The 144,179-nt window shown below is 38.2% G+C and overlaps 2 protein-coding genes across 2 annotated transcripts in view; both read left to right on the plus strand.

The window, feature by feature from the left end:
- LOC115919861 overlaps nucleotides 1–1,911 on the plus strand; it is an 8,487-nt gene extending 6,576 nt beyond the window's left edge. The window contains exon 2 of the mRNA XM_030974395.1: nucleotides 1–1,911. This exon is cut by the window's left edge and continues 2,567 nt beyond it. Coding sequence (XP_030830255.1) covers nucleotides 1–534 — 534 coding nt within the window. The 3' untranslated portion in view covers nucleotides 535–1,911.
- Nucleotides 1,912–54,015: 52,104 nt separating this feature from the next.
- On the plus strand, nucleotides 54,016–118,593 carry LOC578090 (myosin-2 heavy chain-like). Its single transcript, XM_030973999.1, has 21 exons — nucleotides 54,016–54,060; nucleotides 60,876–60,890; nucleotides 62,432–62,497; nucleotides 65,555–65,984; nucleotides 66,938–67,222; nucleotides 67,659–67,997; nucleotides 75,601–75,812; nucleotides 76,346–76,480; nucleotides 77,209–77,400; nucleotides 94,786–94,890; nucleotides 101,810–101,986; nucleotides 103,471–103,623; nucleotides 104,326–105,345; nucleotides 105,717–106,088; nucleotides 106,550–106,717; nucleotides 108,155–108,406; nucleotides 109,519–109,698; nucleotides 109,959–110,060; nucleotides 111,641–111,880; nucleotides 114,798–114,835; nucleotides 116,597–118,593. Exons 1-21 carry the CDS (start codon nucleotides 54,016–54,018, stop codon nucleotides 118,497–118,499), a joined length of 6,429 nt encoding a protein of 2,142 aa, XP_030829859.1. The 3' UTR covers nucleotides 118,500–118,593.
- The last annotated feature ends 25,586 nt before the right edge of the window (nucleotides 118,594–144,179 follow it).

The raw sequence follows: 144,179 nt of genomic DNA on the forward strand, positions 1-144,179 counted from the left end.
GATCAGGTAACCAAAGAATGGAGGATCCTGCAGTACAGATTAAGAAAAGCCGATCGGAGGGTGGAGCAGGCGGACCAGGAGCGCCTGGAGTGGGAGGAGAAATGTCAAATTTTAATGATGCAGATGGATGAAATGCAGAAACAACATATGAGGCATGTGGGGGAATCGGGAGGGGCGGGTGGGTTGGGCAGTGGTGGTGGTGGTACTACCACGACAGGTGGTGGAGGGGGAGGGTCTAGTGAAAGGGTCTCCTCAACGGGAGGGAGCGGTTCCGAGGAGGAGGAGAAAACCGTCGATAAGGAGATCCTAGGGCTCAAACAAGAACTTAAAATTGCCAAAGATGTATCCATTCGGCTCCACCAGGAGCTGGAGATGGTGGAGGAGAAACGGGCCAGGACTGAGGAGGAGAACCAGCTCCTGAGAAAGAAACTCGTCGACTCGGAGACGACACGAAAGGAATTTAAACGTGAGCTGGAAAAGACACGCCTAGAGGTAAGTTCTACCAATCAACTGCATATACCATTCATTGACTAATCAGTATAGTGTGTTTATGTATAGCATAATTATGATCGTTCTGTCTTTCACACATTCTGGATTGCAATTACCGTATAAATCGATACGTTTGACAAAATACTACACCACCGTTGTGCAGTGTGTACCAACATACTCATCATACCTTTTTATGCGATAGGAATATTCAGGGCAAATATGTCAATCAATACATTGAAATGAATCATACTTCCATGATTTATATGACAACAGCCTGTCCATCAGTTATCATGCACGAATATGATGTACAAGTGATTCGTATGGGAATCTATACAAGCGTTATGAAATGCATTCATGTTAAAAATTGACAGTTAATAAGGAGTGTCTTCAGAAAGGGCTGCACTAACATACAGGTTGTATGACTGACAAGGTCAGGGGTCAGCTGAACTTTATTTCAATCCTCATTGTTGATGAGTAATGTGTTTACATTGAATGTCACGCTTCCATCACAAAAGACTGTCTATTGTGTTGTTCAATTCCCATGTCCCATCTACTCAAGATTGTGTGTGTATTTTTTCCTTCTTCATTTGGACTCTTGGTGGTTCTGCAAAGAGACTCCAAACTCCCATGTATAAAAGCAGTTTCACACCTACAATTACACACAAGAATGCTTCTATTGATACAGGGCAGGAATATGTGTTCCAATTACAATTCGAGAGAACCGTTTCCCCTCTATTCCATAGTTCTGCTATTGGTTTGCACTGATTCCGTGACTCCATAGAATACGAACAGACATCGATATACATTCATATTATTGTATTATAATTATCACAAAAACAGTACATGTTATTTGGCGCACTTTAATTGATCAGAAGTTTAGTGGGTTTTATCTGGTCGTACCAGCATGTTCATAATTATATTTGTTAGAAGAGGAAAATTGGCCCTGGTGCCCAGTTTGATGACAAATAACAGCATAAACACCAAAATAGTCACGTCATAGCAATTAGCAACTTTGATCATGAATAGTTCTGCAGGTGAAAAGGTTTAATAGTCTGGCACACGCTAGCAGCTAGTCCATATGTTTCTATATCAAAAATTCATCCATTATTTGACATTAATCCTTTAATTTGGCCAAGCGACAAGAAAGAAATCTCTATCAGTTTAAAATTAAATGTACTCATTTAGAATGGTTAGCCTTTTTTGTCATGTTTATAGTAATTTCTCTCCTTTCACATTATGTTCATGGATATACATGTATTTATGTTTATAGTCTTCAGGCTGTGTACCTCTTGACTCCGTGCACATTAGCACAAGTTTGTGAGTGATCAGAAAAGCGATCACGGTAGATCATTTCTTAATCACTTTTCCATCCACGCTTATTAGTAATTTGATTACACAACATCCAATGGCTGTACATCCCTCACAAAAAGTCATCACAAGCAAGAGAGCTTATTTCAAATGAACCTCATCTAATGAACGCCATATTTTAACAGAATTATGCTGAAAAATGGGAAAGATTGACTCATAAACCAAAATGTCTACACTCGACTGAGCTCGCCCTTTAGGAAGAGGTCAACGGCGTGCCAGCATACGTTACCACGCAAATCCACCATAATGCTAAGCCAGGCATTGGGTCATTAAAGGCTGTGTTTTTCAATTTTCAATCATATTTTCTGACCAAGATGACGTCATTGTCAGGATGGAAGATAAGCGAAGAAGATTCTCATTTTAGCCTTCCTTCAGACATTTGATTTGATGTTTTCTTCTGCATTGCGTACATGTAGGTCGAGACTATTTTGCTGATATTGCATATTCAGGCTCATCAACATTTAACACTTTACTATTTTATAATCCAATTCCAATAATTATAACACCAACATTATGTAAGTTAATGAGAAGATGAATAAAGTATTAGACGTCACAAAGCCTGATGCGAGGCTAGAAGCCATCTCCGTCAAACAAAGCAATGTATCCCCATTTTGATGTGCATGCCATGCTATTGCGCATTGGCGGCCTTCATTAAATATTCGCTGTGGTCAATTTGCATTTGAATGCAACAAAGACACAGCAATAATGGGCAATAAGATCCCACTCAATTTCTCATTGAAATATATGCATTTCTTGTTGCTACCGCATATTTTGTGGTCGACCATGCCCGAACAGTAATTACAGAAAAATAGGAACGTCACTCAGTCAAGTTATTATCATAACAAGCGGGAGTTTGTAGGCTCATTAGCATGAACAAATCGATACGACTCGTTCGTAATGACATGTGGATTAAATTGTCCACATTACTGCATGTTTTATGCGATTTATTCTTGAGATGATGAGTTTCATGGATACATCTAATAATACATTGGCTAAGGCATCAGAACAGTAGACGTACTTGTATACAATGTCCAACTGTATGACGTATAGGCCTCATTATGCCACATTATAATTTCGACATTAGAATCTGTACAATATGCCCACTGAGTTGTTGATAATGACTATTTAAGACTATTTGTCAACAAAACATAGAGATGACTCATCGAATGATATGTTAGCCCGGACAGTACACTTTAAAACTGACGTTTACATTTAATCTAATGATCTTTGTACTTTAAAGGTAAAGATTGGAATATAGGCCTATATTTAGCAGATATTTAGCATTTCCAACATACAATAATGAAAACAATCGGTATGGTATTTTTTTAATTTGAATATGAACATGTATTCATAACCCCCCCCCCCCCCGATCTCATGTATTATAGTACATTTGAACATCCGTGTAGCAGTAATATATCAGGCAGGCATGGTTAATTTGGGAGGGATTTTGAAGAGTTGGTTATCTGGGTATAAAGGGAGTATCATCTTTGCGGTGCATTAATCATTGCTAGCTAGCATAAGTCATGGGCGGCGACAATGACGCGCCCTTTGAAATGTATCCACTATCTGTTCCTTCTCGAATGTCATCTCATGTCATTAGGCTTTTCACACAGACCTTGAATAAGTTTTAACTAACAAAAAAGCATATAAATTGTCTTTGGAAGTTTAAAGGAATCTGTATTTTGAACTAGGTTATGATTTGAATTTACAGAGAAAATGACAAGGAAAATTATGATAGAAGCCTTTCCCCCAAATAAAAATATGCCTATTAATTTGCTTACAGATACTATATTATGTAGCTAAAGGTTTGGGGCCATATTCATGTCGATTTGAATAACATTCTTGAAAAATGCCATTAGAAAAGGAATGTATTTGACATTAAAGTGATCAAATGACCAGTACTAAAAGCTGTGTTCTATAATTGATATATGAGACAGATATTTTAATACAGATGTTTGAATTGGATGTATAAAACATTCCGAAGTAATTACTATTTTAAATTTAGAACCTCACCAAAGGAGTTTAGGGGAACACCATGAAATACCGTGTGGTTTTTAAAAGGCAATGCAAATATGCTCATTACAAAAGGGTATTCAAGAACTCGAAATTAACCCCATATAAAAGCATGGGGCCTATGTATGATGTTGGGATGGTAGTGTATAACATCCTATGTAGCACATCCTATCTACCGGGTCTGTGACCTTAGAATACTCCTATTCAGAGCATGTAATTGCGACGACCCCACTTGTCTAATTGATTGAATTATTTTGATTATGGGGTGTCAATAAGGAAAGGATGTATTCCGCACTTCTCAAACTGACCTCAACGTAGAACCTTCTTTTAGATTGTGTTATACCTGACTGCCTGCTGGGACCCGGGTCATATCATATTGCGATTTGATTTGTGCTTTCCTGCACGAATACATTCAGGAAATCCAAGACTATTGAGAGGAGAATGACTTGAAAGGCCTTAATGACAGCGTGAAGATTGTCAAACCATGGGCCCCATGCCACAAACTAACTGCTTGTAATAAGAACAGCCCATCGTCAGTCATTAAATACTTTCAACTGTATGTAAGGGTAGCTGAATGTATTGTAATATAAATTTGTTCCCAAATACATACTCTTAAATTTTGATCTAAAATGGATTACCAATTTTGTTTTGAACTTAATGTGAAAAATGAGAAAAAGACTAGTTTGACTACAGAGTACAGGGTATATATGTTTAAAACTTACAGTTAAAATGAGAAGGAAAAAAAAGTATTTTTTATCCAGTGTTGGGAACAAAATCCATAATGTTGTACGAACGATTTGTACATTCGTAAATGTCAGAACCATATATAGAATTCATCTGTAAATCTCTCAAATTATTCTCACTCAGACACCTTAATTCAAAACTTCAAATACACGTAGAATTAATGAACCATTGCCAAGCAATTAATATTGCCAGGGAATCAATATTGCCAGTTAAGAATAGGCTTATTTTTATACCCTCCTTTCAGCATGCACGCTTTTCATCGCTTCCGATATAATTGACCTATTCAGTGCATAATAGATGCGTCGGAAAGAACACACTTTTATTATCATAATCAAACAAAATCATTTCATTATGACAAGCTGACAAACTGGCATGCATTGATGCAGCTGCCTGCCCGAAACACTGCTACTGCTAATAGTCGACAAATGACATTACATTTGTCTGGGAAAGTACTTGTGCAACTCTATATTTATCCTCCGCTCGTGTCCAAGATTATTATTTGGCTATTACCCAGATGAATTATCGCTTAGACATAATTTGAAATGGACATGATATATGTAGGGTACAGGTTAGTTACGTTATACGCGTCAAAACACAGACTCAGCAAGGTGTATTTGCTGTATATAAATATAACAAAATCAATTTCAAAATAAAGTTGCCTGCAATACTCAACAAAATAAAATAGATTGGCTATGCAACAACGGATTTTTTAACTTTGATTTCCAATATTTATTGGGGAAAAAAGTATGGATAGAAGAAAAAGTGTTATTCCCATGTAATTGTTTGGGAAGTGTAAAACTCATACTCCATGAGCACACACGTTCCCTCATAAGCCCTTTCTATATTGAATCGTGTGCTTAACGTGAATGATGTGTTGGAAAACCATGTATTGCAAAACGAGTACCGAACATGTTCGAAAAGAAGGAAACGGCAAATTATGTTTTACCGGTCCGATGTAATTTTGTTTTCCTTTGTCCATTTCCATTTTCAATCCCGTACTCTGATGGTATTATGAAAATAGAGAGAAATGAAGTGTAAAACATGAGCAATATAATATCACGTCTATGATACAAGATTTAGTTGTGAAAGCTCATTAGCATATTGCTATAGCTGTCATTGTATGTCATGGTGACCATAGTAACGAATATATTAATTTCTTTCAATCTGACCACGACATTACGTGTGGAAAACGCAGGAGATTCAGAGAGTAAACATTACACGGTGCAAAATTTCAAAGGCACTCTTCAACATTTCCAAGTCAAAATGGGAATGATACGTCACGGCATAATACAGCATATTGAACAATCTTTTGGTAGAGCGTTTCAAGCAAAATGGCCATCGTTTAGTTTGCTCAAAGGAAAATTTGCCTCATAATTTCCATTGCTTTCTACGTCTTCTTGGTTATCTCAAATCATGTCATTGGAAACAAATGTTATAATATCCTTAATTTCCACTGTCTATATATATATATTATATATGGGGATGAGATGAATAATCCATCGAAATCATCATTGATATATAATCAATGATGATTTCGATGGATTATTCATCTCATCCCCAGGCCCCCAATAATGCTGAGTAATACCGAGTAATACCCTTTTACGTCCTAATGCAAAAAATGGGTATGAAACAATAGTTATCCCTTTCGTTACTCCAGCACACCCATTGTCCCAATCAATGAGGAAATCCTAACAGATTCGGAACATTATGATATATTTTGAAGAGTGGTGTTCTCACCCACACCCACAAGCACACACGTCCTCACACACACTTATGTATATACCAATGCTGAGTAATACCCATTTACGACCTAATGAAAAATTGGGATATGAAACAATTATTCTTTTCGTTACTCCAACACACCCAGAGACCAGAGTCCCAATTAATTAAGAAATCCTCACAGATTCTGAACATTATTACATATTTTGAGGAGTGGTGTTTTCACCCACACCCACAAGCACACCCGTCCTCACACACACGCACACACACACATGTATGCAGATGTACGGTCGGGAACCATGTATTAGAGTGCGACCATTGAGTTGAATGGTAACTCAATGGTGAGCCATATCATGCATATAACTCTACGTTATATTAGCCTCGACTGCCATAGAGTTTTGTAGATATCACGCACAGCTCCAAGGCAATGTATTATAAACATAGGCATCTGTGAGGCCTGGTGAGCTAGACGCCATATATATAATGACATGGAGATATTAACTTGCCTTGGGGGCAATATACAAGATGTATACAGGTGAAGACTGCCATACACCCGTCACTTTTAAAGGTATTAATCAGGGCTGGTAACACAGAATTGTTCTAGAATCCAATAGAATTGTGTTAAATATTAAAAACTACAAATGAAGGAAAGTGCCAAATTAATGGCTATAGAAGAGATTGCTTAATTATCACAGAAAGGTGAAGTTCCTAGGCCCGAAATAGACTGTAATTCTATCACTCTAGTCCCATGTGTGTTTAATAGTGTTGTCCTTTTCGATATAATAGAATAATCATAGTCCCATGTGTGTTTATCAGTGTTTGTCTTTTCCAGTGTATGTTTTGCATTAGATAATACATGATATTCACCACATGATCAGCAATTCACAAAGACTTTCAGTGACTTTGCAAAATCAGTTTGATAAGAAGAAGCTCTCCATTACCTCTGATTTGTCATTTAATATTTGTAATATCACAGGCCAATATTGTTTTCATCTTGTTGTTGAAACTTAGGATGCAGAAGGCTGTATGTGTTAGTGTATTGTTGTTTAAATCGAAATAACGACCTTATGATTTCCAGACGTTAGTTAATAACGGTGATGGCTTTCAGGCCGTAATGAAATCGCGGCAGCTGAAAACATAATACACGATATTTACTTATATTGTGTTGCCCAAAGCTAGGTTTTTGTTTTGAAATGCGTATTTTTATTTTGTCGTAGGCTTATTTGTCTCCTCGACATGTTTGTTCCCTGCTCTCAGTCCCTTCTATTAGTAGGCTACTCCCGTTTTCTTATTTCATGATTCAAAATAATATAGTCAGCCATCTAATACAGATCTATAAAAGCTGGTTTGGTAATCGACAATGCTACTTTGAATAATTATAACTAGAACTTGATATTATTAATCAACAAATAATTGATTAATAGTAAATTAATGAATGAATGAATGGTTGGATAAATAAATTAATGGAGAAGTCGATAGATAAATGAAATGAAAATCAAGTATTTTACAGTTGTATAAAAAATATATTTGTGGGTAAGGATCAACTTCAAGTAAACTATTTGTTGATGACATGACTTCTAAGCTAGCGTGTCGAACGCGAGCCCTGTATTTCGGGCAGATGAAAAAGGCTGAACATAATGCAGCGCATAGCTTGTATGTGAGAATAATCGCAAGGGGCTGGCCCGTACTCATTGAAGTGCACGCATAAATTCTGATCGATTGGAGGATTGGACTCCTCTCTCAGGGTCTCCTATTAATTAGCTTGGGTCTGGAGATATGCCTGAGATATGGTATCCTACCATAGATGTGTGCGTGTTTAATGTGTGGGTCATAGGCGTGTGCGTGTGTGTTTGTGTCTGCTGTGTATGACTAAGCAAGAATTAATCTTGACATTGACAATCTGTGTAGGTATTAACTTGAGAGTCTGACCTTCTACGAAGCATTTTATAGGGATCAGTCTAAATTCAAGTCGAATAGGTGTGCCTTATTTGTCCGTACATGGCTATAAGCATGATAAGTATTTGATAGTTGCAAAAACTTTCACCACTCACTCAATTAAGTATATATGTCGTACAGTAAACAATATGATACATGTAACACAACATGTAAATATCTGAAACCCATGGAATTCACTATCAAGACAATAATGATTTAAATTGAAACTCGGTATTATTGTATTTGTACATACATTGCCAGAACTCAATTAGAGTAGAGGACCTTCAAAACAAGTATCCACTTTGAAAGCACAAATCACAAAAATCACAAAGCACAAAACAGTATAAAGCCACATTGAGTACATTTGCAAATGTAGATTAAATAATGTTGTTATACAATTTTGACTAGAAATTAAACCAGGATTTGATAATCAGCAAATACAGTTAGATGCAAAGATTTGTTTGTAATCTATACACAATACGAACAATCCGTAATCACACAATATTAAATCTTACATTAGCCTACAGAAGTACAACCTCACACCTCTTTCGATTTCTACTTTTAGAATAGACTTCTATTTACCTTCATTCTGCAGTGTATTGTCCCGAATCCGAACTCATGTTTGCACATATTTTCACCGAGGTTTGTGTCGATTCAAAGTCATCAGTTCATATTGACATTCCCCTCATAGTTAAATGCCTCCTCGATATCAAATGGGGTACAACGTATGTAAGACTAAAGCGGTGATTACTTCAATTATTTAAATTATTAGTTGAAAATTGTATGTGTGAATGATTGGTATGGTATTGGTAATGGCATACTCGAGAACATAATGACTAAATACATTATTTAGCAGGCATAATGAATGACCAAATCTATATACATGTATCTATCAGTAGTGATACATTGTCTATATATTTATACGTCAACAAATAAAATCATTAGAGTAATGGACGAGACCCAACAGAAATATGACTTTACACGAAACCTCAGTCTAGTTTAAGCTTACATTGCTATCGTCATAAAACGATGATAATTGTGAATAAAGTAAGTAAAGGATAAGTGGAGTATCACTGTGCTAGACATGTTGGTTAATAAGAATGTCAATAATTCAAACATATCTAATGATTATAACGTGAAAGAGTCCTTTAAACGGAAGTAGTGAACTAATTGACCTCAAATGTTTGAGAGAACTTGATTCATATTCGTCGTAATCATAAATCCTCTTACATTGTATTTGCCACCGTTGTTCAAAAGGATGACTCACACCATGCTCACACCCTGGTATTTATATGCGAATGCCTTGATGTTTACACTACTACAATGTATGGGGTACATGTATTTCGATTTTCGAAGTCCATTGAAATATCTGTGTTATACGAACGCAAACACGACGTCAACAATATTTGTATGACTAGTTCCGTTTCAGGGCATAAATTAGTGGAATCTGCTATTAATATATTTAACTATCCTTGACCTTTGTACTCATTAGAGCAGATAATAATGTTATTATTGTGCACTATTTTAGTATAATATTAATTGTCATACATGTAGGTGTATAGGTGCGCCATGATTCAGCCAAGCACCTACAGCATAAACACTCTCAGCCCCAGAGGCAAGAATGAATGTGTGTTAAGTCGTTATAACTCCTGTTAAATGTGTAAAATATCAAATATAATTTTATATTGAACATGACATGTTCTTGATTACGGTACGTGTTCAGAATATGTTTTAGAATTCAAGGTACAGTAAATTATTTCCCTGAATAATCATCTTTGGAGGTATATTTTATCAGGCATGACTGAAGGTCGTGTAGATCGTAGAATAACAGTAATTTACATTCATAATGCGTTTAGGCGATTTCATCTCCTCCATATGGAGACATTGACACATGTGCCGTGAAATTCATTTTATATTGTGCGAGTCATGATGTCAGCATTATTAAATGCGCCTTGTTTCTATCACTTCTCTATCCCCGTATCCTCGAAAGAAAATGGATAACTGGTGGTTAGTTATCAAATCCTGAAATGAATTCTGACAACCAGACAGTGACCGCGGTGTGAGGTTCCCTGGATGAGATAAAGACCTGGTCATAATGACATTCCCCCTGTCATCTGATTTTTTAAAATATAAAGATAAACTAATTTCGCGACCAGCACGCCACGCAACATTCTCAGCTTGTGGAGTGTGGACCTCATCTTGTGTTTAATTTCGATTACCAGGCTGTTTGACAAAGATACACCAAACGGCAATAGATGGGACTACATCGACTCTCTCGACGTGAGATAACACATGTCTCATTTCGAATGGTGTATCCCATGGGCCCTGGCCTGTATGTAAAGGGTATGTTGTCTCTTGAGAATTGAAAGGGGCGGGTCCAGGGGCAGATGCGGGATTGTTGGATTCGGGGGGGGGGGGAGGGGTGATTTTCCCTCCATTATTAATCCCCCCCCCTGGAACATGATTTCGTAGGCTGCCCCTCCTCCCCCCCCCCCATACCCTAAATGAGGATTCTCCTTGAAAATTATTCTTGGCCCTCACATTGCCATTGGCTTTCATTTCATGTATGCATTTTCTTAATAGGGGAAGGGCAGCCATTGTGCCCCCTGGAGAGAGAGGCAGGGAAGGGGGAGGTGCGTGCCTTAACAAATTTAAAACAGGCAAAATTCTCAATATTCCTTCATATTAATCCTAGTTGATATAAGTTAAGATTGGATTACCATAATTTTACTTCGAAACCGAAATTGGGCATGTCTGAGATCAACATAGTAATTATTGTTGATACGGAAAGATCACTGATATTGTGTAAACACAATACTTCTAATTGGAGCGTGAAACGGTCAAAGGTGCCTGAATTCCATTTTGCGAACATTTTATTACTTAGTATTTCTTCGAGTTCGCATACTTCTGTTTGAAATGAATTTTCATTAAAATTGTTCCTTAGCAATGCTCACACATATGCATTGATCATTACTCAGTTTTCGCAACCATGTCCCCCATGAATTGTCAAATCAATTCACGTGCAAACACGTAAACAACATTTTCACCATGTCATAGCTAAATTCAAGGGGGTATGCCCCCGTTACACCCCAGGGGAGGACCCTCGATCCATGGGGGTCATTACTCGTGAGATTTTAAACCTAGGACGACAGAACATTCTCTTTATTTTCGTAAACATTCGTATACCTGATGACGTCAATTCACTCGCAAACAATGTCAGGTTTTATTTATTTCTTGTTGAAAATGGGCGATGAAAATAGCCTGAATTGAAGAGGGAGAGAGGGATATGCATTATGTATTACCGACAAACATCACTTTCTTTCTCTAGAGTTGGTTCAGGATTTTGTAGTGATTTGTAATCCGCTTCACGCCCCTACACCTGAATACAGGTGATTCAACATTTACTAAACTACACAGCTTTCTGTTGCTGATTGGAGACAATTTGTCTTTTTCTTTCTTCCACAATCTCTACTTTTTTCTTTTTTTTGGGGGGGGGGGAGGGTATACTTGATATAAAATACTTTGGTAGTCCCGTTTATACTGCATATTAAATCAATATCATCTGTACAATAACGCACCAAGTAATATCCTACTATATGGTTGCGATTTGATTACAACAAACAAAACAAAAACATGATAATTTCATTTTAATACATTTATACTTGAAAAATATGTTGGTACGTGGCACCCTTTGTGTAATAATTATATACTCTGTAGTCTGTACCATGTCACTGTTTCTTTATTTCGCACAATCTAAAAATTCTAATCACTCTTTGGTGCATGATAATCTCGACTTACAGAAGTTAAAGTCTGACACAACTTCGCCATTTCATTGGAAGTCACGTACAGATGCTAACACTTGATCCGGATATTTAATTATAGTACAAATTAATGGGATTAAAACTCCCAAACTACTGTTCTTTTTAATGCTTTAGAATATATTAATCCTGAATACATGCAGCGAGACATGACAGCGGGATTAATATCATTCATTCTTAATACCTCACCCATTTTGTTAATTAAGGCAACCCGTGGCGCGCTGCTAATTAAGTTCTATTGTTACATCGAATGTAGTATAGAATGAATGTTTGTCGTTTTGGATGTACAAACTAATTAGGTGAGGGTTTATGTTGGATTGTACACACTTACCCTAAAGTCGGTTTCAGTTTGAGGCTTTGGGTTCTAGAACAAAATTATAGCTCGGCCAATGTTATTCTAATTTATTTGTCAAACTCATTTTTGTTATTGTGGGGCCCCGGTACCCCCCCCCCCCCCGCCCTTTCTCTGCAGTGCCAGTAATCTAAATAATACATGGGCGTCTCTCAGATGATTAGGATACGAAACAAGGAGTTGTCGAAATGAAGTTATAAATCACCATTTATGGAATCTGTTCGGGGTGGGTGTTATCGTGTAATCAGTTACAACGTTCTCCTTATCATTGAGCAATATAATTCGTCGTGTCTTAATCGAGACGTTGAAAATTTAATATGACTACAACTAAAGTCAGTCGTAATTTACGACTCGTAAGTCATGTCTGGTTAGGGGTTAGTCCCAAGGTATTATGTCCCATATGTTATACCGTATACATCAAATGTGTTTAGTATCTCTGATGATTGTATCAGTTTGATAGGAAAAAGCATAGATCTGAGGAAATTATCAAGGGCAATAATATTTGTAATTTTATATATTTTCAGTATTTCGTGATACTTGGTAAATGGCAGATAAAAAAAATGAAACACCTTCGTTATAACTGCCTTTATGAAGTATTTATACAGCAATCATGGACATTATCTATGTCAAAGGTAATATTGATCCGTTCGTAATCTGTAATTGTTTTGTCATTACTATACTATACATGTAGCTTCATGTTGAACCGGTTTGTGCATGATGGAAACATCAATAGTAAGTTCATGTAGGGAGGTGGGAGGGACCTCCCTAGTTTGTGCTGTGTGACCAACATCTCCATTCAAAATGGATTAGGAACCCACCGTGTCCAAAACCGAAAGACCTTCCTTCCATACGGCTCTTGTACAGAAAGACCGAGGTGTACAGGAGAAGGGGAACTTGATCTCGGGTTTTTTAAATGTCAAAAGGCTAAGCTGGAAATAAACGAATGGTATGAAGTCGCTTGCCCTCACCCCGAACTCGAGATGTTCTAAAGGAGGCACTGCAGTTCATGTCGACCGAATTCTTTTAACTCGTCATTCTATTTTTTGTGTTTTTCAATGATTGACAAAAGGTGTTGTTCAGGTCAGACATATGTGATATATTTTCTTAAATTACTTCCGAATGTTCCGATTACCATGATCATTCGGGTTGTCCAATTTAAAGAAGCTGAAGTTAAATTAGGCCTACATGATTTATGCAAAATAGAACAATTTCGACTATTGAATGACATGTTGCAAATCGTATACAATTTCTCATTCGTATTGATATAACCCAATAGCACTTTGTGTGTATTTCCAAAATGATGTAACCGATCTCTGATACGAGCTCTGTTTCTAATACTTTCTGACCCTGGTCGGCCTGGAATATTATATTGATATTTGAAGTGGGGATAACAAATTGTCTGTCGTTCTTTTACTTTTTTTCCTTCATTTTTAGCCACCAAATGTGAAACTCTGATACATGTATACCTAGGGCATTTGATGATGGGAAAATTAATATAATCCATTTGTTTTCCTCCAATCATTATGACCCTCACCCCCCCCCCCCCCCAAAAAAAAAAAAAAAAAAAAAAAAAAAATCCGTAACAGTCTTTACAATAAATAAAAATTACCCGAATAAATGAAAATTAACATAGAAACGTTGATATCAAAGCTTAGATACAATTAAACAATGACTCATTTCTCATTTTGTTACAATGATTCTTGTTCCTTCTGGTGACACCTCCATATTAGACAACGATTAAACCGACATGGCGTTCATCCCATCGATACTCCCAGACATCATGCATACGCACATCAATTATGCATGCTTTGGTGAACACAAAGTGCACTATCGTCCCAACAACACTTGAATAATGTGTCACCAAAGTCCTCATCCCCAAATCATATAACACACCTGAATGGTTTTACAAGTCTTGGTGATGTAATTTTTCATTCAGTATACTTGAGGGATGTCAAAACCTAGATTTTTTTTTTTTATAAATCTAGAACGGAATTTTAGAACTTGAACCATGCACATAATATTAATCTTGAACGTCACATTACGATGCCCATTTTGAACTTGGAAATGGATTTCAGTAGTACCGTGAACTTTAGGTTTCAATTTAGTCAAATCACATCTACACATTCCTCATGGTATGAGGATGATTGTCGCGAATATGTGGTCAGGTCAAATCCTATATGAGAGGAGAAGTAAATTGTATTATTTTGAAATATGAATATTCTACTTGTATTCTAGAAAAGCGTTGAAATTAATAACAAATTCTTCGAATTAGTTGTTGCAAGACGGATCTGTTTATAGTTTTCTCTCGGCTAAGTCCAAGATGGTTGTCCCATAATTTAATCCATGTTTTATTGACGTTTTAGCAGTGAAAATGAACTGATAACATGTTTTGGCAGGTCCACGTTAATGTAAATGAATATCCTCATTGATATATTTTAACGATTCCATAATATTTTAGGCTTGCCGTTATGTATTAGAGTGGGGTTTTTGTGACAAAAACACCAAAACTGCTTAAAATTCAGGAAATTGTTAACGATATAGGATGTCTGCAAGCGCAAGGTGACGCAAACGCCTCGCCTTTATGTATCGGCACAGCCTTGTGGAGCGTAATTCAATTTGTAGAGCACTCGCCTGACGTTTCAGCAAATATTAGAAGTGATTAACCGAATTATGGGTCGTGCCTAGCTGGGCCTTGTGTTCTTGCTTCATTCAAGGATTGATTTTCCCGAAGGTGTGGATTAAGAACTGGAATGTGACGATTAAATCGGATTAAAGAAATTATTAATCGGCAATGAATGCAACATGAATGTGGCCTAAATTGAAAGATTATATAAATCTCACTGGTTTCTGTGATAAAGGGAGTGGAAGTGGAAAATCATAAATTGGGGTTGCCCTGCTACTTCATGATTAAATTATATATTTTTTTAATTGTCCGACACAGTTACATGTATGCTTCGTTGACAATATATAACGCTGTACCTAAATTAAACACTGGGTCCAATGCAACAGTTTACGTTAAAAAATTACCCCCAAATCTAAACATAAAACTGATTTTCAGAAAAAGATCCGCAACCCCCCCCCCCCTTCTTTGTCTCTGACGAAATTGGCCGGGTGTTGATGGGGTAAATGCCGAGAGTTCTTTGAGATTCCAATAAAACTTTACATGCACAAGAAAAAGGATGTTTTTTTTAAATAGGCTTAACATTACTTAAAAATCACAAGTTTGCTTGATTTTAAAATGGCATTTCAAAATCAGCAGTGGGCAATATTAGACATATTCTAACCATATGAGATGTGAGCCACATGTAGATCTACGTAACATATATGAAAAAGACATTAAAGGGCCGTGATAATATTCAGAAATCATCCCTCACTCCCTGGCTCGGGTTCACACTTATTAGATTGACGTGGAGACCATATGGGGTGAGCTCATTAATGATTAATGACTTAGTCAGACATGGGGGTTTTTCCAGCCTCAAATTTGCATGTTGAAAAATGACTAATCATGGCTTTATGCATTTACAACATGTATACAAGGCGAACTATAGAATCCCGCTGAGACTATTGCATGAATTATTTAACACTCGCTGTCGTCTGCGACTCTTATTATAACCTCATTTGCCCCCGAGCAGAGTGTTTCATCTTTGTTTCAGTCATTTTCTTTTTCTTCACACGCAAACCAACGTACATGTATGTATCTTGAGATATGCACATAATTCGATCGTTAAGACTTTCGAGAAATACATTCATGGGCAATTTCAAAACCTTTGTTCCACAGAAATCATGTTCGGATGACGCATTACGTCATTGCAATCTTTGCATATTTCAATAGGTGACACACAAGGCTATGGAGATCGCCTTAGGTTGATTCATCGAAAGTCTTTGGGATCTTACTTGTGTGTTTTAAATGGGCTAGTATTATCATAGTGTATAACGAATTCACAGTCGAAAAAAGCGCGACGTAGGCCTACAGTATGTTTATTAGGGATAGGCTATAAAGAAATTCAAGGAAGTGCTTTTTGACATGAATAAATTAAGGATAAAAGTTGATTTCTATTTATTTGAAGGACATCTTAGTTATTTAAAACCAATTAATGATACACTTATATCGCTTCTTGTGGGGTATAATTCTTATTCAAGGATATGGCATTGATTTAAAATCCTATTGGGAAGATACAAATGTCTCATTGCCGAATGATTACTGTAACTTCCCTCAACGTTTCCCAACGAAATCTTTGTGTAAGACTAAATCTGCTCACTAATGCTGATTGAAACAACCCCTCATATTTATCAAAAAATATTTGTCGTTGCCATGCTTTTTGTGACATAAAGTTACTCTCTTAAAAAAAAGAGTGAATTTTCACTCTATTTTCACTTTCTTGGGAGTGACGTCCGTGATCACTTGTTTAGGAGTGAAAATCGATTGATTTTAGAGTGCTCTCTAAGAAGAAAAGAGTGAATGTTCGCTCTATTTTCACTACATTTTCACTCTCCAGAGGAGTGACGTCCGTGACCACTCGATTTTTTAGAGAGTACAGATGATGTAGTGAAATATGCAGACAATGAATATCTACAAACAAATTAATATAGTTTTCTCAGTAATATATTCAGTATTTCCTTGGTTGACTTCACGGCAGACTATCGTTCTTAGACTATTCTATCTTAGGAAGATTAAACATATATTTTGTTTAACAATACAAATTAAAAACTTGCTTTATGAACTTGTTTGGAAGATTGCTTGATCTAAGCTTTTGCCACTTAAAAGTAGAAACATTGGTCGTGTGTCATCGTGTGTTAGTTTATTACAACCCCCCCCCCCCCAACGGATATGCTTTATAATAAATTGGCTAGTCTAAACATCACCTATTTATAACATGTAAACCAGTTTCTGTCGAATGCAGTCTTGTACGTGAGAATTGATTAAAGCCAAGAGCTGCAGATCGTTGCATTTCTGAAGCCCAGAGCTGTCAGATCGTTGCATTTCTTATTTAGAAGAAAGATAGTGCAGTCCCACGTGTTACTCATCGCGCAGTCCTGCCCAGATTGTAATTGGCATTCTTGCATTGCTCACTCGTCATGCGGAAGACACTGGTGCTATCTAATGTTTAATCTGGATTAGTGTGTGAGTGTGTACCCCTCTAATCATCCATCCTACCCCTCCCCCCCCCCCCCTCCCTCGTCGTCCATACCATATCATCTAGGCTGAGTCATCCCCACTGTCCTCATTACCTCAATAGCTGCTCCCCTTGAACAAAGATATGTCCTCCAAGTCGTTATTGTTGCATCATCAATTGCATTCCAGGGAAGAGGCTGGATGTAAATAGGGGCGGAACAAGGGTATTTATGAAAGAAGGGGCAAGATGCGAAAAAAATTCTTTGACAAAAAACCCCCCACAAAAACACAGTTTTGCGTTCTTTAAATTGCTACCTAGATATTATGGTTTACAAATAAAGCAGGGGGCAAGAGCTACCCCTCCCCCTGAATTCGCCAGTGTATGAGGAAGAAAAAACTCTGATCGGGGGATAGGGGGGTGGGTGGTGATGACAAACATGTAATGAGAAGAGAATACTCGTGCAGTATGCATATATGGCACGGAGGCGGAACTTATGTATAGTGATAAGTTCACGTTGCATCTTTTTTAACAACAGATTTTCTACCTTTATTCAATTTAAATTAATTGGAACTTATGACTATGAAGTACATACATTGAAATTATAAACTATGGGTGGCTTTATGAATACTGATGCAAGTGTCTTTATTTAAAGGCATAATTGTGATTATGGTATCATTTCTAAGGAGGGACGGTTATTTTTATGGAGACGGATTATCCCGCAACGATCGCGGATAGGACGATTAATTTTTCAGTTACACTGGCCGGGCATTCGCTTGAAGCAATCAGTGAAGTCGAGGCAATGGCTTTCGAGCATAAAACCAGAGTTTCCTCCCACCAATCTTCGGCTTTCCGTTAGAAAATGCCGAAAAGGGAGATCCTTCCTCTTTCTCAATCATCTTTTCATCTCCTTGTTCATGAAAGCTTTCAACTTATGAGTCATGAAGTAAAAAACGTCCCATGCGTCGTGGTTTCGGCAGTTCGCCAGCTGTTACGGTCATTCTGCATGTGTAGTCCCATGCAGGTCTAAAATCTTTGGTGCACTGACTACCCGAGTGTATCGAATGCAATCTAAAGACATCAACAGTTTTATCACAGTGGTCTAGTATAATAGCGCCTTGAAGACACATACACAGTGTAAACCATGATATTGTGTAAAGTCTATAGAATCTACATTGTTCAAAGATGTTTTATGAGATACTTTGGCCCGAATTCACAAAGGAGGTTTCTCGACAAACCGAGGTTTATGTACGTCATATGGAGCGTTTTGACGCGTTTTTTACAAACCTGGTTTGTAAATAACAAAAGGAGGTTTGTCGACAAACCTCCTTTGTGAATTCGGGCCTCCATGTTTGGGATTTATAATGGTGAGGTAACAAACAATAAAACTCAAAAGACGAAAAAAAAAAAAAGGTTGCTTGGATGGTCATTATACTACCATTATTATAGAGGTCGAGATCTGCTTTTTTTTCTGGTGGATTTTGCATACCTTACATTCTTTTTTTAAATGCTAGGTATGAAACAAATTTTGTTTTGTGTGAATTAATCCGACAAAATAAATTTAATGTCACAGCTTGGACCACACCCTATCTCAAAATTGCCCGTTAGTGAAGAGTTAACATCTTCTCAGAAAATTGTTGATCAATAAGATAGATCATTAAGGTTCTGAGAAGACGTAAACTTTGTCTTTCAAGAATAAATCACTTTGTCACAATTATTTTATGTAAAGAGGTAAGAGAGATCTATTCAAACTTTTTGGTTAACAGTGTATATATCATTGTTTAAACAAAAAATCAGAGACACTAGTGTATTCTAAAAAGCGGAGTTGATAATGATAGGTGATTTACGATGTCCCTGAAAATCATATCTGTAATTGCAGTCTCGTGCAAATACTCTTTCACAGATGGCGACAGGAACACAAAATGGCGATTACGTGCATGGCTTTGTAAATGTAATGTCTCAACAAATTGTAAATACGTGATGAGCATGAAAGGAATAATGCTCGTTTCGACATGAATAGTGAGGTACATTATCCAGCCCACGATACAGGATCGATTTTCACGATACTTATGTTATTAGTTTGCTCAAGCGTATCGAAATTGAAGTCAATCTGTACCATTATCAAAGGCGGCTTCTCCGTGGATGCATTGCAAAGTGACAAAGTCGAGGTTGATGTAGTCTATGTAGCTAAACTCTATTATCTTATAAGCTAAACACATGTCCATGTTAACGGCAACAATGGAAACATCTATTTATGGAGAAAATGTATCGGAGAGAGACGAATTTGATGGTTTAGGGCTTAAGGCACAGAAGCATACATTATAGAGGAGAGCCCCACACATCTTGTCTACATGGTTTTTGCCAAATTGTAATTGTTGATGTGTGACCAATCCTTGATGCTAAAAATAATGTACTCAGTTTAGATTAACGATTACAAAAAATTGTTTGCTCTTTTCTTCACATTATATTCTGCAGAATATAAATGTATTTGTAGCGAGTAATGACTCGAAGCATTGCGTTGGGTTATTTTGGTGATGCAGTTCATTCGTACCATATGGAAACGGATACGACTGTAAGACATCACCACTGATAGCCAGATGCCACATCGGGATACATTTCAACATGGTCAGTGTTTGCAATAATGCGACTGTACAACATGTGCTACTCCTCAGCATATACACAGAGAAACTTATTGTATGACCGGTATTGATCATGACGAGAGGGTTGGGGGGGGGGGGGGTTATATCATTAATGTTTCGCTTTCAACAGGAACATGGTACAGTATGTCTCTGGTCTTTAATGAGTAAGTTAGATAAATGTATATTAAAGCATCTCATTCCCCCCATAAGACAATGTCAGTATTACCGCACCCAACCCTTAGTGTAGTTTTGTTGTAATACTACCCAGGGATGTATGTGTATGAGTTATCATTCACGTTTGATTTATCAGCGCACTGACTCATTTGCCTCCCCTCCCCCCTCCCCCTCCCCCTCCCCCTCCCCCTCCCCACGTTTACGAGTCGGCTTTGCTAATCATTCTCGTGGTTGAAAATTAGGGAATATCCATTGTTTAGTATGACTTCGCACAGCAAGTTGGTGAAGCATCACATTATGACCAAGATATCAGATTGTGAAAGAAGTTTCGAACCTCCAAACCATTAAAAAACCCATAACATCCCCTTTTGATGTGTTATGAGGATATCCCTTGGGATAAAATGTGGTGAGTGTGCCAATTATGTTTAACATCCCCGCTTGACGGAACCGGGTGTGAATGAAACATATCCTAAAAACAGCCTATCTGACAGACATGGTATCACGTGATCCCTAGAGAGTATTCCTAAACCTTAAGGAAGATACATTTGAGCACTTTAAAATGGGCTCGTGGAAAGTTTTTTTTGTCTCGCCTGCGTAGCAAAAAGCGAGACATAGGCGCCGCTTTTCCGGTGACGGCGGCGGCGACGGCGACGGCGACGGCGTCAACATCAAAAACTTAACCTAAGGTTAAGTTTTTGAATTTTTGGTATAATGTTTAAAGTATAAGTTCTTAGTCAATGAAACTTTGACTATAGGGTAATCAAGTATCCCCAATCATGTGAGTAGAATTTCAGATCACAAAGTCAAGGTCAAAGGTCATTTCAGGTCAACAGACTTGGACTATGTTGTAGCATCATCATCGAAAACTTAACCTAAGGTTAAGTTTTTGAATTTTTGATATAATTTTGAAAGTATAAGTTCTTAGTCAATGAAACTTGGACTATAGGGTTATCAAGTCTCCCCAATCATGTGAGTAGAATTTCAGGTCACTAAGTTAAGGTCAAAGGCCATTTAAGGTCAACAAACTGAGACTTTGTTGTGGCATCAACATTAAGATTTTCAAAATGCTTCTTCTTCGTTATTTTTCAACCGATTTTGATTCTGGTTGTTTCATATGATAGGGCTAGGAGGGGATTTAAAATTTCTACACAGAATCGTGAAATTCATTATCTATGCTAATTTATGCAAATTTAATCGAAATCACAAAAAAGGCTTCTTCTCCTTCATTTCTCGACCGATTTTGATTTGGTTTGCTTTATATCGTAGAGCTAACTTTGGTACACTAAACTTCTACACAGAATTTTGAAATTGTTCTCCATTAATTAATTATGGTAATTTATGCAAATTTATTCCAAAAATAACAAAAATTGCTTCTTTTCCCTCATTTCTTGACCGATTTTGCCTTGTCTGGTAGAGCTAAATTTGGAACAATAAACTTCTACACAGAATTGTGAGATTTTGCTCCATTGATTATTTATGGTACTTTATGCAAATGAAATGAAATTATGTCCCTTCCAGGGCATCAAATTTCTATTTTTTGACCAGTTCAAAAGTGTACCACATAAAATTTACGATATTTGTTGTTGTGAGATGCGGATGAGCGCTACGTCATTGACGTTCTGGTTTATCATATTGAATTGCGTTATGCAGGCGAGACCACCGAGAGCGTTTCCCTTGTTTCGGTAATGCAACACGACCAGTTTGTTTATGCGGCTCCCCCAAAGGAAAGTGGCGAATGCTGTATGCTGGGACAGACTAAGAGCGCAGACCTTTAGAAAATAGTCATGTCTTTATGAAATTTTGGTCTTCACTCTTCACAATATTTTATGTTAAGTTATGTCTCGTATAGTCTCGAAAACTTGTTAAAACGTAAATATATATCTCAGAACTTCGCGTTATTCACCCCGACACCTTGTAAGATAACACTAACATAATTTCAACAACATATGGCGTTTAGATGTACGTCTATACGTCATCTAAATTGAGACGTTTTAACTTTATAAAACGCTTCAGAGTTAAAACTACTAGTCCCCATACGTGATGGAAATCTTTTTTTGCCTTTCTATTCTCTACCTTTCTTCCCAATCCCAAGGAGTTTGTGTGTGTCTGTTACTCTGTTAGCTACTACGGAACCCCTGCAGTACACTCCCTTGCGATCGGAGGTAGATGTTAACCCCTCACGCGCATCAAAGGCGTTGATCCGTATAGACCTACACCCGTGACACCCATCAGCTCAGTGGTATATTGGGGATAGGGAAGGGGGGGCTGCTGTGCACCTCCCCCTGGCACGCATCCCGTTGATTATTTTTTTTAAAGAGAAGGGTAACATCCTCCTCCTTTTGATAACATTCCGGATCTTCCCCCTTCTTGAATCACCTCGCCCCGAACGGACGTTGACTATGGTTGATGGTGTATGTACACAGCGTGTCTAAATGAGATTGATTGTCTCAATTGAAGCAAAAAGATAATTAACACACGTGGCAGTTGTACTGACTTTCGTCGTTTCGATGCATGCATGGCCTCATATTAAAGGCAAAGACAATTATTTCTGTGAGATGAATATATACTTTCACTTTCATGCTTTCAAATTTTCTTAAGCTTCTTTTGTAAAATTGCATCGATATCTATTCTATCTGACCTACAATGATCAATCTTGGCCTTCCCTCATGAATGGTTCCCAAATTATGCTACAGCGCCCGCCCCCCCCCCCACGACTAGACCAATGCTACGCCACCAACTTTGGTGTTCAAGTACATTCCATTTAATACCATTATATCATGTTCTCGCACGGGCAATCATTTATATGTAGATCATCGTGTCGTGTATACGTAGGAGCTATTCTCATTTTGTTTTATGCTATGCCGATGTGTATACACGCAAGCCATGATGCGAATAGTCAAGGTTGACACGAGCTGTGCGAAACATAAACTCTGATTGAATCAAAACGATGTGACGACCTTAATGGTAGAGTACAGCGCTATTCATACGTACATGTATACACATGACTGTTACCGAGTTCTGTGGACACATTACAAATTTGATAAGGCTTATCAGAAAAGCTTTGTATGTTCCAAGAAGCACATAGCATAACATCCAGGAATTAATTAAGCAACAATTATATTTTTTCATAACAAATTCCACGAAAAGGTGCTTTTTCTTTTCATTTAACAAAAAAGAGCAACGCCGAACTAAACTGACGGATCTACTTCATAAGAAATACATTTCTATATTTTTACCGCCAGGAGCAAGATACAATCCATAAACCACTGGCTACTTATTCACCAAAGATCAACCATGGCTCCTCCCCCCCCCCCCCCAATAAAATTCCGAAGACACCTTTAAAAACATAGCCACAAAGTTGACGCTCGCCATGCTTATTTCCAATTCTGGATGACGGGCGCACTGAGTGTCTAGCCTTCCTGACAGTCATGTTATTCTCCGGAAATTAAATGTTCTGGCAAGGGGACCGAACAAATTGGTTTGTTCTTTACCTATGCTACATCACACCTCAATATTCTCTTTCTTTCTTAACCTTCATCCTGTTTATCCTCCATCTTTGTGTTCTCCCTAGCCCTGGACTTCCTCTGAGAAGGTCCTCCCTCGTTCCAAGGGATGTTGGGACAGACGTCTATTTATACACTGTCTTGTCGAGAGTTATTTACTTCACTTCGAGGGGTCAGTGACACAAAGACGTAACTCCATTTTGGCCATTTTTTTTTATAGAAAATGTGGCTTATGTGTCACTGAGCACTTGGGCCTTAAGGAGTTGAGTATACGTTTCACTAGCCATTGACTCCAATGGGGCGTTGGGTGGAGTTAAGTCTTGTGTTTCCTGGAAAGCCCACATTTTCTGAACATTTTGATATCAAATACTCATTTTGGTAAAATATGGAGTTACGTCTTTGTGTCACCAAACCCTCGACTTGTCGAGTTTAACCCCTTCGCTGTGACAGTTCCAATGAACCCTTGATGTATGGAACATCCTGGTTCTCTGCAATGTCATGGCTGCTGGGAATCCTGGGATGGGTGTACCCAATAATGTACATGCAGGATTACAATGTAGAGAATGAAAGATTTTTTTTTGCATCCAGGTTGATTGTGTTTTTACTGCTTGTTGGCCTCGTTATTTATTTTTGATGAATAAACGAGATCAATCAATAATTCATATAAAACATCTGAAGTTGTTTATTATTCCATTAAAAAAAATGCTAATTAATAACGCGATGATACTTCATCATTCAATAACCGTGAGCATAACTCATTTGATCTCGTCATCATTTCTTTTTACATTTAGAGAAAAGAATTAAAAAAAAAACATCATTATACATTTTCATAGCTTATTGTTTCTGATTGAATTGATCTGATTTAGTGATTAATTACCCCCAAAAATAGTTAAAAAGAAAACTCAAATCATGTACATCTTAGCTCTCTTTGAGCTTCGATGTCCTCATGTTTTGAAACTAATCAAGTGGCATACAAAATCATAAATCAGTGGATGACACGCATAAATGGAATATGAATTTGAATTGTCTGATATTCTCCCAATTATGTTGAATAGCATCAATATTTCCACGTCCTGTGTTTACTGCAGGTACATGGATTTGTCTTAATTCATTCCTTCTCTAAAGCAATACTCATGTAGTTGAGCTATTCCCGCTATCCTCTCCTCTAGTATCTTATCAGTCATCACTGTATCCTAAATTGGGGTCGTGTGAAATCGTATCATCAATATTAGATCATAAATTAGTTTCGGAAATGAGAGATTTAGGCAATTTTAATGTCTGATTTATTATGATAAACGTATAATGCATCTGCAGGCTGTATACAAATTACCTCATTTTCGTTTTTTAATTTTTATTAGCGGAATGAATGGGCAAATTGAGCAATAGCATAACATAATACTATGTAAATGAAGTATCACTTTATGTATTCTTTAACTTGATTTTAGTTATTGCCCCACGCTACCTCTCTGAGTATATCATATGTCATAACTGTGTCATACTTTTCCTGAACATTTCCAGGCAAATTTAGAGTATGATTCAACACAGTTCCTCGGTTTTCAGGTGACGAAAGATACGACTATTACTGTTTCCCGTGTAGTATTGCCTGGGAGTGATGTATCATCATGATCATGTATATCACGTATATAGTCAACATTAAGAGGCAAATAGTATATAGGAAACGAGGAAATGATATCCATCGCATTGGGAACTAATGAGCACTCACAAGAAAAAAAACACGATATAATGATATCTGTCCATTTGGGAAGTATGGTCAAATAGTTAAAAGTTTGAGTTTTTTGTTTTTGTTTTGTTATGTGAGATGATAGATTTCTATCAAAATGGGGGGGGGGGGGTAATGTTTTATGATGATTACAAAGTATGCCATTCGGGTATCCTGAAAAGCAGATGCATTACTAATATGTACGATATTTTTACAATAGCGATTTTCGCTCTTAGAGGGGGCGGGGGGGGGGGGCGGGGTCATATAGAGAAAGGAAAAGGAAGTGAAAAATGAAAGTAAGATAGGGAGGTAAACATGAAATGAAAGAGTGGGTGAATGGAAGGAGAGTAAGGAAGAAGAATGAAAGAGATATGGTGGATAGAGAGAGAGAGACAGTGAGAGGAGACAGTGAGTGAAATGAGGATGGTGGATAATATCTTAGCGGTAGATAAAACCAAGGAGTTATTGGTAACTCCTGGATATCACCCTCGCTGAATCTGTACATAGGTACACATCCGTAAGTGTTTGTTGACACTCACAACTCTTTGATTGATCGGAGTACGGTATTGCCCAACTGTATATTTTATTTGACGTCATCGTCTTGGTTCGCGTACAGGAGCGTAGATAGCAATTCAGAGAATGTTCATTTTCTTACACATCCCTCTCCCTCTCTCGCATTCTCTTCCTCTGTCTGTATGTAAGTCTGTCTCACTCCCCCTCTCTATATCATTCTGTCATTCTCTCAAAAAGTGGAATTTTTCTTTGATCATGCCAATGATTAGTTATGAACATGAATAGGCTGTTAATTCACAGAAGTGGCAATACTGTGTCTGTCACAGAAAGATAAGTATAAGAAAGGGGAAAAGAAAAGGAATATTAACGTCACTTTAAATCAATTTTGCCATGACTGTCTCGCCAGCCAATTTGCAAACCTGCTGTCAACAGCACTGGACAATGACACATCCAGTCATTCCTTTCCAACTTTCCGTCAATCCCTCGAAATTCTCGAAACTCCTTCCAAATCGGAAGTTCCAGTCATGTCCTAAGTTTTGTTACCATTATTTTGTGGTTTTGGCATTGTTAACAGAAAACAATGAGAAGTCTACACTTGTTTAAAAACAGACTTCCTCCCCGCCGAAACTCTCCGCAGCTGTCCCTCTGTAATGCCGTTCCTATCTCCGGGGAGTCCAGTTGATAAATTTAGGTGTGGGAGCATCGACCAGATACATTACCCTTTCTTCAATTGGTCCCAATCACATTTGATTCCCAATCTGTCAATTGGCCCAATTTCAACCGTCTCAGATTGCGCGGTGTAGCTAGAGATATAATTCTCTTGGAGCTACGCCAAGGCCTGGTGAGAGTGTGTAGTATGAGAATGCAGGAGGGGGTGACCCCCGCTGGGAAAATGATTTTTAAGTTGTGGGCAGTGACCACTAATGGGCATATGTTGTTTATTGAATAATACATGTTAACACCAACCCTGTATTAACAAAAGTTAGATTTATAAAGCACCAATACCCAACGATACGACGTACGGAATACAAACATCACCATGGCTTTACATTAAATACCATGATGTGGTGCTGAAGCATTGAAGGAATCTGGTACCTATTTTATACACCTGGGTCTGGAGTGGCAAGTACAGTTTAATGTCTTGTCTGAGGACGTTAGTTCCTGCCTCAAAGATTCGAACCTTGATTAGACAGCTAAACATGTCGAAAACATCCAGTTCATGCATACAATGCACAAAGTGTTCAAAATATCATGATCTTTCACTCGTGGCCGTGAAATTGCCATGGAGTTGAATTCATGAAAGTTTTTGCAACCGTTTTAATCTTGTATCCTAAAAATTGAAGACACAATAATGTTCTCCTTTTAATGACAAAACAACAACATGGATGGTAGACATGTTTTTGAATGGATGCCTTTTAACACATTCAAAGGATACAAATTGAAGAATAGATGGATTGGCGCCAGCTCTTTACATCCGCCATCTTGTCGGTTATTTAAATATTATGTAGGAGGGGGGTCATGAACTTGTTATCTTGAACTTCACGTGGTTCTGTTGTTCACTCCAAGTTCTTGTTGCCAAATGAGAACTGTTTTGCATGCAAAATTAAAGATAAAGTTGCGGTCGTACGATTGCATTGATAAATAAGCCGTCTGCAAGCAACTGGAAAATGTTGATTATGCAGTACATAACATGCAGAATAATATTAGGTGAGGTATGGAATCGTGAAATGGATGAGAAATTGAATCAATTTTGTTTGCCTTTTCTGTTCATGCTAGAAAAAAAGAGTAGATGTATTTGGCCGACTAGAACAACCAGAACTCAAATACTCAATATACTAGGTTAGGTGATTAGGGGAAATGATTTCATGCACAAAATAAACTTGAACATTTTTGTCTTAGCTTTTGTTATTATGGTAATTTCAATGGTGATATATCTTACGAAAATATTTAACACAAACATGAGCAATTTTGCCCCACAATGTTTCCCCACCATACACTTTATATGAATGAATCCATGTTCCCATGTATTGTGGTTTAACCGTTGCCGTAGGATACACGATTGCTGAGCTGATTAACATGGAAATCAAGGGACTAATGTTGAGAATAGGACATGAATCATCGGGATAATCAGCACAAAATCTGATCTTTTAGAAGATACCTACTTAGCATTATTATTTGTCCATTTTGACTACAGTCTATTGGTTGAATTTAATGAAACTTTGGGAAGGTGTAATTAAACAGCGGATGCACTCAGGATGGTTCTGATCCCTATCTTATCCTTTCGGTCTCTTTTTGATGAGGAAACTAAGCAACCACAACATGTTAACGACTGATGTGATATTGTATTACTTCAGTTGTTTTGGTGCATTCAACGTATAGCCGTTTACAGTTATGACACACTTGAAATATATACAATTCAAGACATACGCGTCATGCCCATAATGGAAATAAGAAGAAAGAAACACTGATGAAAAGTCAAGAAATTAAAGTAACGCATATTTGATATTATATTCATATGTTTTCAATCATGGAGAAAGGTGATTCGTGAAAATGAAGTAGATTTCGTAAATGACTTTCGACAAGACAAGAATCACATGGTAACCGCAAAACAATTTCAGGGCATCCCCGAATATATTGTACATTAATCATATTGTGAATGCCTCAGGAACACGTGTAATTAGCGAACACATGACATGTGTACTGTATAATCATATTTTAACCACATGAAATTTTGATTTTAGTTTTCCTTCTTGTAAGTAAGGCAGTGGACGTAGTGAGGTTGCTATGGCAACTTTACGCGGTTTCCTATGTGTGGGACTGGAGGGTGTAAAGAATGAAACTGAGTAATAAGGTGCTTCCTCGATCCCCGTCGTGACTCAAGAACATAGTGTATCCCCATGGACCTTCCCAACTTAGGCTCCATTCACAGACTATTGTCGAGGTGATTGAGGGTGATCTTGAAGCATCTCGGCTTTATTGTGCCCGTCACACTTAAGGTGTCATAAGTTTGACGCAGGACTCTCATGTAGCGTCAAGTATCATGCTGACGCAGCCGCTGACGCGGTCCTACGTCAGTAAAATTATGAAAATGACGCAAATGACGCAAAACTTGCAACCGGCGTAAAGAAAGATTTGTTGATCCTTTCCTCACTCTGTTCCACAATGACAATGAGTTGGTTGGTTGATCGGTTGATGACGCATCATAGAGCGCGTTTATCTAGGCTTGCCACTAGATATGTACATATCGTACCCCACTATCGAACCCCACTATCATACCCCACTATACGATCGTGATTTGCGGGATGTCGCGTTTATCTACTCTTCACGATTCAACATAAAGGCCTTGTGTCTGCCCAGCTGTTTTGACCCGGGAAGCAGACAGTTTCTCGGAGGTCAAATTCACACACATGCTTGTACACAACACCTGTGTGGTCCTATTTGTATGTGACGTTCAAAACAGCTTTGCGTTTATCGACCTCTCAGAAACGTGATTCTGGCTGTATGTCACATACAAAACGCACCTTTTTGCGTCTTTTGATATGCCCATATCTAAAGACGTTTGAAAAAGGCTTTGCGTTTATCTACTTCTAAATTTGCCTGAAAGACGTTTGAGAAACCTGATTCTAGCCAAAAATTTCCTAGATAAACGCAACCTTAGACTACATAAGCCACTGACCATAACTTACGTCAGGCAATTGACGCCTCGTGTGTGACCGTCATTTCACATTACAGGGTCTGCTTATAGCGACTCTATTCGGTGCTAACTGCGGCCATGACATTACATTTTATCATCGACAAACGACATGCTCTGATTACATGTACATGTAGGTCCTCGGTTAGACGGTTATTCTCCAGTCAGTTGACATTGATAACACTCAGAACATGGGTTTGGGTTAATTACTGTATGATTCAACATAATAACGTGACAATGGGTAGACCAGTGTAGAGGGATTGTGAGTCTCCGATGTCGACCGACTGTAAATACCCATTACAATGCCTGGCATCGTTAGGCTTAATTCATCAATGTAGAAATTTCTCGTGTAATGAATTATGAAACTTTTCGATTGGAATATTTTCCTCACTCCTAGACTTCGTAACCAAAGCTTCTGTAATGATAACCAATCTCTCTCGTCATGCTTGTCAGTCTGTATACGTTTCTAGCAGCTATACCCTGGATCACTTGATCAAATATTGATTTAATTCCACCCTTTGGAATGCTGTTACTTAACCACCCTACAACAGGTTTACAATATGGTATAATAGGTTTACACATCAAACATTGACACATTGAATTATCTACATATGTCGCATTCCAATGGTTGTCGTTTAGATGATTAGTCTCGCAAAGGTCAAGGGTTATGAAATAATAAAAGCTCGTCATCAAAACAAAGATAGGGCCTGACCTATATACCCTGCCTTAGTTCCAGCCATTATTTACATATAATTGACAACATTATAGCAAAGTGCCTGTCTATAAGACATCCAAGTTTCACACCTTGTTATCATTTTGCTTTGATTGTTTCGGCGTTATGCAGTAATTCATTGACCCTCGTACCCTAATCACAATCGTTGCTAATAAATTGACGAGTGAAATGTTGACTTGTATGAAATGCATAAGATCTATCATTAAGGTTTGCTAGATCCCATGTACGATATTGTAATATAGGTTTTATGAAGTGGAGGATATTGAAGAAAAGGTGAATTTGAAATAGTTGTGTTAACGAGTTTCATGGGACGTAACAGAGAGACAAGGAGAATAGAATGTTTATGTATCCAAACATTGTCGGTTCTAATTTTATTGTATAATATCTTCGTTCATAATATAATACAATAACGCAGTGATTTTACAGGTACCGCATCAAACGTTTTTTTCCATGGCTACGTCTTGAGCCGAGCTTGAAATGAAATCATTATTGGCCTCGACTAATGGCTGTGAAGCTTATTGAAACAAATTAATTAATAGCGTAGGAAATGCACTATTTAGCAAAATGAGTACAGATTAAATGATTATCCGATGTAGTAAGATATACTGCCCTTTTCGTTCCTTTCTATCCTTGTTTATATCCGGGCCTCTCGATATCTTCATAACTATATTTCAATATATAAATGTCAGCAGTGTTAACCTACTTCTATGCAAGTTATGACGAATGGAAGCGCTAGTTATGGAAACGCATCTTAGTGAAATCATTCAAAATAGATTACACTCGTCTTATTCAGTATCTATTCCTCAATCTCTGCCTGGACGTTTAAGTTATGTCAGCGGGGTGTTCTAGATACGTGTTTGTCGGTACCCGGGAACATTCATTTGATCTAATTCCCTGCCTATTTATGATATCTGGGAAGGGATTGTCACCCTTCATCCGGCACTCATGCACTAATATTAGCCGTATTTATTGGATAAAACCTAGAGCGATCATAAGTAGTTTATGCCAGACTGTGACGTGGATCCCATTCTATTGGCATGTTTTGGTCGCTACATCGAGTCCGATTGGATGTTTGAACTGGAAACGCCAAATCTGACAGTGTGGTCATATAAAGTTCACTATTCCTTTCATTCAGTTATTAATACCTTCCTTATAATCAGGGCAGTTCCGTTCGGACCCACGAAGGTGTACTTTTGCAAGGAAGCCCTTTAGTTTGGATGGTATATTTAAATTACCCCTCCCCCTCCATAGATTTTGCCCCCCTTTTCTCTCATTTTTGCTCTCCTGTTTACAAGTTCTTAGTTACGATCATGAACATTAGTTGAATATGAGATTAGTTAATTCCATTTTGCACATTCTATACCTTTATAATTCTTGGTCTGCCTTTGTCATGTGTATTATGAAGATAACATATATCATTCATAGTAATCCAGTGATGATAATAAATTTGAAAGTATAGAATAGTGTGTATTTTCTTTTGAAGGATTATACTGTACTTCAAACGATATTTCGCATACTTACTCATCATAATTGTCAATGTTCATACATGTATTTCATTTCATAGCCTTGGCTTTTGCTGAAGAAAAACAAATCCGAGTATCATAATTATGTTTTTTGCTTTTTATATACATGTACCTACTTAAGTATTGTCTCCGTTGGGAACTGCTCAGTTCACTCAACAGTGTGTATATATAAATGGATATTCTATATTTAAAAGTGTTACCTCGACACCCAGACACAGGTTGCTGTACAGAAGCAATGATAATTACGCCATATTGACGTGAGGTATTGATCCAAATTATGAAATTCAATATTACACAGACAGCCCTCGTAAAACTCATATAACGCCTAATTAACCACAGACAAATATTAATTATTCGCAAATATGGTCGACCATTCGAAATGGCCTCTGGACTTGTTGTTGCATGTATTCCACGCTGTTAGCGTTAGGTCAATAGGGGCGTCGGTTGACCATGTTGTATTGGGAGTCTAAATGAGGGGGGGGGGGGATTCTTCGGACCAAATTCGCAAATTAGTTAGCCCCACATAACAGTTAAACAAAGATTTACTGCCAAGGGTTATTCATAACATTCCAAATTTGCTGAAAGAAATGTTTGGATGAGGGTGCCTCCTTCACACCTCTGTAGTGACGCCAATGAGGTCAAATAGATGCATTGATGAAGAGTTAAATAGTCAAATCTGTATCATTTTTTGCTAGGTAACACGCAAGCTTCTTTCTAGTAGACTCTGATCTATATTTAAGATTGTGTTGACATCCTTAGGAATGCCATGAAAATCATTGTATCATGGACTTGAGTTGTTATACCTTAGTGACATTTGAGAAGGAATTTTGTACCTCCATTATGTTTCTGCCCGTAAAACCTTAACCCAACACTTAGGTTCTTCGTGCAGAACTCCGTATTGTAGCAGTATAATACCATGATTAGTGTCAAAAGTGAGGTCATTGAGCAATTTGCATTGAGACCCTAATCGGAAAACCTCGTGAAGAGAAAACGGGTAGACATGTCCTAAATATTATCTGTATCAATTGATATTGATAAGTTATCAATGAGCAAGAAAAATCTTGTAAGTTTGATTTTTATCTCACGTACCAACCCCCCCCCCCCCCCATCCGCCCCTGAATAGGCCGATGAATAATAAATGAATTTGTTAGCGTTGTTCAGTGTGTGAGTACACATGTATGATACATGAGTAATGCAAGCTATTATTTACATTAATGCTGGTCGCCGTTTCCCCGAAAAAATGTGTGAATGTTCCGGGGAATTATGAGGAGAAGGAAAGGTCAGAGTGCCCCAACCCTCTTAGGAGAGCCCCGAGGATAAAGACCCCATTTAGATTTGCTAGGGAGAAGCTGAAACAGTCTTGGAATGCATTGTAGTATCTTTCTATTGAAGTGTCAGAACGGTTTCTTTCCTATCTGCATTTTTGCACATTCTAGTGATTTTTTCATATCATGCATGTACTCTTGTTTAGTAGTATTCTTCAAAATCATACCACTGAAAATTAAACGTTTCTAAAAAGTACATATTGGATAATTAACCCACCATCCACAATAACGACCATTGAAAGAATTGACATTCTGTATTGAACTAAATACATGGTAATAAAACTATGTATATGATGGTTTTAAGTTTTCAGATTAGTGCAGTTCGAAACTTCAACTTGGGGCAATTTTGTCTGCCTTGCCTAGTAAATGATTTAAAATTCAGTGACGTAGAAAATGAAACACTTACTTACTATTTTCGGTATTTCATTCATTATTCTGTTCTAAAAATAGGTGTCAGCTTAATACCCCAATTACAATTTGTTGCTCTCGAAATAGTAATTGTTAATTGTTGTTCTCGAAATCAGACTAGTCGGTCCTTAGGCGGTTGACACCTTACCATGCCCCGTTTAATTTATGCCATGCCAATTAAGGTGTAAGCATATACCCCAGACCAGTTTGTCAGCGCTCCAGAGTGTATATATATCATATACAGCCATCAATCCCGATCTTTGATTGTATATACCTGAACATAACATGCATGAAATATTACCCTTGCAAACTGTCCGCACTCGCCGAGGTGATACACGCAGAAATATGGAGATATGGAGATGAATGCAGAAGATAAGAGGCTCTTCCGAATTATGTACATTTTTTCAACCTGAATCTGTTACTCTGGTAACCGTGTGGCCCTCTTTTGTTCTCTCCACTCCCATCGTCTATTTGGAGATTACCAGAAACAAAGAAATTCCTAAATCCTGTAGATATGAGATTGAAAAGAGAGATTAGAGTTTCATGAGAGATTGTAAAGCACTTGGGTCATATTTCTTGTTTTAATAACCAGTGTACAGCTCTTGTGAATATTGCAAACACTGTGAACATTACTTAATTGACAATTTAACTCTTAGACTAGTAGTTGTTGGAACAAAAGAAGTCACTCGACCTTTTATCACGGGCATACAGCAGGTTTTTCTCAACATGAGGGAGGAAAATTGAAAACCACATCATATTCAGTTCTAGTTGGAGGAACATATGAGAACCTTGAGAAAAATGAATCATCTTTCTCTTTCTCCTCTTAGCTCAACAACGGAAATATCTTTTTATCTTGTATCTCTGTTATGTGTCGTTTTTCCTTTCTTTTAAAATATAATTACCAGCGTCCGCGTAGGAGCAAAACCTCAATGTCTGTTATGATAGTACGGGGAGGGGGGGGGGGGGGACTGAAAATGACTTGTTTCTTCAAGTATTCTTCGAATATTTATTAGCTGTAATATGAAGAACATGCATTGCCTTAGTTTAAAGATTTCCAGTGAGGCAGAATTATGGGTTTTGTACTTCTTTCATCATAATGATGTCTTATTACTGCTTGGGAAACTGTCAACTTCTTTAATGAGGTAAAGTAAATATTTGCTTCAAGAAAATTCTAATTAAAAATATATTTTGATTAAAGTACATTTTGTTTCAAGACCGCAGGTAACATCATGGGTTTTGTAGCTCTATAAGAAGACTGCAGTCGGGTTGAAGTGTCTATTTTTCGTCACCCTGTTTATATTATATAAATACACAGTGGAGTATAATATCTAGTAGTGACACTAACAGGGAAACGACTGTACAGTGGAAAGAAGGAAGTTTTAAAGAAGATGCAATCTGCTTTATTTGAAGATGAGGCAAGGAATTTATCAGAGGTTTGTCACTCATTAGAGACAAGTTAATCGGCCTGATAACCATCATTAACCCATGTTAAACGAGAAGGCTGCCACGAACAGCTAATCACTCATTTTGCTAATTGCCCCTTCTAACCATTCTGTACCATCGTATACTGTTACAAAATCATGGCAATGAAATAGTGACTCAACCTTTTGTAGGGTATTCAGTTAAAGCGCTGTGAAAGCTTTCATCTTTTTTTTAAAATTCCAGACAAGGGACAAACCTTCCCCCTCCCCTTCCTGTTGAAAATGAAAATAATTGTGTCTGAATTGTTATTGTTTAGACTATCACGCATCACAAAAGGGAAAGCGACATTTGATAATGTGTATATATTTATTATGCTAGACTTGACTCATTTCCAAAACAGTGGTCAAAGTCGTTTCGCGTGAGCACCATCTCTATGTTGTAGGGGGTAAAGTAATAACCATTTAAACTTTATCCGCCTTTTCCACGTTCGATCTAACAAAGACTCTTCGATATGACAAGAAATGTAAAATACATGGTTGTATTTTTCATAGAAATTTTAATGTTACGATATTGTTAAAACGCTGAAAGAAAAAGACAAAACAGACGCTCTTTTAATGCTGTTATGTGTCCAAAATGAAACATAGTTTCTCCCTTTAAGTTTATGCTCGAGGTAATTTTAACTATTATATTGTTCGTCTTTGTCGACGTTAGGTTTGATTGATAGCATCTGAATTTCCAAACACAGCTTGATAATCAGTGAAATATGAAGACCATGAAGATAAGTTCCCATAAACATTCCAGATCTTCAACTTGTTTTTTAATTGAATCGTGTTTCATTACCATGATTAGAAGCCTTGGAAATCACACTACCTGTCAAGATAACATATCTCTTCTTTCACATTCTTTGTTTGTTAAACATGAAATGTATTATGCGATCATATTTCATGACAACCCTTTTGTAATTGTGAGATTCTAAGATAAGTATACTTCATAATATTGACATTTGTACTACTGTTCTTTTTCGCTATAGAAAATAATGTTTGTCATGGAATACTAAGCATATTTTGATTAATTCAGGTGTCACGTTACTTGTTCTGTCACAATGCCATCTGACTGAATGTGTGCACAATCCTGACTATGTTTCAATCACACTTCAAAGCGGTTGATCGTCGTCAAAATTACTTTACTCCGTCTCATGATTCTCATCAAGGAGTTTCCTTGGTCTCATCCTCTTTCTGCTTTGAAATAGTATTTTCAATCTTTGTTTTTCCTTTCGAGTACAATTCAATACAATTTCAGTGGAATGAATTGGAGAAGTCACCTCTCAGTCGTATATTTACGCAGGAAGGTGTCCCCACAGGACCTTCTAGGAAAGAACAACATCTTGCATCCCCGGGTTAGCTCATCGTAGAGCGGCTGCAAAAATAAAACCGACGCCATTTTGAAAATCTAGATCCACAGAAATGCTTTCCGGTGATCGACAGTGAATTTGAATTTAAAGCCTTATATCTTAACCCTTTTGCAGTGTACGAACACAAATGATCCTGTGTAAAAGCAAGTTTGATCAGTGTTTTAGTAAAAGGTAAATGATTCAGAATCGTTGTATATACCCTTATGATCAGAGGAGAATTGGCAATATGAATCAACTAATTGAGAGAAAAAGATATAATTACAAGTGACATTAATACATGCATTATTACCAAGGCAATTGTATTTGTTAGTTTGACGATCAAAACTAGAGGTCACGACTCGAGTAGTATGTTGACTTTTTCTCCACCCGCCACTTCTGCATCGATTAAAAAGTGTTAAATTTTTTTTTGTTTAAACATAAATTATTTCTGAAATATCATATATACGACGAATGAATATAAAATATTAATTTATTTGTAATATCGAACAAGGTAGGTGTATTCATGTTGATATTGAATTACAGTTGTCGAGAAGAAGCCGTTTAGGGCACATTGTGCATGAGGACGAATATACAAACTAAATAAGTCGCTATCATTACAAAATACACTTGCCAATGATTCTATCATCACGGCGTGTGTGACATACTGCAGTGTGCTGAAGGGTTGTAACTTGCAATCAAGTCTAATGAGCAGCTGTTACAAAATATTGTTAAACATGTCCGGCAACCTGTTTGCTTTCATCTATCCATCTTGGTTGTCATGTAATGTATCCTGATGATGATCAGTTACGTAATAGTAGTTACATGACTGATTGTATATTGTGTGTTGCCATGGATATTCACCGTCATCGTCTCTCTCTCTCTCTCTCTCTCTCTTTCTCTCTATTTCTCTCTGTATAAAGACCGAGTATTACAAGTATCTATAATAGTTGTTAATGAGAATATCTAGACATGAATACATACATCACATATTAGATTTTTATGCCTATATTATGAAGTCGTGTTACGTATTGCGGCGGCCAACAGTTACACGACGGATTGTATATTACATGCTACCATAGTTACCCACTATCCTCTTTTTTTTTAATGAAGAAGAAAAACTAATTCTAATAATTATCAATCTAGATTTGGAAACCATTTTAATGACTTGAGTTTGACTGTTTATTCTTATTCGTATTTATTATTTTTGACATTTTGCCGACGAATCACGAAGCAAAATGCTTTCAAGGAATTATCAGTTTGGCAACCTGTGCCAACATGCTGTGACTTGATTTTGACTGTTGACTATTTGTTCTTACTCTTTGATGTCTTGCCATAATTATTCGGATATTAAGAATCGTTCTCGGTTGTGGTTGTCTAGTAGAGTTAACTTCAGACAATGGAATACAAGTCCTGGACTTCACCCAAATAAAATGAACTATTCACGTCTTGCTGTCTGAAAGATGAAGATTTTTTTTTCTCCCCCTGTACTCCATGGAGTTCAAAACCTGCATGAAATTGCAATGGATAATAGGACATGTAGTTGTTATTGTGTACTTTCATGTATTATTTAGTATGGGGCCTTTGGCTATGCATTGTGAGAATGAACATTCAGTATTACTTGCATTGTGTCCTTTGAGACTATAAAAACACGTCTTGCATCCAATTAGAGAGCAAGTTCGTGAGGACTGGAAGATCAGAAGACTGAATGACTAATTCCATTTGAAGCATTTGACATTGTGAGAAAGAGATCTCAGTATGACATGCATTGATTTTCATGTGAGGAACTTACGGAACATGGCTTGTTTCCAACCTGAAAACAAGTGCGTGGGACCATAGTAGGTCCATGACCCAAGATTGAATTCGCAATGGAATATGGATTGTGTTTACTCGGTTCGACGAAGAGGGATCGGAGAGGGTGACGAGAGTCAAATATATGGTGTCCTTGAAGATGCTGAATACGATGTTGTATAGTTCAAGTGTGTTCCCCTTTTTCAAATTCTTCTCCTCCTTCTATCTCAGTCTCTCTGTTTCTATCTCTATTTTTCTTTCTCGTTCTTACCCTACTTCTTCCACTCTCCCCGTCTTTTTTTCTATGTCTTCTTTTTTCTAGCCCTCTCTTCGAAGTTCGAGTCTATTTCTATATTTTTCTGTCTCTGTAAATGTCTTTTCATTTCATCTCTTCCCTCATCCCCTCTCTTATGTCTTTCTCTGTCTTGAATGTAAACAATGTGTATCTTTCTACCTTTGAAACCCTCTCTCTCCTTCTCTTTCTCCTGGTCCTTTCTCTCCCCCCCCCCCCCTCTCTCTCTCTCTCTTTAAAGGTAAAGACCAGTATTGGCAACGCCCCAATTTCAAAAAATGAAATGGCAGCTCTCATTACCAATCATGTGAAAGAATATGTTTTGAATAATACATGATGATAAAAAATTTGCCGAGAAACCGCCTACTAATTCATATATTTGGTAAATTTATTTCTCTCATGGTCTGGTGAGAGAGATAGGGTAGTCCCATATACATCTTTCTGTGTATAGTGCTTGTAACTTTACGAAGAATGAGCCAAATTTCTTATCATTTTGATGATTCCAGAACCTTGCAGATGCTAGATGCTAGATGATAGACCTTTTCTGATCGATTCCACAACGTTTCTTTCACAATGCAATCGCATGACCATTACTGGTCTTTACCTTTAAGTCAATCAATCCCTCTTTATCTCTCCCACTCCCACTCGTTCTATTCCCCCTCCTGCCTTTCTTTTACGATTGCAACCCAGAGGGGGCTTTCAGCTTGTCATGTAATAGTAGCTACGTGATAGGTCGCAGAGATTCAAGTACTTGTACATGTATATATTTTTTCCTTTCTCTCTATTCTTTACCCACCAAAAAACACGTAGAGCGCAAACAAAACCTTTGTGCACAAAGATAAAGAAACATTATTCTACCATAAGATATTCAGTTTATTTGTCTGTAAGACCAACTGATTTCAATAATACTAACATGAGAATATGAACTCTTGGAAAATCTTGGGGGGAAAGGGTAATGTTATACTATGTGTAACGTTTATGCTTTGATTCTGTCTTCGACTTGAATAAACAAACAGAAGAGCAAGCTTACTGCCAAAATCTCTTCGCATGCAACTTCCCTTACATTTTTCCTGTTATTCGAAAGTGATACTGACACGTTGATGTAAAGGTGAAGAGAAATGCCCTGCTCTCACACCTCACCTCTCTTTATATCTGTTTCTTTCTTCTTGGGGGTGGAGGGGGGGGGGGGGGGCAAATTAAGCGAAATCAATAACTTGATCTCGACGTAGGGTTCTACGGATGCTGACACCGAGACTCCCTCGTTGAAATCGATCCCCTTCTCTCAGTTTTCTTCTGTATTTCTCACATTTAGTCCTTCCCTCTCTATATATCTCTCCCCAAGATCTTACTCTCTGTTGCCTCTTCCCTCCCTACACCCTCTTCTCTGCGCCCCTTGCTTTCCTCTACTTCCAAATAATCTCTCCTTGTCTGTATCTCTCCCCCTCTCTTTCTACAATATTCTATGTCATCTCTCTCTCTCTGTATATCTATCTCTCCCTTCTCTCCTTCTATGACTCTTATATACTTTCTTCTTCTTCTTCTTCTCCTTCTTCTTCTCCTCCTCCTACTCTTCTTCCTCCTTCTCCGTCGTCGTCGTCTTTTTCTGCTTTTTTCCATGACTATCACGTTCAGTCTGTCAATCGACTGCCAGGTAAATCAAGTGCGATGAACCCGGAACAAAGTGAAACGCTCTCCAATCTGTCGACCAACATGGATATGCTAATGACTGAATGGCAGAATATATATGGGATGGGTGAGGGATTGCATTTCGCCTGCGTTATAAAAAAAAACTGCTAAACATAAATAAGCATTTAAGCTTTAAGACTTTTTTTCGGAGCAGTGTTCTTTATGGTTATGTTTGCTGCGATTCAACAGTTAGTGTATAAATGGTAAATCGGTGCAAATCACATCGTGGTTTTTGGTAATGTCGAAGGATTATAAGTAAATACTAATAATTCATGTGCTTTGTGTGGATTATGATTGAAGATACACTATATGATAATATAATGAATGATTTCTTTATTCCATTGCAGTAATTGTACATATTATACGACATGGTATTTTGCTAATAGATTATCACATTTAGTGACAGGGCGACTCGTGTATTTTTTGGTGTATGAAAGTTCCGAAATATTCAACATTCGAGTGATAGGGTACAAACATTAGTGACAATGTTGAATGAATGTCGGCCTCATTTATCAGGCAGTTCTGAGCTTGATGGTTTTGATATTTTCCATTAATCTTTGTAGAGGATATTAATGGTAAATATGCTTCATGTAATAGGTACAATTACTGTAGCCATTAATGAGCAGTATGACTAAAGGAAAAGGGGAGAAAGAAAAAGGGAGAGGGTATTTTTTTTAAAATGTTTCTCTCGATATCTCTTTCTGTCACATGTATGCGGTATTTAGTGTAATCTTCGATGATCAAACGGATTGCAGAAGTGAAATGAGATAGGGTCTTCTTTTTTTCTCTCTCTGACTGTCTCGTTCTGTTCAACTAGGTTCCCCTCAGATAGTTCCGCCTGGAGAGTTAATGGAGACCCTGGGTTGAATTTAAGAACGTTGAACTGTAACCGCAGACTACATGAATGTTCGCTCATCTGTCATGAAACGAACGTCAATGAGGTAAAAACAGGGGAGAAGAAATAGAGGGAAAGTAGAGAAAAATAAAAAGACGATGGGAGAAACAGTCCCGGACGGACAGAGGGGCAGGCAGACAGACAGACAAACAGACAACGTATAATTAGAAAAGACGTATGTGGAAAGCGAAATAAATATTAATGTTACAAAGTCCGTAAGATGTGAGCATGAGATATGAGCGAAAATATGATCGATAGGGTAAACGAAACAGAGATGGGTAGAATTTATACGGCCTGTGCGTTGTCTCTTTGACTTCTGTGACGTTCAAGATGGTCCTAAACTATTTGAGCCCTCAATCCCTCAGCACACTGTCTTCTGGGCCATCGCTGTCCCACAATACAATGCTCGTTATGTCCCCTCTTAATTATATGATGTCTAATCTTGATTTGAATCTGTGATCATGCACATAATCCAAACATGAAAATTAACGATGTATATGAAGACTTTGCTAACTCTTCGGGTCAATGTTTATTTCATGTTTGAACATCTTTTAAAATAAAATATAAATGACAGAAATACAATTATGTTGATTATCATCGCAAAAGGGGGGAACGAATGAGAAGCATCTTCAGTTGACCCCACCTTCCGCCCTTCCCCCACATCACCATTTTCCTCGACATCTTGACACCCCGTACAAGATTGTCAGGTATTGAGGAAAAAGTCTTGTAGTGGAGATGGGGTTCAAGTGCTTTTTAATTAAAATCATTAGAATCGATCTCTACGTGGACGTGAAAACCCTTGAATTTGCCATTAGGTGATGCTCTCCTTTATTACTGTCTCTGGAGAGCGGGAGGGATGACTTGATGCTGTTTTCTTTTAATCCTTTCTACCATGTCTATAGAAGTCAATTAAGAGCGCCATGAGGTTTCGATTTGGACATGGTACAGAGAGGGGGGAGAGAGGAAGGGAGGGGGATAGAATATGTATGTGTGTTTTTGTGTGTAAAAAAAAAAAAAATGGGCCCGTGCATGTGATACGAGATCTGCTACCATCCAATAAGTATTGCTCAATTTGTATGGTAATCTTGAATACAAATCTGACGGTTAATACCACAGTCCGCAGTGCGCCACAGTAATAAGTATGCGGTGAAAGTACAATAATAGAAACATTTGATGTAGATGGGGAGCATGGTGTAGACTATAGATTTATAATTCTATAGATTGAAGATGATAGTAGGAATTGACGACGATGATGAGTTAACTTTCCTCACTTCGTAATAAGGGGTGAATCCCTATATTTATTGATCAAAGACCTACACAAACATGGCATTTTGCGACATTTTGCGACATTTAGAAACAGAGTGATATTAAAAGTATTAGCGCATTTCCAATAGCGAATGAATAAGCTTGCGGTTCTTTTGAGCTAACACTATTTGTGTTTTCACAACGGCGGAGAGGAAATTAAAAAGACTTATGTTTGATTGAAATATCCGCACCCGAAAGGGCTGACTGAATGAAAGGAAGAAAGAAAGAAAGAAAGAAAGAAAAGAAGAATAGAAGTCGCTAGTGAGAGCGCAAACAGAAGAGGGAAATTGTCTTCACCGTAATGACACAGTTTAGGATGACCTCCAGAAAGTATTATAAATCTATTTTAGTACGATTGATGCTCTGGAACTTTGTGGCATTACATAAGATACCTATGTATCGATGCTCTGTATATTGACATCGTTATTTAACTATCTAAGATTCATTCTTTAGACTTGGAGGTCTTTTCTATCTTGGAAGGTGGCAATGTACTTTGGCCACCTCATTTTTATTGAACCTTGTTTTGTGGCTTTACCCATTTATGGCCAACTAGTTTCTGTTCATTTTATGTTGGCTCTCTCTCTCTCTCTCTCTCTCTCTTTCTCTGTCTTATTCCTCAACCATCGTATCTTGACCTCTCCTCTCTCTCTGTACTAGTCTCTTAATTTTGTTTTTCTCTCAACCTGTCACTATTGGTGCCTATATAAGTTCTACATGTCGCTCCCACTATTTTTCTCTGACCCGCCATCTCCCATTATCTCTCTCTTTCCCACTCTCTCTCTCTCTCTCTCTCTCTCTCTCCCTCTCTCTGTCTCCCCCTCTCCATCTCCCCCTCTCTCTCTCTCTCTCCCTCTCGTTCTCTCTTGAGCATGATGTACTGTATAACATGACCGGAGGCTGGAAATAGAAATCCTTTGATTGAAAAGTTCAGTTGTAGCTTGAGAGCTTCGCTGCTTGACGTTTGGCATTTTCGCCATCGTCTTCCCCGTCTTCTTCTCCAGTATTAGAACTGCCTTTTGCCAAACAAGGCAAAATAGCCACGCTATTCCGGTTTTACCCGTTTTATGTCCACGTAATAAAGAAATTATTAGATTGTTCGGATTTCCAAGTAAGCATTAGAGCTTCAGAAAATATTGCAGGGTCAACTGGCCGTCCTCTAAAGAAGAATGCAAATGCTGTACTATTTGTATCATCTCCTGGCAACAGCATAAAATTTAAAAAATTGTAATAATATCTCGATTTCTATTCAGCTCTGTCCATCGTTCAGGGTTCTTTCATCATCTGTTCATAAAGGAAAAATTGTGACTATGTCTTCTATCACTTACTTCTCGTTTTCATCTACACAATATTTGCCAGTGCCCCGAGTGAAGTGTTATTTCTTTGGTAATCTTAAAACGGTATGACGTTAAACAAATTGTAAGAAATGCCCTTGGAAGTATCGTATATCTAAACTGAATGTTAAAAATGGTGTAAAGTAACTTTAACCGTTTTATTTTTTATAAAACTACATGTATATAACCTGATCATTACGAAGCAAATATTCGAGAAAAAAAGAGAATGATATGGGCATGGGCCCACATAGAGCGTCGATTGATTAAAATCATGAAGTAAAAGAAATTGGTTATAATGCTCTCGCATCCCTTTTTAATATCCCCCATCTACCCTCACTTGGCAAACTCACAAAATAATTCGATGATTACTTATTTGCCATGGTGCAAGGCGATCATAAAATAATTATTTTCAACTAGGGGCGCGCTTCGATATTTTGTTATCACTCCTGCCTAGGGGTTAGGGGGTATTCCCGCATGGGATGACGTCATAGTGGTAATGGACTTGCCTTGTGACATGTGTCGTGGGAAAATTGAATGCATATTGTAATCAACTTTCTCCATGCCTGCCATCTTTTCTCCATGCCACTACGCAGGGTCACTCAAATAAATAAAACAATCTTGCCCGGGGAAGCCTGCACTGGCTTAAAGTATGTTCTTCCTGTGGGCCCTGTAACTAATTCTACCCCAGCAGTTTCCAGTTTCCCATACCTGGGTGGAGAATGGCTAATGTGGATAAATACCTTGCCAAAGGACATTTCTACTGTGCTAGGTTTCGAACCCGCAACCCTTGGATTTAGAGTCAAGTGAATGAACCACTTACCAACGACACCTCCTGTTATTTATATCAATCGTCCGGGGAGTAGTTTGTCGGTAAAAGATGTCCGGATAGCAATAATTGTCCTTGGTGTAATCATGTCAAGAAGCCCAGTGGCTACTCGTCCAGCCGGTTACGAAGCTGATATCTACATGAGATGTAGACTTACCGATCATAATATGTATGTGTGATGGAGACTGCATCGCGACTAAAATTTATTTTCGAGATCATCTCTGATTTGTGTTTTCTTCTTCATAATCAATGTAAACTTAACTCATTTAGCACCCGTCATCACCTTTGAAGTTGTTCTGTGGCATAGTTACATTATGAATGGATTAGCGAACAATGAAAGTGAGGAAATTGATCTCGCTTCTTCCCCCTATCGATCATTGACCCACCTCATTGAATCTCCTTTCTTGGCACACTCAGCCCTGTTTCATAAAACTTGATATCAATATCAAGTTACAAGCTACTGTTATAAGCTACTGAAATCACGGCATCTGATTGGCTGAGAGCAAATTTGTCTCAGAAAATTAGTTTTTGTTATAGATAACAAGTTTTATGAAACGGACCCATCTCATGGCCTCGTACAGTCTCTACTCTCCCTTCCAATCTTATCACAATAACCGTCACGATATTGTCGATGATAAGTGGAATGTCACTATCCTGTTCGGATCTCTGCCCTGCTGCATCTTCGGTTAACCCCACCTCGTCATTTCCCGTGACAAAAACGGGAAATCGGGAGATGCGCATTGGCCATGTCGGGCGTCACGCCACGCCCTCTCCGGCGACCTGACGAGATGGTGATACGCTCAAACACTACAGATATTTGTTGAAGGATATGTTATCTGTTTTAGGTTGTGACTCATTGTCAAACCATTTTGTTATTGGACAGCTTCGAAAAACAAAACACATGTTTGATCACTTTCTCCCCAAATCTTCTTCTCTTCGTATTGATGATAATGGCGGCCATTTTCACTCGTTAAAGTCCATTTGCTCAATGGACTTTGAATCTGAAATAGACAAAATAATATTGTTTTTTGATCATTTGAAAGATCTTGTAATTATACTGAAAGTGTTTCGTGTTTATTCTCGTCAAGATATATTCAAAAATTAACCAACTATATTTACACTTAAGACAATCATCATTCATCATCTCTTTAAAGTTACTTTACTTTATTAACTTTACTCCTCGGATGGAAAGTGATAAACAAACGAAGGCAGAAAGATGAAAGTGATAAAAGACTAGTCATACATCTGCCACCAATAATGTTATTTTTTCGATGAAACAAGCATGTGTACGTGGCATCCCCAATGAGTAGTGAAAATAAAGCCCAAATGGGGTCTGTTAGAGGTGAAATATGATAGAATCATAATATCGAGGGGCTGATCACACATTTTGATAGTCACTTGGTGCTTCATTTTGAAGAGAGAGTGATAGAAAGAGAGGGCGGGGAGGGGGGGGGGGGGCAGAGACAGAAGATAATACACAGGGAAAGTGGATTTTGGGAGCCTAAGTATATTAAGAGGAAGAAAGAGAGATTGACATGTAAAACAGAAAGACGCTCAGATAGAAAGGGTACTCGACAGAGTGAGAGAGAGAAAAAAAAAGAGAGAGAGAGGGAGACTTTGGAGTTGATTAACACGATGAGTTACAGTGTCAATCCTGGCGATGTTATCTCTCCTTGGGCTACACATTCGTCACAAGCTGATATTTTGGCGCCTTCCTACAGCACTATTAGGAGCGTATTTAACAAAAGTGTGAACATTTATTCCGTGTACTCCATGATGTCTGAAATTTTAGCTCTATTCCATTGTTGATTTTCTACTGTACCTTTACATCTTATGTTGCATGCTGTCTAAGTGATATATCCTTTCACCGTCATGTCGTTTGAATTGGCACGCGATCTCTGTAGAGATTTGCTGGGACATACCTTTCGAATTATTCAAATGCCTCTCCGCTCCTTTCTCTGTGGGACCAGAGACCGGGCTTATCTTACAAAGTCATATTAAATCTTCTTAATCTATACACTAAAGTGAGTGAAGAGATTGCGAGGAACAGTATTTATTACCTCCTTTGGTGGTGAGGGGGTACATTTATTACCCCTTCGGTTGATCGATAACTACAATTCCTAAATTCCGTTGACTTTTATGCGAGATATTACTGCCTTTAATTGTGGGGAGAAAGTTCTTCCATAGCGCTATCGGAGCCACACAAATTATTCTTATGAAACTATATAATAGCAAGAAGTTACTAATAGCATGTACACTGTACATGTATGTTTTGTGTTCTATGAGCATGCTAAACATAATATTATATTTGCAAATACTTCATTTAATATGGAGGATCTCAAGAGTTATCAAATGTTTGCTAAATTATACTTGTTTGAACTTTGAACTGACAATGATATTTTATAGCTTTATTTGCATTTTAACACCCTGGGAATGTACGGCGTAATACTAATACCCTTGATAAATCTTCGTCTTCATGAAATCCCTATTTCATATCAGGTAGAGCAATTCGTCATTCACATTGTGAACGAGCATCCTGGAAAATGGTTGAACTATTATTCATTATGAGGTGACAAGTGATTTCTCTGTCTCTGAGAAACGCCATGTTCTTACTTCAAAACACAGCCATGTATATCCCAAAAGCTGCTTTCATCTCCTACGATACAGAGGAGGATTATGTTATAATCACATCGAACAACTGTGACTTACAAAACGGATACAATCCCATTGAACCCAAGTTTGAAGAAAAAAAAATCAATTAGCAAATATCTGGTTTTTTGTCGTTCATTTCGTTGCGAAATTCTGGGTAAAGACACAAAGCAAGGCAGATTAAATGAAGATTAGAATGTTTCAGTATCTGAGCATGATACATTGCTTCTCTGAATGACGCATTCGCGAGTAACATTATCACGATGATGGTTTGTGATATGTGTCAGGTTGTTGTGCATCTCAGATAATAACCGCGTAATTTAGTGAGATTACTCGACAATGGTTTAATTCTTACGACCTTTTCAACGTGGATTTATCTCGAGATTTATTCTTTGAATCGGAATGTAATATTATGTAGTATTGTTGGTAATCCTGTGGTTATGAATGGATAATCACGTTACATGTATTCTCATAATCCTTTCAATCTTTCTTCCCATTCTCTCTCTCTCTCTCTCTCTCTCCCTTCCTCTTTCTCTTTCTCTCTCTCACCCGCTCTGTGTTCTCTCTGTCTCTCTGTTTTGCCATTTCAGTCTCTTTATCTTTCCACTCTCGCTCACTCTTTCTATCTATTCATCTTGTTCTCTACTCTACCTCGCCTCTTATCTCTATCTGTCTATCTTGCCCACCTTTCGTCTCTCTTCGTTACTATAGTGTTATTGCCACCCCCTCTTACTCTTTCTTTAAACATCACTTTAGTAAATAAGGTACAGTCAACCATTTTGTCAGTTCATGAATTGTAAACGTCTACGATACATTTAAGAGGTATATCCTAAATGAAAAAGTACATAGTCCCTTGTATTTAGTGAGCTAAACATCATGTTCCTTCATGATTTGGGAAAAGAAGATCAACAAGAGCGCTAGCTAAATTAGTAAAATTGAAAAATAAAATGTTAATGAAAGTAGGCCTATATCAATTAACGAATACATTATAGGGGCTTGGATATGTATCTTCTTCGTCCGCCTCTCCGCTGTATCCTTAACGACCTCCCAAGAATGATTTCATCATTCGATGACTCCCATGTCTGCTTCATACCATCGTGAAAATTAGTCAGAGTAATTACCAGGAGTCATGTCTGGTTAACGTGGTCCCTGTACAGGGTCTCAGCCGTGCTGATGTGAACCCACGGCCAGGAAACCTAGTAGCTTCCGTCACGTTCTCAGAGCTGAGGAGGGTGCAGTGTTGCACCCCTACGCCCCCCCCCCCCCCTTCCCCGGTCTTTCGCTCTCTTTCTCTCTCTCTCTCTCTCTCTTCCTATCTATCTCTTCATCTTTCTCTCTTCCTCTCTCCCTCTCTCCCTCTCTCCCTCTCTCCCTCTCTTCCTCTCTTCCTCGTCTCTTCCTCCTTACTCCTTACATGTACTTCTTGTGCTTCTGTTTTGCAAGGGACGTAGCTGAAACGTTTCGAAGAGGTTAAGGGGGGGGGGGGATACAATGTTCATAAAAGTTTGCCTGTATAAATTATGTACAATTATGTTAGAAACCCAACTTTGCTGCACAAAAGAGATTTGGGTAAAAGTCCTGAAATTGTTGACGTTGCCGACCATGATTGATTTTTGTGATAGAAATTTGAATGGGAGAGGAGGGATGTGGCACCAAGAGGCTAGAATTTTTGTTAGATGGAGGCAGACCAGGCGGGTGGGGAGGGGGGGGGGGGGGCTGGTGTATGGACTAAAATCTGAGGCACTTGTCTTTGTGCCGACAAACATGGAATATAATATATGGATAAACAATGGAATGTTGAAGGTGTAATGGGAAGGAAAGGGAAGTCTGGACTCTCTGGAACACCATTAAGTTCGTGCACCTCGTCTTTCAATATTACACAGGTGTCTCCCTCTCCGTAGTTCACCCTCTCATCTTTTCCGGTTCCCCCTCATCTCTCTCTCTCTCTCTCTCCCTGTCACATTTATTATGGCTCTGTGTCTTGTTACTATCTCTAGTGATTGGTTCTGACATGGTTGATTGATATTGATAATTGAATAATTTCTTGAATCTCACGATGAAGGTTCATTAAATACACCGTAAACGAAAGCAAAATAAAAAAGGGCACACGTAACATCTATTTAATTAAAATTTCAAACTGTTATCAAATTTCTACTATGCTACATTACCAGTGACTTTTGAATGACCTTATTTGTACTTATTTCTCGAAAGTCAGTTATTATGTAAGATCTATAGATTTCATTGAAAACTTCAAAATGTAAATGCGTTAATACTGCACAGACCCCCCCCCCCCCCCTCCTCCATCATATTGCCCTTTCTGATTGCAAGAAAATAAAATGACGTCGGGTTTTCTACATGTTCTATATGTATCAATTAAGAATTATTTTAGTTCTTCGCTGTCGAAAAAAACATTTACGATGCTAGACCTCAACATTACCTTTAACACCGACTAATGTGAACGCTCCCTTATGTTACCACGGCAAGAAAGCCTGGACCTTGTGCATAATGCAACTCTCACTGACCCGGAAATTTGGCGGGGAAACAAGTACGCCACGGTCGCCACTCGTGTTTATATCCCCGTGGACTTGAGGGAAGATTGCGAACAATCTGACCATCGAAGCCCGTCTTTCATCAGCTCGCAATATCTGTTAGGCCCTCGGCACACATCCAGTAGATTATATAGATGCAATTGATAGATTGCGTATATATAATAGTATGCTATATATACCTTCTTGCCTGGAAGGAGTTCCTCCGTAATATTAAGCACCGAATAGCATTATATCTTGTGAAAATTGTGAAAGGGGGGGGGGGGGTGTCCATGGAAGTTCACATTGTTCTTTCGACGTGGCACGCTTCACCTTTGTATATACTAAAGATCACGCGAAGGCATCATTTCTACTATGAAATAACAATTATGTGCATCGACAGGAAATTTCGGCTGTTAGAAATGATTTCTATGATTTCCTTCCCTTCACATTCTTCCATTCTCAATTTCCAAGATCTAAAAAAAAAAACAGAACAAAAAAAAAAAAAAAACGTACCGAAAAAACTAGAGATTAACAAGCAACAAAAAATAATTCAAATCTTGCTCTGCATTTGTATCTACCAAAAGGACAATCTTAAAGGAACTCGTTCAGTTGTTGACATGAGCGCTCAATTATTAGCCTTCCAGCCAACATCTATGGTATCCGTAATGTATACGAGACGGCGTCAAAATAAGGTTCGAATTATCACCTCGTTATCGTCATTTCCAGCCTCTAAATTTAAACATTTTTTCTTCCGCCAAGATTCATTTATCCGAAAATTGAGAAGGCGGCATAGAAATGAACTTGATCTGAAAATGCGCATATGATATGATTTCAATATCTCTTGGTCTGACTTACAAATGATAAAGATTTTCTTTCGCTAAGTCATAAATGATTGAGAATGTTATTGAATATGCTGTCTACGATTCCCTACCGATTAAGACGCGTACGTGTAGAGGGAATTTGTAAAATCTAAGTTGGAGAGGGCAATACATCCCATCTAATCTTGCCGTTTTAATACTCATTTTGACTCGTATTTGCTGCATTGATGAAAAACTAAAGTCTCATGTGTTTTTCCAATTGTTTCTTTGATCACAAATACAATGATTCTTTTACGTGTCCACAATAACCTTTATATTTGCGGGGGATGTAGTCAAAGAAAAAGCGTGCCATCATTTATACCTAACAATAATTGTTTGTGGCTGCTTTAGCAACGCTTTTGAACGGATAATTTAATCAAAAAATTAATTAACAGAACACTAGCTATTGCTTCAAAGTATCTTATAACGCCACTATGATACTGGTTATATATTCCGTATAGTTCTTCTAATTTCTGCTTTGTGGTATGTTAATCCTTTGATATCGTGCATATCTGTAGCATGTAAAGCCCATCGTAGTATCTTAATGCAATGTTGCTGTTGACGAGAGAGTCGGGTGGATGGATGGGTACTGACAAGTCATTCCTTGGAGAGTCACGTGACCTTGTGTCATGTGTCATTCTGTGGGAGTCATGTGATAGTGTCATGTGACTAATGTTGCGACTCCCCGCGGGTGTTTTCCAGTAGATTGCCGGTGACATTGCCTGTGTGACGTTGTCAAAACATGAATGTGATAATAGCACCCAAGATGACATGATAAACAGCGGGATTTCTAGATGGCGAAGAAGACGGAATGGATGTTGTTATTAAAGGGGATGGTTCTTTTCAATAGATAGGAGTGGAAGGATAATGATGGATCTTTTTCATACATAAGAATTGTTAGAAACGTTTATAAGGATGAATTAATGATGACATCTGATGCTACTATACCTTTTTGCGATATTGCTTAATATGTGTGGGGTATCATTTCTTTGAGGAGGGGTTTAATTCAGAATGTCTTTTAGATAGGACTTTATCACTTTACAGGGCATTTTCGTTCCAAGATAACTTTCAGAATAATCCTCAATATTACGAAGGTAAAGATAGTCCGTGAGCGACGAGTAACTGTAATCTGTAGGCCCATTGTTTTTCCATATCCTGCACTTCTTCTACTTAAATTTGATGACCCTTTTCCTTATCTCGTACGTTCTATGCAGCGTCTTGTGTCTGTCACATGGCATTTGTCCTTGTTTGTTCATCTTCCCACTTAAACACTGCGACCTTCCCCTTTTATCTTAAGTGATCGTATTCCCCATCTTGAGAGCGACAGCTATTCAATGCATGGAACCAGTGACACGGATTGAACTTTGAAGCTACATTCATTAGGTTTACATGGCAATGTAAGATTCGTCCGATGCTTAATTCATTTCCAAAGCATTCACTCGATTCATCCTAATGGTTACCCACGTATTTCATCTGGGTGGAGAGAGGCATATGTTGATTAATGTCTTGCCCAAGGAGTTGGTGATGTGGCAGGGATTCGAACCCCGTACCTTGTGATCCACTGTCCGGTGAATTATCCAATCCAATAGACCACAGCACAGAAATAGAACACAGCACTGAAATATCTAGGTAGATGTTATCAATATTCTGACAAATAAGACATGACAGATACAAGATCGAAACTCCAAACTCGAAACAGGTGCCTTTATCAAAACCTCCCCCCCCCCCCCCTCCCTTGGTCTTTCTTCTCAACTTTCAAATCAAAATAGGTTAGGGCAATGTGCGGAAATGATTCATTGTTAAGATGTATGACCACATTTTCCTCAGGGTGCGTATTTGTAAACTGTTATCCTTTTCTCTTTGAGGTTGTGTCTATTTTTCATGGCTTGAAGCGTTACAGACATGTTTTCAATTTGGCACGTTTTTCTTCTTTATTGACATTGATCTTGCCATTTTTTTACCATGGACATGTCGGTGCAACAGTGGCACAATGCTCAGTATACAAATTGAATGCTTTGTCTATGGACAAACGATTTGAAATAATTCCCTGTTTACATGTAGGAGTCCGCTTGGAATAATAAGCACAGTTTATGTTCATGTGCTGCAGGATTATAAAAAATGCCTGGGTAACTGTATTGAAGTTTATTATTTTTCACTAAAAATATATTGGCGCCACATCAAATCGTGAACGAAGATCCGTCGAAAACATGCTCCAAACTTACTTTTCCTTTGAATATGTGCATTACATTAGATTTGTGCTGCCTGTCATGTTGGGAGTTCCGTCTCGTACTATTTTGAAGGTTCCGTTGTTGACCCAACCTCACTTCACAGACTTTCTGTGTTACAACATTATTTTCCATCAGGAAGAATCTCTTATGATTTAACAGGTGATGTGTATGCTGTATAAATAGAGAGTAGAAACTTCCAAAGCCTGTGAAATCATGGACCTACTGTGGGTGGGTAAACCCCAGTCACACAAACGAGACCGTCACCACAGCGATGCAAGCCGACAACAGACCGATCAAAATATGACTGTACCCCCGAATGACCAAGAATAACTTGGTTTCATATTGGATTCGGTTGTACGGTGTGGCTGGTTTATTAAAGTTCCCAAAAGCGAGACGAATGTCTGCCAACATCTTCTCAAACGGTGAATTTTACTTTTTTTTCTTGAGACTGAAAGTGGACAAACTGCGGTTATGTATTATGCCATTGGCGTGATTAGAATGAAGCCAAAATCATTGATTTACTATCCATGAGACAGTGATAACACCTGCCACATGCAAGTACGTAATCCGATCAAATATTATTCCTATACTCTCCTCTTATCAAATTATAGATTTACCTTTTATATAGGGTTTTTAGCATTCATTTGAAGTCTTTGACATAACGGTAATATATGAAACTTATCAAATAAGTGCCAAAAACGACTTTCTTGCAAGAAACATCAGTAATTAGTAATCACACACAATTTTGTATTTCCTTTGTCAAGATAACATTGGGATATGTAGTCCAGCCAGGGACGTGTTTTTTGAAAAACCTTTTATCAATAACAATTGCAGCAGATATATGACAATTTTGCTCTCAGTCTGTGAAAAGCTCTGAGTTCAGTAGCTTGTAAGTTGTAACAGTTATTGTGACCTTATTCCATAACAAGTTTTATGCAACAGGATCCTGGTCAGCTTTCTTTGGAGAACATTAATCTTGTAGAGGAACCTTGGGGTTACATTTGATAAGTTGACGACCTTTTGATTCAGGCATAATCAGCATGGTCAGCAATCTTGTGTTTGTCATAGCCCATGCTAACACGAGGGTGAGCTAATGTTCCTGTCGTTCATTAAAGCAATCAAACATGCGGTTTGGTTCTTTCTCAGGGCTGCAGTGATCCGATGAGGACATTTTATTTTGTCCCACTTCCGGTCGTGGCCATCAGCCAGAGTGACTAAATTACCGACACCAGTACTATATAATGTGAATTAATTCACCAAGAACTTCTCTTGTCTGCATTATGAAGGGACAGGCATTTCTGGCAACATGTAACCCGAGCTAGCTAGTCGACAGCACAAAAGATTTCTACCAAGATCCGTTAAACCTTTCTCGATATGGTCTTCAGGCTGGCAGCTATATGATTGACTTTGTCCCTCGGCGTCGCTGCCAAGATCGCTGAAGATTGCACCTGTCTTCCGCCGATAGCAAACGAGTAGGCTGTATTTCACAGTCGATGACTGATGTCTGATTTGTCAAGAAGCAGACGACACATGGGTTGATTGTCGTTCCATTGTTGACCATGTCAGTGACTCAGACATTGAATGGCCTTACTATTATATCCCCATTGGAACACCTCACCCAGCCCCTCTCCTGTAAAATGATGTGATTGTTGTCTCGGTCAGTCTAAGTGTAATTGTGTATTAGAGATAAAGGGAGCCGTCTTAGTGAGTACATGTACATGTAGATAACTTTCTATCCAATCACGTACACCTCCTCCAACTAATAAGGAGAAACAAGGAACACTTCCAAACGTTATAAGGCCCATGACTGTCGCACTTGAGAGCGTTGGCCACATATTACCGTCAAACATAAATGTGATAAAACCGGACTATGTAGCAAAAAGTGTTGGATATCGGTGTTGCTCGCCGATTCATAATTATGATTGGCTCCCAAAGATACAAAGTAGGAATGCTGAACAAATGATTACGGTGATATTATGCAGTTTACACCATTTCTCTGAGACATCGAGTACTTAATATTCAAATGACAATAACTCATCAAAATATAGAAGGAATACATCCATGTATGAAGAGGGCCTTACGTGGGACATGAACTTTGTTATCCAATTTTGAACTACATGTACATGTATTTCATGTAGGTTGTCCATACCCTTGGATAAAAAAGACATGTTCACGAATACATGTTTCTATAATGTAATAAAAAGAATCGAGCAATATTACAGACAAGTCTGACCTTTCGGCGGCCTCCTCATTGGACATTTCGGTGTAGATCAAAATGAAAGAGTTTAGACGTGTTGGTTATGAGTCTTCAGACCATCTTTGACAATTTCGATATACAGATTTGAAGCCTGAACGCGATTTGATTGTGATTGCAGTGTTCGGGGTAAGCCCCCTCGAGTCTGCAGAGCTCACAAAGTGCAAGGACGAGTCTACTCGGCCTGTGAACTGTAGGGCTCCTTTCTCATAAACGACAAGGCATCCTTCCTCGTGGGATGCTAATAAAATTGGCGGTATTTCGACTTCGGGAGAGCGGGGGGATTTCTTATGAATAATGCACGACATATTAAATCCGCCAGCGAGTCGGTCAACCACCTTCCCTGGCTAATTCCCTTTGTCTCTATCCCTGGTGGATGCTCGTACATAAATACAATTTATTTCCTTTTTTAGGGGATAACACTTGTCAAGACAACATGGGTTGAGTGAAGGTAAATCAGTCAACTTGTGGCAATGTGATTTACGTGTTCTATTTGTTGTATTTTTTAAAGGAAAACTTCATTGACATTGTTCACGAATACTCTGTTTTACAAGATTTACAAGGGTATTATGATTTTTGAGAAAAGTCCTCAGGGTTCATGTTTTCGGCTTTATAACTTGTACATTCTCAAATAAGTGATCTTTGTTGATCATCTTCTAATCCATTTATCGAGTGCATACAATAATTGTATCTTGATACTAATGATAAGAAGAGAATAATTTTTCCTCATTTTCTACTTCCATGCAGCAAGAGAGTTAAGTTACGATTTTAGACGCGCAAGATTTGAATTAAAATTGAAGAAATAGGACGCTTCCAAGATGGTCATGGATTAATGGGTATAATGTTCGGATTGCAAAGGCATCAGTAGAAAGCAGGTTGAAATAAAAACATGTAGGGGAAAATAGATGCATTGCAAAAGTTGAGACGGTCCAATTGTAGTTGATTCAAAAATTGTAATCAAAATTACTGTAAAAATGAATGTATGTCAAGGGTTAGAGTGAAGTGTGAGGTTATTTATCCTTCTAAATTAGGCAGTTTCCTATACGATACCTTGGTCTGTTTTTTCCTCTTCACCTATCACCCACGCCCTGATTTCCACTCGTTCTCATCAGAGCGTGTATATGGTTATACCGTGCCGACAAAATGGCTATACAGGGGCAGACACCGGTCACGGGGTCTTCCTTGAAATATGGTGCTTGTTAAAAATAACAAGGGCAGACAAAGTCAAATTATCCGCCATCTTGACTGAAAGAGGTAGAAAAATAGACACGCAGACTGACGGAGAGAGAGTCAAATAGAAATACAAATAGAGAGTGAGAGTGAGGGGAGAGAAAGAGAGAGAGAGAGAGAACAACAATATGATTAGATAAAGAATGAGAGAAAGAGTTCAAGCAAACGTAGAAAGATAACGGAGAATGGGAAAGAAAGGAGGAGGTGGTGAGAGAGGGGGAGGGGGAGAGAGGGAGAGAGAGAGAGGGTAGAAAGAGAGATAATGATATGAGTAAAAGACCGAGAAAGCTCGAGGGGAGAATGAGATAGAGAGAGAGAGATACAGAAATAGATAAAGTGGCATAAAGATCATCAGTTCACTTGCCAAAGGTCCTATCAGCTTCCCTGTCACATCCCCTTATCTTCCAGCTAACTTGATACCCAGCGTTTTGTGTCAGACGTCTTGACCTGACTGCTTGGGGCACGTTAGATGTAGAGTAATTAATTAATGGTGTAGGACGATGATAAGAAGAGATACGTAACCGAACCGCCCGAGTAGCTACCGAGCTCGTGTCGAGTGCCTGCCGAGATCATGCCGAGGCCCCTCCCGAGTTCACGCCGAGTACGTGCCGAGATAGACTATTTGAGGAAATACCCAGACCGAGGGTATTAGCAGGCATACGATCATGTCCTACCAGATCGACCTTAATTTCAAAACGATGTTGACGTGCGAGTAGTAATCAATATTAGTTCAATTTATTTTAACATTGAGAACAAATTTGTTTTCAATGAATTGGGTTGACAGACAATTAAATAATTGAGTGAAATTTCAAGATAGGGTTCATTTTTGCACTACCTTGCCGAGGCATTGGCTTCAAACTATTGTTCTATTTTCATAGCTTATTCTTTCGTTGATGATTGACGCAACTACACATTCCATGAACGTACGAAATCTTGAAATTGTATCCAATACCACCACCATGTGTAAATTTTTACTACATTAAAATAGACAAATAACGACTCAATTCTTCATTATAAACGTAGTAGGTAAAAGAAAAGGGGAAAGCTGTTATCTTGTTTAGATCGAAACTTATCCTTCCGTTAGCATCCGCTACGAGAACTGTAGATTGCTTGCCGTTCGGTTTAATACGAAATATATTCCTACTGATCTTGCGAACAATGATTACAGTAAAAAAATGTCTTATGAAGCATAAATATATTATGATATTGCCAATTTGCCGAGTGTGTAATGTGTAAGGAGCAGCTCGCAAGGAAATCAAAGGTGACTCCACTTTCCGATGTAACCCTCAAAGTTTAGACACGTTGAATGATGACTCTTAGATTGCAACCGGTATGCGCTTACTTCCCTTTGAGGGATACATTTCCAGCAGGCTCAGCACTTCCTATCCTGCCTCTCCTCACCTATCTTCCAGACTTTGAAGATTATTGTCTGGACACCATTAGTTCAAAATGTCAGGTCATCTTGCGTAGAGCTAAAATTGTGACGATCGACCGCATACATCTTGAAATCTGATAGAAAACATAAACATATTTGACGCTTTTAGACTGAATATACCGAGGTTTCAGAGATTTCATTTATGTGCGTGTGTGTGTGTGTGGGGGGGGGGGGGGTCCGAAAATTTGGTGTGAAATGGCTCTTCCAAAATATGATTTCCTACGTTCTTACCTTTCTAGCCTCAGCATCACCGCTAAACACATGGCTCCCAGTCCCAGGTCTCTCTCTGGCGGAACTTCTGAAACATGTGTAACCTTGTGATCAGCATGCAGATGTTAAACCTACCTTCTCCGTTCAGTCGCTGATTACATGTCTGTTGCCTGCAGGCATAGACTGTGTGACCGATAGTGAAGGGTACCCCCTCCCCCCGTCCTCCCACATGACGCCATCTCGCCCTTGTTATACCATAACCCGAATCCGCCTCATTGAAGGTTTTGGTCACGGGAAATCATACCAAATCTATTTAACATTAAATGGCATGTTCAACCTTTTTCCTTTGAGGAATTTTTAGTGGCTTTTTGTATTTACCCGTTTGCAGATTAAACATCTGTTGGAGATTAGATGTATTCATGGGAGTCGGAGATACACCAACATCTTATTATACCATTCTGTATAAGTTTTAAGTATTCGCAATCAAACAATCTCGGTCATAAGGCTTTTACTTTTTTTCTTTTCGATTTGAACTGAATTATTTTGTGTGTCATCTACTTCGATTATGAAACCCTTTTTGCAGTAGCAACAATTTGCCTTGCTGTAGATAATACTGGCGCTTCTGTCGTTTTTGCCCACTTTCATTTCTATATTCTAAATTTTCCTCTCCTTGCTTTCAAAAGTAGAAGGAATTACTTGAAATGCTTGAATCTAGAAGTTAGCAATGAATCCTTGGTAAGCAGGGGCTGCTTTAACATTTCTCCGTTTCTTCGTCTTGAAGAGAAGGTCACATCAAGGAGAAGCTGACAAACATAGTCTAGGAATTTTCCCTTTGATCACATCATAACATTTCCTCTCCCATGTTTGCACCTTGCATTAATTTGATTAGCAATGATTGAAGAAAGGGGGAGGAAGTGGGCGTTTGACAAGTTTGTGTTGTTCTTTTGTGATTGAGTATAGCTTGGAGATTTATTGCGATTTGTAACTTTGAAACTGGGGAGATTTGGAACATTTTCGCCGGAGAATTGTTTTTTTATTTAGCCCATGTTGGTGCACCACAGGAATATTGTGGCTTAAAATGTAAAAGCAGCGGAATTGATGGATTTTCAACAAAAAAGGGCAAACTGGAAATTAATACATTTGAGATTGTACGACGTAACCCCCTTTACAAAAAAAAAAGTTTCATTTCCGTATAAACAAGGACAAGTTTTGTTTTTGAAAAAAGGCAATTTTGCCCTCCATTTTGGATCATTGACATAACTCTTTACCAAGTCCAACATTGTACATTGTATGTTAAACAGAACTCGGTTAACAATACACACTTAACCCATGAAGTCCCGCTTTACCTATTTTTAGACGACTTGAAAATGTTGACCAAGGCAATGATATCGAAGCGAAGAATCTGGTATATTTTCATTTGTGTGGATTTTAGGTAGGTTAAGATTCGTTGAGATTCACGGTCTAAAACTCTGTCAACATCTTTGAAGGGAGTTGGGGGGGGGGGGGGTTAAGAAGGGCACTTTTAATAATGGGTTGTTGGAAGGGTCAAGTACGTGGACGTCACATTTTGCTGTCTAATGGTCCCCTCTCTTCATTGCCTGTCAGAAGGCAGGTAATTGTCTTGAGATTATTGGCGTATCTCGCCCAGGATCACCTCTTGAAGGAAGCTCACCACTTTGGGATTCTCCAGAGGGAGGGCTGTTTATTGATGGTGACGCTGTCATTCAATGGATCGCTGCCAGGCGGACGGGAGGAGATGGATGTGCCAAATATGTTACACCCCCCCCCCCTCTCCCGTACGACACTCTTTACATCGATTTTCTCCATGCTATTGAGTTGATGCCTAAATGTCATTCGTTTGCCTTTCATTCTAAATGTTCGTGTAATGAATGTAATACAAAACTGCTCAATCTGGAACTCATACTTTATGAACTTTCGAAGAGAATTTTCAAATGAAGTCACGTTTCGCGTACTTTATTTCTTGCGAATCTGTAGCTCAGAAGCTTTACAAAATTACCATCTTTGTAAACTGTTTGCTATTCTATTTCCGAATGATGCTCTGAAACCAATACGAATTGAAGTTCCTTGGCAATGAGGGAGCCCAGATTTAAATTCCTCATGTTCAAGCCTAAGACAATGTTGGATAGAGTTCGCGTATTTGTCCTGCGAAGCACGTGACCTTCTTCTGACATGCACGGTCGTTGTGGATACTTCAAAATGGCGCCTGCTTAACGGCGCCACGTTTGACTGAGAATTATGCCATCAACTTTGTTGTGGCATTTACAAAAGCGACCTCCTTATTCAGAGAGCACAAATGAAAGTGTTATCTCTTAAACATGAACGAGACTTTTTCTGCTGTTTTCTGTGTATTGACTGATATTTCGCCTACTACTTTCATCCAAACAATACGAATGCATGAGAGACAGGAACATCAATAATACATGAACAGTAGATGCGGTTACAATCTTACTTAGCATACATTCTTGTTGAACTAGCATATTTATTCATATGTCAATAAGATACACATCCATATATTCATCATGTTAGATACTGTCAGATACATATTTTGTTTAGCTTTTTATGTTTATACTGCAGAACTGGTTGGTACTGGTGTAAAACTATGAAATTCGATTTGACCACGTTTTACATTATCACACACAACTTCACTTTAATATGTTTGAACACGTACATGTAGTTTAATCCAGTCACTGGCAGAAACACTTAATCTAATTTTTTTTAATTTTTTATTCTACCTGTTTTTTCCATTCTAGCTCCATAGAAGTGAAGTGAGTTAATACTTATTAAATCATGTCGTGTTTTGTGAACGTCGCGTGCTGTTTTTTCTTTTATTTTCCTTTGTTTATTTTCTTATGATTCAATTATTTTTGCGGCTTCTTGTCAGCCTCGGAGCTTGCTTTTCTGTTTTGCAGCCGTTGATCGACACTGGTTAAATATTTTCTTCCATTGCCAAGTTTCTGTTTTTTGCAAGCTCATTTGTCAGACATCGTGTGTTTTTTCGTTGATTCAACACTTTTGCTGGTCTAGACAGCCGTTTCGCTTTCATGACATTTATTGTGTTTTCTTATAATTTTATTTTCATTTCATTTTGTTTCACTTCGTTTCCGCTCACAGTCACAATCATCCACATGCTTCTTGTCAAATGTTTCGCATTATTTGTCACAATTGTGTCACGTTGTTTCAAACAACAGTCAAATGTGGTTTTAACATTAGATTAACATTGGTGTGTATATGTCAGTCAAGGAAATAATAAGATATTTCTACATTCTGCTAGCTTCATTTTGATTTCATGTCTTTATCATTTTGAATGTCGGTATGTCGTAGTCATAATTTATGTTCTACATCAGATGCTTTAACGACTCTTTATGTTATCGAATCACAAGACATCAGTATACTGCTTGTACTTTCTTCGCAAGTACTTTACTGTGAACACATAGTTTATATGACCAAACGTATAGAAAATAATTGTCTGTGAAGAGAGCAAAAACATATTTATCTGTAGCAAAATCACGAGTTGATAAGGTGCCGCCTGTGGCGTTGAACGAAACCCATATCCTATTTCGTTTTGGCGGGAAAAATTTCAATTGGGCGTCATGCCGCCTCCTTCCGTTGCTATGGAAACGTTTACTTTGGTGTCATATTTGCTCTAGCCTTGTGATCTATCTTGTGTTGAATAATGTCGCTTGGTTTTTTTATGATCTGTTCATGTCAGCGTGTAGCCTAACAGCTTTTAATAACAGTTTCTTGTTTTCAGTTTTCTTCTTGTTGTAACAAAGCAGTATGTCATTTAATTTGAATTCATTTGAATGTCTGTTTTCTTTTAAATTTTTTCTTCAAAAGTAATCCAATTTAGGAATCCATTTCAGTTTTATTGATGTTATTTGCTATCATACTTTGTGATTCTTTGTAATGATGTGCATACGTTCTTTGAGGTTATTGCTTTTACTTTATTCAGTTTTTGAAAAACCTGTTGTCTGCAGTTTACTTTAGAATGCACTATTTAAATTGTTTTACACAACTGTGTCACTAAAATACAGTTATACACAATACATTCATTTCCTGGTTTTTACTTTCGTCTGAAAGAATTTACTCTTGATTTTATTTGGAAATATTTTTGAAATCCTCTCGTGTTTGTAATTGAGTCCCTATTTCGTTAAATGCTCGATATTTGCCACTAATATTTTATTGCAGTATGTTTAATACTTTACCTTTCTCTTTTGTGCATGCTGTGTGGTGTTTTGGAAAACTATCGTTTATTTTCATTTTGTCTTATCCTCTTGTATCCATTTCTTTTTCTTCTCTTCAAAAGGTGGAATTTCTTCAGCGCAAATTTGCGCAAGAGTCGGATGCAAAATCCCAAGAAATTAAAGAGAAGGTTGGTCGATGCATGCTGGGATACGAATTTGTCATCCTCGTACTGAGCATGCGCCATCCCATTTAGATTTTAGAGAGATTGTTACCCTTTTCTCATCCCTAGCAGCTCGTGTCCTGCTTGGACCCTACCACGTGAAAAACTAACCATGTCAAAATATTTTGTTGTAGCAGTGCATCTGAGAATTAATATTTGAAAACGTAATTTTCCTCACATTTTGATAAGTGCATGTTGACATTTTTTTTAGCAAACCTGAATGTCAGTTTATTAACGATTCATAGTAGATAGACGGTAGAGTACTAACTTATTCATTGTATAATTATAATGGAGAGCTGTAAGCTGCATCGATAAAGTGGCTGCCTGACTCTGTTGAAATATGTGGCAAAACTATTGGAAGTAATGTGAATGTAAATCTTTCTGATAATGGTACTGCTACGTTTTTGGATTATAAGCATCATCTCGCTTTAACTGAACTGTTATTATGGCACTCAAAACACTCCAGGAATGTCTTCCGGGGCATCCATCATTTTCTGCACCCTTGTCAAGAGTGCTTGGCAGGTATAGACTATTACCTCACCCACAGAAATGAGTACTTAAGCTGGGATTCGAATGTGGAACAATGTTACAGTGACAGATAAACACTACACCTTATACCCTTTCACCAAGATATGAAGACTAGACAATTTTTCAAATAAAATAACTTTATAATATGTTAGATGATGGCAGATTTAATCCCCAAAGGCAGTAAGAGTGCAACTATAACAGTGACAAATACTAATAGGCTGCAGTTGTAATAGCGGAAAGTGTTTCCAGCAGTGTTTTTCATAATGAGGCATGCAAATACTAATCATCATATATTCGTATTCTTGTACTTGTGAAAAGAAATAACATGCACTTACTTTGAAAGATTAAACTTCACGAATTAAAATAGCATTTCGTCACAGTCATCATCTGAGGTTATTAGTATAGATTTTTGTTTTCATGTTCATATTCAATTTTAGTTTACAGATCAGGAAGCTAGTATTTTTTTAAACAAGAAAGTAAAGAATTACAACTAATAACCATATAAATAGTATATAGTATAGCTAAAAGATATATTCATAATTTAAGTCGGTCGCATGTGTCATCATAATATTTATTTATGTTTACTTTTTACATCATAAATTATATACCACTGAGCATTGAAATTAGAACACATTTTAAGAATTAAAAGAATAACGAGAAATATGGTGAGATTTTCGAGGAAATCGGTAATTCGAAACACAATTGTTTTAAATTCTAAATTGTACAACAGGTATAACAAGTGGGGAATGTGAATAATTATATTATGTTGTACTTGAAGCTACGATACAGGAGTAAGTGTACTTATTACTTTAGTGATATAATACCCATGGCAAAATACAAAACAAAATGATACAATCATCAAATCCAAAGAACAATATGGTGATGGTCAACTTATAAGCTCTGAACTTTCATTAAAAACTGGGTTAAATGAAATTCCGGTCAAACAAAATGTACAACATTGAAACATAAGAAGCGTTCTTTGCTATCTACTAGCACATCTAAATCCAGGTTGATCCATTTTTAATCCATAATTTCCTTTTGAGTACCACTACCCAGTGAACAAGGCCGGATTTTATTTACGTAACGATGATGAATTTTGTTGAAATAATCAGCCACTAACGATTACAATATTCAAATGGATAGTTTCCGCTCGATATCTTCTCTTCTCTCTAAGATTGTATTCCGGGTCGAGAATGAATACTTTGGGTATTACTGACTCAATTGAAAGTTAAAACGTGAATCATTGTTGCGCAAATTAGTAAGACGAGAAAATAAAATCATTTTGATACGGTGACAGCTAATATGTTGTATTTCAATTTTGGTTTCAACGTTAACGTAGTTTATTCTCTAAATGTATGGGAGATGAAATACAATTTTAGGGAGTCATGTTGGGGACCACTTCGTTTGGAATCGAAATCCACTCTTAAAATAGTGAAATCCACTCTCGAGATAGTGATTTAACCACTACTTTGGAGTTTTTCCTGTATATTTGGATTAGAGTCAACTCCAAAGAAAGCGATCCTAATAAGATTCCTACAAGTATTTTCTGAAAACTCTCGTTTGATCTCCAACAAAAATAATTTGGTATTTTGTTGCCCTTGCTTAATTTGAAATATAATTACGCTGTTTTGATTCACTGTAATGTGCATGTGCTAATGTAGATTTATTTCCATGGAGAATGCATTCCCGCTAACCCATCGCTTTTTCCTCGTGAATTTGTGTTCACTTTTGTTTTATTTCAACACTAAACTAACAAACATTTGTCTTCTTTCCCCCCAGATAGTTTAGGAAGAAGCATCTTGGTCAAACAGAATCATCCTATTATTTTCTCATATGATCATGACGATTAATAATGCATACATCATGTTTTCTTTTCTTTAGCTAACACTTGCTGTATTCCTCCGAATTACCGTACAGATTATAATGTTTTCATTTTTTAGGGGGAGTTATGTACGTATCTCAATGGGATATGGTAACTTTGATCAATAGTATTCGGTAGATCATCATTTGTGATGACAGAAAGTCTGATTAAGCTAAATTTTTGGTATGCGGTAAAACATAAGTAAAGCATAATTCATTTTATTTTAATCAAAAAGGGAAATTGATTTTCACTCATATCGTAACATTTATTTTAGAAAAAGTTTACTGACATAGGAAAAAATATATTTTGCCTAAAATATGTTACCTATCCTTTTTTGTATGTAGGCCTATGATGTAAAAGCTCCACTTTCCTCTTATTCTGTCCACATATGCATTGAATAATAAGCATAGATAAAACATAAGAAATCAGACCAAAGAACACAAATTACGCATTGTAGTTACAACGATGAGAATCTATTAATCGTTATGACATTTTTTGTGTTCTGGAATAACATTATGTTTTGCTTGTTTGTCAATTTGTGTTTTGTTTTAGAATTTTAGTTTTTTGTTATATGTTTGCTTGTTTGTTTTTAAATATAAACAGACAAATTAAACCTTGTAAATGATATTTTTCAGGCTCGTCTTCTCCGATCGACAGCGTCTTCCGATTCGTCGTTCGAGTACGACATCTCGGCCCTGCTCAACGACCTCCAGGAGTCGACGGAACGAGAGCGCGACCTCCAGAACCAGCTTCAGCTCGTCGAAGAGGAGAGTGACGTCATCCGCAAAGACCTCAATGAAGTGGAGCAGGAGAAGGAGGCTCTGGAGTTCGAGCTGGAGCGCTTCAAGATGCGCTTCGGGACCCTGGAGGAGCCGAAGAGAGCGGCGGACAGCAGCAAGGGCGTGGGCTCGGAGAAGGAGGCGGAGTTGAGGCTCCAGCTGATGCTGGCCGAGCAGGAGGCGACGGTGATGAGGAGGAAATTGGTGGAGCTGGATGCCAAGAACGAGGAGCTGGAAGGAGCTCTGGCCAGACTGTCTGAACGGCTCCCGGATGATGACGATACAGGTATTATTACTGAATCTTTATGATCTCCGTACAAATTTTACCAGGCCATGTATACAACATCAACCAAGCTAAAGAGATTTGGAAACATCCAACTCCTGTCACCTTCATTACGCAAAAACAACGGTCATGTTCATTTTGTATTAGGATACATATTGATCTCGATGTGAACAAAAGACAAAATTAAAAGTAGATGTCCACGGTTTCTGAGGTATAAGCTCTTTGAACAAGCTGAAGATATTGACCTGGGCTAAGAGTATAATTGCTATCATCTGAATGACAGGGTAAAGATGGATCCTCAATAACAAGCAGTCAAGAGATGGCGCTAGTTCGTATCTTTTTATCATCAGTTCTGTTGCACATAAACTAAACATTTTTTCATCTGAATTATTAATTGTACTAAGTAAATTTGTTTTGATAGTGCTGGTTGGGACTAGCAAATAATTTTAGATATTCATTTTGTTTATTATAAGTAATTAATTACCAGGTGAATTACCAAGTAGGCATTTTAAATCGGTGAATGATAATGAGAAACACTAGACATTGGTCTCTTTACTAGTTCCTATTTGAAGGATTACTATTAGATTATTAATTATCAGACCTTTCTGTCTGCGTCATAGTTTGAATAGTAGGCATGCTTTTGAATTGTTTTCTATATTTTATTATTCCATTCATTCGTTTTATTCGTTTTATTATTTCATCCTGCAATTTTCCGTTATCGTCGATCTATCCGTTGATCCTCTAATATTAATACGTCCCCTGGTTAAACATATCATTCATTTATCAATCCATTCGGTCACTTCTGTCATGTACTCATCTACTTTTTCTCAAATTCATTCACCGATTCAATCGCTCCTTCTCACATGTCTAATCGTCTTCTTCCATGTTCTTATTCTTCAACTCACACCTTCATTTATCAATCCATCATTAATCGATTCACCCTTTCAACCATGCAGCCCCACTACCTCAGCGCCAGGGACCGGTCGGCGAGGAAGCCGGGCCCAAGACCACCTCCCATTCCGAGAGCGGCAACAACGCCGAGGTCGAGGCCCTTCGGCGGCACGTCGAGGAGCTCATGCAGGAGAACGACGGTCTCCGCACCAAGGTCGAGATGCTGGACGAGGTCGATGCCGAGTACCGAATCAACCCCGACGAGCATATACGAGGGGAACCGGAGCTCCGAGCAAAGCTTCATCAAGCCGAGCGAGCCATCACGACGTTGAAGAAACGATTGATCGAGAGTGAGTTTCTATGATTTAATTATTGGGCCAATACATTAACGATTAGAAAATTAACAGCAGTTGCTAGCTTCATCTACCGTGTTGCATATTTTTATTTCAATTATTGATTGTAGAATTGATCAAGGATTGCGTTACTGATCCAGGTTAGCACAGAAAAGAGGTACCCCAATAAGGAACATGGGAGCAAATTTTCCCCTTGGAGGGCTTGTAGTGCCCTTTTGCACCCCCCCCCCCCCCCCACCACAAAAAAAGGATAAACACTGACATTTGTTCAGGATTTTACAGTACCATATATAAAATATTGCCCAGTGATTCTACGTCCCATTCTTATAAGATGAGTGTAAAGCATGTTTAATTTCTTTCTTTCAATGATAAATGTGTCAGCAAACAAGTATGAATAAAATATTTAAAGTACGATCACTCGTTTCTGTTGTAGGTGAGTACGAGGGCAGGTCCCTTCAAATGGAGGCTGAATCACTGCGGAAGCTCGCCCACATATCTGGTGCTGAGGGCGGTGGAGGAGGACACGGCAAACACCGAGGGAAATCACTGGAAACGAAACTCAGGGCTCAGGTCTCTCTGCTCAACACTGAGGCAGACGCCATGCGTCGTCAGATCGTCACCTTGGAAATTCAGAATGAACAACTCCAGGATGAACTGGAGAAGCAGATGCAAACCAACGCGACGGCCGCAGCGACGTCCCCGAATGCTGACAGCGATCGAGAACGGTTGGAGGCCTTGCAGCAGAAGATCGCGCAGCTCGAGGAAGAACTAGGTGCGTATTACGCTAGAGAATCCGCCCCGGTGGATCCGATGTCCCCACGAGTGGAGCGCAAGCCGCCACTAGGGGGTAATAGTAAGAGTCCGGGAGTAGAGTTCCCGGTGTCACCCCTGGCCCTCTCCCCTCGGCCGGAGGGAAAGATACTCCTAGAGGTTGGGGATAAAGGGAAGGGTGGTCCTGAAGCTCCTGTCTCTCCCGTCTCGCCTGGTTCAGGAGGGAAGCATTTCCTTGGTGCTGGAGGCAAGTCCAAGGCTATCGATGATCCGAAAAGCCCGGTCTCGCCCCGTACCGAGGGAAAGCCAAACTTTGGTGTAGCAGGCAAGACGAAGGAGCCAGAAGCTAATCTTACGTTGAAGATAGAACCGTTAGGTGTACCTAAATGTGATAATCCCGTGTCTCAACGGGAGAAGATACCTTTGATGAGGGCAGATACCCCTTTCTCTGGTGACCTTCCCGAAAACCCTCTAAAATCAAAATTCCCGAACAAGCTAGCAACAAATAAGAAAGGGCTTTCAAATGTACAGGAAGGCAAGACTATTGGAACGCCCAAATCACCAATCCCAGGAAAGGGTGGAGGAAATTGGAAACCAGAGGTCCCAAAGGGTTCGGCTCTAAGCGGTAAGAAGAATAACGAAACGGAACAATATGGGCACGGTGGCAAAGAATTTGCCTGTACGTATCTTCCAAAAAACAATGGCGCACAGCCATTCCGGATGAAAGGTAACACTCCTAAGCCACCTTCTGAACATAAGAATGATAGTAAGATAGAACTTGTATCGCCTGAAAAAATCGACGAAACAAGTAAAAGTCAAGATAAAGTAGACATTAAGAAATCCGGCGGAACGGATTCCGCATCAAAGGTAGGAAAAGGTTCAGAAGACAAGGGCAGCGAGTCTGAATCTGAAGAACCCTTTGTGTCCGTGTCTGCGAGGCGAACCATGTGGAAGGGATTAGTTCAAAAGCACAAGTTCCAAACTGGGGTCAAACAGGGAATGGGTCCGGGAAAAAAGAAACCACAGATACAATTACCACCGAGGGTATCTGCAGAAAAGGGTAATGGTGAGGAAACGACTAACAAATCAGGAACTAGTCAAACGTCTCCAGCTTCCCCAAATACGAAGAATTCGGCGAATTTAGCGTTGAATGTACCGGGAACTACTACTAGTCCCGCGGGAAAAGGAGACAATACAGTTTCGGGAAAACCGAAATCTCCTTCCAGTCCGGGCCAAAATCCATTCGGACAAGGTCCATTTGGGCAAAAACCAAAGAAATCTCCTGGGGCACAGAGGTTATGGTAGAATTAGGAAGTTGGTAATTTTGTTAGATAGGTTTTGTCGAGATATAGATACTTCGTCTTGCTTTTTATTTGCATCGATGGTAATCTCGTTTTATCTGAATATTCACAGATGAGAGCCTTTTAATGCAATTTGCATTTTAAAGTATTTTATAGTATTTTTCTTGCTGCTGATTCTGTTCTGCCGAGAGTATCCATATAAATTTGTATGGAAATATTTTAATGTGGAAGTACCATTTCGCAGAAAAATGCATAGATGTTTAAGTATGCTGTAATACACCCATTCACGAAGCAGTAGAGGCCTTGTATACGTCAACAAATACATGCAAAATGAGTGGCAAGAGTATTTTTCGATTTCTTCCCCCTCATCACCACATATTATATCTACTGTAATCTTTTCATACTTCTATTTACTCAGCCTCAAAATAGTCAACCAAGGTAACCAAGGGTGTACCGACTCAAATTAATTTGTTGTGCCTTAATCGTTAATCTTGCTTTTGATATAATCGTCACTGAGACTTATTTTCACTAATGAAAGTTTGCTTTTCAAATTCTGTTGTTTAATTCTGATATGAACCAGAAAGACTTAAACTCTGTCAAAACACATGAGTTGAAATCCTTCTGACTCTCAGTAAACCAACTATGTAAAATGTTGCTGATATTCAACGAGATAATTGTACCATTACCTCTATACAAACTACCATTGGTTTGGAAAAGAGTATTGTGAGGAATTCTAACAGTCACGTGTGATTCATGCTCAAATGTGATTGGTTTAATTTGACCTTTCCTAGACAAACTCGATTTACGAACTAACTGTAAATTGTGTCCTTTATCGAAGGATGCCAATTTGATTTCTGAATAATTTCAATGTTTGTAATGACCTTTTAACGTGCGATTACATTAGTTTTGTCACTATTAAGATTGAATGATTTGTGATGATCTATGAGAAGCAGTACTATATTTACTGCACATTCTGCGTACTATAACTGAATGGATTGCTTAGTTTTGTTGTTTCATTAAAGGTTTGTTACTTATACAATTTTCCCGGGGGAGTTAATAAGTAACAGAGTTGATCAGTTTACTTTTGAAGAAGATATTTCAGACGGTAACATGTACAGGTCAGTTGAAGGTCTGTGACTGACAATTTGTTTTTGTAGTGGTACTACGTTTCAGGTAGTAATAGCGATTTATAGATCGTTACGTTAGAAATTGTAATATACAACAAAGTTTAAAAACATATGCATGATTACAGTAATTTTCTCATTTATTATTCGACTTTATTTTCTATGTTTTATGATACCTTTATGATGAAAAGGGAAAGGATTTATCTGCGTTTCGTACAAGGGAGAACAATATTTTCTTTAGGCATTGCCTTTTAGATGAGTATCAAAATGTATTTGTTTCTAAGGCTATAATATAGACTCTTCTTAGAGGTTTGATTGTAGTTAGCATAAACTTTTTGCTGATTTGATTAATTTGGAAGTTTATCTTCTGTTTCTACTGAAACGTTATTGGGGTTTTCTTTTTGCAGTGCAATTGCATAGTGATAATAACTTGTGTGCCCTCTAGACAGTTTTATCTTTATACCAAAAAGAAGTAAGTGAGAAATATAGGTTTATTTAAAAACATGGCTTTGATTTTATATTTCAATGCGACTTTGTTTCTAATAAGTTTTAAGAATGTACAAGATTTTATGAGTACTCCACGAATGCAAGTTGTTGCATTACGATAGGTACTGTTAAGATACATGTGCTTAAGTCAATATTGTATTTCAGAATGTTTATTATATTTATCATAATTTATGCAATATCTTTATGCAATATCGCTCTACAATGGTGCCTGTAAAGTAATAAATATATGTCTTTAACTTAACGCTACTTTATGTTCTGACCGCTTTATCTGTCAAAAGAAAAAGTGAAGTTTTAGTTTCATTAGATAAGTCTTTAGCTTGAATCAGTGTTTCGTGGAAACTTATATTACAGTTTCATGAAAATGTTTCTTTGAATTGAAAAGCAAACCATGCAAAATCTGACAAGAAATGTAAAGTAACAGAGGAGAACTATGTAAATAGAATTAATATTTAAGAACATGACTGATATACACTGTATGAATACACATTTTGGGGGAAGGGTTCGTTATGCAATTTACTGGCACACAATGTAGTGTGTGTGGAGTGGGAGGGGCGGGGAGAGGATCATGAGATAAGAAAGTCATTGTAAGATATTGACAAAGTATGTCCTGACCAAGTATTTAATGAAATACTATACAAGTACAATATAAATACAATTAAATACCCAAATAAGCAGTAGATAAATGAAATCGAGCAATATTACAACTATTATGATGATTAAAAGTTGGCTATCTCTGGCCTTGAGATAAGGTGCGTGATAAGAATATAAACAGCGCCACCAAGCGTTGTAACTAAGGACAATTTAGACGCTGGTGGTAAACCTACCCTTTCAAAATTCTCCAAGAATTTCCCATCATGCTTTGCGATGCCTACGGCTGCGGAGACGTGATTGGTCGTTAAATACAATTGGCTAATTAGCCTGGAGGGTCACGTGACAGTGTAAATGAATCTGTCGGTGATGGTATCTGTTTTTCATCTGTTGACTCTTATAGTTCATGTACAGGGTGCCTCGTAGGAAATGTTACCAGTGTTGTGGAGTGGTAAATGCAACGTCTCAAGCAAATAACAATGTTAGAAATTAAATACATTGAACAATTGATTATGTAACAATGGCTTTGCACACAGATTAATTCTAGAAGCATTGCAAGATTACCATAAGTGTACTTTTATTAATTGATGTGTTATTAAACTGTTGTACATGCTAATTTAGTGAAAGTGGCTCTTTTGGTGAGTCAAGGATGTAATGTGAATATAGATTATTCTCTTTGTTTAATGTATACATGACTTGTATCAAGGTGTTTTTTTTTTAAATTTAGTATCTTTTAATGATTTATTTATTATTTGTTTAAATATGTCTGTGTGATGTTAAATTATTACACTTTTTTAGACTGAATATTGTCCCAAGTATTTCGAGGCGCATAATTACTGGAGAGCAACTATTCAAAATGAAATCGATAATTGTACATGATCTATGTTTTACAACGTCATATTTTTTTATGAGACACTGTGTACACCCGATCGACTTGCCCAAAGGAAACGTAGCTGTTTATAAGTGATGATAAGATATCCATTCAGCTCTTCGCTATGTGAAGCCCGCCGAACTTGGCAGTTGTTACACGCATTCCCCGAACGTATCCATGCCCCTCCTCCATCCGTCCTCTTTCCACGCGTCGCCTGTTTACTTTCAACATTTCTCACCAAACAACCCGGGGCGAGACTAATCAGTTTCTTCAGACACTTTCAGTGGGCGGTACCATTTTGGAGGTTGTGCGCCCTCTGTTCCCCCGTAGCTTCACTGGGGCGACTCCAACCAATTAACATCTTCCAGCGAATGCATAATGATACTGATTACATACTCATCATGAGATAAAAGTGTGAAAGGGGTGAAAAGGGCCAATTGCTTTCCTGTCTTCAGTGCAAAGAAGTTGTTTTTATCGTAATGTGGATAGTGCTTCCACATCTTAGGAAGATGTATTTATGTAAAGTGTCATGTAGAAATTGTGAACTATCTAGATGATAGATTTTGAAGAAACACTGTCTTGCGAATATGTATAAGTACGGTGTTTTGCTGTTCCTATCACTCTATTTCAGGTCATTGTTATCAATGGGAATCGTTATCAATGAGAACACTTCTTTAATTCCACGTCACTGTTTTAGTGGTGGCTTGGTCTTCTGATGTGAAATGTCACTCCTGTCCAAGTTCACTCTTATCACACTCCATCTGGAGTTGTAATCAAATACCAAACAGTGAATTAGATCGGGTCGCAATGGATCAATGCCATATGGTTATAGGACTATGGTTAGAACATGATCTTATTCTTATATGATCTTATATGATATATTACACGCACGTGTATGCTTCGTTAACCGTTAGGTAGCTAATAGGGAGCAATTGTTTGGCTAATACTGAGATCTGTCATCGCATAATCCCCTGCAACTGCTCTGCTTTCATTGTTTTGGAATTGCTAAGGTCAAAGAATTTGTCTCATGTGATATTTTCAAAATCTTCTTCTTCTCTTTCTTCTCAGTCGTTTTCTTTACTGGCTTCTTTGAGCTAGTATTTTACCGATTTGCTATAAAAAAATAAAAAAAACTTTACTTCAGAAAAAAAACTCGATTCATTCATTGGCATTTTACATTCCCATTCCACTTTTTTCCATTTCGTTTCCCTTTGTATACAGCAAACAGGATATTTACCTACTTATTTATGGTATTGTATATGCTGATATTTCTAGTTGTATATTGCTATAAAGTCAAGCTGTAAAGCAAATGTGCGTTGATTAATCCGAAGCTGGTTTAATATCGGGATGAGAGCCAAAAGTGCATTAATTCTTTGTAAAAGTATGTTTTAATTCCCTTAGACTGTAGTGATGTATTCATCAAAATTGTAGCTATAACATAATGATGCCGATATGGAAAGTGTCGCAGTCCAAGAGAATGTTTCGTTCGCATTCTGCAGACTGTCTTGCCAGCGGAACATACACGTACATTCTCGACCTTACCTACTTTTGAGGTCTATGCCTGTAATGATGTAATTAGGCGAATTTCGACGGCCACAATCAACATACAAGCAATTGGCCTTCTGGTTCAACTATGATGTCAGCAGCGATAATTTGACATGTGCTATCTCGGTTGGCATGCCTCCGCGTGGAGCATTACATCCTGTAGGCGTATAATAGGGAAGGGAGGGGGATGCTGGGCAGGGTAAGAGACGGGCTGTGGAGGATGGTGGGGGAGGGCGCGTAGAGAGGCTGGGAGGAGATGGAGGGAGGGGATGAGGATGGGGGGAAATGAGGATGGAGGAGAAGAAAAAAAAGAAAACGATGAGGAGACAAAAACAATAACGATTAATTAGGAGAATACGAGGAGGAGGAGAAAGAAGATGACGCAGAATGAGAAGAAGAAGAAGAAGAAGAAGAAGAAGAAGAAGAAGAAGAAGAAGAGAAAGAAGAAGATGAAGAAATGAAGAAAAAGAAGAATAAATGAAGAAGAAGCCTTTTATCTTTATTTATTCATTTCCAATATAATCGGGTGGAAAAACCAAGCGTTGGTTTGAAGAAGGCTTGCCGAAGAAGGAATAGAAAAAGGAGGAAGAGAAAAAGAAGAAACATAGAAATAACAAGCAAAAATGTTTTGGTGAAATATCAAAGGAGTGCTGTCTTTGATGAAAAGAAATAAAAGACTGTCACAATCCTAACTTCTCTCTCTCAGCTGTACGGTATCCATAAATACCAGTCTTAAGGAAGATAGTTATGGGGATGATGTTGAGGGATGAGGAAAGCATCACTCCTTCTCTAATTTAGATAGATTATGTACATCTGGCGAGAACATCGTGACCTCCGAATAGTCTTAGAGTATTAACTCTTGTTGTTAGAATGTCTAGAACTAGACATCATAGCTCGAATTAACCACCACTCTTTAATTTGCCCAGGCCATGTCATATCTATTACGATATTAGCACGGACCCTGTACATTTTTCCTTCTTAGCTCGGGTCATTTTTAGCCTCTTATATGTTATAAATGCAAAGGATATAAAATAATGTATGTAAGGCATGGAAACAAGTTTGGTTTTTCAAACTAGTCCACAGGATAGGAAATGTCTTCTTCAGAGAGGCATGTTCATGAATGAAACAGTTGTACCGTAATACCTTGACGCCATAGGGAATACTATAAGTTGCTTCATTTCTTCATTTCAACTGTATGTTTGCTACCATGTTACATATAAATGTATCCTGCTGGGTATAATCATGCCATGTGAATGGGAGATTGTTTCGTGTGGTAAGATTAAACAGTTTGTAAAAGTATTTCTACTTGCCTTTGCGATTCGTCCGAATTGATACTTCTGCAAAGATGTGTTGAAGACAAAAATTGATAAAAGAGTACATAATTTGGGTTTTCTATATAACCGACTTCAAACACATTTGTTTTGAACATCCTTGCAGAAATGTGTCTTAATAAATCACATCCTCTTTCAAATTATGAGACAATTTAAGTGAAATGTTGCCATCAAATTGTGGGGCTCCCGAAACTTTAGAGGGGCTTTAATTGACGGATTCGCAAAAATTAATAACTAAATCTTGGTTTTGGATAAACGGTGTCTTGAAAGCTGTTTGATATAAAACTATACCTCATAATAATTTTGTCTTTATAATTCAATTTGTTTTATCTGCTAGGCGATCTGTTGCTGGTGGTCAAGAGCAAAGATGTCACCCAGGAGCAGCAGGAGAAAGAGCTCCAGGCCTCCAAGAGGGAGTGCGGCCAGCTCCGCCGGGAGATGCTGGCCAAGGAGTCCATTCTTAAACAGCGCATCGGGGAGGAGGAGTCCATGAAAGAGGTGCTGGAGCAACAGCTCCGGATTGTTGAGGAGAGAGCAGATGCACTGCAGGTTGGTGGATTGAAGATGTTGGTAATGGGAATGTTGTTGTTGTTGGTGGTAGTGGTGGGGATGGTGATGATGATAGAGGTGGTGGGAGGTGGTGTTGGTGGTGATGGTGGTGGTTGTAGTGGTGGTGGTTGTGGTTAGGATGAGGATTTCAGGAGAGACGTGGAGAGAACAGACTCACTTCAGGTTGGTGGATTGAAGATGCTGATGATGGAGATGTTGTTGTTGTTGTTGGTGGTGGTGGTGGTGGTGGGGATGGTGATGATGATAGGGGTGGTGAGATGGTTGTAGTGGTGATGGTGGTGATGGTGCTTGTTGTTAGGATGATGGCCTTTTTGAGGATTTCAGGAGAGACGTGGAGAGCACAGACTCACTTCAGGTTGGTGATGGGGCTGGAGATTGTGATGGTGTTTGTGGTGATGGTTGAATTCTACCTTTGGCGATTCCTAGTAAACCAAAATATATATTTAATATGTTTAATTTCTCATTTGTCTTCCCATGTCTGATTTTTTTTCCTCTCCTTTTCCTAAATCAAGGATCACCTTCAAGACGAATGCAAGGGCGCCCCCTCGCAGAGTGAAGTGAAATGTGCGCCACCCGACGTTACGATATCAGACGAGACTACTACTACCTCAGAAGAAAAACCTTTGCATGCCAAACAAACTGATCAGGTAAATGCTTTATAATTTGGTCATTAATATCAACAGTGGCGTATTGTGGTTCTCTTGTAGGAGGAGAGGGGAGTCGGTGGTCTACCTGGATGAATAAGATATAACAGAAAAAGGCTATGGCCTATGCTAAGTTGTGGCCTATGCTAAGTTATGGGTCGGTGTCTCTCGTCCTCTTTTCACATAAATTCCTCTTCTCACTTGCTTTCTCAATTCCTTTCATTTCGCCATTCCATTTAAGGGGTACGCGTGCCCCAGTGTCGCCTCGGTACTGGTTGTTAGTACCCATTGTAGCTCAGCAAGTAGCCCACAACGGTTTCAATATCGTTGATGTCCTTACATTCTAAACTCTCTTGTAACAAACCGTCACCATGCATCTGTCCCTTTTTTTTTTTTTTTTTATCTTGATGGTGTTTAGTTGATAAAAGCACCTGTACTATTTGTGACGTTTCACAGTTGGCATATTATTTTTGTTCCAAATTAATTAGCTCCTCAAGAGAATGTTCTTCTTTGAAACATATCTAAATGAAGTGTGCAGATTATAAACTCGTATTTGATAAGGGCCCTTACTGTTTCAGGAATAATAAATGTTCTATGATATTTCACACGTTTCCTCAAAAGAACAATACGTTTACTCTTAAATCAGTAGTAAAATGGTATAATAAGCTTTTGTAGACTTATAAAGTTAATTGAAACCATTTTTTAAAATCACTCACCGCTTGACTTATCAGGGATTCTGGATGCAGCGAGTGGCTGCACTCGAACGCGACCTCGCTGAGGAACGCCAGCGATGTCGAGCAGCAGAGAAGCGAGCCGAGTTACTAGGAGGCGATGTCGCCGAGGCCCCACCGCAGTCACCACGACCAGGGGAAGGCGAGGAGACGGCTCTGAGGGAACGAGAAAAGGAGTTACTCAAATTTGAGGTAAGAATATTATACTGATAATATAACGTGTTTTCTTGTCAATACAACCCATGTTGAAAATTGTTGTAAGGCCCTTATAACGCCAAGGAACGTTGTTGTAACGCTATGTAAATGTGTGTCATGGATGCCCTGGACAAACTGTTTTAGCAAACTGAACAGGCGTATTGTAACCAAAATTAATATGACCTTAGAATTCAGGATTTAACTTTAAATACATGCGTTACTCGTTAAATTGATATTAAAATGAGAAACTGTGAACATCAGCGAATTAGGCTTACCTTTAATTTGAGGATCTTATAAATATCTCAAGAATTACATTGAAAACTAATGGTTCGTTATGAATATCTTTATTGAAAATTAATTATATCAAGGGGACTAAAGTCACTTCATGGAAATAAATAACCGCAAAATGCCAAAGCGGGGAGGGGAGTATTAAAACAGTTTCGATCTCCGTGACGGGGTGTCCCTTTTTACAGAGTATAGAGGGTGAATCAGATCGAAAATAAAACGTCTGTTTCGAATCCCTTATTCCTAATCGCAAAATCCTGTCTCAGAACTGTCAACATGACAATAATATCTAAGTTGGCAGGCTCAAGACAATCCAAACTTTGCACCTGTGTATTTCACACAAACACCTTGATAGAATTTTGACAGAGCAGTAAAAATATTTCCCGATTGTTGGAGCTGTCAGGTTATTGCTCCTTTGATCAGAATGAACTGCCCCGAATATGACAAGCTAGATCGATGCTATCTGGTTGAGTATTTTAATCAGATCCGTGCATCTCTTAGCGTTATTCCGCTTGTATTTCCTCTATCTAGCCACGCTGAGGTGCAAGAATAATTGGCCTTTATATCGTTATGACACTAGATGGATTGTTAAGATTCGATATTGGCATCAATATATTATTCTTAAACATTGGAAAACTATTCTGCCAAACTGAAGTTCACATATGTAACTAGATGGACACCCAGTAGACTGACAACCCATGCGACCGATACAGATGTAGGTCTCTTGAACCCTTATTAAAGTTGTCATCTGATGGCTGGTCGGTCTCGTGAACCATCTGAAGACTTTTCAGCAGGCCGTCAGTCTTGTGGTGATTAGGTCTCGTGGTCTATCGGTCACGTCGTCTGTCACGTTGTCTGTCAGTCTTATGGACCATCAGTTGTTTTGGCTGTCGGTCTCTTGAGCTCTTATCAGAACTCTTTCATGGTTTACGGGTCATTCTACTAAAATGTCCTGGGTCATAAGACCTTTCTTTCAAAATCATCGTAAGTATTTAAACAAACTGGCAGAGCCCTCTCCCATCTTGTCGTTTTAACAACAACCCTCTCCCATTTAGACAATTTCAGCTCCCCTTTTCCGTTCGTGCCATTTTATAGCGTATGTTATCAATTTGGATGCAATAACTGAAAGGCCTTTCTGCCAGACTCTTAAGTTCAGGTCTTTTGAAAAAAAAGGTTGATCGTCTTCTCTTTCCCAGAACTTCCAGGGACTTCCTTATGTTACTTAAATCTTCAATCGAACGTGACTTCCCGAGCTTTGTTTCTTCGAGCCTAGTCGATATAACATTAGTTGTTTCGTCTAACGATCTTCATGATCTTGACACATCACACTCTGGGGAACAAACCTAGAGTCAGCACCATAGGTCATTGACAGACAATCTGGTGACGCGTATGTTTGTATCCTTTGGTTTGATTTTCATGCATCGTTATTTTCCATGCTGGTTTTAAGCGGATAGATCCTTATTTTCGCTTCGTTTGTGTGAAAATGTCTGATATTTTCCATCAGTACTGACACCAAAGAAACATGTCAAACGTTTGCAGAATACCTTTCAAGATTGTTTGTGAACTTTTGTACAAGTTAGTCCTCTATTGAATTACTGGATGGAATAGGATCGGGAACTTAAGGACTTAAAAAGCAGTTTTAGCAAATAACTGGCCTTTCATCGAAGAAAGATACATAATCTCACATCAAAAATGATTTTACCGCGGTTTGGGATGCGGTTCGTGAGTAATACCTTATATGTTACAGTAACTGTCATCCTGTGGAATCTGTATGTCTTTCGAGTCCCCGAAGAAGGCGCACTTCACAACATTACTGCTATTTAATGTTTCGCACTTAAAGTCATCTTAAAAAGTCGTTCGTCCATCGCCCAACACACATCAACAGTAATCTAGCCTGCTTCAGCATTTGGTCCTGGTTCTGTATAGAAGATTTTCAGGGAAACTGACGTGTTTTGTGGAACCCATCTTGTCTCATTTTGACATCGTCATATTTTCCTCGGAGAGCATCTCTGTTCTAAGGGGAATTTAATGTTCATAGTAATGTGACATTGACATATGGTATAATTTTCACAAGACGCAAGTCACTGTCCGCACATATTCCTTGCAGCTGTCTAGATACAGTACTCATGACATGTTATGAATTCAGCATGTTTGATGGAACATTCGAGATACAGGTAGCAAAATATATTTTGTTTCATGAAATAAAAATTGGATCATAATTATGGGGGTGGGGGGGGGGGGGGGTACTGCACGTAAATATTAGTCAAAAGAGAAAGAGAAGAAAATCCAAAACATTCAAGAAAACATTGAATGAAGATAAAAAGGAAAAACGGAACGATGAACGTATAGCAAAAGAAGGAAAGAAGAAAAGGGTAAAGGGAAGTACTAATTTAACGTCTTGCTTTAGACGTCACAATATTTAGGGGAGCGAGAAGACATGAACTAGAAGAAAGAGATGTGACGAAATATCAAATAAACTGATTAGAGATTAGCAAAACCAATTCAATGACTTCAGTAGACTTACGATTAATGTTCAGATAGAGGGGAAGCTCGCCTGCATGGAAGCGACTTTATTCCCTTTACGGTGATTCACCTAGGCCCTGTCAGCTCCAACTTCCGATGTTGCGTTTGAAGGGAAGTGGAGAAAGGGAGGGGGTATACCTAGAGTTTTAGCTTGCGAGAAAAGGCAAATCCATTGCAAGGTCGGGATCGGATAATTTGAGAGTCAAAATAGGAAACGTTCTTTTAGATGGCGTTTCCAGCTTACCGCTCGTGTTCTTTTTCCAGATAATGTCTGTGATGGGGGAGAGACGTGCCCCACCCCCGCCTCGTCCTTAGACTCAACCTACACAAGCAATAGCAGTTGAATTCCAAGATCAGACTTCCTTTTTAATATTTTAAAGTGGATTCTCAATTTGCATTGATTAGATTGGTCAAAAGGGTGTATAGTGTTTCACGGTGGGAAATGTAATGTGGCTTCTATATTGTTTTAAAATTATTAATAAATACCATTAATTTTCAACTTGTTTTCGTCCACCTCATTTTGTAGCATGATTATTGCTATTCCACCAAATATTTATTAAAAAAACTTGTTTAGTGAAAACACGCTGTGCCTTGAAATGTTGAGCATATTACTCCCTTGTGCAAAATCTGGGTTTTCATAGAAAAATGAAAAAATGAAGAAAAAAAAAAGATATATATATACCTGGACAGTTTTTTACCCTCATATATGATGATTGAGATAACAGTTTGCCACCCTTACAATAACGATCTACCAAATTACGCATGACTATGAGGTGCTAATCGCTTCCAAATTTATCGTCCGTGTTCAGCAAAAGTATTGGCGCTCAATAGCCCGAAGGCTCGTCTATAGTGCAATGCCAATAGCCCCCCAGAGCATGGGAAATATCCAATGACTCATAACGTCTTTCTATTTATATACCGGTATGTGGTGATGTAGCACTATTTCCAATTAACAACCCGAATGGTCATCTATACTGGTGCCTCGTACCCTTCCACTATCATGCCTGTAGTATATGCAGCTAAGCTGAGTTTGTCGATAGGTCGTCAGTGCTATAGCATGGTTTGGTAGAGGTGTCTTTAAAGCCCCGCTGCACTACTTATAGCTAATTGCGTCCTCTATAAAGCAAACAATGTCTAATCGGTGGCCATTGGTCCCCCGTGATCCCCTTTTTCTTATGCTTATTGAGAGCTGATTTGATGAGATAATCACCTGTCAGTGACCTTGCAGGGAGGTCTAATCCTGCTATAAGTAGTGCAGTGGGGCTTTAATAGTCGAGTGTTTCAAATGCTTGACTGTGGATGCAAAGGTCGTGGGTTCGATCCCCGACACGGCACTTAATTCCTCAAGCAAGGGATTTTATCTGCATTGCTTCTCTCCACCCAGGTTTTAAATGGGTACCCGGTATATAGGATGTAAAAGTCATAGTTATTTGCTCAGCATCGTTAGATGAACAGATGTTTTTATTCCTTATTTATTTGAAAAGAGTTACTGACTACAACATTATTAATAAACATCCATAGGCACAAAATGTATTTACTGCGAATATATTTCATCATATATAATAAAATGGACAACTACTCTCTCCAAAAGTATCGGCCTCTGTAAAGATTTCAAATTGGTTTCAAGACATTTATGAAATACGTAAGACATCCTTAAAATTGTGATTTATCTTGCTCCAGAAGATAAAGTTGTTTTTCTACTCAATTTTAAATCAGCTAGTTTATAAAAGATAATTTATTCAAAAGAATAGTAAATGATATGGACCCCTTATCTCAAAATCGCAACAGTTCGACACATTATATGAAGTAGTTTATCCTTATAAGCTTTCAGAGTCTCAGAGATTACCTTCATCTGATAATATCAATTTTATCAAATTGGATGGATTACATTAGATTCTGATAACATCTTATTACACTTCAACCTCTATTAAGTAACTTAGATAACTAGCCCAACCTAACCCCAAATTCATAAATTGCCATAAAATCTTTCCGCTGGCTTCTTAGATTGACGAAACGGTCTGTCCGGAATATAGGTGCGGGATTTCAGAGACGCTTTGAAGAATCTTAAAGATAAGCGTGAGTTCTGGTAAATACAGAAAATAAATTCTCACAGAATCCAACGAAACTTACACTAAATGTTCAAGATTACAAATAAATGACATGTGCCAAACAATTTTGGTATAAATATATAGGGGCTTAGTAATGAGCATAGAAAGATAAGGAAATCCGGGTAAGTAGGCCCGACACCATGTGCTTAACACAGGTCACCATGTGCAAATGGGAGTTGTGGTTTTTATCGAAGATGATGCCCAGTAAGTTTTTGTGCGTTTGTTTTTATTTCACTGGTGCAAACAACCAATCTACTTTACAATCCTGAATAAATCTTAGCAATTTTCTCTCAAAATACGATTCCGATACCGAAGCTCACGATTGGCTTTAAGAGCGATGTCGTGGGAGTACATTAATTGTGTGGGATCATGTCTAAGGGTAACTGGTGATGTTTAAATGCAAGGTCGTCTGGGGTTAAAATTGGAATCTGTTCCTTAAAGGTCGTGGACACACCCACCAAGTGTCTCCCTGATATGTCGATGCATGCAATCCATAATGTTAACCCTTTTGGTTTCGTTGCGCAACAACAAATGTCGTGTTACAGTCATCATAACTATGTTTCTCCATGATAAAGTTGTTTGTTTCAGTTACTTATGCACTGCAATAAATGCACTGCAATAAATGAGGTCACTTTCTCTTATTATAATAGCTTATATTTTACAAAGGAGAGAGTTATTTACTTTCAGTTGGTGAATTTTTGTCAGGCTATTACTTAAAGCCCATCTGTACTAGTTTGCAGAATTAAGACCACCCTGAAAAGGTCACTGACAGGTGGTTATCTCATCAAATCAGCTCTCAATTATGCATGAGAAAAAGAGGATCATGGGGGACCAATGGTATGGTCACCGATTTGGCATTGTTTAATATAGAGGGCGCAAGTAGCTATAAGTAGTGCAGTGGGGCTTTAACCTAAATTCCCAAAGAATGAATCTTTCAAAGATATCACCGTTCAGCCCATGTACTGTCTCTGATAAAAGGTTATAATTACAAAGTAGATAATGATCGTTAGGTTATTGCACTTCGCCGTCTATCTTAAACTTTTCTTGGACACATGGGTATGTGGGCGCTATATATTTGTAGTGCAGGTAATCCCCCCCCCCCCCCTTTATTTCACGGGATATTGGTACATGTACCTGCATGATAAGGTATATACCGAAAGGGCAATCACTTTTCCTAAAACTTTCCAAGACTTATTTAAGAATACCGTTGAAATAGGATCAAAAGCTAAGACACATCATTTATTTGTGTTTCCATTAAAAAAAATTAAAGTTGATACAAGAGATGTGTTTGATCTCATTTTACCTCATTAAATATTTTGTTGAAACCTTTTTTTCTTTCGATAAAGTTTTATTTAGAATAAAAATTAGAATAATACAAATTAAATTAATGTGCTATAAGATCGTAAATGAAAATAATGGTAGAAATAGATGAATCGAGCCACTGAGTCGCCAATTTGTCAATATCATATTCCGATAAAACATATATTTTAGACATTTAGAATTTACCGGGTAGAAAAAGAGACCAATGCTAACAACCTTCCTGCACGGCTTGGTCATCATGACTCCATACACTGTGCCTATTCCCTGTCACATTAAGACACCTGTTATTAATATAAGCCATTAACTTCATTTTTAAGAATGATAAGGCCAGCTCATTTATTCTTACCGGTCCCACGTATTAGAATTCCCGTTTGTGTTTTACTCATTTCCGGGATACCGTAACTGATCGGTTCCGATCTTTAATGGCTTCGCTCCTCCCGAACCCCTCCAAGTGGTTCGGAACGTCGACGAAAAGACTGAAACGCTTTTATGCTTCACGATGAAATTGTGGTATTTATATCAATCAATAAGAACTTGAATTGGTAAATCTTTAAGATAGCTAAATGCGCGAGGCGAAGGAGGAAAGGGTAAGTTTTTATAACATTAATTAATATTAATAACTTAAATCGGGTTGGAAATCGCCGGAAGTGAGAGCCTCTGCGTCGAGACTCCACTACAACGTCTGCCCAAATTCAGAAACTGACACTTTGGTGTATCGGTGTAAAGATTTGTCTTCAGCTTATACCTAAGAATATAACAACGGATGAATTAAAGAAAAAGTTGGGTTCTGGTCATGAAAAAGGATTGTGGAAGAAAGTTTCTGGGAAGGATGATTATGTCGTAATTTAGTGCATACTATATGAAGTTTTGGAATCACCAAATGGATACGAAATTGGCTCAATCTTGATCAAACAGCACATGCAATGCACACAGGAATTGGTATAAATAAATTGCATTGAGTGAATACACACTCATTTGGCATGACTGTTTAGTCCAAATACTTCGGCTATTTTCGGACATATTATGAGTATAAGGGAATTTAAAATTCTATCATTTTCAGGAACATTTCTATACTGAGTTTCTTCCAAATGGACAGACAAGAAATTAGAAAGCTAACAAAATATTCGTCACCTTAACCAGAGCCAAACTTTCTCTTTAAGGTCTCAAGTTCTTCCATCTTGCATGACGTTGTGTTCCCTAGATCTGAAGGTATTGGGATGGAAACAAAAGAAGTAATTAATTTCATCTCGTGTTAACAGAGAAGACTTGAAGGGTGGCTCCGTGTAAAGCTATTGCGCGGGTGCCTTCCTGTACGGATATCGCGAGATCAGAAGATGTTTTCATTGTAATCACAATCTGTCTGTGCCTTCTTATTCGCCCATGCAAATCCCTGCGTTTCTCTGCCTATCTCTCTCTCACTCTCTCTCTCTATGCCTTTCTCTCATGCTCCCTTTCTCTATCTCTTTTTGTGTTTGTCTCTCTCCCATCCCCTTTCCTATGTTTGCTCTTCTTATTGTTTGTTGTGAAATCGTAATGAGTTCTTACTTTACTTGGAAGATAGAAATTAGAAGAAACTTGTCTCTGACTCAACAATTTTACTTTTTCGTTGAAGTATTTTCATATTTTAGGTGAACTGTATGTATAATTCACCCGTCCGTCACCCCCCCCCCCCCCTCTCTCTCTCTCTCTCTCTCTCTCTCTCTCTCTCTCTCTCTCTCTCTCTCACCCTCCTACTTTCTCCTTCTCTCTCCTTCTCTCTTGCCCTGCTTATGTATCTTCAACTCATGCTCTCTCTCTCTCTCTCTCTCCTAATATATTGTTAATCTAAAGAAAATAATTTTGCGACATAGACATACACTTTCTCTCATCCTCTCACACATTCATTCTTTCTCTCTCTCTCTTTCTCTCTCTCTTTCTCTCTTTCACTCGCAGTTAGCCTACAACATTTAGAAAATAAGTCCTGTCATTAATGTCAATAGTTAAGGTAACAGAGGAAATGAATAGGACTACCCCCCCCCCCTCTCTCTCTCTCTCTCTCTCCTTTTCTCTCTCCCCTGACGCCACGTGTATGCGACTAATCAATCTGAAGGAGATGACTCTGGAAGGCAGGAGGACGGGAAGTAGCGAAAAGGAAGCGCCGTTAAGTCCCTGTGAACTGAAAATAGAGTTTCCAAACCAGTCAGTCAGTATGATTAGACACTTGCCTGAACATCAAGAAAAGGGTCTTAATTTAGACCCATATCATAACCACGGGAAGCTTTCTCAATTTCCCAGTTCTTTTTTCTATTCTCAATTTCACGTCTGTCAGTTTCTCTTCTCTTAAAGGCTACCCAGTACCTCGTTCTTCGGAGCAATGAATTTATATTATTTACTTCTACATTAATACAAGAAATAATTTTGGATACCGTGGACATTAGCTTATTTATGACCAGTGTAATGCAATCGCTTTATTAGAAATAATATTCATTAATTATCCACTACTGGTATACCACTCCCTATCTTTTGTTATTTGTCATTCTCTTGTAAAAATTGGTTACCGTCTGCAAAGATTATTTTCGTCTACTTTCGTTGTCCATTCTCCATGTCTCCAAAACTTCAATAAAATTCAAAAAACGCTTATACTCATTACGCCTATTCACCATCTTAAAATTTCCCTCTCTCTATTCTTTCCTTTTTTAAATGACATTTGTAACATTCCTGTTTACTTTTATATTATAAGGTTAAACTGAAGTGCGTGGTATGTTGGGGGCTGAGAAAGTGACGATGTCAATGTTTTCAAAATTTGTTTCAAAAGTAGTTACTGCATTCTTTGGGGCGGTAGAACAAAAGAAAATGTTATGGGGTTCAGTTAAAAATGGATATTTTTTATAATGGGATGAAAATAATGTGGTATTAGAAACGCTATAAATCGATAGCTCATAAACAGCGGTCCAGGGGCCAAAATGCGGCCCGGTAGCCAATTTGATGCGACCCGCCATTGACTTGACGTGAAGATCTACGAAGTTTCCGCGTTCTAAATCATTTTTTTTTCATCGTGATGTTGTATCGGTCATTATCAGTTTTATATCAACACGTACAAAATCGAGATCTGGTTGACTTGTAATAATAGTGCATGGAAAGAAAAGAAGAAGGGGAACAAAACAGCTTTAAGGTGACAAAGCTAGTTGAAAGCTAAGATGTTTTCACCTAGTACAGTATGTTCTGGTTTAAAGGGAAGTATGAAACCGATATTTGGCAAGATGCGACAGTGTGGGCTAAGATATGATATGGTTTAGACGTCAGCAGACTCTAGCTTGGTCAACCTAACTGCGTCATGTTGTGCTCTTTTCGCCCTTAAGGTGTTCTTTATGTTGGTGTCGATGTGTTTTCCTGATTAATTCTACTTAACTAACGTCATCGTTAGTTTTTTTATAAACCACCTTTCCAACTATGGATTCTATAGATTCATGTAAAGTAAGTATTGGATTACTTGGCAAGGTTTTCTGAAAGTACTTTATAAGGGAGAGACTGAACTGAGAGAACAAATTTTGGATTTCAAAGAAACGTTATTAAAGGATACTTTTGTTTTCTTTTGTTAATTATGGTATACGTATCGATGCTCTTCATACCTCTACACTTTGATCAACTTATTGTCCATGGAAAACGGGAGGGGTGCCTTTATTCATGTGTATTAAGCCTATGGAAATTTGAGAATTCAGGAGTCAACTAGCGAACGTGGTTTCACCGTTCCTTCTTAGATAAACATCGAATAGTTTGATTAAAGTTATCATATTGATTTATGTAGTCACTTATTCATTATGATTTGTGTTTCATGGTTAAGGATTCATATTTTTCAGATAAATATTCGTGGTGTGGAGTTGCCGGAGTTCTACGTAGAACGTTAGATCAGGGCTAAAAACATGTTAGGACTTTTTGTAGACGATATTTCTATGTATGAACTTCATTCCATGTTGCAGTACATACTGTACTCACATGTACTCACACGCTATGTTCATGACTTTTCACCATGTTCTCTATCAATATTATCAAGAGTAATCTAATTTGCACGTCAGGGTGCAGTGACATTGGAATTACAGATAACTGCAAGAACTTCCGATTGGATTAATTAGCCTAATTATGCATATGAATAAACCTTGCAGATGAGGAAATGTATATTTGCATACTGTCCGGCTGCTTCTACGCTCTTTGGATTATGAAAAAATAACTATGTAAGGGAAGGGAGTTGAAAGAGACGGCGAAGATGAAAGAGAATTTTGCCGCGGAGTTTTGTTGCCTTCTGGTTCTCTTTTCATCAGTTTGAAAAAAAAAGATTATAGTAGAAATGGAGCCTATATTATATAAAAGGATCGTTCTTCAAATGCCGTCATTCTCATGATAATTGAGATCTGACAAGAAAATAGTAGAAAAGTTTGTCCGATATTATACCTATTTCTGTGTGTGCAATACTTCACTTCTTAATTTCTTATGTATTAGAGACAAAATCAACCTTTCCCAAATGCTTCCAGACAGTTTCTTTCAAAGTGCAGTCGCATGACCAGTATAGTACACAACTTTATGGGTATGGATTCTGGAATCAGGGGAGCACTTTAACGTAGCTGGTGGTTTAGCAAAGAGTCGACCCGCCGCCTCAGACACCACATCAAACAGTAACTAGAGTCCCCCCCCCCCCCCACACACACACACACACGCACGTCCTCTCACGCACACTCCTTAGCGCAGCACGCTCATGCGCGCTGCTCTTGCACAGGTCTCATGCAGACGACAGTGAGACACGATATACCGATAGACAGTGATCGCCACGTGAGCCAGTTGGCATTGAACTTGCTTTAGGTGATCATCCGTGTTCGCCTGTTCCACTTCTTCGTCGGTGATTTATGATGATTGGTATTGTTTCAATCCACGTTGTGTTGACTCGCCACTGGGTGTGTGAAAACGGCGCTAGATTGCGATCATCAGGAACTTTCCATCGTAGCTTGTAACATTGGAGATTTGGACTTGACGCTAAATGCCTAATGCGTGTCCCATCAAGGTCATTGTATTTCGCTGTTTGTGAATTTGGCCAGCGGAATGCCTTTTGTTGGCTTACAAAGCTTCTTCAGGTATTGCCTGGGACATCACGGTTGTATCTGATAATTACCCGACGTTAATGCAGATTCCATGTCATGACACTGAATAGTCATCCTTCTGCTAAAATGCGCAGTTATCAATAATTAAACATGAACAGCATATGACTCCAGTAACAGGATTTTCTTTGATCTTGTGTGGTACAAATCATTAGTAATAATTATTGAATCATTTGCTGTTTTTAGGACTCGATGAAGCTGCTTATTTGGTCACCTGTTGTTGGTTTCCGAAATTAAGAACAACTTTTCATCCATCGTGTATTCGGGTTCTGCTTGACCAGGCTGGCTTGCCCTTCTCTTGCTTTACCAAATGATGCAAACGAAATGTTTTTTGCAATCCTTGTTTTGATTGAATATTAAAGTCGCATAGCTCTGGACCCCAGTGGGTTCGTTCATCTGAGATTTTGGATTTTAAAGTAGGAAGGATACAATTGGCAGCATCATGAATGGAATGAATGGACTATCGGAAAACAACTACTACAGCAATTTGGTAATTTTTTAGTTTGTTTTACCCCATCTCCCTACCCCCCCCCTACCCCCGTCCAGGACAAAAATAGACTTAATATGGACAGCATTCATTCAGGCGACCATGTTATGTGTAGGATAATTTTTGTCATCACATTCAAACGGTATAGAAAAAAATTGTGTTCGTTTGATGAAATAAACACCAGTAGTGCAGATATGCATTTGAAAATCGTCCTTATTCAGTTAAGTTCTTAAAACTGATTTCACAATACATTAATCAGAAATCAAAGTAATCAAACATAGATAGACAAACAGAAAATTAAAACCAGCAGAGACCAAAAACCTCTCACGGCAATGTTCATAACGAACTAGGTTTATTATTCGAACTATTTATTTTTCTTTTAATAATGCGATGTCTCCCGCCAAATTATGATTACAAAATTTGTCTTACCTCTCTTAAAATATTGTCCATAAGCCATTAACCCTATGTTTACCACAAGAGCGTGATACAGTCGACCTTTACATAATTTTGTTTTCATTTATGGCATTGACATAGTTAACGTTCGTCGAAGTCATGCTATAAAGGAAAGAACGGATTATATAATTAATATGTCCTCGCGTTGTCGTAAAGTCAGTTTGTTTTTGTCATATTGAGCGTTTCCCTCGCATATGGCTTACATGTCTTTATGTCAAACATAAAAGTTAAAGTGAACAGTACAGAAGTGTAGCTACACGAGGTCAAGGGGTTCAAGTCCCAATCGAAGAACAAGAAGGTGGAAAGAGAGGGGGAAATGAAGAGAGAGAGGAGGAGGGAGGGGTAGGGAGAATGCGGGAGGGGGGTAGAGACGTTAAAAAGGATGATAAGACCTCTGTCACACCCCACATCCTTCCCTTATAATGACAAAATTATCAGTGAATTAGTTAATGGTTGAGCTATCAAAGCCCCCAAAAGATAAACAGCGAAATAACTATGCAGTGAAATTATAATAAGTCCTTCATTTTGTATGAGCAGAGAAATGTATAGTTAAGATCATATTTTCTGCATCAGTTATTGCAGTAACTTCTTTGTTCAACAATATTCCTTTGAACTTTCAACAAGGAAGCACTGATTCTTTCTTTGTGGTCGACTCCGGGGAGCCGTCATCATGTCAAGAAAAAATTGATTAGAGGCTAATTTGGTTGTCCTTTACCACTTCCATACCCTTCTTCCCTGCTTTGAAAAATCTTGGGAGCACGCTTTGTTTTCTGCTTCATCACGTAGGGTTAATTACCGCAATGATTAGTGACTCGAACCTGAACTTGATCTTTCTTAAAGAGAAGGTGGAGGTCTGGTAAAGGCTGCAAATAATTTCCGAGCTTTTTCATCCTGTTAATTTCGGTTTGTAAAAATATCATCCGGATAACACTCTGCTCTTCGAATGACCACATATTTGACATATGACAAGAAATAGCTGAATTGTTTGGACTAAACTCCCATGCCATGTGTCTGTGTGCGCGTGTGTGCGTGTGTGTGTGTGCGTGTGTGTGTGTGTGTGTGATCCCATTCATCTGTTTCTGCGTGCTGTCTATTGACTTTCATGAAGATTGGGTCCATTTCTTCTCATTTCGTTGATTCCAAAACATACATCAAAATGTATGTATTACATAACCAAATTTTCTTATTTGCTTCCAGATTTTTTCTTCTTTAACAAGGTAATGATACGAGCAGTACTCTACTTTATCTTTAACAGTTCCCTTTATCGTGGTCCATGGGACTGGGTTGATTGAGTTTTTTAGAGAAAGGATGTTTGCACATTTTAAACCAATTATTTTGTTTTGTATCCAGCTGTAAAGATGATTCAATTGTCTTAAAGTGTTGAGAGAAACGCTTTCAAGCAAGTTTTGGTTAAGTATTCAGTTGTGAAAATTTAAATAATTGTTCCACAGTGTTGAGAGAGACGCTTCAAAGCATTTTCTAGTATCTTGCAGTCAGGTGTGAATGGGATTTAAGGTGTGGATAGGGGCGCTTTAAAAGCAATAATTCGGTTTATTAGTCAGGTGTGAAGATGTATTAATTGCTTAAAAGTGTGGAGAGAGATGCTTTGGGGGATGTTGGTTCGATAATGTTAGGTAATGAGTGATTATTCCAGCGCAGAGTCAATGCCCAGCGTGTATCAACAGAAATACTAAAAAATTATCTTTCAAAGCACATCTAATAACCATGGGTTTTTTTTTGTGTGTGTGCAGTATTAGTATATTTTATTCTTTGATTGTGTATCGTTTGTTAACATATGTTGATGTCATACTCAGTATTCAGCGGTATGATTTAATATCCAGAACTGAAAAAATTGGGGTATTTTTTCCTATTATTTTCAACATTATGTTCAACATCATTTGTCATGTTTTTAGTAGGGTCCATTAAAAAAAATGTATAGGTATAGGTATAAGCTATCCTTCCCGAAATTCGTTCTTCGAATCAAGGTTATCAACGTGTCGTCATACATTCCGGTTTCCAATGAAATTTGAAGGGTTCATATGAGATATTGTTTTCATTTCATAATTTGGGATTTCCTTTCGTGATTCTACCCTCCTTTTTCGTGAGCACCATATTCATCATCCTCTTCTCCAGAAAAAGAAATGATATTTTAGTTTCGTCTACCCCTAAATGATTTACTTTCTTAACCGAATTACATCGCGATACTCCTATTTAAATCTACCATACCCCAAGCCAATTTCCGATAACCATTACTCAATTAAATAGTCATCTCTGTCATGTAGTTATCATGTTAAAGATGGGCCTAGCCTTGCCAATGTGTCATTCTCTGATGGTAGTGGTTAAAGTGGCATGATTGATACAAATTAAAAAAAACTCTCACAACCGGTCGTCCGCGCCCCTTTCGCACTTTAATTCAATTTATCGAGCATGAAATAATCCTGCATGTATTGTGATCATATAAATTAAATCATCATACAAAACGAGATTGAGACGGTTGTTTTCTAGCTTCAACTCTCGCCATGATTAGCATTTAAATATTCAATGATAGTTATGCCTGAAGGATTAATGTCTCCTTCAAGACATGCACATTCATGACATATCAATATTGCCACCAAGGTAAACCTTCAGTGCAATTTACGGGCTCATCCGTTGTCGTGTCGTAAGCTTTTCTTATTCACAACGTAGCGCATGTTTCTCTTCATGGCCATGTTTTTTTTTAAATTTCATTATCTTAAATATCCGCACATATTATCGTGAAAAACAATCGTGTGATATTGTCTCGATATGAACAAAACTTTTTCATAATATTATTTGTCGCAGAGAAAAATATCGTTTCTTAAGAAAATATACTCAATTTGGATTAAAAATATCTTTATTGTGTCCACATTGTTTGTTAACGTGCGTGACACTGTCAAAACCTTTTAAGACTTGTAAAACAACTGGTTGTTAATTTGATTTGGAAACGTTTGACATCTGGCATAACGCCCACAATGAGCGCAAAGAGAACAAGCAAGAGACCTTTGTTTTACTTTTATTTAAAGTAGAATAAAGAGGCCTGGATGCAACCCTTGCCAAGACTGTCTCAGATAATAATAGAAGGATTAGTGATTAGTATAACGCCCTCGCATTGTTTTGTCTTTTCACTGATGTGGGTTAAAACAAATCAGGCGTACCTCTGAAAGCGATGGAACAGATTCGGAATAGTATGGGGCCGATGTGACATGGTCAAATCATCGGAATTCTAAGACGAGTACGGAGAGGACAAATTCCTGCGAGTCGTCGCCTGACCATACTGTTCTAGACCCAGGGGATAGACCTGACATTTCAATATTGCTTAGAGGGGGCTTCTGACCGACAATCGTTTCCGGTTTGTCGAATCCTGTCCAGTCGGTACGCCCTCAACGATTAGTGCCATTACCTATTGTAATGCACAGTACATTGTCCTTAAAGAACAAATTATATGTCAACAATTATTTTGTGAAAATGTGTCTTTATTTGTAAGATCTTTGAATAAATATTTGTTTGTTATGGTGGACTTTACGATTAAGAAATGCTTGTTTGAAATAAGAACAAACATGCAGGGAGGAACTTGGGAAGTATTCGGACGAGAAAGGAAGCCCTTTCTATCTCGTCTGAATCTCGTATAAATGCCCACAGCCAAATCGGTTCTATCAACAACGTACTAACATCTACTTCTGGGAGGATAGGAGTTAACCTTTATAGATGCCACGGTTCGCATATATAGGCCTTCTGGCGTGTAAGTCATGATAAAGGATAAAATGGTGCAAACGACATAATATTTATTGTTTGTCTTCAAATCGATGCGTTGACGTCTGAACTCAGGGATAGCTGCAAGCTTTACATGCAAGAATGGAAACAGATATTAAGAAGTAATATGAAAATGTTTATAACGGCGTCACTGCGCCACCCCCACTTCCCGACTTTCCGTACAAGAATGAATGCTCGCTAAAGGATTATTATTTATTAGAGGTTTATACCTTATTCAGACCAACCCCAAATCGAACGATAACCGACAAAACATTGGCAATCGTGATTAAGTTTTTTTTAAATTGGTCGGTCTATTTTCGGTCTAGTGTCAGTCTCGCCGTTGTGGCTAGGTTATTTCGGTCTCGGGAAAGAAAGACAAAATTAGATATCACTTTTCTTCCATCTTCTTTACCAATCAACCTCGCCTCCATCGTTTTTGGTCAACTTGTTTTGAAACAAAATACCGCATCGACGAGCGATGGGGAAGGGGGCAATACCCTTCTCAGATATCTATAGTCATCCTTTTAACCCCTCTGGGATTTCCCCAATCTAAAGGGCTTTTGGTGAGATGATTTATGTAAAAGTCATGTGTAGGACTGTCCCGGCCCCCCCACTCAGTGTTATTTAGGGTACGCATATGCGTGTTCCAACCGACCCCCCCCCCTTTTCAGCAAAAGTCCGGTGTGTAAAGTCAATACGGCTCGACCTTTTTCTTTTGTATACGAGCCTTTTTCAGCATCCCCCCCTTTTCAGCAAAAGTCCGGTGTGTAAAGTCAATACGGCTCGACCTTTTTCTTTTGTTACGAAAAGGACATTTTGGCAACACGCATGCGGTCATTTTGAAACCTGAGTGGGGGGGCCGGGAGGACTGTGAGTAGGATTCGGGTCGCAGCTTCATAAGTGTCACGAATAAATGGTCTTGTTTTTCTGTTATGTGGGGGAGGGTATTAGTTTGTGTTTTTGATGTATGAATATTTCCTATTCGTGGTCGTTCTTTTGGTCGTGCGCCATGTATTTTACCTTAGTCACCAACTTGATACTGTTTTCCTTTTTTTTTGCACCTTCATTCGAAAGTTTGAGGGTTTGAATCCGTATCAGGATCATTTTACCTGAAGCATTGCATTTGTCTACTTTTGTGTTTCCTAACCCAGGTGCGTTAAATGGGTGACTTTTAGAATTCACTCATTGCAATGCATTGTGTTTGATGTCGACTGCTGTAGTGAAAGGCCAGACAATCATCCATTAATAAAAATGAGCCTTTACTTTATAATGATAAAGTATTTCTAAATCTTTCTTTCTCATTTTTGTTTTATAGCTGAATGAGTATCGGATGACCATCGATGAATTGAAAGCCGAATTAATACAGGAGCGAGATGAGCGTATGGCCGAGAAGTCGGAGTTCGATCATAAGCTCGCAGTGGTAAGGCCCACCTTTTCACCTTCTCACATTTTTTCCTCTTGGCTTTTTCTCTAACTTTGCTGCTTTTTAATCCCCTTCTAATTATTGTTACATATTCATATAGTCCTCGCCATATCCTGCGTACGGTCTTCATTTAGCCCTAGTATATTCTATAGAATCTTTTCTCTTTTTTTGTTGGTGCATTTGCACTGGCAAATCTAAATTTCTAAATCTCTCAATGTTCAAAAGAGTATGCCCTTCTCCTAATACAGAGTAGTGTTCTGGTGTTATCACAATCGAAATCTGGGGACACGAAACTGGTGCTAATGTTGAAAGGAAATGAGTGCCTCTATGTTCTAGGGTAAAGGAAGACCTGATGTGTCCACTCGGGAATGCACTCATGACGTCAAGAAAGGCGTCTTGTTCTTCCTCTTGGGTAGCAACGGAGCAAGGTGTCTGGATATAGGAATGGGTGGTTTAAAAGGAATTGATGTGGATCGGGAAGACCTGGGACCCGTTTCACAAAGCCTTTTTTCAATGACAAATGACCAAAAAAACAGTGACAAATCTGCTGATAACCAATCAGAAGCAAGGATTTTAGTAGCTTATAAAAAAAATTGTCATTTGTCACTGATGACAAGTTGTGTGAAACACCCCCTGGTACATGTATCAAATGAAGAATAATGGATACAGCCTTGTTTACGAAACGTTATTTTAGAGCCCATAAAAATGTCTGTAATGCTGATTTCGGCAGGGAAATGTGCTTTGACTTGCCATGAGCACTGTTTTAAGTAACTGATAATTATTCAGTACCACGGGCAGCTCATTTGTTTGTGACAAAATCTCATAATTCATTTTCCCTTTCTTTACCAATAAAATTTGATGTGTAGCGATCTTAGTCAGAGACAATCACGGGTTACCCAGTTGATTTATCACTGTATATAATGAATGTAGATAGACATAGACTGCTTTGCATGACGAAAGATGAAAAATATGTGGCTCTCTATAGCCTTGTTAAAAAAATGTCTCCATCTCTCACCCCTCCCCCTCACCTGTCCCCATCCCCCTGCCCCCCCCCCCCCCCCCGTCCCACCGTCCCACCAATCTGTAGGAAGCAGGTGCACTTTGCAGATACCATACTCTTGCTTGTTCGTATAGTTCGTAGAATTTATATACAGATGGGACAAGTAAGGGAAAGGTGCCTGGAGCCCTGCTTATACAAGTGTCTGAATCTGCCCCGTTTGGGCGCTCATGTAGATTTACCATTTTTATTTCAAGGAGTATTGGCTTCTTTGAGCGTTATCTTTTGCTAACGGTTTTTAAATCCAACGGAAACATGGTAAAAAATATCTTGGTCTTACTAAGCTTTGATTACCAACTGCTTTTTTCTTCGACACTGCGTGTTTCGAATATAAATTAATACTTCTTCATTAATTACTGAAGGATGTATACGCTTTACATGGATCCGAAAGTTGTTTGTCTTGTATAGCTCAAAATAGGCCTAGTGATGCCGTCTCACGTTGTGTCTACAAATAACAAAAATTCCTCCAAGTATAGACAAGGAGTAAAAGTCTGCCTTATTAATTGTCGTCAGGGTTCTTCTTTTTGTCATAGTCAATATGATTCACCGTGCCACCGTCTGGCGGCGAATGCCCAGGGTACATCATCGCCATTAGAAGGGCATAGCATAACTCGGGGTTATGGGATGGGTGGAGAGTGACTCAAAGAAAATTAATTTGACATAAAACGGTACACGTACAGCAAAAGACAAATAACTTCAATCACCAGCAGTATAAAATTTCAATTAAAGTTTGGTCAGTCGGAAACACAACTCATTAAACTCATTATGAAAATAATAATAATAGCTTACATTATAATGCGCCTAATTATTTGTTTCTAGGCGCAGTACATATTATTCACCCCTCCTATCGACACCTACCGAACCAAGGGCATTATAATGTATCTCGTACAAATGTTTCACACCGGTCACCGTAAAAATACAATTAAAAACAAAAATTATTATGAAAGCTTTATGATTTTCCGGTGATGCTAACCAAATGTCACTCATAGTCAATTACCTACTAGACTGCTTTATATCCTTGAATTATACAAAAATGATGTCGGATATCAAATATTAATGGCACCCTGATTCTCCACGGCACTTTTGCAGTTTAATAGACCAACCCTCCCACCCCTCCCCCCCCCCTCACCCAGGAAAACAGATGTATTGAGCATGTCAAATATACTTAATTTCGTTGTCGAGTTTGCTTTTGTTTTACCGTTGCCGTTATTTTTCTATTTTAAGCGCATTTCGCTATGTATGGTTTTTAAATAAGCGTGACTAGGCCTTGGTAAATAAACACAAAATAAAAAAAGATGTGAGATCATACTTGTCCAAATATATTTGCGAGAAAAATTACCGTCCCATAAATAGACCGGAGTCCCGTTGAGCGATATATGGTGAGTAAGACGATGAGTGAATGTCGAATTGGCAACACTTTTTATGCATCGTTGACAACTTCTACCGATATCATTGCCATTTCAGTTTGGACAAGACGTGACCCAAAATAGCATATCCCGTTACCCTTCAATTTTGAAATGGAAATATGGGAAAGATGAGTAACCAATCTTCGGGGTAATTAATAGCGGTAATACAGAAGGTCAATTGAGCTCAAATATTCGTTTTGTGTTTCCAGTCTGAGTCTACATGTCATCATATTTCTGTATAATTATGAGCGATTTTGTGTATATTGAAGATTTGTAGAAAAGTGCGGACACTTTATTTAGCTATAGAAGTGTTAGAGTTCACCAGCGCTGATATTGTGTATGATAAGAATTCAAGACAATTCTGATCAAATTCTAATACAGCTCTTGCTGATAAATAACCAAATGCAGTTTTAAAAGACAAAAAGTGATAGCAACCACAATCACGGATATACCCGATAAGGGATAGGCTCAGTTACTTTTATAGTTCAAATTCAACACATGCCATATAGGTGTTGTTTAATAGCATAAAAGTATAGAGCATATTATAAAAAGGGAGATGAGTAAATCGATAAATTGATAGATAGGTTGATAGATTGATTGATAGATACGTAGGTCGATCAATCGATAGATAGATAGATAGATATATAAATAGATAGATAGATAGATAGATAGATACACCTGTACGTAGGTTACAATCACTAAAGGTAATAGATAAAGAAAGTGAACGAGTTGACGTTCTCCTCATATGGCGCATGCAAAAAGCCTGCGTTCCTCCACCTCAATTCAGTTCTACCATAACCACCTACGTGTTAAGAGATTTATCCTATCGATTTGTCAGTCTGTCTGCAATTCTAACTCATTCATGTTTCGCAGAAATAGATCGGAACTGAGGATGCGGCACACCCTTCTCTCTCACCAGTCTCCTGAAATCCCATTTTCTCGTCTTAAACAGGAGAAACATTTAATACTGGAAAGAGACTTCTGAATAAAATTTAAAACGTGCGGAAATCGGAAGTAGAGTCCTGACAGACGGCTGACGATCGCTTTCCAACTTGAATTCATGTTCAAGTTGCCTTGCTCGCAGTTATTTTGGGCAAGAAAATATGTCGGCCAAGGGCTTCAACGGCATCAATTTCATTCTAGTTCTCACTTACCTGATCTGTGAGATAATGGTTCTGTTTTAAAGCGGAGATTGGAAAAATGTAGATGTATGTTTTAAAAGAAGTATAAAAAAACGTGATACAAATCGGAAATGTCCGCAATTTCATTGATACACTTTCTTTCCTTGATTAACTAAATAAAACAAGCTACATGGCGTCAAAAGTAGACCTTACAATTTACCTGAGATTTAATCATTCCTGTTCTTATCACTTTCATACAGAAGTTACAGAAAAGATCCCTTTTTCTTCATATTTACCTTTTAAAAGCGAATTAGATCCAGCGTTAGACAATCAGGTTTAAAAGGTTCTCTAAAGCTATGTTTTTTACACTCCATGGAAGCAAAAATTACCATGTGTAACGTCAGAATGATAAAGATTTCATTTTCTTGGCTGCATCAATGTTTCGCTCGAAGAGGCTTGAAGTAACAAGTTGGACCACCCGACTATATATAGAGGAAAGCGGTTTATTTTAAGAAACCATTTCCACCATACCCGGATAGAGTCTAGCAAGTTGAGTTTCTTTATTGGACACTTGGGTACATTAATAGATCCATGTATCCTTAATATCTATCTTCCTCAAAATGTGTTTGTCGGTGAACCCTTGGAGTAGAAGTCATGTCCATCCTCTTGGTTGCTTAAAGTAAAGAGATATTTAGTTTTAGTGAGGGGTGTGTTTGTGTGTATGAGGGGAGGGGGAAGGGGGGGGGGGGGGGGGTAATGCAGAAAAAAAAGAAATCTTGAAAGGGTGTGCCGTTCCGTATGGACTCTGGACCAAGATAGGTGTGTGGTTTTATGAGACATGTGATAAAAGTACATGACGAATCTATAATTTGCCAAAGAAATGATAAGGAGCATAATTATGACCGAGAATAAGATTATAAATATTCTATATTTTCATTATTATCATAATTTGAATATTTAGGTAATGTGGTCATTAAACAGTCGTCTTTCCTTTTTGTGTGTATTTTGCACCAGAAAGGGAATAATTGTCTTGTTTAGTCGTGGAGTCTAAAACGAAATAGGAAAGGGGAATATTGACGGTAATGAAGAGAAATTAGGGGAAACGTAGACGTGAACGTTTGAACTCTTCTGCAAAGTTTTTGTCTGGTATAGGAGGTAATGAAAGAAGCTTGAAGTCCGTGTCACTTTCGTGTTCCTTTCTAGATTTATTTCCAGGGAAACGGGTTTTATATTTCAGAGTTTGGGAAAATGAACAACGTATTGGGTGTTTTAAAGGGGAATTATCATCGCAAACATCGTGCGCATGATATATGCTTTATGTTGATTTCCTCATGTCAGTCTATGCTCTATTGAAAAATATTTGAATAATAATAGTACAAACAACAAGTAAACCTAAACCCAATTCATGTAAATCAGTGATGGATAGATTACATTGCTATTCACACTGTATCCTTGTAATTTGGGTTTATACATCACTTTAGGAGAACTGGATTTCCGTACATAAATTATGTTTAATACAATTTCTTTAAAATTTTAACAAAGGTCATTGTTTAAAAAAAATGATTGTCCGTAATGTTCTTCCTCGTGAAATTTGACAAAGAATAGTCACTGAAATTATTATAGAAAATAGTCACTCATTGAACTAAATTCAATATATCATTGCCCCCCCCCCTCTCCCTCTCCCTCTCTCTATTATTTTACTGTATTTTTATCGTCTGTTGTCTCTTCTGTTTTCTATTATAGTCTTTATTAATCTCTTGCTTTTCTGTCTCTCTCTCCCTTTAAAATATGATCTAAAAATGGAATTAAAATGTGGTCGTTTTTTTTAGAGTAGGGTGTTTGAAATTGACTTACGAAACCCCAAGACACCATGAGTCATGTCGGTACAGGATGTCCCCATAATAAAACAAAATAAAGTTATAACGAAACAATTCCTAGGGTTGATACTCGACAGAGAGCTTAAGAGAGGAGATGAATGAAGTTAAACTTACCCTACAGCGTTAGAGCATTGCCTTTGAAGGGAAATGTGGTGTATCAGCATCAAATGTTATCATGGTTATGTCTGTATCATTCTTTCTTTGCAAATTAGATGAAACCAATTACTATGAGAAACTTTCATGAAATTATGAAATCCAAACTGTAAAGGTCCAAGCGCTTAAGATTTACTTGCGCTTTGTTGAATTTAGAAGAAATGTGCCGTGGATTTTTGATGTGTCGTTTGTTTTTGTTTTGTTTTGTTTTGTTTTGTTGTTTTGTTGTTTTTTTTGGGGGGGGGGGGGGACCAAAAACATCCATTTGGTTTTAACTATCAAACTTGCGTAAGACCAGATATTGATTGCCTTTTTCCACAGGATTGTAAAATCATTCATGTTAGGGTACTCTATGGGTCAACCCAGACCCAGTAGATCCCAGTTAGAAGGCCCCATGGCCGAGACCAATATGACTCTCTCATGGGCGATGATCGAGTCTAGTGAGCCTTCTGATAAGAACTTTTCAGAAGGCCTGCGAGACCGCTGTTGTCAGTCTCTTGGGCTGGTGTTCTCATTGGATGTCGGTCTCGTCGATTGTCAGTTTTGTGGGCTGTAGCCATAACTCTCAATATGATATGGTGTTCCCGTTCATTAAATTCAAAATTCAAATTCAAATTCAAATTTATTCATGTTTCCAACAAAACATTACAAATCAATTATAAGCATTTAAAACAAATGTAAGAAATACATGTTGGAAATAGAGGGGTTCACTAAAAAGCAATGCTTGTACAAGTGTGAACACCTCAAAAGATACTTACGAATAATGAGTAATTAAATTACCTAATCTGTAAATACAAAAGGAACTACAAAATAGGGGAAAGAAAAATGGGGGATGCCAACAAAGACGAGAAAGGGACAAGACAATACTTTACACGACAAAGATAGATGAACACGGTCATAATACAAAGAGTAGACAATGACAAAAAGAAGTGAGAGATCGAGGGTACAGAAAATAATACAAGATGATGATGATGATTACTCTCACTCATAATAATGGAGGACAGGGATTGATACCACCATTCATGAGCTGGTGGAGGAAATCATTATGATACAATTTTAAATGTGATAGTACAGTCAAACCTCCTTTAGTGACCACCTGTCTACAAAGACCACATTGTTGTTTCCCTTAAAAATGGTTTCTCATTGAATCATGTACTATTAAGCAACATGTCTACGGAGACCACCTGTCTACAAGGACGACTTTCTATGTTTCCCTTGGTCGTCGTTATAGACAGGTTTGACTGTATTTCCTTTATTTCTGTTTTCAGGCATTAATAGCTATTAACTATCTTCTAATTTCAGATAATGGAGGAGCGAGAAAGATACGACACACTGCATGAGCTTGAGAAGGAAAGCTCCATGATTCAACTCAAGATGGAGGGTATGAAGTGGCGCCAAGAGAGGGCGCAACTCTTCAATCGCATCGATGAGGTCAAGGCCAAGATGACGGACCTAGAGAAGCAAGCTGGTGGAGAAATGGTAAATAGGAAGGGGATCACCCCTCCTCCATCTGCCCCCCCCCCTCCCCGATGTTAATCCCTCCTCTGTTTTCCATTTCATGGCTCTGCGTATACGCCAACTGGGAGGGGAACATGATAGGGAGCGGAATGACACTGCAAGAGTGTTCTAGAATGACAGAGAACAGAGATAGTTGTATCTGGAATGATCTTTAAGAATAACCACAATGGTGAACATTATATCATAACATTATGATGTTACCCATTTTTAAAGTCTTGATAGTGATGATTGGTTTATTGAGAAATCCTAGAATCTGCATGATGCAAGACGGTAACAGTAACGGTTTCCTTGTCTTTTAAAACAATCCAATCTAATTATTCCCTATATATTAAGAAAGGCATATATATCTAATTTATCTATCTATCAACGTATCGTCTCCCACACAGGCTTATTACTTTCCTGTATTAATAACAACCAACTATGATGTATTGATTCATCTTAAATTTTAGTCCAGTAACTTCCCCAAAACACACCTGCATTCCTTTCAGAATTGTTGGACTTGAATAATCATTCAGTTCTTTAGACTTAAATGCAATCAAATAATAAAATGTAAGTTATTTTAACTGAACATTTCAATAAAATCATACTCTGTCTTTATGATCAATGAAACACGAGCAAGGAGAAGGAGAAGAAGGGCGTTTACATGATATATATTCCCTAGTGATACTTCTTGCAGTATGTAATTTAAAAATAGAGGCTGCCTCGCAAAAGGCAAGACATCGACTCTCAATCCGACTCATCTCTCATATTCTAACCCTTCCTCCAGTGTGATTAAAGTCCTGAAATATAAGCTCTATCATCAGCCTATCCTTAGAGAGATTTAATTCGAAGGTCGCTTTTTCCCATTCACCTAATTCCGAGTCCTTGCCCAAGCATGTGCCGATTTGTAAGGTTTGTTTTTCATCCTCTACGACTTAATCTCGACGAGATGAAATTTAAATCACCATATATAAACACACAAATTGCTTTATCCATATTTCAGATACTATGTTTAGTTCAGAAAGACCTAACAAGGAGTAAATCAGAGAGAGAGAGAGAGAGAGATAAAGAGAGAGAGAAAGAGAGAGCGAGGAAGATTGAGGATTAATTGTTTAAAGCTACTCTGATATTATCTCAAGAAACACAACAGCTGCAAATATTGTCGAGACTTTAATTGCCTGGCCTAAAGCTTCAATATCATAACTTCATTTTCGGGGTTGACGAAAGACGTACTATATTCTGATTTTGAATGTTTTGATGGAGATTTGGGAAAGTTTGTTTGCAGTGAATGCATTTGGTAAAATGTTATTAATGTTTCATTCTAATTGTTAATAGTACTCCTAGTATTCCATTCTGCATTTATCGTAGATGAATTTTCGATTCAAGGTAGGTTTTATTGCAGTATTCTTAACATCTAGCGATTAACTTCGTCACCATTTTTTATTTACTTCTTGACATTTTCCCAGAAGCGCTCGACATCTGGCTCCAGCCCCGTACATTCCCAACGCGAAGAGTCCCAGAAGCTGCTCCAGCGACTCGAAACGGAGGTCGAAGGCCTGGACGGCGAGTGCTGGAAGTACAGGCAGCTAGCAGAGGTCCTCAAGAGCAAGATGGAAAGGGTATGGTCATCGCTCTCCAGAATTAGAAAATGACTTCCTTTTAATAAGGGTTGATCAAGGGGATTGCCCTTGGTTTAATAAATTCCTTCCGTGCCTGGCTTACAGCGGATGATTGCTCTATTATCGATTAGCAATGGATTAGCACGCGGACATGCTGTTGTGTTTGGTATCAATTAAAGCAGGGAAGATGTCCTTTAGTGGACTGACCAGCAGACATTGTTCAAATAGTACTTGCAACTCTCTTTTAGAAAGACATTTTGAGGACAAAGGGTGAGGGTAGGTAAGGATATGGTTATTCTTTAAAGTTGAATGTTTTCCTGGTGCCAGTCTTTGCTTTCTGGAAGGTAACCGGAAACTAGTAAATTTGATAATGTCGAACACTCTACTAACATTTCATGAGAAAGCTTGGAAAGTCTGATTATATTTACGGAATCGTTTGTTTTTGACGAAAATGCACTAGTAAAAGGAAAGCTACATGTATATTACGTTGAAGCTGAAAACCAAGATGTCTTTGTCGTTACATAATCCAATCTAAACTGAATTTAGCTTTGTATTTTACGATATTTATTGTATAAATATATCTTGTTTTTAGATTCATCATTTAAATAATTGAAACAGTGATCACTTAGTCTGAGTCTGGACTAGGTTTTTAAATGTGTTAAGTCACAGCCGTTATGTTTTTTTTCTTTCATTCCATTCTAGTTGACCGCTCAGAACGAGGAGCTCAAAGCTTCAAACGACATCTTGACACAAGAAAGGACCATATTGCACGCCAAACTTTCAAACACCGAACAAGAAAAGTCGGAAAACGAAGTGCGGATCAAAAGGGAACGCGATACATTCGGGATGGAGCGAGACAAGCTCCGGGATCTTCAGATGGAGCGAGATGAGCTCGAGAGGATACTCCAGCCCCTTCAAACACGGATTGACCATTTGGTGGCCGACAGTGAAGCAGTTCTGAACAAGAAAGAGCAGTTGGAGAACAGTGTTATGACATTGACTGCTATGCTTGATGAAGCAGAGGAAGCCAGGCAACGTGCTGAGAACGCTCTCAAGGAGCACGAGCACAACATACAGAACGACTCGAGTAGGTTACGACAAGAGTTTGATGAAGAACTCAGCTTGAGAGTCAAGGACAAGAACATGATGATTGATGATTTGGAAAAAGAAGTGAGGACTAAATCGAAAGAGATCGAAAATCTAAACGAGAGATTAAAATCACTTGAGCGTGATCTGGACGGGAGCAGGAAATCACTGGATGACTTTCAGAAGAAGGACGTTGCGGAGCGGCAGCGAAGTAGCCCTAGCGGAAGTCCTAAGGGAAGTCCGACTAGGGACCCGGAGCAGCTCCGACAGAAGCTGGCCACCAAGGAGCGCGAGTGGTCTCAACAGAGAAAGGGCTTTGAGGATACCGTGGACAGACTCAACAGTACCCTCAAAGCCCGAGAGTCGGCTTGGGACAACGAACGCGGAGACCTCAAGAATGATCTCAGCAAAGCTCAGCAGGTTCGCAGGGATAAGGAAATCGCCTGGAATTCGGAAAGGGCCAAGTTGATCAAGGAGATCGAGGAGCTCAAAGCTTCTTTGAGTAAGAGCGAGTCGGAGAGTAAGAGACAGGTGAATGAACTCAGGCAACGACTAGAAGCAGCAACGGAGCTGGTAGAAACCTATCGGTTAGGCGAAACTAAATTCAAAGAGGAAAGGCGTCGACTTCTACAACAGGTAAATTTAATATGTATGGTATTTCCTTATGATAATATGCACATGTGTGCCGATCTGAGATAACTACTTCATAAAGGAAATAAACGAGTTTAATCAAATTAAAGTGAGGAAGACATTTCTAAACGAGAAGCTAGGCCTCTATTATAGGGATTAAAAATTTCCCTTCAAAGATACATTAGTACTGTCCTTAAAGTATTTTACTTTATGATTAGGGCTCGTTCTAGAGTGGAGCTTAATGTTTTTGTTCAACCGATTAAGGATTCCAGAGAAAATCAAATGATATATCAATTCCCCATTCATTGTGGATATTTGTGCATTATGCTTGAGAACAATGTCCTAAATGTCCTAAACATATTTTGCTCTTGTTGCAGATTGAGGATAAAGAGTCTTCTGTCCAAGTGAAACAGAAGGAAATAGAGCGAACTCAAACCCAGCTCAGCAACCAGCAGAAGCGCCTAGAGCGGGTCCGCGTGGAGATCTTAGACCGTTTCCACCGGGAGGAGAAAGTCTGGAAAGCAGAGATCACCGCCTCCAAATTCAAGCTGGAGGCGGAGACCAAGTACTTTAACGATGAGGTGGGGAGTTTGCAGAAACGCCTGGAGAATGAGTCCAACGATTACCAATCCCAGAAGGAGCAGTTGTACGAATCGAAGGCGGAGCTGGATCGCTTGCGATCGATTGTTGATAACGCGGATAGGGAGAAGGAGAGTCTTAGGAGTGAGAAGGAAAGGGAGAATCTTGCTGTACGTATATACCCCCTACTGCCTCATCTTACACTTTAATAGAAAACTCTTGTTTACTTTTGAATAGTTGTATAGCCTTGGGAGGAATTATTTAATATTGCTTCGGATGAATACTATTTCAAATTATCCGCTGATACGTGTTTCATATTCAAGTCATTAAATTCTCACGAATGTTCGAAATCATAATTATGTAACAGCTGTTCCAAAGATTGCCACAATATTTTAAATTCAATCTTGGATCTTAACATGCTAAGAGGTCTTGGCAGGTCCAAGAAAATGCGCAGCAAGGGAAAGAGAAGCTGGTGACTATTCTGAGTCAAGAGAAAAACAGACTATAGAGGTTTAAGAGAAGAGCTTTACCAGCGAGAAGACTCAGAATGAATTGAGAAAGTGGTTCTCATATAATTAAAGCTTTTTATGTCGGTCTGGTTTAATATGAAAATATAATTTGATCATTGCAGGCCAAGAGATCTCGACAAGTCTTGGAGAACGCACAACACGAGAAAGAGAAGCTAGCGACCGGTCTGAGTCAGGAGAAACATAGACGAGAGGTTTTACAGAAGAGCTATGCCAGCGAGAAGGCGGGCTGGGAGGTATCTAGGAACGAAATGATGGCCAGGATTACTCGAGTAAGTCACCTTTTTTATCCCTGAAATGAAGTTAAAGGAACCGTAAAGGTTTTGTCAAGCATTTGAAAACCATGAAAGAGGCGTTGCAGAAAAATCCACCGAGAATGCTTGATTTTCGCATAACAATGTACATGTAAGTTGCGTATACTATTTCAAAATATTTCTTAAAAATGGACCAGTGTGGTAGACTATAATGTATTCTTTAAATTCTCGCACGTTGTAAAATAAATCATGATTTTCGAAACCTAGAATAGATTGCAAATGCATCAGTGTATGCTGACATGGTTGACGGAGAAACCTGTCTGCTATTTTGTGAATCACAATCACCCGATTACTGAGCTAGTCATTATGTTGTAGGACTAGGAACACCGTGTATCGAGTACCAGAAGTGCGTTTACTCTATGTTAAAGTAAATGACTAGACACCATGTTGGCTCCGAACTAATGATAAACTACATGAGCAACACCATCATTCTACCAAGAATGTGTCACCTTCCTGATGAAAAACAATGTTTAAGTCCCGAATGTGGTCAGGATCAGGATTTTGCTTCCCGGTGTCTCATTAATGATTCATTTACCTCAAGAGCTCCAAGTAATATCGGCTGATTATGGGAAAGAAGTTAGATTTTCCTCGTCCCTTTAGTGTAATACCGCCTGATACCGGTGCATGGACACCACACAGCCTTGATCAGCGGTCAGGCGAGCGTGTGTCATCTTTGCCAAAAAGACATAGTGATGCTTTATTTTCCAAGGGTTAGGGATTGATCCTTAAAACGACCACATCCCTGAGCTGAAGAGTTAAGGAATAAAAACACTACACCTATACTGTGTGGTTTTCTCTATAACAATTTATGATAACAAATTGAACTCGAGAGAAAACTTTGTAATCGTAAATGATCAGGTGAATGATGACATCACCATTGCTACTATGTGATAGCAGTTGTTGCCCCCCCCCCCCCCCAAAAAAAAAAATCAATAACAAAGTACAGGACATAGATCCTAGTCAATATGAAGCCCCAAATACAGTCGGTATAAAATATGTTAACATGTGGCTCTCTGGGTCATTTTCCAAGCAGTATGTAATCATATTATGAATTGTCTTCACTATTCTTCTTAAGCTTTATATTTACTTTTAGTGGGTTTTTCACATAAAAATAAGCAGAACCTCATGTTGCCGTTTGACATTACATCTGTAACAATTTCCTCCTAACATTTTCTCGTTTTGTTTATGATGGGTTTTTTTACGGACTTGTTTCTATTTATTTGATTCCTCTGACACATTTGGTTCTTCACTTATTATTTCACCGCTGATATTTTCATTTCATTTCTTCGATATTCCCTTCGATATTTACCTCCATGTAAATTATCCTTCTTATCCATCTCATCGTCCTTGCTTTCATTTATATTCCTTCCTTTTTCCCCTACTTGTCCGTCCCAGCTGGAGCAGCAGACCAAGCTCAAGAAGGTCAAGCTGGAAGATCTCCAGGCCCGGCTCCAGGCCTCCTGGGATCAGGAGCGGATCGAGCACAAGCGGCTCCTGACGGAGGCCAACTACCGAGTGATGGACATGCAGAAGGAGGTGGAGCGAAGAGATAGTCAGCGGAGCAGGGAGGGATCGGCCACCGGGGGCGTCCTTGCGAAGAAGATGCTGGAAGATGAACGCATGAAGTCGACTGAACGTATTCACGAGGTGCCTAACATAAATAAAATAATTGTATCGCGCTTCCTTCTCATTTCCTTCCCATAGATAAGTCCATAATGTATATGATAACATTTACGACGACAAATGACGTCATAAAATTCAGCCCAACCGTCCAATGTTAAGATAGATCACGGCTTCATTTTTATTTGTTTTTTTAACGAAATCGTTAATTTCCGTTAGCGAATGAAGACGATGTTTCACTTTTATTTGCGATTAATAAGATCGAATTATTGCTCACATTTCCCTGTATGCAATTAAATTTGGTGTATTTTTTGTTTATGTTGTTTTTCTGGTTTAAGTGCTGAACACTCTTACCAGGGAGGTTCTGTTAATTAACATTAAGTAAAGAGGGGGTATAGGAAGTATGAACATCGATTTGAAGTAAATAATTCATGTAGTGAGCAGTTTAGAAAGGACAACAAATATAGAACCAAGAAGAACATATGGCTCCGTTTAGTCTCATTTCACAACGCCCCCTATCGTCAGAGCATGATCAGAATCAGCAGCCTAACATGTTAGCCTATGGACGTTTTTTTTAAAAATCTTTAAAAATTCATTTTTTGTTTAAACGAAAAGCACATCCACCCCGACGTACGTTATCACTAGCTCTTTCATTGGAGCCCTCATGTCTCATTGACTTTTGAAAGTTCACCCACCGTAATTTTTCAAAATAAGTTGCAAGCTTGTCATTGCCTATAATACACATGTGAAACAAGTCTAACTTTGGACTCAGTTTACCAAGCGATTTGAAGATTATAGGTCGAGCACACGAAACATAAAAAGCATGAATTATCATAGATCACTTCTGCCTATTTCATTATGTCCATTTCATCCAACCCCCCACCGTAATTTTTCCATTTAGTAAAAGCAAACATTTTGCCGAGTTTAGCAAAAACATGAATATTCATGAACGGTCAGACAATACAGCCTTTTAGTACGTAACGTATAGTGAATGGGAATGGGCGATGATCCGTTCAGGAGGTAGAGGTCAGTGGTTTGTGCTGGCAATGTTCACGCGAGCGAAAATGAGACAATCGGAGCAATATGATAACACTTATGTTCTGTTTCACCCCCGTCCCTTCCCCACTACCCAATCACAGCTTGGTTCAGAGTTGCAAAAGTCGAAGGACGGACACAAGCGCATCGGTCAGCTGGAGGCAAGGTACCAACGTGATCGGGAGCTGTGGAGGAAAGAACGAAGTGATTTACAAAAACGACTGCAGGACAGTCTAGCCACAAGACGTCTCGAACACAACAAGATCGATAGTTTTCTACAAGAGGTGAGGTTTATTTTCTTTAGTGATTTAGCAAATATTTGATGATTATGCAAATTATGAACATGAATTATATGCAATGGTGAATGTATTAACGAGGTCCTACTGTCTGAAATGTAGGCAAATTCTCTTGGCAATTTAGACTACAATCCCATCCACAAAATGAACGAAAGGTGCCAATTTTCAAACATCGTATTAAATCAAATTTAATTTATCTTTTCAATTTGGCGCCCTGAACTTATCCTTTCTTCAATTATAAAATATAGCTTCAGAATCTGAAAGGAGCTGTTGAGGCGACGGACCGGCTGACAAAAACCGAGATTCAAAATGGCGGCCGCCATGAGCAAATCATCGTAAGTGTACAGACAGTACGTATTAAATAACCCCTACTAACATTTTGTGTGTCATTGTCTTCATTTTTCATCACTCGTAATGTCTTCGCTTTCAGGGGTTGTTTTATTCATGCTTTGTGTTGCTTGTTGTGTTTATTTCATCTTAATCATTGCTTTCTCATGTGTTTTTTTTTCATGGGTCTTATATTTATCCTTAACTGTTTTCCTTCTCCTGAAAATGTATTGACAGCTTTAATAGGATTGATTGGGTAGTCATTTCTGAAATATATTTTTTAGTTTAAAACAAATAAGCTTTGGATATGAGAAGAAAAAAATCTGCAAATCAGTTCCCTTTTTTCAATAAAAAAAAATCCACTACATAATTATTCGCCCTTAAATATCGAATTAATTTGAGCCCTGGCGCTTCAAACGTCCCCATAACGTGTCCTGTGTTTAAATGCTTTATCAATAATCTTTTCATGTTTCTTTGTAACATCACAATTTGTCCTGCTCACGCATAAACAAACTCTCCATCTATGATCATTTGTTCTGTTTTCACTTCTCAAAATGTTCTACTCATGATAATTGTTTGTGGTTTGCCAATCCCTACTCAAGATATCGCATTGCAGATGTTCATTTTATGCGCACTTTTTGGAGAAAAAATATCATAATTCACTTAACATGGATTTTGCTCTAACTGTCGTGTTATAGAGACAACATTCTCGTCACCAATTCTTTTTTTAGTCATAAATACCAGTCCAACTTTGCGTCATTTATATCCTTAAAAAGTTGAAATAAGCCAGCATCTGCAAACTATCATAGCCTGATGAATATTAAATTGTTGTTCTACTAATTTCATTATTTATATATATCCATGTAGTTTAGTTGCTAATTTCAATATTATACTATATATGTGCTGTATTTACATTGTTTATAATCTTGTTTTACTGAGTTTTTATAATTTTGCTTTTCATGGTAATCAATATTTTATTGATAGCTGCAAAACATTAATCAATGTGTGGTAAAATATTTAAAATTTTGAAGTACTGTTTATATCAATTATCTGATTTCTGCTATGAATCAAAATACACGCTGGCTTTCAAGGAAACACACTAGAAACAAAACTGCAAAACAGCATCATTAATGCCTCATATAAGTCATGTACAAGTATTCTTTTAAGATTATGTGCAGCATTTGCGTCATTGATTTTCTTTGTGTAAACCGAAAAAAAGTTTTGAGGCGAACTCACCCTCTCGCCAAACATCCAAGAAAAATATACAATATGAAATACTCACGCTATTAATTATGGCCTATTGAAATGGTTTTGAAAATACTTTACGCTAAAAGGAGAGTCAGCAGAATCAATAACTTTGGATTTTATATACTCTCCTTCGATTGCAAAGGATGACAATCTTAGGCTATCTATAAAAATCAAATAGGCCAACAGTAACTTATCGTGATTTGTGTGATGTTTGTAATGATGATGTTTGCATTGCACATGTTCTCAAAAGGGTATCACTCCTGAATTTGCTGCTTCTGAATATCTCATAGCTCCATTCCATTTCATCCATGCTATATATATATCCACACTATTATAATTACTATCCTCCACACAGCAAAAAACGGTTGTCAAGACAACAGAAACCAAACCCCTTCAAAAGGCGCCGCCGCCGCCTACCAGTGAGGAGAATAACGCCATCTACCGGCAGCTTCGTAAGCAGGTTTCCGAACCTGCCAATGTTTGTGCTACTGCAGCGGCAGAGAAGTCCGGTGATCCTGTTAACTTGGGTTCGACTCCACTAATTACCCATAGACATTCAGCATCCGAAAGGCCGGCTAACTTCACACTGGATGAGGTTCACATAACTCTCTTATATTTTTCATTACCCCCCCCCCCCCTGTCTTTCCTCTCCCTGTCACTCCCTTACACCACTGAGTCAAATTGAAGGGGGGAGGTCATAATGTGCCCTCTACGCTCTCTCGATCTCTCTCGTGTGTTCAGAATGTATCTGCCGGTTTGAAACATCGAACTAATTGGCAATATGAAAATAGGGAAATTTTCAAATATTGTCCAGAATTATTTCTTCGATAATGTTCAATATTTCTACAAAGAAGGTGCTATAGATATTTATGATATTGCACATTCGTGCCCAGATCATGACAAGTAATTAAAAGTGAAAATCATTTAGCTTTTGAACATCCTCTAGCATAAAACATAAAATGTTACGCACTGTAGGGATATAATTACCTTCTCAGTACAAAGAAATAAGAAAGCCTCAAGCTAAAATGTATCATACAAAGAAAAAGCAAATAGTTTGTCACATTTTTTCCAGCAATTGTTTTAGTAACAATCAAAGGAAACTCAGATGTCGAATGATGTCGGTTTCTCTCACAAATCTAGATTACCTGAGAAAAGTACCGGCAAATATTAAGAGAAAGAGAAAGAGATAGAGAGAAGGATATTTAAAAGAAATATCTCTCCTTCAGTGGAGTATCGTTCATTAGACATGCAGTCTTTCATCCAAGCCTTATCCTTTCTTTACTCAAAAATGATCTCCTTAGAAAAAGCGCAGCTTACATAAAAACCTTTCTTGTGTTGTCCCAGATTCATGGTTGTTTTTTGCTCTGTCTGTTCTTCCCATTAATAGTGTATATTGAAACCCTTTCGTCCCATATTATCTTAACTATTCATTTCTGTGATTAATCAATTGTGAAGGTATTTATCTTGCGGAAAATGCTAATTTCTAGCTTATTTTCTCCATTTCTGACCTTACTTCTTATATATATATTTACTAATATAATGGCTGACTTAAACATTTGGAAATTGTTATAGAATGGAAATAATTGCTCCACAGTTCGTTAAATTATGAATTATGCTTTATATATATATATATATATATATATATATATATATATATATATATATATATACATCTCGGAGAAAAAATGCTAATACTCCTAGCCCAAAGAAATAATACGAATGCAGACAGACCTTACTCTATTTACTTTTGAAAAATTAAGTCGCAAACGAAAAATAAAAGTAACATTTTATGTTCATTAATGGTTGATGTGGATTCATATGGAAATTACCTCTTTTTATAATCCTTCAAATCAAAATCGAGAGTAGCTTTCCTGTAAGTAGTTCAATCATATACTTACAAAGGGCAATACTAAATTATTATTTACCCTCTCTTGAAAGTTGCCAATGTTGTATTTTTGCCTTAATTTTGTAATGACACATTTCACCCAAAATATATATTGTCGTATTCGCACCAGCTATAATTTCATATTTTCATTCTTTACGCATTGGTTACACGTAAATTATCTTCAAATATAAATATTTGCGGCATGGGCATCCATTCCATAAATTACTTCTCTATAAATGTGGGTCATGCATGGTTATATGGAACTGATTTATACAGTTATCTCATAATATATTCATGTTTTAATGTTATTATATCATTTGTTTCGATTGTTTGTATGTTAAACATTTCTTTTTGATGTGCTAGTAGTGGTCACCCTTATATTCCTATGTGATGTCAGATAATAACTGATTGACTGTAGTTTGGTGTTGTCATTAGGGTCATAATTATTATCCTGCCTGCCCTAGTGTTAATCTATATGAGTTCTTCATGGTTGGATATTTGCACCTTCAAATATACACGCCTATTCTACTTCTAAAGAAACTTAATCGATTTAGAGCAGAGAGATAAAGTTTATGGTTGCCAAGCAATTTCTCATCCTCTTTCACTTTCTTATTCACCATTTTCATTTCTGTCAAAACGTCCTTGCCCTTCTCATTACTGGCGTATCCAACAGATAACGGAGATGGGGTAGCCCACCTCTGTCGGTTGAAAGCCCAGAAAAGTGAAAGATAGACTTTCAATTGGTCTACGATAAACGGCGGAGGGGATCACTCCCCCCCCCCCCCCCATTATCATATTATGGATACGCCACTTCTTTTCCTCCTTTATACATCATATCCATTTCATTCACATCACTTTCTTTTTCTCATCATTTCAAACCTCATTCTTACCATCCGTTTCTTCTCCTTCTGCTTCATTATTTTCTATTGATTCAGTATGTTGACATTGTGAACCTTTTTGTTATTCCACGTTCGGCTGCATTCTCTACTCCGTCACCATTTCGTCGCTGTTTTCACGAAGTGACGGTAGTAAAAAAAAAATTGCATTCACTTTGCGTGACGATTTTCCTCACTACCGTCACTTCGTGAAAATAGGGACGATTTGTATGTTTTGTCCTAGCTGTTCATCATATTTTCGTTCCATTTTTCTCTCTTTCCTCACACCTTCTATTCCTTCCCCTTGCACCTCACCTCACCTCGTCCTTTTCGGGATTCACGTCCGACTGTATCATTATCTATTGATGTGTTCTCGTGTTCACATTTACACCTTTTTATTTCATTTTCTTCCACACATTATTGCTTAGCTCCGTGACTATCGCTTTCTATCTCATCCTCTCTCTTGGTTGTCTGAAAGTTTGTGGACAGAAAGACTAAGGATTTTATGGAACCACACTTGGGATTCTAAAACTGTTTGACTTTTATAGTGAAAACAAAAACTTTTAGCTCGATAGTGATAGATAATTTACAACCATAACCTTAGAGATTGTTTTTTTAGATGTGTTGTTAGAGTTGTAGTGGTCACAATGATATACCGCATGCCCGGTCAATTACTAACATTGCATTATTTCGTTCACCCTTCTTCTCCTTCCCCCTTTCACTGCATCGTCCCATGGTTATCACGTGATCAGAATGCCAGTCCATCTGCACGTACTGGAATTGAAGAAAGGTAGGAATTGTATCTAGTGTAGTCCCATCTTAACGGATTTGTGTGTGTTCGTACATGTTTCATCTCGTTGTGTCGTCTCTGACCGTTCTTGTCTATGTCGTATACATGTCTTTTATTTTATTTTTTTCCTCGTTCGATAATTTTGTTTGATTATCTAGGCGCTCAGGCAACTAGCTATGGTCAAAGACGATTTGACCAATTATCAGGAGAGAATTCAAACCCAATACGCCCTAAAACTCAAGAGGTAAATGTGTGCACCATCTCCAGGCATGATGCGATGCAGAGTAGGCACCCGATGAACTAATCAAGACAAAGAATTACAAGACATAGAATAACATAGAGTTTCCCTAGGTATTATACCGTAGTAATCAATACTTCTCTCAATGTTGTTACTCGGACCAATGTCATCGATTTTATATTGCACTCATTTCACTTTCCCCATGAAATAGAGTTCGATTAGCAATTGATAGAAAGAACAAAGGAATTACTATTAACATAAATCTCTGAATCACAAGAATCAGCATGTACTGGAAATTAATGGAAGAGTTTTACAGTCCAGTACTGGTTTGATTTCATTAAGGAAAACACGAGTATAAAAACTTTAGTAATGCTATGATAAACGAAAAAATATATGTTTAGTAAAATCCAGCAAAACCGTTATTTTTTAGGAATAGGGATATCTACAGGGTCTACTTGTGTCATCACTTTTTATAGGAATTACGTTTTAAAAACTTTTTTTCAACGAAAAAAGCAGTAGGGCCTAGTAGTAGTAGTAGTAGTAGTAGGAGGAGGACGACGAAGGGGTATAAGTAGTAGTAGTAGTAGTAGTAGTAGTAGTAGTAGAATTAGTGGTAGTGGTAAAAGTAGTAGTGTTAGTAGTAGAATTAGTAGTAGACGTAAAAGTAGTAGTAATAGTGGTGGTGGTAATAGTAGTAGTAGCGGTGGTAGTAGTAGTATAAGAAGTAGTAGTAGTAGTAGTAGTAGTAGTAGTAGTAGTAGTAGTTGTAATGTAACTTATGGTGGTGGTGGAATACTGAAACATTAAATATATATTTGGTGACGCCCCTGGTAATGTCCATAAATTTATTATCATGATTTGTCAACTGTATATAAATACTTACTATCAAGACTCAAGAAGCCAATGTTTTTTATGGTTATCAACCTTGCAATGATTATTAGGATTAATAGAAAGAGAAATTTAGATACAGACTTGTGAAATCGGTAGTATTGAGTTCGTGAAATTTGTCATATATATTTCAAACTTTTTTTTTTTTTTTCAATACTTTAATGAAAACAACCAACCCAAGAGTTAAATTGGATTGATTGGCGATGCCAACACTGTGTTTATTGTTACATATTTAGTGAGTGCCTTACAAAATGAAAGATGATGAAACATTATTGACACAATCGCTTTAAATTTCGTCACACTGTTAGGTTTGTGTGTTATTCCTATGATGTACATTTGCATTTGGATATTAAAAACAACTTCCTTTGACTAAAGTAATGGAATTGTCGGTCTGTTAATAGATCTGAAGCAAAGGCGGTATCTGTACCAGAATTGTATTAAATATTTTTTTTGTAAAACGTCATTTCAATGCTATTATATGAGATACCAAAAAGCTAAACAATTGTTTTGATGTCAGCTGAAATTGAATTGTGTTATATTCCGATTTATGATAATATTGATTGAACATTAACTCAATCTCAGTTGTTTAAACACTTGAATTGTCAACTCATTGTCCTTTTATATTTATTACTCAGATCCAAGTCCCAGTCGGACGTGACCCGACGGGACAGTGGTCCCCCACCCAAGCCACCCGCCAAACCACCTCGACAGTTTAGCCAAAAAGAGGAGTCCTCAAACAGTACTTCACCCAGGGCAACCTCACAGCCAACTACCACACCGAGACAGCAGACGCAAGGAGAGTACCTACAGAGCAGGCGATCACAATCACGGAGTGCTGAGGTCTTGACGTCTTCACCGACTAAAAGCCCGCGAAGTCCGGTCAGAGTCATCTCATCGGCCCACGTAGGGGGCGGGCTAGAGATAGCCTCCACGAAACCCGCCAAAGCCTCGACAACGGTGAAGACGGTTGTCACCGAAACCAAAGAAAGAAGAACTCAGGCACCTCCCAAGACTAAGATCGATGAAACAGAGCATGCCCAGTTTCAGGAAACTCATTTCGGTAGGGTTCCGCACGTAACTATTATTGACAGAGACACTGCGCAAGCGGGAAAGAAAACGACAGTAACAGAGATTGTCCAGGAATCTAAAACGACAGTTCAGGAATCTAATGTGCCCGTTGCGTCTTCCACTCCCGATGTGTCTCAGATAGGGAATAGCACCGCGAGGAAGCCACAAGTAAGCATCACGAGGTCTGTAAGCGATCGACGGCATGATGCCGATAAACCGACAATAGTGGTGAAGCAAGGTCGGTTCGACGTCATGGGTCTTCTGCGAGAGACTGATCGGAAAACGGCTCGACCTCGAAGCGAAAGTCCCTCTCGCGTTGACCTTCAAATTCGCTTGGCAGAGCTTGATAGAAATCGCGTACTGTCCACTAAAATGATGTTTGAAGGTAGCCAACCCTCAACAAGTGGTTCTGCACCAGCGTTGCAGAGGCGTTCGGCCAGTACAGACTCTCCTTGTGTATCGGACACTGATAGCGAAAGACACACGGATAGTGAAATTGTAGCACGAAGTCCAACTAGTCGCCAGCTATCCCCCTCGATGTCGGACAGTCGATTACCGGGTGATAGCAGGGCGGCCGGTGGAGTGTCCCCGCAAATAGGTAGGTCTCATGTCAGTAGAGCATCTGAACGCCCCAAGTCTATGTGTGCTAATATAGATCGACGATCAAAACCTTCAAGTGATGTAGAGAGTATGGGGCGATCTTCCCCCTACCCGACCCCTCCTCCTGGTTTCCTTTTACCAAAGCATATCAATGGAACAACAAGCAAACCGTCCGTTGCGACTAGTCCGACCGTTGCTGCGGCTAGGGGTGTCGAACCACCGCGAGGCAAGGCGTACAATGTACCTATACCACCGAGTGAGCTAGGGTCTTTCGGTGAGGGACCTCTGACTCATATACCTGGACATCTAGAAAGGACAAAGAGTCAGATACAGGCGCAGTCTAAACCGACTGCACCTCCTCCCCTCTCCGATAAGACTCCTCCAGAATCGCCAAAACATGGAAGCGAAAGAGGAAAAAGAGTGTCTCCGCGCTCAGCACGTGCGCAGTTCTTCTCTGAGGTGCCCTCACCAACCTCCAGCAAGTCCTTGAAATCTCAGGTGGCCGCTCAAGAGCGGAAGACGTCGAACAATAACAACAACGCTGCTGCCGTTCAACAACCTTCTCCAACATCTTCCGTTGCTTCCACAGCAACTGCGTCCTCTACCAAGTCGAAGGCGACAGGTAGCAGCTCGAAGGGAACCAGTAGCGGAGGCGCAAAGGGTGCATCAGGTGGCACTGTTAAAGGAGCATCTGGTACTAGCAAATCGGACTTTGGAACGAGTACTAAGTCATCCCACCAACCACCTAGCAAGGCTTCACCGTGGAGCGCTAGTCCTGCAGTCAGCATACCCCAACAGCAAAGAATGGGTGCTCAACCGGCAACCAAAGTCAAAAAGGGCAAATTCTCGTCAAAGTCTTCAAAGAAATAATAACAGTCTCAGTATTCAAGTAAACTGTCAAAAGATTCAGTGTGTTGAAGCCTTGATGCTATTTACAGAGATGTACAGCCATTAAGGTCAATGATTAATAATAATTAAGGGACGAGAAGCAGTAATAACATTGACTTCCCTGCCTGTGATAACAAGAGACATGAAATTACAATCATCTACCAAAAAAGTCGTATAATTTCTATACCACAGAAATGGAATAGTTTCTACGAAAAGGTTAATGGAATTCTTGCTGGCAATCTTTTGTTACTCTGTTAATTGACAGCCTGGAAATAAAAATTGCGATTAAAAAAATAACAAAACTAAAAGTAGAAAAACGAAATGATGTTTGAATGACATGATAGGTTGATTGTTTATGCATGTACACAGATTTTGCAATCGAGCAGAGGAGATATTTTTGGATCCATAATTAGCTTTACGTGTCGAGTGTTAATTGTGATGATGATTACAAAAAAGTTTTAGGGATTCTTACAGCAATATTGCATGAGTTGAAAATGATTTTAGCTAATGTCTAGCTGGTTAATGTGCAATGCGTAGCTGCAGGCGAAGTCGATAAATTAAGCTCGAAAATATATTTAGGACTTCTTCCTTATATTTATAACTTTTAATCAGTCAGATAACTTGAGATAAGTATGTGTGATGCCTCTTGGAGGATTGTCTTACTGGTATGGCGCAAGGGGACTCGTACTTCATTTAGACGAAGCACAAATGCAAATCATTGTAAGAAATTGCTAAAAATCGATTACTTATATCTGGCTATGTAACTCTACTATAAGGCTAAGTTGTTTTAAAACAAACAGGAAAACGTGCAGATTCTACTTGAAAATGAAAAACAAATAATATTCAGTATTATGCATTCAAGTTTTTTTTTTAAATCCAGGCCTATGCGCATTATATGAACTGTTTAAATTGATAATGAACAAACACAAATATTAGATGATAGACATGAACACGTCATTATAAAATTACTTTGGGTTGGGAGATCTACCTCCAAATGGGTTTGAAACCCAATGAAAACATGCAAGCTTTGATTCAATATTGTGTGTGTTTGGTCAATGATAGTCTGTAAAATATTCTTTGTAAGATGTTGCTTGAAACAAACAAAAAATATGATATTTGTTAAAAGTGTGTTCGTGATTGTCCGTTGCATTCCAATTTGTACCTTTGTCATGCAATTCCTCTGGAATTAATTTGAGCGCAAAATTATTCGTTTTGCTTCTAGCGTAGACCAAAATTTTGCTTGATGTTATTAGACCAATAATTTGCTTAGACCAAAAACTAATTAGTACTTTTAGCTTTGTATTCCATTTTCTTTCTTTCTTTAATATGTTTTCCCTTTTAACGGTGCGTTTTATTTGAAGATTAAAAAGTATTTGTAAAATGTGCGCACGTATAGCTAGAAAACGATGTATCATTTATGCAAGCACGAATGAAGTTTTTGTTTCTCCTGCTCTTAGAAATGAAATGCGTTACCTTGTAGTAGCTTGTTGTAAGTTTTAGTTTGTCGACATTGTTCAAGGCAGTGTGTTATGTTCTTGCTCTTTTAGGCCTATTTGCTAGTTTCCATATTCCTGAAAGCCTATGTAGCATTCTATTGAAAGTTGACGCAGTTATCATGTTTATATTCGTTCACCATTATGCGCCATGTAATCTTTCCACCAGTATTGTTGGTCGTTCTCTGTTTTTATTTGCTTGGGTGAGAAAGGGCTTCGTAATATAAATAAAAAATATAAAGAGTTACGGTTTATCAGAATGGATACAATATGAACTTGTATGAATTATTTATACGTTGAATTTGAAATGGTTTGGTCGCTAAAATGGGATAAATCGCAAACTCCTTATCGCATGTGTTTTTGGTATTGCTTTTAAATTGTATTATGTAAGCCAGGCGCTGCATAATCTAAATGCAATTTCCTTACCTTGAGAAAATTTAAATTAAAATTGATAACATTATGTCAATATTCGAAGCAGTAATACACTGAGAATATGCATTCGTATCGACTTTGGCATTTTTTAGAACTTAACATTATTAGTGTGACTTTTATTGTACTTAATCATGACAAATATAGCACGTCATTCTTCTTGTAATATTATATGTAAAATACTCTTGTTATTTATTGCAATTTCGCTATGTTTTCAAACTTATTCTTAAGACTGTAGTTAACTGTAAATACATGTACACGTATAAATAGATGAAACATTGGTTCATATTTTGGTAAGGTGTAAATTCTGTTTTTATTATCGTGGGAAATTTTATCGTTCATTATTTTAGTGTGTAAGATGAAATGTCGTGTGTATGTCATTAATTTGTGCTGATTAGTTATTCCCATGTATTCAAAATGTAAATTGTTTGCACAACATTATACAAAGAAAGTTATCCGAACTATAATTTGATTTACTTTCGCAAAAGAATTTTGCTCATATTTCTTTTCATATTTCTTTTCAACCGCCACTCTAGATAAACCGTTCCACCGATAAAAATCTATATGGTTGTCCCAGAAACTCTCTTTTTTTTTGCGGATTTAAAACATTTAACAAAAATTACCAAATTATGGGCTTGAAAAAAAGCCAAAGTCGTCACTCTTACTTTGGACATTGTGTATTAGATTGTACAAATATATGTTAGTATTGTTTATCATCGTTTTATGGTTTAAAAAAGTGTTCATTTAAACAGGTTAAATAGATCAAAGTAATTTACGGAGATACATCGTCATAGAATGCCCATTCCATACAACTCAATTTGGACATTATGTATAACCTCAAACGTTCACTTCACAAGTAATAAAGCTATATAGATTCAAATCTGTGAATATTTAACTCGTTTATGTAACTCCCCGAGTTACCATAGTAACCTTGAATTTGAAGGAAAAAATCCCAATGATAAAACGGTTCCAGAAGGATAGTAGTTGCTTATTTTGAATTAATGTTGTTAAGCTTTTCTGATAAGAACGAGTAAATGTTTATTCAGTTAGTGCCGTATTTGTAATTTCAAGGCAATACATTCTACTGACACTACTTCACTTTGAACGTGATGTGTCGACAGCCATGTCCCACAATACACCACAAACGGATGATGCGCGCACGATGAAATGTTTGAGTACGGGAACCGGAAAGCGTTTTATCTACGCCTTCACCGGAAGATGGCGCGACTATTGAAAAACACATTTCAGCAGTGGTAGCGATGTCAGTAGAATACCCTGCCTTTTAATAATGCAAAGTTTACTTTGTGATGAGGTTTGGTTGGTAATGGCATTCATTTCGATTTTAGATAACAAAATATTATATTGTTTACTTCATATTCAATTTAGATGCCGTCAATTTGTATGCACTATGATTTGAAAATCGTTTGTCGATACATCCATTTCTAATCAGCTACTGAGAATAAAGTATGACTACATTGCATATACAATATTAATTTGATTCCGATGAAAAAAAGAGTTTTCAAAATCTGAATAAAGGCACCTTTGTGCTTTTTGTATGAAAATAATACCTTTCTCTTTCAATGTATTTTTTTGTGTAAGTTTGATATACGTCTATTTTAGCGATCCTGAATCCATTGTTTGTTGTAATAACAAGTTAATTACAGCCATAGTATAGAGCTGCGATCCAACCAAAAATAATATGAAGAGATATGACACGTTCGATGTCGATTTTTGTCTGGATAATGAAGATGTTCGTGTTACTTATGGTGATGATGTAAACATATTCTAGTGGTGACGTATAGTGGTCGTGATGAATGTGACGTAGTGGTCGTGGCGATTGTGACGTAGTGGTCGTGATGATTGTGACGTAGTGGTCGTGATGATTGTGACGTAGTGGTCGTGATATTTATGACGTAGTGGTCGGGATGATTGTGACGTAGTGGCCGTGGCGAGTGTGACGCAGTGGTCGTGATGATTGTGATGTAGTGGTCGTGATGATTGTGACGTAGTGGTCGTGATGATTGTGACGTAGTGGTCGTGATTATTGTGACGTAGTGGTAATGATTGTGACATAGTGGCCGTGACGATTGTGACGTAGTGGTCGTGATGATAGTGACGTAGTGGTCGTGATGATTGTGACGTAATGGTCGTGATGATTGTGACGTAGTGGTCGTGATGATTGTGACGTAGTGGTCGTGATGATTGTGACGTAGTGGCCGTGACGATTGTGACGTAGTGGTCGTGATGATTGTGACGTTGTTGATGAGCAGTGTTGGTACAGGATTGAGAATCGGAAGGCCGTAACTCGTGCCTTCGGTTCGGGGGACATGCCTTGAAAAATGTAGATAAAGAAGGGGACGTGTAAATTACAGTTGCAAACGTTAGATCCCTTTTACATAGTTCCAAATCACTTTATCCAATGGCCATCAGGCTGAAAAAGAAAATTGTAAGATACTTTACAAGTCTGCAAGTAAGTTTTTCAAGAAAACTTTTGAGAAATAATATTTTTCACAAATTAGATCGAATTGATGTAATAGTAGACCTGACTAAAGCCGACGTGCCCATGCCCATATGAGTGCACAAGACAAGAATCAACCGATATTATGATATTGTCATATTGATATTATTTCACTTCTAGTTTTCAGTATTTGGAAATTTTGAGTGAGCTCTTGTAGATGATAACCAATTGCAAATTGCCCGAAAGTCTTTAACTCGTTTCGAAAACATAAAGACACGAATATGTACATGAGGAAGTATTTTGTTAGTACAGTGTACTTGACATTACAAAGTCATCTTGGACAGCCGTCGCTTATGACTCGAGTCATTTTGAAAGGCCGTCAATCCACACGTCAAATTGTTTATGAAGAGAAAAGAGGGAGAGTGTTTGTGTTGTTACGGATTTCCTTTTGGCGACATTTGAAATAGATGCTTGATTTAAACCTCCATCCTCCAAACAGGGGTTGAATTGATTCGAACTTCATTATTTGCTCATGGTGAAGGGTCCGTCCAGACGCCGGTGTGTTGCCGCAGAGAGCCAGAAGGGCGTTAACGCTATGTGAAAGTGTTTGTGCTAACTCCCTTCTGCTTTTTAGAAGACATACGGACACATCCTCTATCGCTAATGGGGCAAGGTGAAAGCCAATGACCGGGGGACCTCCCGTGGAGCTTCAGAATCTTAGCTTACCCCCTTCCCCGCTGCATCATAAAGCATCTTTTAACTCCCCCTTTAACCACCATTTTGTGGCCCCCTTCACCTGGCGTTGGTGCGTGTGCGAGCCTTTGGGCGACCGCGTGGCCCGCGGCTTCTCTGCCCGCACCGTACCCGCAGAAAGCCCCAGACAAAATCCGAGACCGCATCGCGCAACCAAAGCGGGGGGAACATTCAACCGAGTGCGCTCCAATGCGTTTCAAATTAGGCTCCAGCTAATTATTTGGCTCGTTTTGATTCATTTTCGCTTTGATGATGTTGCCCTTGAAATGGTATAGCGTTAAATTTGATTAGTATACGCCTTTAAACGCTTGATGACGCCCTATTCCGTCGTTGTTTGAGGAAGAAATCAGCTGTAAATCTGTGCATCTAATTATTTTCAGGTTGGAACAAAGGGTTTTTGTCGGGATGCAGGGTTGTTTTTTCTTCTTTTTCTCTTCTTTGGATTTTGCTGCAAAAGAGAAAGTTGACGGTAGCCAACAAATCACACATTTTACTACGATTACAATACATCTAGGTCTAAATAAAGTGGCGGTCTATTCGAAAACAGAATTTTGTATAGAAAAAAAACCTATTTGGTATATCATCTATGAGTTTATGTTTCAAGAATAATACTGTCTTTGTTTCTGATATTTGACAAATGCCATTATTTTTTCCAATTTTTAAAAAAGTATTTTAGCACATTAGAGGCCTGTATTAAAGTGATTTAACGTCAGAAAATTAACGAGCAAAAATAAGCTAACAATAAAAATATGAATAGAATAATCTTAGTAGAGGGTTTACCACGATGCAAAACCACCAAATTGTATTTTGACCTCATCCCACCTCCGCACCACCACCTCCATCCCTGGCTCTTTCTTTTAAAATCGTCAAAAACCGCCGCATCTATTTAAGAACCACTTAACAGCAATTTAAGAGCGTTATCACCGAATCGTTTTCAATTAAAAGGTGGAAGGGTCCTCCGAACAGCTTATTTTTCATCCTGCTATCTGCATGTATTAAGGCATCTTTCAAACAAACCGTGAAATGCGCATGTGCGTGGGGGTTTCAGATTACGGGAATTGAAAGCAAATTGGCTTTGAACGAGCCATTGACATTCGACGAACCGCGGCTTGACGATGGTTTGGGCGTCTTCTCGGCTATCTTCCATCGCTTCCTTTGGCGTAATCCACCAAGGAGGGAGAAAAATCGATGAAAGTCCATTTTTAGGGCTTGTGAGTCAATTATGTTCATATACCCGTGACAAATATTTAAAGAAAATTAAACATGTTGACATTTTCTTTTAAAACTTGAGGCCTGCAAAATACAATGGCTCCGAACAAAATATAAGAATATTTCTACCTATATACTCTAGACTCAATTTTTGAAGGAAAGCAAATAACTCATACATGCTATAATTATTCTCGGAGTTCTTAGTAAAATTGTGTTATATCACTTTACTGCAATATGATTTACAACGAATATCACCGACAATAATATTATTAGCACTGAACTGCTAATGATACCTGATGACTAATAAAGACTTTTGGTAGGAGTCCGTAGGACTGTAAAGCTATGCACAAGAATGGACACGGATTGTAGTGGCAAAAAGAACTGGGTTTTACATCTAAGTTTTGCGAACTCCCCCCCCCCCCCCCCTCCTCTTCCCATCTTTCTCTTAACAATGTTCACTCCGCCACTACATTTTTTCCATTTTCTGTGTCTCCCTCTTTCCTTATCTTTATTTCTTTATTTCGCTCTCTTTCTCTCTGTACCCCCCCCCCCCCTCTCTCTCTCTCTCTCTCTCTCTCTCACTCCATCTCATTCGCTCTCTTTCTATCTGTAGCTCTCTCTCCCTCTCTATATCTCTCTCACTCACATATGCATTTGGCCCTTTAAATCATAATAACAAGCTTGTTTTATTGCGTTACTGGTCATTTAAAAATCTATGGCCCTCTCAGACCTCTCCAGTATCCCCCTATTTTTTCTCTCGCAAACCCCTCCAAAAGCAGAGCCAGAGTGCCGGGTTACAGCCGGTAGACTTTCAGACGGTAAGCTCCCTTGAGAGACCGAGCAAGTGAGGAGCGTGTCTGCGGTCCTCGCACGGGTTCGAGACGCGTGTACGGCAGGCTCCGCTATCGCCCTACAGGCGCTGTGCTAGGCAGGTGCACCCGCTTATTGCCTTCTTCGCTTCCCCAGTCAACTTACCCCCCCCCCCCTCCCTCCTCTCCTTTTCCATCTCTCCATCTCTGTCTCTCTTTCTTTCCCACTCTCTCTCTCTCTCTCTCTTTCTTATCTTTCTTTCCCCTTTCACTTTCACCAGGGAGCTTTCACTACTCTCTTCTTTATATCCCCTCATATATAATTATCTAACGTTCTCTCTCTCCTCCTTTTTAATGCATTACTTATCCATGTACCTGTAATTAAGTTTCTTCTCTCCACGATGCCCTTTAAAACAAAATCACTTGCTTCATCTCTCTCTCTCTCTCTCTCTTGCACACACACACAACACACACACACATAATTATACACACTCTCCCTTTCTCTCTCTATTTCTCTCTGTTTCTCTCTCTCTCTCTCTTCACCTTTGCAAATGCTTTAACATTAATATCATACATCTGTTTCCATTCTTTTTCTTTTATCATTCGTCTCCTCCTCTTTACTCCACTGTTATTTCTTCTTCTTCTTCTTCTTCTTCTTCTTCTTCTTCTTCTTCTTCTTCTTCTTCTTCTTCTTTTTCTTCTTCTTCTTCTACTACTTCTTCTTCTTCATCTCCTTCTTCTGTCATATTTTATTTTTCAAATTACAATCAGTTCTGTGTGTGCGAGTGAACTTTGAGTTGGAGAAGAGCGAATATGATACGAGCAGGCGACAAAATGGAATACGTTTAGTTCACTTAATTAGAAGGGTGGAAATTATCATTACATAGTTTCTGAGTTGTACCTCACCCATTTTATGAGCCTCAAATCGAACTGAAATTCGATTCGCCTCAAACGTCGTCTGCTAAAGCGTCAATGAAAAACGAGTATGGTCTACGGATTTTCCCCTCGCCTCTCCTTTCTTTGAGCTTCATCAAAATCTTTATCTTTCTAGCTCTCTCATTTATTCCATTATGCATGCTTATGATCAGTATACCGTAAATAGATTAGTACTAAAATCACTGACGTATTAGAAAGTTTTTGAATGACGCGCAACCCACTTTTTTTTTCTTTTTGCAAATTGCTTGTAAAACGGTGTGATATTTAGCTCCGCAATCTCCACTCTTCCATCCCTCTAATTCACGATTTACTGCCTCAAACTTCGGTCTGTCTAGTCTACAAGCGTTCACCTCGAGAAGAAAAAAATCTGACAATAGAGCGAATAATGTTTCGCATGCATGAGATGATCAATTGGTGTTATGAGCGAAGCGTAGTCAATCAAAGCGCCGTTCCCAACGGGCTGGGGTTCCCGGTCGGCGCGTCTCCCCCTCTCCCATACAACCAACATCTGCTAGGGAAAACGATTACCATCTTTTGAATGGGAAAACAAAACAGAAGAGACGCTCCTCGGGTTAAACTTCACTTAATGTATACGAATCTCAACCAAATGGCTTGGCTATATGATATCAATCCCGAAGGTTTTAGGCCGTAATGAAATGCATCATCAATTCAAAGTTTGTGTTGCTGTATTTTGTTGTCGTTAGGTGCGTGGGCAAACAAAGAATATTAGCGGTCAGCTGATAAATCACTGGTAACAATTATTAGCATCGCAATATATCACTGTAATAGATTAGAGACATGTTTACGATTATTTAACCATTGCAGGTCGCAGAATTGATTTACAACCAAGTTTTATTTCTTTTCGTCCCTTTGGAACGTTGTTCATGTCTTGAAACAGTTTTATAGTAAGTTAGTATATTTTATTCCGTCAGCATTCTCATTGGCTTATTTTCCAATTTCATTTGACATTCGATGACAAAATATTGATAGGATCCATAGAAAAGTCATCAAATATAATCTTAATAAGAAAAATGAAACAAATTATAAGATTTGAAACAAAGCAACATAAAAATATAATTCATCGAGTAAACAAAACTTAACAGCGGGGGATGTCGAGATGAACTCTCTCACAGATGGTGTAGACGCTTTCGGAAAACGTTTTAATTAGTTTTTGTGTTTTTGCAATTGAAAAGAACTGTACGTTTGATATTTTATAAATGTAACATACATGGATTCCAAAAGAACATCATAGCCGTTTTCTTTCATTTTACTAAAATGTTATTATATTAAATACTTTCATTTATCTATAAAAAAAAAAAAAAACTATAAATTCTACTTTTGCACGACGAATATGAATAGATAGCCCAGCTGGTTTTAAGCATTATTATATTTTACGATTACCAATCTTATAATTAAATGTTTAATCATTATATTTTTATCAAGTTATCTATATTTAGGTAGACTTCGGAAAATCGATAATTTATTGATAGCAACGTTTTTCGATAAATCAACTCAAAGGCAAATCAAAATCCTATTGTATATCTAATAGAAATTATGTTCGGATCCATCATACATCATTGTAATGATTGCACATTTCAAAATGTTATGTCCAAGGCTAAATGACTGTTGACATGATTTTTCGTAAGTCTATGCGATCATACTAGAAATGGTAACTCGTAATGTCCCCGTGTATTATTTGAAAGATGTTAAAGTTTGGGATACCAGTTTTTCTTCACAGATTTAAAGACTATGTACTTTAGATTTGGTTCGAGTGTTTCTGCCCGTCTGTAAATGCTTTGTCATACTAAACAATTTCAAGCCGACAATGAGAACAATTATCCTCAAAATTAAAAGCAACCGGGACTCTTTAAAGACTTTATGCTTCTCTTTCATTTTTTTTATTGGGAATACCATAAGTTGGAGGTGTCGTCCTATTATTATTCTTATTGTTGTTATTGTTGTTTGTATTGTTTGTTGTTGTTTATTACCATTAAAGTGAAAACTAAAGTCGTCGTCCATTTTCTCAGTTACGACCAGAGCCGATCATGGCAATTGAGCACCGAATCGGAGCTGTACCAACGGATATTTTACCGTATGACGGTTTTCTAATTGGCAGCGATCGAATAAAGTATGGAGTAATATCCTTGATTTTTCCTTTCATCGTCTGTATTACGGCGAGTGCGTTGAGTGAGGTGATCTCTGTTGTAAATCAATGCTCTCGACTCAAAAGAGCATACGGTCGTTTCTCGCCTTTCTTAGAGAGCCGTCCGGGGCCGCGTCGGCTATTCAGCTCGGCAGCCCCCACCTGCTTTGGTCCACGTGCCCCTGTTTTGCTTTTTTCTCTCTCAGCTCGTAGATGATGTTTTAAATAGAGAAGGGGAGAGAAACCCCGACGTTTCACGAATAAATAAATAGGTTTTTATCGCTGCTCAAGAACGGCAATTATGGTTTGGTCTTTTCGAGAGGGATCCTGTTTCTATGAGTGACCTTTAGAGAAGTCCTTCTCTTTACTTCTTGACTGTAGAGTCGTAAGGAGTGTGCTAGATTGTGCAGGGCCCCCTTTGTGAGGGCAAATTCTCCCTTTTTTGAATGATGCTAGAGGCGAGAAAGAAAAACAGAGATTCGTCGAAGAAAGGGGGTGTTTTAATGGCATCACTGTCGTTGGTTCCATTCAGGAATCCACAGGTGTACGAACGACAAGTGCCATTTTGAATATGTTTGAAATGAAAATGAACAATAAAACATGTTCAACTGAGTGTGCACACTTATGTTGCCTTATGAATATCTTGATTTATTACAGGAAAAAGAACGTTAAGTGTAATGTACTTTGACAGACACAAAGGCCTGTTTTTTCCTTCGTTTTCGGCGACAAATGCATCCATTTTTCATTCTGTTTCTTGGCACCAAGAGAAGACAATGTATTTAATACTGGGTAAAAAATTGCAATACGAAGGCAATTGTCTGTCCGACCAACATTTTGGCCATTTTTTATTCCCGACTTGGATAATGTTTTGCTCAATTTTGATCACCTTTAACTACAAAGTAAGCAAAACTCATATGATTTGAGCATATAATTGCTCCAAAAAACTTGAAATAAGTCGTGTAAGCTGTCGTACACATACAATATGCCTACCCTTAAGTTGAGCATGTATTACCAAATACTGTTTTAGTGTTGGTATAATTTTAGGTGGATCATGAAGTCCTGGTGCATGCTTTTCATAATTCCTCCCCATTTAGAAATATTGTTTACCTCTTTACTTCTGTTTAAAAAAGATGCTTGATAAGTCTGTAGTAGTGTAACCGTAATTTATTTAACTTTTTGCCGGACGAATGGTCTGGAACAATAGAGCATACTAATCATGATTGTATTCTGATGTACTTGATGAAAGGCAAGCATATCAGCCCATTTTTGGAATGTACTGATGTTTACAAAAATTGTTATTTGATTTGCTTCAAGTTTATGTATTATTTTGGTGGAGGAATGTTAATTGGAGTATGACGCAGAGATCGATACGAGATATTACCCTCATAAAGCATTCAAACTAATGAATGTTTCTTCTCGTGTAATTGATGAAACTAAAACCAGTTTTCATTCAGTTGTATCAAACAATTAAACTTCATTAGAACCCACTGTTATTATCATTATAATTTGATCGACATTTGGTGCGCCTTATTTGTTGCTAGATAGGCTATCATTAACTTCTGACTTGAAATGGAGACTTCTATAGTTAATGTCCAATTTGTTACACAAATATAATTATAATTCAGAAAATGCATTTGTCACAAGCCAATGGTTGTCATTGATCAATTGATTTGGTTGCCGCTGGTCATATACTGCTGGTCCAGCGTTGGTCTGCCACAAGACCAGCGGTGGTTCAACATATATTCGGTATTCATAGAGCGTTTGTCCAACATTTGGTCTAACCATTTGAAGGTCATTTCGTTGGAGATTATAGCAAGTTTTTCTTAGCGATTATTGATACAGTTTTTTTTAAAGAGACAAGAGATCCTCATGAAAGAAGGGGATATAGCTACCAGAATTCATATACATAACACTCTCAGTGTGTTGTGGTTTGTCTTTGATTAGTCCGTTTAATTGCCGTTGGTCAGCGGCCGGGCCAGCGTTGGTCCGCCATGAGGCCAGTGGTGGTCCAGCGTCTGTTCACTATTCATGTACATGATGTATAGCGTTGGTCCAGCATTCGGTATAACCGCTCGAAAATGATCTTGTTGGAGCTTAACGTAACAAGTTTTTGTTATCAAACGTGTAATACCAACTTCATGAATAGATGACTTTTTTAGACTTACACTTCTTTCACTGAAGAAATCGTATTTCAGAAAAACAGTTATCAATTTAACTCTCTCTGCCATTTGTTGATTAAATAATTTGTAATTTCGTTAGCATTGTCGACAATTCACAATGTTATTTCCTTGTTGGAAATGGTTTGGCGAAACTTTCTGTCGACAAATTTCGATAGACACCCACCCTGTTCCCCATTGCAAATGTCTAGCGACACATCTGAAGGAGAAAAAAATGAACGAAAGTTGAAAGAGGAATAAAATAAGTACCATGACGTAGTGTATAACTCCACCAATGGAGAGGGGCGCTGACACGATGGGGGCTCCGGTCTAACTTAGAAAATCAAATGCAATTCTATAATTCTTCTCTTCATATTCCACTATTACCTTTCCCTCTTTCTTTCTCACGCACTCTCTCTCTCTCTCCCTCTCAACCCTCTTATTTTATTTTTGTTTTAATATTATTTTCGCCACTCGATTTTTGTCGGGGGGGGGGGCGGGGGTGAGGGGCACGTAACCCCTGTAGTTTAGCCACTTGACAAATAGACAGACATACATATCGTGTGAAGAGGGCTCTACGACTAAAATAATTTCTTAAACCAGGAATTCCCTTCTCTCCGAAATAGATCTAACATGAGTAATGGGGTACAGTTTCTATTTATAGTTGTAGTTAAATTTATTATTAAATGGTCTTCTGAAGGGAATATATCAGATTATAAACCTCACTTAAGAAATCCAGCCATCTGATTGGTCGAAATTGCAGTCATGGTTTTAGCCATTCCCGTAAATAAACGAAAATGCCACGCCCATGTAATAGTTCGAGGGTAATATTCAAGTTACCGGGAATAGTCAGTCTTGCTTAAAAACTAGTTTGAGCGATCGCGGATACCATACATTGTGTGTGTGCGAAGAATTGGTCGCTAGACAGCATAAACACCAAAAGGGTAGGCCCTACGTTTCATTATTAGCCGTAGATCTAGGTCTAGATATAGATTGTGATATATGCATGCGATAACGGTGATACAGGTATTTAAGATTTTATAATGGAAGTGTTTGAATTTATTTGGTGGATGAAAAGTTGAATTGTATGTACATTGTGCCCTTACACTGTCTGCTGTCTCGATAGCGTATTAAAACAAACTTGATTACCATGATTGGTAAGTCGCACATGTATTCTATGACCCTTTTCGGTATACAAAAGTATTAATGACTGCTTTAATTTTCGAAACATAGTTGTTTTTATACGCTCTCGGAAAGGTAACAATCGAGCTAATTGCCCTCGGCAAGCCTTGGGCAATAGCTCGATTGAAAACTTCCCTTGTATAAAAACAACTATGTTTCTCAAAGCAGTCATTAATACTATAATAAATTTTATTCAATTTCCAAGCATTTGTTCAACGTGTATTCGGAATGGCTAATTGAACAAAACTGAACAAAAACTGCATTTTACGACCCCAAATACATTTCACGTGAAGCTTGCCCGACATAACAACAGATAGTACATACAATGTGGAAACCACTAAAAGAGATTCTTTTCTTCGTGACATCAGCTATTACGTCTTGTGTAAAAGGTTCATAAATTTGAATCAATTAGTAAAATAGTCTATTGAACTGTAAAACCTTTTTCCAGCTGTACTTGAACATATCTTTGTTAGTTGCCATAGTTGTTATTGTCTACTGTTGTTATTATTCATGCCCATCTGTTAAGGTTGTTTACATTTACATCTACTTAGGCGTAATGTTTATATACCCAATGTCGTGATGTTGACGAAGGCATGGAATTCTGATCGTGGACAAACAGTTAATACTTAAATTAGGGAGGTGGTAGAGAAGGAGTGGAAACTCTTGTAATTTATTTAGACGCATGCGTGAGTTCTAAAGCGTAACAATGGGATGCGTAACATTCCACTTGGCTTTGAAGTTCCATGCTCCGAACCGCGCTTCCACTGCGGGGTGTGCAATGGTGTGCTGATGGTGAGTCGATAGCTCCACAACAGTGTGCCGGTTGTGTGTCGATAACCGAACGGAAGTGCGCCGAAGGACCGCCATAGGTGTGCCGATAACCTATCCGACGTCGTGCCGATGATGTGCTGATGGTGTGCCTATTATAGGATGATGGTGTCCCGATGATGTGGCGATAGTTTCGCAACAGTATGCCGACGGTGTGTCTATAACCAAACGACAGTGCGCCGGAGGACCGCCACAGATGTGCTGATAGATGTGCGACATCGTGCCGACGATGTGCCGACAGTGTGCCGACAATGTGCCGACGGTGTACCGATGGTGTGCTGATGGTGTGTCGATTATAGGATGACGGTGTCCCAATGATGTGGCGAAGGTATACTTAGCAAACTGTAATATGTCTATTAAGATACCCTTGATGTGGTGGCACTATTGAGTGACTGATTAAAGAGTCTGGCGTATGCATTATTGCGACAGTGATGTGCTATTGTACTGGGGGCGTGTTGAGTGTATCCAGCAACTATGACGATGGTGTGACGATTTCGTGATGGAGGTGCGCCGAGTGTGTGCCGAGGTGTGCCGAGGTGTGCCGAGGGTGTGTCGATGATTCCAATGGCATGCCGAATGTTTACAGTTTACAGTATATGGAATGAACGTGTGCGTCCGTTGCGTCAAGGGTATGCTTCAGGTGTGCAGAACAAATTTGCCCATGGTATGACCAAGATGATTGAAGCCTTGAAAAGATAGCAATACAAAGAGTTAAGAGTGAGCACATCGTATTGGTTATATCAAAGATGTGGTGTGCCATTGATATACCGATACTGTGCCGAGAGTATGCCGAAGGTTGGCCGAGGTGTGCCGAACGTGTTTCAAAGCCGTGTGGACGGTGTGTCGAAGGTGTGTCGAGGGTATGTCACGGCCGTGCCAAAAGTGTGCCGATGGTGCGCCGATGTTGTGCCGAATGTGTGCCACAAACGTGCCCATAATATCCAATGTTGGGCCAAGTTTGTAAGAGAATAAACGGCGTGCCGATGGTATGCCAACGGCACAGTGTTTCAAAGCTACGTCGAAGTGTGCAATGGCTTAGCACGTGCATAGGGTAGGTCAAAGGTCGTCGCGGGCGTGTCAAATATGTGCCAAAAGTATGCAAATGGTGCGCCGATGCATGGTGTGCCGCCGAAATGCAGAAATTTCATTAAATGCTTGATTATAAAACCGGCTAAGTTACACTGAATGTCAGAGTTTGCGTATGTATTAAAACGTATGGTATTATAATAACAATGGATGAAAATAATGGAAATCATAATTTCCTTACATGAAGCCTCTCCCTTGTCTCTTTTCCATATTCAAGGTGGGGGTACTCTCAGAGGCGCGATCTACAGAAAACAAACTTTGAGAACAAACTCCAAAAATTGTTCGTGTCCGGGATTTTTTGTTTTGTTTGTCTGATATTTTTGTCCCCGTTGCTCCGTCGGAAGACTAATACATACTTTGTTCTCATTTCATATTTGAAAGAGCTTACTTCTTACATATGAAAATATAAAATGAGCAATTCATAGTTTTGGAATTCAGTTTTATTTGGAAGTAATTGCCAAGACTACTCACAAGCAGGCATCACTTATAGCCCTATAACAGGAAAAACATCCATTAATAACCAATGAAACGGTGAGGAGTAGGCAATATGAAACAATTACAACTTGGGCTACCGTGGGGCTAAAATGATCAAACGTGTCAACTCTTATCTGCTTTGGAAATAGGCCGCTGATGACTAGCGGATATTTACCACATGGACCTGCCGGATGTCAGGCGACGGTGAGTGGACGCCGAGCCGGTGGTCGCCACCAGCCCTCGCGCGTGCGATGCAGGTTGCCAAGTTTCACGCCTGCGCTTCCTACCTCGCCGACCCGCCGACCGACCGACCGACCGACCGACCAGGGCAAACGTTTTATCTCGAAAGTGGCTTGCCACTGGCTGCCGCACAGGCCATGAAAGGACACTTTAATGCTATTTCCGACGGTTTCCGAGTAATTAGTCAAATATTAATTATATTTTAGAAGTAGCACTTGTGAGGGATGCCCGGTTAATGACGATTCATCGGACATGTGGTCCGTGTTGAATTCAGTGGATGTTGGAGTTGTAATCGTTTCCTCAAAGTGCTAATGAATGATCTCTACTTGAAATTAATACGATTTTTGTCAACGATAAAGTTAATTTTATGATCTCCTCTCCATCAAAATGACAAATTTCGTCTCTTTTATTACGAGGCTTGAAACAAATTTTCTTCAATTACGATGTAGTAGTATTTTGGAGAGTATAGTAGTAGTAGAAGCAGTAGCTGTACTACTTCTTCCTCTTTTGCTGCAGCTGCTTTTTCCTGCTACTAAAATTACTGTTACTATTTCTACTACCCCCACCACCACCACTACATGCATATAGATTATATTGTTTCCTATCACAACGTTCCCCTTTTATTTTCCTTAGGCCATGTTTTTGTTTATATTTCTTTTAAATACATGGACTCTTGTTTCTTGTCCGAATATTAATCTAAAACAGCGAGCGAACGAAACGAGTGAGCAACACTTTGGTGCTTTTTGAAAGTTGAAAGCTAACCGTGCAACATGTATTCCTTCATCGAGTGATATTTAATCAAGATGTCTTCATCAAAATGTTTAGCACCGTTACTAAAAAACGATCACAGGTACTTTCGAAAAATCATATTAGGTCAATTTCAAAAGACACGTGTGTGACCTACTAAAATGTGCGAATATGAAAAATGACATATTACATAATTCGAACATGATGTCTAAGGGATATACAATAGGGTATTGTAATCACCTTCGAGTTGATTTCTGTTCGTAAATAGTTGCGATCGTGTTCAAGTTAGGTACCCAATAGATAAACAATTCTGACCACTTCTAATGCTTTGATAGAATTATGTTAGAAAAGCGTAGATGATTTTGCTGACGAAACATACTTTTAAGTTCAAATCCTCGCTTTTGCCTACAATCATTTTCATTATTAAGCGTATAAAGCTTAGCCATGTGTATAAATTCTTAAATACATTTTCTACTTAATTGCTAAGGCGAAAGACTGATCAATTAATTGCAATTATCAATGTTGATTATGCTAGAAGACTTACTCCATGATGCGAGCGCGGGGGAGGCAAATTATGAAAATTATGCAAATTAATTTCATAATTCACAAAATTGTTGTCATACCTCTGGCATAAGCTCTTCCCTCCAAATTAGATTAGACTAAATCGGTGATCACATTCTAACAATTTGTTACAATTTATATGAATATTTAAGACCGATGTGCGACATCGGCCCTTGGCGATCACACTCTTGCGCGCGTGCAAGTTCTTTACTAGGAGAGGTGCTAAATCGTTTAGCGCTTTATAAACCGGCATGTAGCCCTAATCTTGACATTGTTAGCGTAGGCTATACATTATGGGCTGTTTACAAAGAAATTTGTCACGTATAGAAAAGAAGAGGACAAATTTGGTCTAGAATTTGAATATTTAAGAATATAAGAAAGAGATTTTTTATGAGAGAAGCCCCCTTAGACACACAAAAGTGAAGAGAGAGATGAAAAGACAGAGAGCAGTAAAAGAGAAGGACGTCACTAAAACAGAAAAGTGGAAACAGATAGAGAGAGAGAGAGAGAGAGAGAGAGAGAGAGAGAGAGAGAGAGAGAAAATAAAAATGGGGAGAGAGTGAGAAAATTGAGCTCGAGAACAATGATGGAGAAAGCACGGGAATGAGAAAGAGAGAGGGGGAGTGAGAGAGAGAGAGAGAGAGACAGACAGACAGACAGACAGAGGTGGGTGACGTCATCATTGAAATTAACGACAAAGTAACAAAATTAAGAAAGTTGTAGTTTGATATCATAACCTAGTTATAGAATAAAAGACAGGTAAAAGTATTTGAAATGCGATACGCACAAATGTTTTAATTTTACTAAATCAGTTCTACAAAAATGACGTCAATTCCTGCTCGAACTTTCCACCACTGGACACGTGAAACTCATATTGCTAGAAGGGGAACGGCTCTCCCCTAGAATTAACTTTCGGTGACGAAATTCTTTTAAAATCCGCGTTTCATCGATAATATAAATATCAAATTGCGCCACCGGGGTAGCTTACCATCCATGCGATTGCTACTTTTAGATAGTGTTTCTTCCAACGCGCAAATCGGAGTAAGGAGTGAATTTAGCTATGGGGGACAAACACCTCTAAAAATCAATTCTCTCCTGCCACTCGCTCAGATTTTATCCCCTACTTTCCAAGTTGGATCGAGAATGGAAATATTGCACGAATTGAAGTTTGACTCAGTGGCTGATCTGAGGGGGGGGGGGGGGGGGAGCACACTTGCCTATGCTCTTTTTTTTCATTTTGACCCAAACAGGGACCCTTTTTCAAACAATAAAAATCACAATTGCAATCATAATAATATGATATAAGAGCATTACCTAAACATATCATCAAGTTTCCACTCGCTTGCTATTTTTTCTTTTAGTTTTTGTTATACACTTTAAGATAAAACATTAATTCATATTTCGATTCACTCAAAAAACTTGAGCATTTATTTTGTTGCTCTTGTCCAGGGGCTTAGCTTTGTAAATGAAGTATTCGATGGAATTAAACACACGATTCACCAACAAAAATCGTTATTTGCTATGTCATATCTATCACCATATTCATATCTCTGTGTAATACCCCCAAAATGATATATCAAAGGCATCAAAGCTATTGTCAATACATCAACCATTTTAAAATCTAGCATTATATATGCTTTTGTCCAATTACTTTACAATCTTCACAAAAAGTAAATTGTATAACTTTCCATTTTTGACGAGGTATACGCCCGTGTCTCTCCCTTTTAAAACTGATTTTGGCATTCCTTCACACAGAGAGAGAAAATAAATATATTGTATGTTTGTCAGAGATTTGTCGGGACTTTGCCCCCCCCCCCCCCACGCCCCCCCCCCCTCACACCTCCTTAGAAAATTTGATCCGCTCCTGGTTTTAACCCACCGATCGAGAGGGGTTTCAATTCATATTATGAGAAAGCTATCTAATTTTCTTATAACAGGATAATCATTACTTGACTGGTCTGAAGCATAGGTAGGACCGGGGGTTCCAGGTCCTAGAAATGATTAAAATGTTAATGAAGATGATCACCATGATAATTAAATATATTATGACCACTCAATGTAGATTGTTATGAAAATGTCGAGGATGGTTATTAATATAATAACACGTATATGATTACGGTAAATGGAACGATAATGTTATGATTTTCAATTAGACCTACTGAGTTTTACTTAAGTTAGAATTGGAACACCACATGAAATATTTTTATTAAATGCCAAAGAACATTATAATCATCAAATCCCACCCTGTGCCGAATAATATGGTATTATATGTGCACCAGTTTAGATTCATAATTTTCACCCGTACCCCCAAACAGAGACGACAAGTTTGATTTGTTCTTTCTCATAGAGCAAGCGTACACAGTGATTAATACGACCCGACGCAGCTGTTATAATCTTTTGCCTTCCCAGTTCTCACCCCTTTCAATCCTACGATCTCATTTTAATCCCCACTTAGCACATCACTCCAACAAAATACTACCCGTAACGGAAAAGAGGCTTCAAAAGCAAGAGAAAAGACAGAAAAGCTCTCCAACAAAAGCCATTTCAAAATTCAAACAGGAGGGGTGACGAAAAGACCGACTGAGCGAGAAGGTTGAAAGGGGAAAAAATGGCAGATTTTTGTCAAAAATATCCCCTGGAGCAAAGTCATATATTTCCGTCCCACTTTTCTGCGTTCTTTTCAGGTTCTCCTTTGCGCACTTATCGCCGGAACGTAGCTCTCGCTGCTTCTCTTCAACGAAATCGCTTTTTAATTACGCCGCGACGAGAATTCAACGGTTCTGTCGTATTACTTTACGCCGGTGGTAAACGGGGTGATCTTTATGACTTAGGCTCGACTTGCAGCGCATGTTTGCCCAGTATCATGTGCGCCAATATTATCTGCCCCCTTTAAAGAGTGCTCTATTCTATTCGGCATCCTTTCCTGGTAAAGCTTTTACAAGATTCAGCTTCCCCTAAAATGACCGAATTTCTACTCGCTCCACCAAAAAAGCGTGAAGGGAAGCATCAACCCCTTTGTATTCGGAACCCACCTCCTTTTATTTTTATAGTAAAATTATGAAAAACGTTTGGGCGTTGACCATGATAAGAAAAATATTGTTCCGAATATTTTCTAGGAAACCTAGGGTGCCCCCCCCCCTTTCGCACCCAATAAAAGCTCGCTATATGCTAACCATGTTTAAATCAATACATGCCGCTCCTGATATATAATTTTCGAGAGATTATGCTGTCCTCCATTCTGAATTCAATTAAAATTAAAAAGTTAAAGTCTTATGAGCATAAGACAGGCATGCAGACAGAGACGGAAAGAGAGAGAGAGACAGACAGACAGAGAGAGAGAAAGATTAGTTCAAATAATTTATTCAGATACTTTGTTTTCAAAAGATGATTTTAATAAGTCATCTTGATATTTTAATTTAAAAAACAGTAATCATAATATTTGACCACAAAACGATTAAAACCTTTCCTGATGTTTGAAATGTGGAACTCTGTTGGTCAATCTACTGTTTAACAATTTGCAAAGTGGCATCGGCTTTAGCAATTGTTTGATTTTAGATGATACCCCAGTCTAGATTACTAGTGGTTAACAAAATAATGATACTCAATTTGTGAGCGGGCAGATATACCAAGGACTGCAAATTAGGCTCAATCATATGAATAGCTTGGCGCGTTTCTGTGGCTCATGCACGTCTTCATCTTTCAAAAGATTGCAATCAAAATTGGTGAAAAACTATGAAAATGAATTACTTTCTTTCCTTCGAATGACCGAAAACATCAATCCGCCTACTACAATAAACCTAATGACATTTATTAAAACAAACAAAGGCAATTCTGAAATTTTGGCCGCGCGTGTGTTCTTTATCTTACAGCTGTAAAGTGTAGTTCCATTATAGCGCCCGAGTACTATCTACAATTGAATCTTGTCCGCAACTTCTTTTTGAAGTTCAATCTTCTTTATTATACGTTTCTAAATCGCCAATCCAAGTTTAATGGTATTTTGGTTTGGGGCACGCGAGGTGTGGTTTTTTGCTTTTCCGCCACGCTCTCTCCCTTAACGGGGCATTGTCCAAGTTTGCATCTCTTGAGGCTAAACAAGTTATATCATATTTTCTCCTTTTATGTGAGGAATGCGGTTTATTTATGCCGTCCATTTTATTGTGTGAGTCGCGCGCTATACACTTCTGATGTAGCTATACATGTATTTATATATGGCTTTGTAAAGGGCCCGTGGGGAAAGCTTTTGTATTTGATAATATCTGCGCTTGATAATTGGCAGGGTGTTTCACAAAGATCCTAAGTTGAACTTATCATTAAGTTGGACTTTAAAATTATGGAAAGCCGTTAGCATCTTTGAAAGTATTTTGTTAAAGTTTTTTTAAGAGGCATAAAATGTTGATTCAAATCATCCTAATTTTCTATTATCAAGGAGATTTCATGTTCTTGATGTGGAATTTATAAAAAGTTTTAAATGCTTGAATTTTCGCTTTGAACATAATTTATTTTAAGGCTACAAATGGCTCTCCATAATATTTAAGTCCAACTTAGAGTTAAGTTCGACTTCGACTTAAGTTCGACTTTGTGAAACACCCCCCAAATCAAGTATGAGGAATCGAGGCGCGATAATCACATTCGCACAACTCTACCATTAGGAGATGGAGGTAAATAATTATTATTAATAATGAGAGTCATAACAAATGCGTATTTGTTCATATTTGTAATGGCGTCTTATTATTTCAAACAAAACAATAGTTGATAATATTGTTATATCATAATTTTCAACAAAATTGAAGCAATGATAATTTGTTGTTCTACATGTGTTTTGATATTCAAGGTTTGTTATCATTTTTTTTTCTGAATGGAATTAACGAAAGCAACATAACACAAAATATCAAAAAGTCTTTCAATTTTTTTTGTTATAGTTTATTTTAATGTATGCAAATATATTTCAAAAGAGGTATTTGATTGAATCACAAATAAGCGATGATGGGGTGCAAGTAACATAATCCAGTCTTTGAAACAGTATATGTGTCTTTTCGTCACTTCTTTTATTTCAATTAAATATAACCCTTTCAAACATACGTTACGCGACAAACTTTAATGTTTAAATAATTATATAATCATTTTCACAGCACAAACACACAATTTGTTTGATTTTATCTGACAATTTCATCTGAAATTACCATGCACATGAGCTGTCAATTTTACCACACCCTGGTAGGTATACGGGTCATTATTGTATACTTTGCTTGTTGTTATGACAAGGGGCTACGCACAGGCCAAATAATATAATGAGGACCAAAATAAAGTAAAGCTTCATTTATCATCGGAGACCATGCAGGGCGTCACACCTGTTTGGGGTGAATGCTCTTTTTCTTCAATTCTCTTTTCATTCCTATTCATATTTTCAACTACAATATCTCTCTCTCTCTCTCTCTCTCTCTCTCTCTTTCTCTCTCTAACCCACTTTCTCTAACCCCTTTCTCTCCCTCTCTCTCTCTCTCTCTCTCTCTCTCTCTCTCTCTCTCTCTCTCTCTCTCTCTCTCAATATCTATATCTTTCTCTCTCAAGTTCTCGTTTATTTCTATTTTGCAATGATCGCAGCGCTCGCGCAACGGTCGTCTCAAACACCCTTAGGGGTATGTCAAATAATGGCTTATACGAAGTTCATTGGTAAAACAGTTAACGGTGTTCCAGTAAAAATCACTGTAAACAACAAAGCACAATATACACTCATCTTGTTGTACATCAAAATCACTCCATTTATATTTTTCTAGTCACTCTGTATTCGCGCCTTGCAAAGAGAGGGGCATCCTTCCTACCATTCACAAGTGATTAACTCCAAAAGGGTATACATTTCGTGTCTATTTATTACTCCATCGTGGTAATAATGGGAGGATTTCAGTTCATCAAGGCGGTCCAATCGACTCCCATCACAAAAGAGGAGGCGGCTAGTTTGCCTTTTCTTCCTTTCTTCCAGTATCCAGGGTTCAAAAACAGATCAAGGATGAAAATGGGAGATAATGAATTTTGCTTACATTAAGCACGCATCACTGGCATGCCCTTAGGTGACCTATAAAAAAAAAAGCGGATGAAAAAAAAAACGACATAATTTTTCCTGCTTTAGATGCATGTGCATCGTGTATTTAATATTATCTAACAAAGAACGATTTTCTTTATATCATTATCTTATCTTATATTTCCTTTGTTGATTGTTGTCTTATTTTTCAAAGATGTGTTATGTTTTAGATCTGACATAAGCGATAGAAGCGAAACCTTTTACTATGATCCTAGAAATCTGCAAAATGCATGAGGAGGGTTGTTAAATTCAGAGTTGAAAAGGGTCAAACAGTTTGTACTTTTGATATGATTCTTATCAAGTTCAAGGCCGTTTACTTTTACTTTCAATCGTATAATAAAGGAAAAAGATGAATTACATTAAAATATAATTATATATAGGTCTGTGAGCCAATGAATCTATAATAAAGACATCAAATGCGAAAAGTGTTTTGTCCCGCTTCTTTTTTTGTGCATTGCTTATTTGTTTATTTCGACCATTTTTTAATTTAAAATGAGTTGTCTTTGTAAAGCCTTGGTATGTTTATCTGATATGTAAACATTTTTTTATTGAACTGATGTAAACAAGTTTTCATTTTTGTGATCACTGAAATGGAATGAATTCGACACTGAAATTGAATTTAAACAATCGCATAACAACACGACGATGTTGTAACTACATGTAGCTAAACGGGAATTGCAATAATTTTGAAAGCGAAAATTTGAAATATTTTGATAAAATGATATAACGTTTGATTGGTTTATAAAGTCAATTGATTTAAAATTTGAAAACTTCATGAAATATGATTTCGTTTATCATAAAAATTGATTATTATCTCACATATACTTCATAGAGAAAGGTAGGCGATGAATTACTCTTAAACGCGATACAAAATTGTTTTGGAGATAAAAACGAATCATCATCAAAGAGAGTGTGTTCTGTGAGGTCTATTATTGTAGTTGGTGCTTCAATGAGGTAATAATGGTCAAACCAAGCAACCATTTGAAGTGTAATCCAAATCACTTTACAACCGTTCAATTGGTCTTCAATTTGCCGAATAAAACACAATCGAATAAGAAAAAAAAGAACACGATTTATATAAAGGAGAAAAAAAGGATGAAAACACTTCTCTTATCGAATTCTAGACAAAAATGGGGGTGATTGTGCACTTAACGCAGGAAAAGATGTAAAAGATCATGATGGTTTTAAGCAGATTTCAGTTCCACCCGGTTATTTGAAACTATTTACGAAGTTATTAGAAAGTGATCGGTTACGAGCAGCCGTCGTGAAGCACGTGCTTCCACCGGGTGTGCTTGAAACAAAACACGGTACATCGCCGGGCTGGAAGACGCTCCGTATTATGACAGACCCGACACTAATGAAATAGATCTGCTATGTGAGGCAAAACAGAGAGAGAGGGGGAGGAAAGAGAATGGTGATGATAATGAGAGAGGAAGATATTAAGATGGAATTTCTGTGAGGAGTGGTGTTTTTCGATGCCGCCTCTGCGCATCCCTTGATCGAATCAATATCAATAAAAATTAGGATTTTTTTTTCCCTTCACAATGAGACGAGCGTTTTTTAAGAGGTTTATCTGGGTAGCTTCGGGCCAACCGACCGGTATTATATCCTTTTTTAAAGGATTTATTTTTCGCTTCGAAATAAAAGAAAATCTATTCTCCATTAGTATTGAGAATAGACATATTATTCTATACTCTTAAAATTTAAGATATAGGAACATGTACATGTAAGACCCCCCCCCCTCCATTAAAAGAAGAGAGACATAGAGAGCGCTCGAGTTACAATGTTTTGCCTCTTTATACCTTGGCTTCTTCGTTTGCTTGACAAACATGGAAAATGCATCGTGAAAGATAAGACTTTTTCTTGGAAAGGCGTATTTCGAAATAATATACTTGTCTCATGCTACGGTGGACCAATTTCACTTGTTGAATTTATAAATTATGAAAAATTTGTTTATAAATTTTTCAAATACAGCCAATCGTTTTTAAATAAGACATCACTTTAATTATTATGTGTGACACGTTCATCAATGGTAGAACTCATTGCTTGTAGAAATATGAACTTAGTAATAATATGTATTTG

Source organism: Strongylocentrotus purpuratus, unplaced genomic scaffold (genome assembly GCF_000002235.5).
Source record: "Strongylocentrotus purpuratus isolate Spur 01 unplaced genomic scaffold, Spur_5.0 spur5_scaffold_7, whole genome shotgun sequence".
Taxonomy (NCBI): Eukaryota; Metazoa; Echinodermata; class Echinoidea; order Camarodonta; family Strongylocentrotidae; genus Strongylocentrotus; species Strongylocentrotus purpuratus.

Bases quoted from the DNA above. Each gene is read 5' to 3' on its own strand.
- LOC578090 (XM_030973999.1), top strand. From the start codon at position 54,016: ATGGTCAGCAATCTTGTGTTTGTCATAGCCCATGCTAACACGAGG. The intron at 65,985-66,937 runs GTATTATTACTG...TCAACCATGCAG, and splicing joins CCCGGATGATGACGATACAG to CCCCACTACCTCAGCGCCAG. The intron at 106,718-108,154 runs GTAAGTCACCTT...TGTCCGTCCCAG, and splicing joins TGATGGCCAGGATTACTCGA to CTGGAGCAGCAGACCAAGCT.